Source organism: Myotis daubentonii, chromosome 3, assembly GCF_963259705.1.
Source record: "Myotis daubentonii chromosome 3, mMyoDau2.1, whole genome shotgun sequence".
NCBI classification, from domain to species: domain Eukaryota; kingdom Metazoa; phylum Chordata; class Mammalia; order Chiroptera; family Vespertilionidae; genus Myotis; species Myotis daubentonii.
Genome location: NC_081842.1, coordinates 150992330 through 151132187, shown reverse-complemented (window position 1 = coordinate 151132187; position 139858 = coordinate 150992330). Strand labels below are relative to the sequence as shown.

Genomic DNA, 139858 nt, shown 5'->3' with positions numbered 1-139858 from the left:
CAGGCCACCCACTGCGTGCTTGCCTGGCTTTTCAGAGGGGAGAACCGTAGGAACTGGAGACTGTGCCACACCCCCGACGCTTGGCCACCGCCAGCTGCCTGTAGGCACCTGTTTTTTTAATCAGTACTTGGGGTTCAGCCACTTAGAACTGATTAGTGTTACATGCCTCCAAACAATATCAAGGGGTACCTTTTCTCATACCAAGACTTCTGTGCACCTTATCAGCCCCTAATGATTTCCTTGAACTCTGAAGAGTTCATGGTCAATTGATTTAAATGCTGCATTCCTTGCCACTATTTGCAAGTAGCAATATTCTAAAAGCAGTTTCCTATGAAATGCTGATTCATCTAACAGACTTTAAATGTGCTGCATCTTGGGAGTTTCAACAAAACAGAAGATTAAATTAGAAGCCCAAATATACTGTCCACCCAGGTATCAGGTATCTATCTTCACAAATTCATGTTGGCACTGCACACACCAGACGTGTGTGTGTGTGTGTGTGGAGGTGGGAGGCGGGGAGACACAGCATGTACACATTTTGACTGACGTGTTTTTTATATCTTTTCAAAGTCCCTTGAGCTTCCTCTGAAGAAAATTATTTTCTGGTTTACTTTTCCTGTTTGACTTTTTCCCCTCAGCATTCACTTGGCTCAACAGGAGTATTTTTTTGAACATAAGCCGAAAGTATTACAGGGACCCCGTTCTCTGTCGTGACAATTTAATAACAGGTAGAAAGAGTTAGTTCTCTATAAGTCCTGGCCTGCAAGTCTTGACCAGTTGACATTTTTCACATATAAAGGGGGAAAGTTTTGTGTTTTCTTAATATGATTGCTAGCACTTTCTCTGACTGCCTCCCCTGGACCCTGTTTTGACCAGCAACTAAACTCCCAAGTTGCTGATGGCAGCAGACGCCCAAGTGCCCTTGAGACGGAGGCCCTGTGGTTGTTCCCTTTCACCTTGCTGAGTAAAAGCCAGAGTGCTGTCCTCGCCCCAAGATTGCTGGCAGCACTTGCGTCAGTAATTCATTCCAATAAAATGGTCCCTTTATCAACTGAATCTCCAAACAAAGGCTGTACTAACAAAAAGCCCCTTTCATGAAAAGAAAAAGGAGGGTGGAAAAAAGAAAAGAAAGAAACCCTGGAAAACAGTTTTCAAATGTCCTCTAACTTGTGACTGCGACACAAAGAAGTGGCCCCTTTGTGGCCCGGCTGGGCCTGACCAGCTGTGGTTCTCCTAGGACACCGGCACCAGGTGTTCGGAGTGGTGTCTGCCGCAGGGGAGGGGGCAGAACAGCCTGGCCTGGCGACAGTCATGCTGCCAGCCTGGGGAAAAGCCCCTTGGCTCACAAATCTAAAAGGTCCGGAGTAGAGTATTCATCCTTCTGACCCTGAAAATACAACGTATAAATTGTCCCAGGCAAGCATCGTCTTGAGGAAACGCACACGATTTTTTGCTTAATCAATCCTTCAGGTTTGGTATGGTTTTTTTAAATCCTCACCCGAGGATATGTTTTTTAGGTTTTGTGGGGTTTTTTGGTTTTGTTTTTCTTATTGATCTTAGAAGCAGGGGGGGAGAGAGAGAGAAACATTGCTATGAGAGAGAATGATCCATTGCCTCCTGTATGCACCCAACCGGGGATTGAACCTGCAACCTAGATATGTGCCCTGACCAGGAATCAACCCCTTTTGGTGTATGGGACGCCACTCTAACCAACTGAGTCACCCGGCCAGGCAGTCCTGCAGGTTTTGTCTCAGACTCATGATCTGCTACCCTCCTGCTATGGGGCCCCTGATGGTGCAAAGTGCCTGCTGTCTCTATATCTGTCCTTTCTTTAAGATTCCAGGCTCTGGAGCCAGTGTCTGGATATGAATCCTGCCTCTGCCTCAGCTGTATGACCAAAGCAAGCTACTTAACTTTTCCAAGCCTCAGTCTCATCTGTAAATGGGCATAATAATAGTGTCTACCTATGGCATGTTTTGTGACGATTGAATGAGGTGATTTGTTTTAGGTACTGTGCCTGGCAGATAGTAAGTACTCGACAACATTCTGCTGTAATTTTTTTTTTTTTTTTTACCCTTGACCGTGACAAAGTGTTAGCCTGGCCTTATGTGCACTCTCTCATTCCTCGGCCATGGCATTTTCAGTGGACACTTAGGAGCACAGAATAAAATGTGTATAAAATAAACCATTACTTGGGGCTAGACGTAGCCATGTGGCTGAATTCTAGCCAAAAGAGTGGGAATAGAAGTGGAATGTGCAATTTCTGGATCAGGGCCTTAAAGGTAAGGGCATGCTGTCCCCTGCCTCGTTCCTGCTGGTCAAACTGCAGAGAAAGAAATGAATCCAGTGCAGACCAGGCATGGCCCAGCAAGAACAGAAGCAGCCCGGGCTCCTGACAACTTCCAGGAGCAAGGTTACATAAAGGGCATAAACTGTCTTGTTTACACCTCTTTAAAAAAAAAAAAATTATTGATTTCAGAGAGGAAAGGAGAGAGAGAGAGAAACATTAATGGTGAGAATCATTGATTGGCTGCTTCCTGCAGGGATCAATCGCGCCCCCGCCCCCCAGAATCGAACTGAACTGTGACCTGGTTTATAGGTCGATGCTCAACCACTGAGCCACACCGGCTGGGCTGTTTATAGCTCTTGATGAGGGGGCCCTCATACTTGCAAGTCCTAAAGACTTGCTCCTCAAACTGCCCTGCAGGGCCAGCACCTGGGGGCTTCTTAGAAAGGCACAATCTCAGATTCCTCCCCAGACCTAATGAATCAAAGTCTATATGTTAACAAGGTGATATTCAGGTCATTCACAGGCAAGTTAAAATTTGAGAAGCATAATCCTAAACACACCTATGGACCAATCAGCTGGTCATCTTCAGGAGCTGGGACTAGGAAGAGGAGGTGCTGGTGGCCAGTGTTGTCACCACCATTGGTTTCTGCCGCTCCCATTGGCTTCTTGCAGAGTGCTAGTTGGGGAGGAATCGGGGTTTTGCTGGTGCTTGTGGCTTAAACCAACTTCCATGTTCCTCTACCCTTGTTTGCTCCTGCTGGCAACCATAACAACCACAGGAAGGAGGGGTGCCATTGTCCGCTGCTGGAAGAGGTGGTAGTGATATCTATCATTCTCCCAGGATCCTGAGGCTTCGAAGGTCCTATAACTGCCCTAATGACATATGCACCATGCTCAGCCCACAGACACCCTTCACAAGTCTGGGCAGCTGAACAACCCCATTTCATTGTTTAACCTTCAGGTTGAGTCTGGGTAAGCTGCTTCAGGTTCACTCAACCATGGGATAACCTCCCCATTTCGAGCCTTTTCAGAATGTCTCTGGGAACTGCCAAATGGCCTGGCATGGAGCAGTTGACTGGAATCGTTTCTGGGGAAGACCTGCCCAAAGAAATCACTAGGTGTTGAGCCAAGCTGTATAGATAACTGTCAAGAAATATATTTCTTTCGGTTTTCCAGTGGAAAACTATAAATAGCAGCCACATAATTCAGTGCTTTAAACTGCAGGACTGCCTGGAGGAAACCTCTTCAAGGTGGATCTCCAAGGGTTTGCCCAAATCTTGCCTGCAACTTAGGCCTGCTGGCTCTCTATCTGGCTTTGGTCGTGGTAAAAACAGCTGGTCACCATCCAGATAGTAACCCTTCATCTTCTTGAAGGTGGTGATGAAATCGCCCATCCTCTCCTGTTCCCCATGATGTCGTGAGGTTATGTCAGCGCAGTGCCTAGAGAACCCTGGAGATGAACAGCGCGTAAATATAGTTTGCTATTAATTTATTATCACAGTAGGCAGGGAATTCAGTTGACGACTGTTTTCATCTCTGCCTGAGAAGTAGCTGATGCATATTCAAGACCACACCTTCCACTTACCAATTCTAAGTAACTGCTACTTTTTTAGGGGATTCTGCTTCAGGTTTCCTTTTCTGAAGGTGGAAGAACTTAGAAAGTTGATAGGGCAATATAATAGGTCAGACTATGCTAGATGGGCACTTGACTGGGAGGTGTGAATTCTCCCCATATAACAGATGAAGAAACTGAGGTTAGGTGCGGAGCCAGCTCAGCCAAGGGTTCCACAAGCCTGGGTGGGGGCGGTGAAGGATGGAGAAATGACAGACAAAGAGAATAAGCTGGGTCTAGGTGGATCTTCCTGTACCTGGCTGAGGCCACAGAGAGAGATCCAGAGGCAAGCTGAGCCTTTATTTTATAGCCAGAGGTAAACAAGGTAGTGGTCACCATAGTTACAATGTTCTTGTGAGTTTCACTTGTTTTGGCAGCACTTGCTGCATCTCACACAGCCCATTAGCTACCTAGGAAGGATCTAGGGAGCATCATAAGGTCAAGCCTAATTATGCTAAGAAGACTGTGCCCTCTAAGCTGGGACTTGTTTGTGTTTTGCCAACAGGTCAGTCCGAGGCTTAACCCTATAGCCGTGCCCCACAGTTAGGCAATCTGCTAAGGTCACCTAGGCACCAGGAAATGGGGTGCTGCTAATTCGGTATTTAATCTCATCCTCATAAGACCACTATGAGAAAAGCATTAGCCTCACTGAAGTGATGAACAAACTGACCAGCAGATACAATCTCAAACTCAGGTGTGCCTACAACCAGACAACTACAGGACAGCAGGCTGGTGCTCTGTCAGCAATTCAGAAAGAGGTTTTGAAACCTATGTTGAGCCCTAGTCATTTTGGCTCAGTGGGTAAAGTGTTGGCCTGTGGACTGATGGGTCCGGGGTTTGATTCTGGTCAAGGGCCCGTATCTTGGTTGCAGGCTCCAATCACAGCCCTGGTTGGGTGTGTGAGGGAGGCAACCAATCAATGTTTCTCTGTCTCTCTTCCTCCCTTCCACTCTCTAAAAATCAATGGAAAAATATCCTCGGGTGAGGATTAACAAAAACAAAAAACAAAGAAAGAAACCTGTGTTGACATCCAGTTACATAAATCTGCCCCAAGCTAAGATTTTCCTTCCTGCATTAGTATTAGGCGTTTTTGATGTGTCTCAGCATCTGTCCTTAGCGTTACAACTTGTTTCCTCTGTTAGGCTCTGACAGTCATGAAAGGGCACTCCACCCAAGGTAATGTAATTATTTTCCTTCACTAAATGTTCAAGGCATGCCCGCCTTTACTCCTGGTCATTGACTCAGGAATGAGAACGCTCTGTCGCAGCTACTTGTTGCAGAGTAAATGTGGTGGGGAGAGACATTCCACAGGTCCAGAAGGTGGGTGCAGGAGAACACTAACATTTGCTGGGCCCTCCAGGCAGATGTGACTTTTCCTGCCAGCATGGCATTTCTGACAGATGCTCCAGCTGTTACCATCCCAGGCGGCACCAGCGCCTGCATCACCCTGACCTTTATTTTTACTGGATCTCTTTCTCCTTCCGTTGAGGGTCACTGACTCCACCGTCTGAACTTGGGCAATAATCAGATATTTGTGGGCTGTGGGTAGAAAGAACCCAGTTTGCATGGAAGAAGCTGATGACAAGAAAGAACGCAGAAAGTTGAGGAAGCTAACATTCCCACCCCTGCTGGTACCTTTATACTCCTCTCACCTCCAGATTTGCATTTCAAAACTTCTAGAATGTTTTGATTTTTTTTTTTTTTTGGCTTTCTTCCTTTCTTAGTCATTGTAATTTTGTCTAATATTTTACCTAAAGTGAGCTCAATTTGTTGGAGTGAATTTTAACCAAGACATGAATTATCATTTGAAAAGCATTTGTGAACGTGAGTAGAAATTTTTCACAAGATAACGCAACTCCTACAATCAATATAAACAGAAGAGTCTTCTCATTGGCCAGGACTAAAATTAGTGTTGGTAGTGACCAAGAAAGTCTTCGGATGGAGCAATAAGTAGCAGCTCAGAGGCGGCCTGGAAAAAGGCGGGGATGTTTTAAAATATTGTAAACAGCTATTCTATTATTTACGGAATAAAATTAGCCCAATGACACATTCTAAGTATGGCCTCAGTTCTTCCGCCAGCTGGAGCTGAAGGCGCAGTAAATAACATGTGTGCTCAATTGCAGTGAATCGGGCCCTGGGGCAGTGGCTTTGTGGGGGGCATTACAAGAGGTAGTAAGGCCACTACTCAAAAATTCTCCCAATAGTATGAAATTAATTTTCTTGGCCTGAGACTTAATTCCCTGTGTATAAGCAGCCTCCTGCCACCAGCTCAACCACCTGCTCTTTGTCACCGGAACTGAGAAGCTGCAGAGTTGGTGGCTGTGGTTCAGGCTGAAACTGCCTCACTAGCAAGTCACGTCACGTGGGTGGGGTTAATGAAAGTATATCCCTCATAGCACAGTTGTTTGGATTCAATGAGTTACCACATATGAAGCACTTAGGACAGTGGTTCTCAACCTTCCTAATGCCGCGACCCTTTAATACAGTTCCTCATGTTGTGGTGACCCCCAATTTCATTGTTACAAATTGAACATAATTAAAGCATAGTGATTAATCACAAAAACAATATGTAATTATATATGTGTTTTCCGATGGTCTTAGGCGACCCCTGTGAAAGGGTCGTTCGACCCCCAGGCTGAGAACCGCTGACTTAGGACAGTCTACCACGTTGAGTACTTAATACGTTTCAGTTGTTTTCATTAATGTAAACATTCCAAATGTAAGTATTTGGACGATGTATCCATACCATAAGCCTATTTAAATATAGTATTACACTAGAGGTAAGGAAATGAACACTGCCCAAGTAGAAACTAAGTGGCTGTTCTCCCCTTTCAAAAGCCAGCAAAGCCAAGTTATTGGGAACTTGTTGCTTGTCTCACAAGCAACATTTCATTCATTCATTCATTAGTTTATTTTGCTTAGCAAATCAGAGTAACCACACTTTGTATTATTAAGAACCCCCTTTGGCCCTGGCAGATGTGGCTCAGTTGGTTGGGTGCTGTCCTGTACACAGAAGGTTGCCAGTTTGATTTCCAGTTAGGGCACTTGCCTGGGTTACAGGCTCAATCCCTAGTAAGGGGTGTGCAAGAGGCAGTGGGTTGATATTTTGCGCTCACATCAATGTTTCTCTCTCTCCTTCCCCCTTTCTCTCTCTCTCTAAAATAAATAATAATTTTTTTAAAAAAATTGTCTTTGGTTGGTTATGAATGCTTCTAAGTAGTTCTCTAAACTCATGTCAGACCCAATGGCCCATCTGCCCAAAGGCCTGAAGACAGATTTCCAAAGAATAGCTGCAAGGAACTCTGTCTTGGACTAATTTATTAGATTCTCCATAAAAAGGTTGACTATTCTAGCTGTACAGTGAATAAGGAATTGATTGCTGGTTTAGAGCAGCAAAAAAATTATTTTCCTTCTCCCTGTATTAGATTCATTGACTAGGTCCTGTAAATTAGATTGACAAAAGATATCAATGAGCCCTAACCAGTTTGGCTCAGTGGATAGAGTTTCGGCCTGCGGACTCAAGGGTCCCAGGTTCGATTCTGGTCAAGGGCATGTACCTTGGTTGCTGGCACATACCCAGTGGGGTGTGTGCGGGAGGCAGCTGATCGATGTTTTTCTCTCATCGATGTTTCTAACTCTCTGTCCCTCTCCCTTCCTCTCTGTAAAAAATCAATAAAATATATATTTTTTAAAAGATATCAATGAGAGAAAATTTTTTAAAAAGTTTACTAACCAGTACATTGTACATGCACATGGGAACACTCAGAGATGAGTGCTCAAAAGGGTGGTCAGAACGTGTGCTTATATAACATTTTAACAAAAAGAAAACAAACAATACATTTTAGAGATGTGACAAGACAAAGCAAAAGGACTTTGAGGTCTTCGGGGTGGGGAATTATGGGGAGGCAAATATATGGGGAAACTGATGGCAGATGAGGGTTAGTTTTAGCCAAGTTTCTTTTGTAGATTCCTCTGGTGCCATCTCTGAGCTGATAAGGGTCTAGAATTGTCTACATGATTAACGTCTGTTCTTTCTGGTAGAGAGGAGAGACAGGACATCTTTGCAAAGCTGCATCCTGCTTTTGGACAAAAGACGTGGGCAGAGAGCTTTTCTTGTATCTGCTTTTTCTCAATTGCCTTCAGCTTAAAGTAATCCTTATGCCAAAGTGACATATTTGGGAATTGCATATTCCACCTTCCTTCACTGGACTAATCAGTATTTTATTATTTCTATTTGGTTAACTTGAAACTTGTACTAGGACTGGTCATTGGGGTTGAAAGTATTCAACCTTTTCTAATCTATTCAAGAAGATAAAAATCATCTCTATGATCACAAATAGTTGATCATTGCTTCCTTTAAATAATTCATTTCAAATATGAATATTTTAAAAATATCTGATTTGAAAATGCCAAGTTTATGTCTAAGGCAGTGGTTCTCAACCTTCCTAATGCTGCGACCCTTTATTACAATTCCTCATGTTGTGGTGACCCCCAACCATAAAATTATTTCCATTGCTACTTCATAACTGTAATTTTGCTACTGTTATGAACCGTAATGTAAATATCTGATATGCAGGATGTATTTTCATTGTTACAAATTGAACATAATTAAAGCATAATGATTAACCACAAAAACAATATGTAATTATATATGTGTTTTCTGATGGTCTTAGGCGACCCCTGTGAAAGGGTCCTTCAACCCTCAAAGGGATTGCGACCCACAGGTTGAGAACCGCTGGTCTAAGGGGATGGTCATTTGAAAAGAAACATTCTTTCTACTCATGAGGGTGAGTTCGCTCTTCTTGGACGTAGGAAAAAGGTGGGTATATATACAATGTTTAGGAAAGGCATATGTTGGCCATAGCGCAGCACAGGAGCACCTTGAACAGAATGCTTATTTTACAAGTACCTTCTGTCCAGGTTTGCACTGAGCATCTTTGTTTACCCATCTACCCCTTTGCCAACCAAAGAAGAAGGAAAAAAATGTGAATAGAGCTTTTAAAAGGTAACACAACTCATACAACCTTTCCATTGCACTTTTAACTCGATCAGTCCCAACCCACACCTAGATATAAACAACGATGAGATATACACGGTTATCTGAGAGCCTGTGAGATCTCAACTGGACTTGAAAGTTCAGCTCAATTTATTACATTTTTTAAATTAGAAACAGACCATGAGATGTGAAGGGCTTAAATACAGCAGATTTTTATTGTTTTATTACCTCAAAGATCAACCCTTCACTACACCCACTCTTTGTCTGAAAGATTCCCTTTAGAATTCATTGTACCAACAAAGAAGGGGGAATGATGATGGGAAGACTGGGTGCAGAATAATAGGGAGATTGCTCAGGCCAGTTCACTCATTTCTTCAAGAAATAATCTAGCTCCTACCTTATAGAAACTGGGCAATATGCTAAGTGCTGCAGTAAATCAGAAGTATTTGAATTGATTCCTATCAAGAAACAATTCCATCCAAGCAGTGTTTTCTGTCCTTGCTGCACCCTCTGCTCCCTTCCCTCACCTCTGTCCACAGGAGTGCAATACCGGTGGGAGAGCAGTCAACGAGCACAGCCCTCCAAGAATCCAGGGCTGTGGCATATTGAGACCTGCCCTTCTAACCAGCTACATTCTCTCCCCTTTACCTCCTTGGTCCTCTATTGCCTCTGTGCCCACATGTTGGCATTAAAGGACACAGCTTGCCCTTGTTTGCTTATACTTATGGAATCTTCAAAGTGCTCTGATGTCTTTTTTCTGATTACAAAAGTCACACATGTTCATCGTTACATAAAAGTCAAGTATTACAGAAATGTGTGTTCTTTGAAAACATGTCACTCCACCCCTCAAAACCGTACACAGACTTTGCTTTTGTTTTAAATAAAAAGCAAAGTCATCAAAGGGCCTACTGGTTTGCATACTTCTTACCTCTCTTCCCCATGTCCCCAGTTCTGCCCTCACTTACTGGTCCAGCATCACACCATTCCAGCATCCCTGCCTTTGCACAGCGGTTCCTTCTGCTGGAATGCTCTCCCTCAGGTATCTGCATGGCTTCTGTCTTAGTCAACTCGTCTGCCATAACAAAATACCATAACTGGGTGGCTTAAAGCGCAGAAATTTATTCTCCCACAGTCCTGAGGGATAGGAGTGCAAGATCAAGATTCTAGCAGATTTGGTTTCTGGTGAGAACTCTCTTCCTGGTTTGCAGGCAACCACCTTCTTGCTATGTCCTCACATGACCTTCCCTGGGTGCAACCTGATGACCTCATTTAACCTCAGTTACTTCCTTAGAAGCCCCATTTTGAAATACACTGGGGTTAGGGCTTCTAGGCCCAGTTAGAAGGACAGGAATTTGGGGAAGACACAAACATTCAGGCCCTAGCAGCTTTCTTCTGGTCTAGTTGGCATATCACCTTTGCCGAGAAGTTTTCTGGCCTCCTTTTTGAAACACTGATTTATTTTTCTGTGGGATAGCTGGGTCCACTGGGGTTATCCATGAGCTGCAATCATCTGGCCGCTGAACTGGGACCAGAGGGTGTAAGGTTGCCTCACCCTCACAGTGGTGCTGTTGGCAGGGGCTCTCTCTTCATGGGGTATCTCATTCTTTTACAGTCTAGTCTGGGCTTCCTCACACAACAGCTAGAATCCTTCTAAAGGGTGAGATGGGAAGCTTCAAGGCCTCTCAGGGCCTGGCCTCTAAAGAGCCAGTCAGGAGCAGCAGAGTCCACTGCAAGGGGAGTGGACTCAGGATGGTATGACTTGTCAGGGGCTGCGAATGTCACAGTCTGCCATGCCACTCAATTAAAATCACAACTTCACTCTTACTTTTTTCATTGTTATTATCCTTTTTAACAAATACTATTATTGATTTTTAGAGAAAGAGGAAGGGAGAAGGGGAGAGAAAGAGAAACATGAATGGGAGAGTGAAACATCTAATTGGCTGCCTCCTGCACCCCCCACATAGGGGATGGAGCGAGATCTGGGCCTGTGCCCTGACTAGGAACGGAACCAGCAACCTTTCAGTGCACAGGACGATGACACCCAACCAACTAAGCCATGTGGGCCAAGGCCATTATTATCCTAGATTAGCAAATTATAAATTCCACACAAGGTATTTATCTGTTTTCGTTCACAAATATATCTCCATCCCCTAGGATAGAGTCTTGCAGTGGTCGGCAAACTGCGGCTCGGCAAACCGCGGCTCGCGAGCCACATGCGGCTCTTTGGCCCCTTGAGTGTGGCTCTTCCACAAAATACTGGCTCTTCCACAAAATACCAACTTCTGCACATGGGCCACGAAGTTTCAATCGCACTGTACGTGCGTGCCCGCATGTGGTATTTTGTGGAAGAGCCACACTCAAGGGGCCAGAGAGCCGCATGTGGCTCGCGAGCTGCGGTTTGCCGACCACGGGTCTAGCCTATGGTAGGTGCCTACTAAGTATTTATTAAGTGATTGAAAACATTAATTTTATTAGGTTGGGCATGTTTTTACTGTTAAAAAGCACTTTATCATAAAATGATCTTATCTTACTTTTCACAGCAACCTCAGACCGGATATGTATCATTGCTATCACTTGATAGATGAGGAAACTAAGGCCTAGACAGGGTGAGTGACTTGCCCAAGGCCACACCACTGATAAGAAGAAAGCTCCGACTTCATGTCCAAGGCTTTCTATCAGCCATCGTGCAACCTTCCAGGTGAAATGTACCCTCTGCCTTTTGTAGTGTTTCCTTTCCCAAGACTTTGTGCTTGGGGAGCTCTGTAGAGGAAACAGTTTGGTTACACAACTGGCTACAGGGCAGGCGGCCAAGAGGAGAAGCATTATCTCTGAAATCTTCCCATGGAGGCCAAAACCTAAAGGTCTCCATGACACAGAGCTATCAAGACACTGAAAGGCAAGGTTGTTGGGCCTATCTGTATGGACCTTGCTCTGGACTGCACCGCACTGTTTGTGTAGAGTTAAACTTTAAAGCCATGTGTCTAACCAGTGTTTGCCATGTTGTTCTGGTCTGGATACGCCTTGATTTGAGCCTGTAGGAGCAGGACACAATCTCCTCTCAAGCTTTGAGCTGCTGTTCGACTCAGAGAAGGTTTGGTTAAAGAGCAAATCTTAGTATCAAAGGAAAGTGATACCAGATGAAGAAAGTACTCAACTCTGCACACTAAAATGTGTTTTGATACTTTCTGGGGTGGAGAAGAAGCCTTGTTCCTTTTAGAAAAAGCTTGGACGGCAGCTTGACAAAATCACTTTTAAAACAGGAAGTGCCCTGCTGCTGTGCTCAGTTGGTCAGAGTGCTGTCCCATACACCATAAGGTGATGGGTTCCATTCCTGGTCAGGGCACATACACAGGTTGTGGATTCAAACCCCCCCGCCTCCCGCACCATGAGGGGGCATACTGGAGGCAACCGATTGATGTTTCTCATGTCGATGTTTCTTTCCCCCTCTCTCCCTTCATCTCTTTCTCAAATCATTAAAAACATATCTTCAGGTGAGGATTTTAAAAAATAATAAACTACAAAATAAAACAAAGTTTTACCCTTTCTGCCTCATTCTTTCTCTCAACTTGTCGTGGGATTTTTAATTTGCTACTTAATGTCATTCTAAGTGAAGGAAAATTAAAATTTTAGATTATTAGCATAAATTTTACCATTTATCTTTTCATTGTGCAAAGTTTTAAATTAAAATATAAAAGCATTAAATTCATGCACAGAATGAGTGAAATTACGCAATTTGTATTTTGTAGCTCAAACATGCATTCAGTTTTGTTCTGACCAGAATAGTGGAAATGATGCACAAAACTAACTCAACTGTTTTTACTTCGCCTGTTGATGTGCGCACATCCTACGGACACTCCACCTATCCTTTACTGATGAGTAAGGAAAGGCTGGAAAGGAAAATGAACTTGGGTTGCCATCTTTCCCTTTCTTTTATGTCATCATTTTCAGCCTAAGTGGTTGGCCAATACAGGGAGGTAACAAGAATGAAGGAAGGATATGATAGAGTTCTTTATTTATTTGTTAAATAAAGAGTGCCATTACATTCTGCATTTAAATCGAGTTCTGGTTTAAACAGAAAGCATGGTCTCTTAGGGCTGTAAGTGCCCTCTCTCCTCTCCTTTCTCCATTATACATGGAACTCACTTACCTTGTACTTGCCTTGAATCCTACTGGACTCCCAGGCATCGTCGGGGATCCCTGGGAAGTCAGTGCTCCTGGGACATCAAGAATTCTTAAAGCAAATGGAGCATCAAGAAAAAGTTGAGCCCTAACCTGTTTGGCTCAGTGGATAGAGTGTCGGCCTGCGGATTGAAGGGCCCCAGGTTCGATTCCGGTCAAGGGCATGTACCTTGGTTGCGGGTACATCCCCAGTTGGGGGTGTGCAGGAGGCAGCTGATTGATGTTTCTCTCTCATTGATGTTTCTGATTCTCTATCCCTTTCCCTTCCTCTCTGTAAAAATCAATAAAATATATTTTTAAAAGAAGAAGAAAGAAAAAGTTGACACTCCTATTTATCTACTATGTTCACACACGTGCCCTTGTCACTTCAGCATGAGTTGTAAAATCCAAGTTCAAAGATAAAATTATTAAAAATTTCAGGATGGTGACCACAGAGCATTAAACCAAGTGCACTGTGACTATACAGGTCTCTCGTTCCTAAAGCAGCCTTGCTTCTCTCTCTGTGCGCAAGGGAAGGACAGGTTGCTTCCAGCTGTGACACACACCCTTCCAGCTCTGCTCTCTATTGTTCTCGCCACACAGTCTCCATCTCTGGCCAGGAGAGTGTTAATGTTTGTTTATGGAGTTACATATCCTGAAAGACATCATGAAAGGAAAACAATTTTTTTCTTTTCTTTCTTTCTTTTTTTTTTTTTTTTAGAGAGAGGGACGGAAACATTGATGTGAGAGAGAAACATCGATTGGTTGCCCCAACCAGGGATTAAACCCGCCGTAACCTTTTAGTGTGTGAAATGATGTTTCAAACAACTGAGCCAACTGGTCAGGGCGGAAACCATTCTTTTCTTAATTCATGCAATAATACATTTGAGTTGTCTACTGTGTGCCAAACACAAACTCCTATTGGTTAATTATTCAATTTGACTCTTAATAGAACCTTAGGTTGTATGGTACAGATCTCATAAACAGAGCAACCTGTATGGTTATTGAACATTCAGATTTTCTTGCAAATACATGTCCTTTGAATGCATCCTGTCTCCCTCCAAGGTATGCCAGGTGGAGTTTGGCCTGAGCATGACTAATACATTTTAATGAACATTTTGTTCCTAGCTATTGTCATGTTTCAGCAATATTTTTTTCTGATTAACTACCTTTTTCTATTAACTTGTTTTTGTGTATGTTGTTAACTTTTTATTATGGAAAATTTCAGGAATGTACCAAATTAGAAAGACTATCATAATAATCCATAAGAGTACTTCATCCAACTTAACTGTATCACCTTATGATCAATGTTTTTTCACCTTCATATTTTCCCTGATTATATTTTTAATTTTTTCCAACTTTTTATTTGGAAAAATTTTTATAATCTATAGAAAAGTTCTAAGAATAGTATAAGAACACCCCTATGTTCTCCACCTAGGTTGCCCAATTTTTAACATTTGCCTCATTTGCTCTCTCTCTCTCTTTCTCTGTATACATGTGAATATAAATAGTTGTATTTGTGCGTATACATGCACACACAGTGATATGCTGATAAACATTTAACAACTGTCGCTTGGTCCAAGGTGGGGAGGAAGAGTCCTAGTTTTTTAGTGTTTTCTGTCCTTCCGTGGTGTTTAAATACTTCCACCATGGCTTATTTCAAGCTACCAGCAGTTTACTTATATATATGCAGAAGTAGGTTTACAGCTGTGAAAGATTCTCACAGAGGTCGAGTTTTCCCCTGCAGCACTTCTACTAGCACCAGCGTTCCTGTGCAGAGCTCTCCCTCAACACAGCAAATCTTAATCTGTTTTAGTCTGATGAGTTCTACTGGCCTCACCCTGATGACTCCCTGAGACCCCACCCAAAACACAGGTCTGCAGGCCCCAGGCCAGTGGCGGCTGGCCTTGGTGTGCATTGCAGCTTTTGCTGAGTGGCCTCAGACCCAGCATTGGCGCCGAGATCATATCTCTATCAACATCACGGGCCCCTACCTGGTGACTCACCAAGAACCTACCTCATGCAACTCGCTCACTGCCAGAGGCTCTTTCAGTGACCGAACTTAACACGCAGCTGGCAGGAGGTGGATCTCAGGGTGCCTTGGACCTTTTGCTGACTTGACCCCAGCTTGGTATTGGTGAAAGCAAACACTGGTATGCAGCTGGGCCTCTCCCAGTTTTGGCACAAATCACTTGCTCCTAGCAAAGCCCAGTGTAGGCAGCCACAAACTGGATCTCTTTGTAATTCCTAACAAGTAGCCCCGGGCTGGTCATAGGCAGCATCTGACATTGACCTGCACCACAGTCCCTTCCAAGAGGCTCCAGAACCAACACACTCAGTGGTGGGCTTCAGACCACATCAGAGCACCAACCAATTACCTCCACAAGTGGCACCCCCAAAGGGAGGCCTCGGCGGGCACTAGAGCCTGATGGGGCAAACTCTACTTTGCAAGATCAGTCCCTGCACAGCAGCTTGGACACTATAGTCATTATCAATCAGATTTGTAGCCAAGACAGATAGAAGCTGTGGGTACCCTGAGGCCCTACGACTGTGGCTGGCACATAAAGTGGAGTGGTGGGCACTCTCATGGGATTGAGCCCTTAACCTGTGGGATCTGAGGTTATCTCCAGGTAGACAGTGTTGGAATTGAGTTACTAGTAAACTGTAGAACCCAACTGATGTCACAGAAAATTGCTTGATGTGGAAAAAACCCACTCATCCGAGTGTGGCAGTAGTGTGAGAGTAAAGGAGAAACACGGGTGAACATATCTTTTCCTTCTCAATGGCTACTAATTGATGGTGTGATTTGGGCAGCACAATAGGAAATATAAAATTTCAATTTTCATTGTTTACAAGCTCTAGAAAGTGAAAAAGTTAGCCTAATTCACACCATGCTGGGGAGCCAATGTGATCTTTCACTTGCCTCTGTAGTCCTGTCCTACGCAGGCCCTTGCCATGCCATTTCAGTTATTACCAGCTCATCTTCCAAGGCCAGCCTTCTTTCCCTTCCTTCCTTCCTTCCTTCCTTCCTTCCTTCCTTCCTTCCTTCCTTCCTTCCTTCCTTCCTTCCTTCCATTCAATTATGATACTGCAAGTGATTTGTGCCAAGACTGATTTGACTCATAATTTTTCTGGCTGGTAATTAGGTCAGACAAAGCCAGAAAAACAGAAATTAAAAATGTATTCTATTCTACCATCTCTTTGAACATTAAAACTGCATATGTATTTGAATATTCAGTCACCTGTCAAATATCTATTGATGAGATAGGCTAGGTGGTAAAATAGGAGTGGACAACATAAATATGGCCCCTGCTTTCAGAGAGCTTATACTCTAGTGGGGAAAAAGAAACAAAGATATTAGTTAACAATTAAGGTATTTTCATGTAAATTTAATTGCCATGAAAAAAGCCAATTACATGGTGTAATAGAGGGTGATTGGGACGCTAGTTTAGACTGAGCATCAGCTAAGCCTTTCTGAGGAGGTGGCAATTGAGCTGAGACCTAAGCTAGACCTTCTCAAACTATAACTTGCATATAAATCACGTGGGGATCTGTTGAAGCGCAGATTATGATTCAGTAAGTAAGGAGTTGTGCCTGAGATCTGCATACTTTATCCCAAGTGAAATTTATGCTGTTAACCCAAGAGTACATTTAAAGGATAACTAAAAGAATCTAGAGAAGAGAGTTCCATGAAGAAGAAACAGCCATAGCATAAGTGCTGAGGTGAGGAAAAGGTTGATATTTGAGTTAGAGGCTGGGAGTATGAGTGAGGGATGAAGGGTATGGAATAAGGTCTAGGAAGTGGGCCAAATTATGTGAGACTCATAGGCCTGAAGTTTTCATTTTACTTCCGTGTGATGGAAAACATTGAAAGATTTCAAGGGGGCAAATAGTAACATGATCAAATTTTACCTGGCAACCATGTGAAGGATACATTTTAGAGAAGCAAGAGTAGAGGGAGAAGAGATTGTAGAAGAGCAGGGTAATACTCCTTGTGTGAGATGTCAATGGGTTGGACCAGGGCAGTAGCAATGGAGATAGAGAGGAGCAGAAGATGGATTAGGATTTAGTGATTGAACCAATGGGTCAAATGGATGGATTGGATATAGGGGAACTGGGAAAGAGAAATCAAGGATGTCAACTAGATTTATGTTTTCATCAATAAGATTTAAAATCCAAAGAAACCCTTGTGTTTTTGGTAAATGAAAAAGGGAAAATCATCAAGAATGAATCTTACTTCTGAAGCATCTGTTTGTGCTGATGCAAATTTTATTAGAATGAAGGTAGAAGGATAAATGTATCTGAGAATGTATAATCATTTGGTAATACATCATTAAAAAATAACAAAAAAAACCCTAAAAAAATGCTACCCTAATGAGTGATGGAAGTTTCTGGCAAAATATGTTTTGCATTATAATGCAAGTTAAATAAACTCTTTTGCCTGAGCCTGGAATTTTCCAGTGGAAGTAGATGACTTTTTAGAACAAGGATGGATGGAAAGTTAGGGTATTTTTGAAGATCCATTAGTAAAATAGTAGTGTTTTGCTCTAAAAAGATTGTTCACTTGTGGATTCCTGTGAATGATTTCGGTCATTAGAAAAAGTTTAAGAAAAAGTTACTTTTTAAAAAACCCAGTTTTTTAAAAACCCTCTAACACATTTTTTTCTGGTAGCATTAATATGCTTGTATTTCCGGTTGAAAGAATGGTTAAGATTGAATTATTATTCAATCCTTTTTCCCTTTGAAATAGGTTTTTCCTTAAAGAAGTAATTTTGTCACTCACTTTTACATGAAGTCACCCCTGAAGGGAGGAACAGAAGGAATATGAAACTTCTCCTAAACCTTGAGTCTCAGTGACCTATCCCATGAGAATCTCTGGTGGGGCTCAGGGCTTTTAGGATAAATCATTTTGGGAAATGTGTTCTTCCTATGCTGTTAGGCTGACATGGCAAAATAAATAATACTCTTTGTGTCAACCTCTGTTCTAGCTTGATTTCTCAAAGCAAGGTTGTAGAAGAAACCATGGGAATATCGCCCTGAATGATACAAAATTGCATTTTTACCACCCAATGGTTCATGTAGCAGATATTCAGTAGACAAGTTGAACTACATTGAATTCCAAGAATTTTCTACAAATCTTAGATTGATTCCTTTCATCTTGCAGATAGTGAGCTGGAAATGGAGGGGGAGGCGTCTAGCTGCTGGGCAAAAAGACACATGATTAGCAATCTCACTATTTGCTTTGAAATGGAAGACATCAGTTTCTTAGATCAAGGCCCTGAATCTGTAAACATTCCCCATGCAATGATCTTGCTAATTCCGCATGTGAAGTTCAAAGGTTTCTATTTATTGCTGTGGCAGGATAAGCAGAGATCCTCCCGACCCCCACTTCACCTGGAGAGAAATTTGGGGGTCTAACAAATTATATCATAGTAAGTAAACAAATGTTCTCAACTAAGGAGGGAACTCTGTGACGAAATAGATCCAGGAAGGAAACAAAAACTACTTTACCCCAATAATAATGCCAGAGTTTTAATTTTGTTGTTGTTGTTGTTAATCCACTGATTTTTTAGAGAGAGTGGAAGGGAGGGGGAGAGACAAAGAGAGAGAAACATGAAGACTGCAACTGTGGTATCTCCCCTTGACTTGTATCAAACCCTTGACCCTTCAGTTCGTAGCCGACGCTCTAACCACTGGGCAAAACCTAGCTAGGGCCAGAGTTTTAATAATGGGATCAGATGAAAAACATGTTAATAGACTGACAAAATACTTTGCTCCTATGTTACTGGCCTGTTTTGTCTTTGAAAAAAGAATACTAACTGTTGACATAAGATTCATTCAAACCTATCGAGAATGTTTATGAGTTTTTCTGAGCCAAACTGATGGCAATTGCTGGGAAGCAAACTCTCAATGAATTGAGAAAATGCTGCAGAGGATGGCAGTTTTGCAGCTTATTTTATACATTAGAATCAAAGGAGGAGATGTAAGGAAGGTTACAGGACATCCATTGGTGGTAGCGTGAGGGGATAGGAGAAAGCAAAGCAAGGAAATCTCTGGGGCTGGGTAAAAAGTAAAACAGAGAGACACATACTTTCACATTGGTGAGGACAAGATAGTTCAGAAATAACATGTATAGCACATGGAGAAGGTATTTGGAGAACAAGATAAAAATGAGGGGCTCAGTGGTCTCCTGCTCCGGTGGGTAGGTGTGCCCTGCGGGGTCTGGAAAAGGAGGTTATTGTGACATTTCAAAGGTATGTTATCTTAAATGACAAAAAAATATTTAAAAATACATATACATACATATATATATATATATATATGCTCTCAGGTAAAGATTGACCTTTGTCAAGGAAACTACAGGCCTAGGATGTGACTACTCGCCATGACCGGCTTTGAGTTGGGAATTTTTATGTTCAGACCATCGTATGTGGTTACTTCTGGTCTCTGAGTTTGTAAGGCCACCATGCAGGCCTCCCCCGAGCTTGTCAGGTTGAGTATGTGGCACCTTTTTTGTCTACATGACCATAGGGAGATATTTGTCCTTAGATAATTCAGGAGGAAATTTACTCCACCAGCAGCTTTCACTGTCTGAGAATGAAATGAATTGAAAGCACACTATGGTTTAACTACAGGACCAACCCACTTCCTCACCTCAGAGCTAGCTGCAGGCTTGTAGCAGAGTGAAATGCAGTCTCTGACTCCATCATGTTCGAGCCTGTGTGGTTCCCACAGTCTTCAGGCTAACAGCTCCTGCTTTGTCTTGCACAGAGACATGCTAATCATTAGAGAAATTCTTCTTGGGGCTCCTCACATTTCCCCTCCCCTTGTCATAAAGGAAGCCCGAACTCTACTTTTTAAAAATGAACTTGAGGTGCCACGAAGGCTCTCATCTTCTCTGTTGGCACCTTCCCGATTCATGAACCTTCCCTTACTCCAAACTCTGACTTTTGAGTTTTGGCTTTTTGAAGCAAAACTGAAACTTTGAAGCAGTGACATGCTGGCCAGAGGAAATCTTCCATCAACATCCAGCTGAAGCTCAAGGCATTAATTTTTTGCTTCCATAGTTTTGCCTCTTTCTGGAATGTCACCTAGTTGGAATCATACAGTATGGATGGGTGTTCCACAGTTGATTTACCCATTCACCTACTGAAGAGGAGAGAGAAAGAATATGTGTACAGCTAGTTTGTTGTGTGTATAACAACCTTGGTTGCTTCCAAGTTTGAACAATTATGACTAAAGCTGCTATAAACATTCAAGTACAGGTTTTTTATGTGGACACAAATGAGTTTTCAACTCTTTGGGAAAAACCAAGGAGCACCACTGTCGGATCATATGGTAAGGCTATGTTTAGTTTTGTAGAAACTGCTGAACTGTCTTCCCATTTTGCATTCCCAGTGGCAATGGATGAGAATTCTTGTTGCTCCATATCCTTGTCAGCATGTAGTGTTGTCAGTGTTTTGGATTTTAACAATTCTAGAAGATATATACTGGTATCTCATTGTTTTAGTTTGAGTTCCCTATGACATATGGTGTTGAGCATCTTTTCATATACTTATTTTCCATTTGTGTTCATTAAAGTCCTAGGGGATAAACCAGTGGTTGGCAAACCATGGCTCACGAGCCACATGCAGCTCTTTGGCCCCTTGAGTGTGGCTCTTCCACAAAATACCACGTGCGGGTGCGATTGAAACTTCGTGGCCCATGCACAGAAGTCGGTTTTCGGCCTGGGTGAGTCTATTTTGAAGAAGTGGTGTTAGAAGAAGTGGGGGGTGTCGGTCGGTCGGTCGGTCTGTCGGTCGAAGGGAGACGCGGCACAGGCGGACCCTGGGATACACAGCGCGGGGGAGGCGTGCGCGATTCATGCACGAGTTGAGTGAGCCAGTCAGCAGTCTCATTGTGCAGTGGTTAGTGCTAGTCGCGTCCACAAATCGCGCATGGGTGACAAAAGTACCTACTTGAAGCATAAAGTTACCTGTATTTTTCCAACCAGTTGCAAATCCTACAGGTATTTTTGTCATCAATTTAAGAATTGCAATTATTTTTGTGTTGGTGGCTTTATTATTTTAGCAAAGGCCAGCTTAGGAGTGCCCTAATTAAGTTAATAACAATGTACCTACCTATATAGTTTAAGTTTAAAAAATTTGGCTCTCAAAAGAAATTTCAATCATTGTACTGTTGATATTTGGCTCTGTTGACTAATGAGTTTGCCGACCACTGGGATAAACTCTCTGAGTACTTTTCAGAAAAATCCCTCTTACATAGGGACTTCCTGTAAAGTACCTCTTCCAGAGAAATACTCTCCAATTTCACCTTTCCTCAGTCCTCAGGGCTCTTCTTTGCTGAATTACCAGACAGATTTTTGTATGTATAACACTTTGAAGAAAATATTTTCTGAAGTATTTTATTAGTGCATATGTTTAAAACATGACATTTTAGACCATTTATGAGAGACTGGAAGATAAAATTTCACCTACCCCATGAGTCCTTTGATGTGGATCCTATCACTGTGATTCCCATCATGAACTACTTCAAATACTTTCCACCAGTTCCTCCAGGCCATCCTCCTGATTTTATCCACTCCCCGCCCGCCCAGTCCTTCTCCCACCTCCAGCCCTTTAAACTCTGATTTAGCATTTTAATACACACTTTTACAAAATGTTAGAGTCCTCCATTGTAATTCCCCAACTTTTTCTGATCCACTGTATTGATACATCTCAATTGTTTCTTTTCTGGCCAAGATAATTGGAGGAATTTATGGACTTATGTTTACTACAAATTCATATCTTGCAAGTTAAACCAGGTCTCATTGCTGTATTTTGTAAACTACAAGCCTAGGATGTGACTACTCACCATGACCGGCTTTTAGTTGGGAATTTTTATGTTCAGACCATCCTATGTGGTTACTTTTGGTCTCTGAGTTTGTAAGGCCCCATTGGGCGACACCAAGACCTGGCCGGCCCCATCCTCGTCAAGCCCCACCAGGCGGGAGACTCAGACTCATGTCCTGGCGCCAGGGCGGGGGGCACGGCCTCAGGGGGGCGCAGCCTCAGAGGGGCACAGCCTCAGGTCCCTGCTGATCGGTCATTATGGCATCATGGCGTGATGACCATTTGCATATTGGCCTTTTATTATTAGGATTTCTTTGGAATAGATCACTTTAAATTAAAAAGAAACTATCTCCTACAGCAGGGGTCCTCAAACTACGGCCCGCGGGCCACATGCAAATACAAATATTGTATTTGTTCCCGTTTTGTTTTTTACTTCAAAATAAGATACGTGCAGTGTGCATAGGAATTTGTTCATAGTTGTTTTTTTTTTAAACTATATATTTTATTGGTTTTTCACAGAGAGGAAGGGAGAGGGATAGAGAGCTAGAAACATTGATGAGAGAGAAACATCCATCAGCTGCCTCCTGCACACTCCCCACGGGGGATGTGCCCGCAACCAAGGTACATGCCCTTGCCCGGAATCGAACCTGGGACCCTTCAGTCCGCAGGCCGACGCTCTATCCACTGAGCCAAACCTATAGTTTTTTTTAAAACTATAGTCCGGCCCTCCAACGGTCTGAGGGACAGTGAGCTGGCCCCCTGTTTAAAAAGTTTGAGGACCCCTGTCCCACAGAATGAAGAACATGGGTTGTCTAAGAGTGTAAAACTAATCTGAAGGAAGATGTCTATTTTGTATTTTTATACATAAAATTTGAGAACAGTAACTCTTATTTATACAAGCACTTTAAAAATATATTGTTATTGATTTCAGAGAGGAAGGGAGAGGGAGAGAGAAACAGAATGATGAGAGAGAATTATTGAATGGCTGCCTTCTGCACACTCTACACTGGGGATCAAGCCTGTAACCTGGGCATGTGCCCTGACCGGGAATCAAACTGTGACCTCCTGGTTCATAGGTCGATGCTCAACCACTGAGCCACACCAGCTGGGCTATATAAGTACTTTTTTTCTCTTGATGGACCTACCTTGAGGTTCCTATCTTTACAATAGGAACCTTATTTATTTGAATAAAAATCGATATAGTATCAAAAAGGCATTCCATATACTTTACCAAGTGCTTGTGATATGCTAAGATAATCAGACATGATCTAGACCTAAAAAACTCATGTTCTACTAGAATAGATAAGACATGTATGCATATAATTATAATACAAGATTTAAAGAGTTACTCTAAGATTTAAAGTGCCAAATGTCATTAGAAGGTAAGCTACTGTGGGAATTGAGAAACTAGGAAGATTGCTTTCAACTTCAAGAATCAAAAAAAGATTGTAGAGAACATGTCATTTGAATGGAATGATGAAAACTTGGTAAGACTTGCTAGGAATATAAATCAGGATAGACTAGGTTATGCTACACACAAAAAAAAAAATTCCAAATTTTTAGTGGATTAGCACAAATTAATTTCTCATGCCAGCAACATGTCAATACAGGTTGGCAGAGCAACTATGCCCTTCATAGTCACTTGGGAGCCTAAACAAACGTGGTTTTATTTCAACATATGTGGTCCAAGGCCCTGCAGCCGGAATGACACGTTGCAGAATGGCTTTTAAAACCATATCTGGATACTGACACATATCACTCCATCTTACACTCCACAAATTATATAGTTAAACCGAACTATAAGAAGCCAGGGGGTATCAGGCTACCATACCTCAAGGGCCTCTCTGATATTTGAAGCAGCATAGAGGAATCCTTAGAGAGAGAGTGTATAAAATTTGTACAGGGAAAACAAAGTAATAGTTTGAAAGTAGTAATTGTACTAATAGTAATAGCTAATAGGTTTAAAACTGTTTTTTTCTTTTTTGCTGTCCCTAATAGACATTTTTGGAGAAAAAGTTTTAGTTTTACAGAAAAATTGAGTGGAAAAGTTCCCAGATGTCCCCTCATTTATGCCCCCACACCCACCTGCTTACCCTGTTATTAACATCTTCCATTAGTGTAGTACTGGTACATTTGTTACAATTGATTAGCCAGTACTGATACATTACTATTAACTGAACTCCATAGTTTAGTTGGATTTACTCTCCTGTTATATATTTCTATGGGTTTTGAAACTGTATGATGACATGTATCCACTGTTACAGTTTCATTCACAATTGTTGTCCTGCCCTGAAATCCCCTGTACTGCACCTACTTAGCCTTCCCTCTCTCCTGCTAAACCTCTGGCAGCCACAGCCTCAGTATCTATACTGGCCTTTTCAGACTGGCTTCTTTTACTTAGTAATATGCACTTAAAGATTCTTCATTTTTTTTTCATGGCTTAATAGCCCATTTCCTTTTTACATTTAGGTCCACAGCAAAGTTGAGCGGACAGTGCAGAGAGTCCCCATATACCCTCTACCCTTGCAGATGCACAATTTCTTCCAGTAAGGACATCCCACGCCTCAGTGGCACATTAGTTACAATCGATGAACCTACACTGACACATCATTATCATCCCAAGGCCATAGTTTACATTAGGGTTCATTCTTTTGTTAAAAAAAGATTTTTTTTAAAAAATAGATTTTTAGAGAGAGAGGAAGAGAGAGGGAGAGAGAGAGAAACATTGATATGAGAGTAAAACATCAGTCAGTTGCCTCCTGCATGCCTCCTACTGGGGATTGAGCCCAAAACTTGCGCATGTTCCCTGACCAGAAATCAAACCAGCAACCTTTCAGTGCATGAATAACACCCAACCAACTGAGCCACACTAGTCAGAGCTAGGTATTATACACTCTATAGCAGCGGTTCTCAACCTGTGGGTCGCGACCCCTTTGGGGGTTGAACGACCCTTTCACAGGGGTTGCCTAAGACCATCGGAAAGCACATATATAATTACATATTGTTTTTGTTATTAATCACTATGCTTTAATTATGTTCAATTTATAACAATGAAATTGGGGGTCGCCACAACATGAGGAACTGTATTAATGGGTCGCGGCATTAGGAAGGTTGAGAACCACAGCTCTATAGGGTTTAACATATGTATAATGATGTGTACCCACCATTACAGTGTCACACAAAATAGGTTCACTGCCCTTAAAATCCACTATGTTCTACCTATTCTCCCCTCCCTCCCTTCCCCCAAACTCCTGGCAACCACAGATCTCTGCACTTAACAAGAAGAGACAGCAGCAACTTGGGACAATGTCCTCTTGTGGGGTATGGGGCAGAATAGGGCAGTGTTCTGTGGCAAACGGGTGGGGACATTACCTAGCGAGTTTAGGACGAGAATGTAAGAGGGGGACAGCTGAAGCCTGAGGAGAGAGTATTAGAGCGCAAGAGAGCCTCCATTTGAGATAGCGCCTGAAGACCTAAACCGGGAGTCTTTGTCCTGTCTGCTCACCTCACCTTTCCCCATGTGGTCTCAGGGAGAAGGTTACTAAGATAGGGTCATAACTACTGGGTATGATTTTGCAATACTTACCTAACTTTTTTGTTAGTACCAGTTGGTAAGTACCAGTGTTCAAGGGGAGTTTGGACTCCGGAAGGTGGAGATGGATCTGTTTGAGAAAGACAACAAACATCCTCATCAATTGGTGGGCTCTGGAGGAGATGGATCTAAGAGAGACACAGACCAGATTCTCCCCCACAACTAAGCTAAGGAGAAGTGTACAGACCAGCAGAGGCCTCCCTCATCACAAGAGACAAGATGCCGACTTTGCCTTGGTCTCCCCTTGAGTGCTAGCAAAGCTCATGCACGTAGTAGGGCAGGAAGGGGTTCCGGAGACACCCGGGTCATGTGACATGTAGTAGCCTTTTTAAAAGGATTTGTAGGTGCGGGGCACCTTACGGCACTGAGTGCTCCTCCCACAAATGCTAAGTTCTGGCCTCTGACCTTAAGGATCTCATAATCTACTGGGGAAGGCAACTGTGGAGAGATCATTCATTTCATTTCAATTAGATTCCAGCAAAGACCATGGATTGAGCCCAGTTAGTTCATCATCTAAGAGATGATAAGAATCTGAACAGATGCAGTGGCAGGAAGGACGAACTCGGAGAGTCTGAGAGACGTTTCTGACATACTTTCAAAAAGATGTGATAGACAATCGGGTGCAGTGGGAAAGGAGGCAGCATGTGGCGGGAAGAAGCTCTTGGGCTCCTGGTAGATCATTCTGACCTCATCACTTATTTAACAAAAACAAAGGTGAAGTCTAAACGTCGGTGTTGTCAAAGTGAAAGGAAGAACCGAGAAGCTCCTCTGACTTGCTTTTGTCATCTGCTCCACATGGTTATACTGGATTGGATTGACAGCTGGACTATTTTAAACCTGGGGCCTTTCATGTTCCCAGGCAAGCCAGCGTGGAACTCACCTCCAAGGAGTGTCCAAGCTGCCCCTAAAGGGCAGACCCTAGGTCAGTGATGGCGAACCTTTTGAGCTCGGCGTGTCAGCATTTTGAAAAACCCTAACTTAACTCTGGTGCCGTGTCTCATATAGATATTTTTTGATATTTGCAACCATAGTGAAACAAAGATTTATATTTTTGATATTTATTTTATATATTTAAATGCCATTTAACAAAGAAAAATCAACCCAAAAAATGAGTTCACGTGTCACCTCTGACACGCGTGTCATAGGTTCGCCATCACTGCCCTAGACTATCACAACCAAAGAGAAGACTGCATAGGTAGGGTGGGGCGAGGGTCAGGGAGCAACTGCAGCTGTAGCATCAGGGCCTTAAGTATTCTCTGTCCTGAATGAGGGTGTTGTTTTGCCTTTTTGGACGGGTGTGTGTATGTGTTGGACAGTTTGGAGAGTCTGGCAGTACTAGAAAGGGTGGGGCAGGGAACTCACCTCAGGGAAGGGAAGGAACAAAGAACAAGAAGGGCAGAGTAACTTGTCCAACACCAACAGCAAATACACCATTTTTCTCTTACAAAAATGAAACAAATGTGAAGATGAAGAAACTGTGTTCAGTAGGACAGTGAAGAGGTAGAGAATATAGGCTCCCGAGTCAGACTGGCTGGACTGACCCCTACTAGCCCCAGGGGCCTGGGCCGGTTAACCAAGCTGTCTGAATGCTTAGCAAGAGCCTGGCACATAGTAAGTGCTTAGTAAATATTAGTGTCTGCTATTCTAAGTAATTTGGGGCAGGAAAGGGAAATAGAAATTATTTTTCTGAACCTGAACAGGAAATTCAATTAGATTGCAGAAAAGCGCATGGAATGAGTCCAGTTAGTTCAACTTTTATTTTTTTAAATATATTTTATTGATTTTTTACAGAGATGAAGGGAGAGGGATAGAGAGTTAGAAACATCGAAGAGAGAGAAACATCAATCAGCTGCCTCTTGCACACCCCCTACTGGGGATGTGCCTGCAACCAAGGTACATGCCCTTGACCGGAATCGAACCTGGGACTCTTCAGTCCCCAGGCCGATGCTCTGTCCAGTGAGCCAAACTGGTCAGGGCAGTTAGTTCAACTTTTAAAACAGCAATTGAATATAACTCCAAAACACGAGCCACAAAAGAAAAAGGAGATACATTGGACATCATCAAAATTACACCTTTGTGCTTCCTCCAAGGACATCATCAAGAATGTGAAAAGATAATCCACTAAATGGGAGAAAATTACTGCAAACCATATCCTATATAATAAAACCCTAATATGCAAATTGACCTAACAGGGGCACCACCAGTGGAACGACTGGTCGCTATGAGGCGCACTGTCTCCCCACCCCCAGAGAGGGAAGTGACCAGTGGTGGTGATCAGGGGCCAGGGCCAGTGAGCGGGTGGAACCAGGCTGCCATCCAAGGTGGATGCCAGTGGGTCCCCCCCACCAATTGCCCCAACTGCTGGTTGCCCCACAGATTGGCCTTGATCACCAGTCAGGCCTAGGAACCTACCCTATATATTGGAAACAGTCTCTTAGATTTAAAAATTAAAACCTGGCAAGGCTACTCTAACACTGAAAAAACAGGATGATGCAGCGATGACATGCATGGACCCTGGCTTGCACATTTTGTGGTCAGCCCTGATTCTGACACTTATAACTGTGTGACAAAGCCAATTACTTAACTTCACTCTGCTTCAGTTTTTCCACCCATAAGATGGGGAAAATGGTACTACTGCCTCAGAAGGATCATGTTATGTACTAATTTTTATAATCAGGGCAAAAAAATGTAGCTGCCCATACAACAGCAAGATGCCTTTAACCTGTATGAAAAGTATAGTCACTGGTGCATGCATCATCCTGGATTGTGAGAGGGATGTCCGACTGCCAATTTAGGCCCAATTCCCAGGGGTCAGTCCTAAACTGGCAGTCGGACATCCCCCGGGGGCCCAGGCTGGGCTGAGGGATCCCTCTTCCCCAGGCACGAATTTCATGCGCTGGGCCTCTAGTATCTAATAAAGACATATCTAAAATATATAAAGAACTCACAATTTAACTAGAGGCCCGGGGCACAAAATTGTGCATGGGTATGGTCCCTGGCTCGAAGCATGAGTGTCTGGAGTGAAAGGGCAGGTCCCAGCTGATCTCTGGGCCCTGGGCAGCACCTGGGCCCCCGGACCCTCATGTGCCTCCCTCCACCTGAGTCACAGTGCCCGAGTCCCCATGCGGAGATGCAGTGAGCACGGCGTACGCTGCAGGCCAGGGTGCAGTGTGGGCCTCTGGGCCGCCCAGCAGCATCACACAGAAGCCGGGCGGGCAGCGTGCTCCCTCCTGGCTGGTCTCGCAGTCCAGCTCCTGCATGAACCCATGGGGAGCCTGACCAGCCCCTGCAGTCCTGGCAGCTGCAGCCTAGCTCACCTGAAAGAAGCCACATGGGTGCTGGGTGGGCTCCTAGCAGGTGCCCAGTACCTGAACTCAGGTGTTTCCCCAGCATGCAAGCCCTGGTGTCCTGGGGGAGGGTAACAGGGGGATTGAGAGCGAGCTCAGCAGACACCCCGCATTCTCACTGCACCTCTGCCCCCATCACCCCCACCCCCAGGTAGCTGGTGAGAGGTTGCAGCCCAGGTGCCATGTTGCTTACACCTGCCATGTTCAGTGCTGCCCCCTGGTGGTCAGCACACATTATAGCGAGTGGCCGAACTCCCAGTCTTCTGGTCGAACTCCTGGTTGAACAACCATCCAAGGGGACAATTTGCATATTAGGCTTTTATTATCCTATATAAAAAAAGGGTAATATGCAAATCGATCAAATGGCAGAACGACCAGTCGCTATGATTCGCACTGACCACCAGGGGGCAGACGTTCAATGCAGGAGCTGCCCCCTGGTGGTCAATGTGCTCCCACAGTGGGGGCGCTGCTCAGCCACAAGCTGGGCTGACAGCTGGCGAGCACAGCAGCCTGCCTCTGCCACAGCGCTAAGGATGTCCGACATCCATTAGTCAGCCATCCCCAGAGGGAGGGCTCCCAGACTGCTACGAAAGGGTGCAGGCCAGGCTGAGGGACCACCCCCGCCCCCCCACCCCCCCGCCCTCGAGTGCATGAATGTCATGCACCAGGACTCTAGTATAGGATAATAAAAAGATATAATTTGAGAATTTTTCAAATGGACAAAGGACCTTAATAGACATTTCTTCACAGCAGACATACAGATGGCCAATAAACATATGAAAAGATGCTCCACATCTTTAGCAAATCAAAACTACAGTCAGATACCACTTCATAGACATTACCATGGCGAGGATGTGGAGAAAGAGAAATGAAACCCTTGCAAACTGCTGGTAGGAATGTGAAATGGTGTAGCCACTTTGCAAAAACAGTCTGGAATTTCCTGAAAACATTAAACAGAGAAATGTGGCCAGTGTAGCTCAGTGGTTGTGCATTGACCAATGAATCAAGAGGTCACCGTTCAATTCCTGGTCAGGGCACATGCCCCAGTTTCAGGCTCAATCCCCAGTAGGCAGTGTGCAGGAGGCAGCTGATTGATGTTCCTCTCTCATTGATGTTTCTATCTCTCTCTCTCTCTGCCTCTCCTTTCCTCTCTCAAATCAATAAAAACATATATTTTTAAAAAAAGGTTAAACAGAGATACCATATGACCCAGCAGTTCTACTTCTAGGTGTATACCCAAGAGAAATGAAAATAAATGTCTGCACAAAACTTGTACATGATGTTCAGTAGCTGTGATATATATAATGCCAAAAAGTCCCAAACTTTTAAACAGCCCAAATGTCTACCACCTAATGAATGGACAAGGAAATGTGGTCTAGCCATACAATGAAGTACCATTTGGCAACAGAGAGAAATGGAGCACTGATGTGTGCTGCAACATGGATGAGCCAAACAAAGAGAGATTATATTTTGTATAATTCTATTTGTATGAAATGTCCAGAGTAGGCAAACCAATAGAGACAAATGGTAGACCAGCATCCACTGGCGGTCTTGAAAGGTATCTCCTGCAGGTAAGGGGAGACTCTTGCACTGTGAGAATAACAGTGTGCAACTCTGAGTCTCCGTTGTGAAGAACACTGTAGCTTCTATCTTAGTCTCTGTTGAATCCCTCAGGGAAAACGACCCTCAAACAGCCTGTGGAGAGATCTTGTGTGGGGAGGAACTGAGGCCTCCTATGAAGAGCCAGCACTGACATTCGGCCACATGAGTGGGTCTTGGAAGACACTTGGAAGTGAGTGTTTGGAACTGTCTTGGGATCAGACCTCCCAGCCTCCGTCATGTTTTCGATAACTGCAGCCCTGCTGACAGCTGGACTGTAGCCTCCTGAGAGACCTCAGGGCCAAACTGCCAGCTCAGCTGCCCCAGAGTTTCTGACTCACAGTAATTGTAAGAAATGTAAATGTTTATTGTTCTTTTATTCCACTAAGTATTGGGACAATTTGTTATGCAGCAGTAGGTAATTAATACAACCCCTTGAGTTTCAGGAAGTCTCCCTACAGAAGAATCTGAGAGACGCCTGCATATTAAAAATTGGAAAGGAAGCAATATTTTCCTGCACTTCTGGGTCCCAAGGAAAGAGAAGCAACTCTTGGTGAGAAAGGCACATCCAAACATTAGCCATTTCGAATGCATGGTATCCAATAGAGTGTCCCATGTTTTTGGTGTGGCCAGAAATTTGGGGTTTCAACATGTGATTGGGAGAGAGGAAGGGGGGGGCGGCGGAGAGGCAACCTTCTTGACTATAATAAGGAAGACTACAGAAAATAACTTAGAGTAGTTACACTCAGCAGTGGGCATAGCAACGGAAAATTTGGCAAGGAGTGCGATGACTCTGCAACACTATTTGCTAATAATTTATTTCATTAAGACAAAAAACACATATTCTTGGTAACGTTCCAATTCTCTACAAGCTCATTCATGGCAAGTCTTTCTCTGGGAAAAGAGATCATTAAATCTTTCCAAAGCCTTTGCTCCAACTGAGGTAGTAGTGAGGGCTGTTCACAGTGCTCTTGTTCCCTTTCCTTCCTGGCATATGGCCGGTTGTACTTGACCACCCACTTGAAGGTCTCACCATGTGACTTGCTTTGGCCAATGAAATGTGAGCAGAAGCTTGAAAAGTCAGGATGCTTCACCATCTTATCTGTTTCCATCTTATCTTTTTCAACAAGCCATGTTCCTGCTCGTGTCTGGCCCAGGGCCCAGTGTGAGGGTGACAATGGTGTGGAATAGAGCCTCCAGCTTGAGCATGAATCAGAAATAAATCTTCAAATTTAAGTCGCTACACTGTTGGGGTAAACTGTACCCTCAGCATAATCTAGCCTATCTTGGCTGAAATGCGAATAAGTAACTGAGGTTCATGTTTACCAGTCCTGCCTCCTCAGATGCTGGCTCAGCAGCTTTCAACTGGCTAAGAAGAGGAACTACATATGTCTTGCTGGGAGCCAGGTGTCTTCCACCCTCCATCTCAGTGCATGGTCATCATAAACCTGAGGGCAGGTGTTATCAATCCTATTTAACCTATAAGGAACCTGAGAAGTGAGGTGACAAGCAGCAGAGCTGGGACAGGAAGCCAGGTTTTCTGAGCGCAAAACACAAGCAGAGTCACTGAGCTGGCCTGGGGCCTCCTATTACTGAGTATGACCAAGGTAATTTTAGCCTACTTGATAACTCAGCTGTGACCTCTCCATGCATAGTCACTTTTGTATCCTGCTTTTCTATTTTCTCCATGAATCTGAGCTGTGGGAAGTTTTACCTCATCACATTCCATCACTTAAAGGTAATTGTCACCCTCCCACTTAATGGTGAGAAAATAAATACAGTTGACTCTTGAACAACACGAGGGTTAGGGGTGCTGACCCCCATGCAGTGGAATTTCCGAGTATAACTTTCGACTCCTCTAAAACTTAACTACGGTGTCCCTTGGGATCTCTAGGGGATTAGTTCCAGGACCTCACCCCCTTACCCCTCACGTTAGATACCAAAATCCGAGAATGCTCAAGTCTCTTATACTAGTATAGAATGGCGTAGAACAATGAACACAGTTGGCCTTCCACATTTGCAGATTGAAAATACTGGGTTTTTTTGTTGTTGAATTCCACAGATACAAAACTCGGGGCTACTGAGGGCTGATGTACATTTATGGAAAAAATCCAAGTATAAGTAGAACTGCACAGTTCAAATCTGTGTTGTTCAAGGTTCAAGTGTATTTGGCATGCAGCCCACAAAAGGTATGCTAACAATTTTAGATACATTGAAAATTTTTTTAAATTTTATTTTTCAATTACAGTTTAAACTCAATATTATTTTGTATTAGTTTCAGGTGTACAGCGTAGTGGCTAGACATCATATACTTTACAAGTGTTCTCCCCAATATTCTCAATACCTACCTGGCACCATACATAGTTATTACAATACTAGAGGCCTGATGCACGAATCTGTGCATGGGTGGGGTCCCTTGGGGTGGGGATCAGGCCGAAACTGGCAGTCCAACGCCGCCTGCTGCTCCTGCCTGTCACTCCCACTCATTCTGGCCCCGCTGGGCCTGCTGCAGGCTCACGCCCAGTCAGTCCTGATCAGGAGAGGCTCACATCACTGCAGCGGCACTTGCCAGCCGTGAGCCCTGCACCTGACACCCATCCCGAGGGAGTTGGGGGGTGGGCTGGGATGCAATCGGCCCTCCAGGCAGGCAGGTGGTGGGACACCCTTGCCCGTCAGGATTCAGATCCATCCCACTGACATTCACGCCAGTTGTCTGGAGCCACCTGGCAGCCACTTTTATATCATTTATTCCTGAGCCACTGTGCCTGAGGACGACTTCCAAGAGGCCGGCAGCGCTATTAGGATTGAGCCCTTGGTGCTGGTCCATCAGTGCCTGGCCCATTCTCCAGATATTGGACCTGCAGGACTACTGAGGGAGTGAGTGGCCGCTGACCAGCAGGACGGGTCAGTCAGCTGAGCGGCTCTTCTGCTGTGGGAGCGCATTGACAACCAGAGGGCAGCTCCTGCATTGAGTGTCTGCCCTCTGGTGGTCAGTGTGCATCATAGTGACTGGTCATTCGGTCGCTTAGGCTTTTATATATATAGACTAGAGGCCTGATGCACGAAATTGCAGATTAAAATTCCTGGGGCCATATCCTAGATAAATTCCCTGAATTCCCTGTTCTTCTTTTTTGTCCCTATGGCAAACCCAGCCTTCAGGTGATGGGTTCACAATGGGGAAAAAATGAACATTTATTGAGTTCTACACATGCCAGGCATTTAATCATCATGCTAATCTTAGGGGGTTATTATTGCAGATCAGGAACTTGAGGGTCAGGGAGGTTACATAAATTAACTAAAGTAATTTTTTGTTCAACATTTATACCCATACCTATATACCAGGCACCAGGACCAATGCTGGGATACATCAGTGAATCAAAATGACTTATTCTCTACTTTCATAAAGCTAATAGTTTAGTGGGAAAAACAAATTATAAACGTGATAACTTATGAAGGAGCACAACATATTTAGTAGGAGAGCCAGATCAGTTTAATTCCATTAATTTACTGAGCAACTATTATATACGAGACAGTGTGCTAAGTGCTCAGGAAATATCAGTGCATACGACAGATATGGACTCCTTCCTCATAGAAATTCCATGTCTAGTGGGAAAAGAAGACATCAGACAAGCCTTACAAATAAGAGAGACACAGATGTTATGAGAGAAATGCTCAGGTTACCTGGGAGTATTTAGCAAAGGCATATAATTTAGTATAAGGAAACAAGGTAGGCCTTTTGGAGGAATTGATGTTCTCATTGAGACTTGAAGACTCAGGTAGCAGTTGGCCAAGAAGAAGTGTGTAAAGCTTCCTTCACTCAGGCTGGCTCCAGTTCAGATAATGTCTCCCTTCCTCTCTTTCTCCCCAAACACCTGGCCATAGGCAAGTCGTTCAGGTAGAACAGTGGGCACTAACCAGCGAGCTTTTTCTGAACTGTCTTGTCTAGATGAGCTATATGGGGGCATTTACCTCTGAAGGGATAAGCCTGGGAGCTCCCCATCTCAGTGGGTGACTTTAGGGCACTTCCTCTCCCCTCCTCTTCAGTCTGTGACTGAACAACACTGGGGGTTGGCTTACCAAAAGTCTTTTTCCATATCATTATGTACTATACAAGCCAGAAAATGAAAATATTTATTTACCCAGAATCCCTTGCTGGAATAGTTAGTCATGTGACCCATTGTAATCAATAAACAAACTACTGGGTGGACTTCGGGGAAGAACTTCTTTAAAGGGACAGATTCACCTGGCACTCCCCCTGCCCCCTTTCCTCATGTCCACTTCCTCCTACTTGCCTTGAATCGAAATGAATGAACTAGAAGTGCAGCAGCCATCTGGTCACCACAGGGAGGAGAGGCTAAGGATGTTGAATCTTAAAGGAAGAACCTGGTTTTCTCATGGCAGCATGTTGGTCCTGCTTATGCCCTGATTTAACTGTTCTAATAAGCTACTGAATCTCTCACTCTTAGTTTTTTTTTTAAAAATTCACATTTTATATTATTTTTAGTTTTTTAATTACAGTTGACATTAAATATTATTTCATATTCATTTCAGCTGTATAACATAATGGTTAGACAGTCATATACTTTATGAAGTGATCCCCGATATTTCTAGTACCCACATGAAACCATACATAGTTATTATAATATTGACTCTATTCCCTATGCTGTATTTTAAAACCCCATAACTATTTTTTATTATTTATTTCTCCTGGTTGTTTTTATTTGCTACTAAATATATCTTTAATTTATTCATTGTCCTATGACTCTGGTAACAAAAAATTGGAGCTTAAAATTTTATATCTTGTGGCCCGGTTGTGTGGCTCAATGATTGGGCATTGACTTATGAACCAGGAAGTATGGTTTGATTCCCAGTCAGTTCACATGCCCAAGTTGGGGGCTCAATCCCCCATAGGGGGTGTGCAGGAGGCACCTGGTAGTTGATTCTTATCATTGATGTTTCTATCTCTCACTTGCTTTCCCTTCTTCTCTGAGGTCAATAAAAGAATATTTTTAAAAAATGTATACCTTGGTGTGGAAGAATTGCAGCTGTTTCCTATATTCTGCTTCATATCAGAATATACCTGGTTGGAAAACTCCAGGTATTACCACAAACTGAACTGAGTCACACTTGTTTTTAGACTATTGTCCTCAGGGTTGCAAAGCCAGCTACCCTTTGAAGTGCCCTGATTTAAACACTTGCTGTTCTAATGTTCTAGTGCTTCATGTTAAAACAGGCAAGAAGTATTCAGGGAGTGGCTCCTCCCATTGTCTGAACACAATAAAAATGGTGCAGATTAATTTTTTAAAAATCATAGCTGAAGGACAAAAGGAAAAGGAAGAAGTGAAGAGAAAAACAAAGGCAAAGTATAAAAGCTAGTTTCAGGTAGCCCGTGTCAGATTACTCTCCCTCTTGTAATGTTTCTATTGGTGGAAAATATACCCTCCTGAGGAAAGTCCCTCCTTGAGATCGAAAATTCCTACAGATGCATCTGTCCCTCCAAATCTTTCATCTTGTAGTCACAGAAAGGTGTTTGCACAACAGGTTTTGTAAGGCAATCATATGGCTCCGCAGTATAATTTCAAAAGCATTTCTTTACTGAAAATGTCTGCCTTCTTGTTTGTAAGAATCTTTCCCCTTGGAACACAATCTTGGAATTTATAAATCAAAACTCTTTGTTTACCTTCTTATGGTTACCTTCTCTCTAATTCAGAAGTTTGGAGCTTTGTAAAGTAGATTTTCAAAGAGCCAGGAGGCCTCCTGGATTCAGTGGCATGTTCAGGGTGTTGTCTGCCTCACCATTTGAGTGGGGGAGACTGCAATGAACCGATTCATTGGCCAGGCCAGATCCCTGACTTGTGAACAGAGGGGAAAGGAGAGCAGCAGAGAATCCCTCCCGACGTGGGATATGGAAGAGCAGCTTGCCCCGTCTCTCCTCCTTTTGGGTACCTGATAGGAGGCATTGCTTTGGGATAGGTCAGCAAAGATCATTGTAGAGTGGAAAGTGGGAAGGCTGTCTTGATTTCAAGGAGCAGCGGGGCGCTGAGGCCATCTAGGAAAGAGAGGATTTACCGCAGATGTAAGACTGGAGCCCGAAGGCTGTTGGGGGAATGACAGCTCCCTTTGTCTCTCTCATGGTCCATGCCATCTCACTCCTGTGATCTCTCTGATCTCTGCTTTTCTTCTATGCTGGGTCTGCTCTAGTTTCCTCTGTGTTAACAGGCCAGTTCCTCAAACCAAATGCCAGGGAAAGTTGGTCCAAATGAATTTGCTCATTGACATGGCTCCTTTGAGTAGAGCTTTTTGCCTAAGGCATTTCATGAGCCATTAGCCAGCTGATGGGCAGTGTGCCTCAGGCCAGCTGCCCACCTCCAGTCCACTCAGTGGTCACTGATGCACAGACATCAGCCTAATGCACCTTTCCTAACCCAGGGGACTGTGGACAGGACAGTTTATACTAGAAACAAGTGTTAGAATACATAGTCTCTGGGACTTGCATTTACACTCAGTCCCAATGCGATCACATGCATTCTTTGCTTATTATATTACCTATAAATAGGGGTAATAATGAAAATTATTTCAAGGGTTGTGGTGAGACTTGAACAGGATCATTTATAGGTGAAAGGGCTTTGTAAACTCTTAGATATTATACTAATGACTAGGGGCCAAGTGCACGAATTTGTGCACCTTGAAAGGAACTGTGGGCCTCGAGGCTGTGGTGGGCACAGGGATGGGTCTCAGTCCATCTTCCGCACCCCCATCCAGCCCCTCCTGCCGCAGCCCTTGGTCCCCTGTCTACCGGCAGCCCCGTTCTCCCTGCCACTCCCATGTGCTGATGGTGCTGGCCCCACTCGCACCTGCTGACAGCCTGGAGCGATTGGGGCTGGCACCAGCAGCGGTTGCAAGCGGGGTTGGCGCTGTCAGCAGGTGTGAGCAGTGGCTGCTGCCTCGATCGCCCCTCAGGAGCAGGGGGAGGTGGAGAAGCCCTGAGGGGCAATCAGGGCTGGTGCCAGGCACTGGCAGGGGGTGCGAGCAGTGGCTTAGGGATATATTATTATTATTATTATTATTATTATTATTATTATTATCAGAAAGGGGTAACATCAAGCCATTTTGACCCATTTGGTTTCTCAGAAAGACTAGCCATTCATCTAGAAAGAGAACACGTAACCGTGGGGAGTTCGTGGTGGGGAAGTGGGGACAGGAATCTTCTGCTGCCCTGAGTTAAGGGATGAGCAGGGGTAGCTAGCCAGGAGTCCTAGTCTACAGGATGTTACAAAGCCCTGGGTCTTGGTGTGTGTGTGTGTGTGTGTGTGTGTAAAATGAGTGACAGAATAGAGGAATCTTCTTTCTATTCAGAGCCTCTCCTCCCCTCTGTTTATGGCCCCCTTTTCACTATTAACCTTTCCAAATTTCTTTAAAGACAAAGAGAACAATAAACAGGAAATTTAATAACCAGTATTGAACCTGGCCGTGGTGGCTCAGTGGTTGAGCATCAACCTATGAACCAGGAGGTCACGGTTCGATTCCTGGTCAGGGCACATGCCTGGGTTGCGGAACCTGGGTTCGAGCCCCAATTGTGCAGGAGGTAGCCAATCAATGATTCTCTCTCATCATTGATGTTTCTATTTTTCTCCCTCTCCATTTCCCTTCCTCTCTGAAATCAATAAAGATATATATATATATATATATATATATATATATATATATATATATATATATATATATATCTCTTTAAATATATATATTTAAAAATCAGTGTTAAAATGAGAGAGATGACAGTGAGTAGAGTAGGCAGAAGATATTGGGTGTGAGTTCCCCAGAAGGACTGGACAGTTCAGCCCACAGAACCAAACTGGGGAATGTCAGCACCCAGCTAAGCCTCCTGCAGCTGCCTGTAAATATCAAGCTCTTTGTGTGAACAGTGGCCCTAATCTTGGGCAGAGTTGCCTCTGGGCTCCCCTGGAATTCCCTGACTCACTGCTGAGGTAGCTGAATGAGGGTGGGGCACAGGACCAAGCATAGTGGCTTTGCTGTTAAGCTCCCAGGTCACTCCTTAAAGCATGGAGGAAAGAGAGAGAGAGCGGCTGCAGACATGTCTTTACCGGACCTCCTGTTCCGTATTGGAAACCTGGGTCCTGCTTCCAGGTGAGGTTGGCTCAGATTGCTTGCTCACATTTGGTTGGTCACGTGAAAATGTACTGAAGCATATGGGAAAAAAATAATTTATTCATAAAAACAAATTTTTGCAAAACACACCACAAACTAGAATGTCTTGGTCCACCAAAAACTGTTTACTGAATCCTGCTGGCTGAGCTGGGCTCAGGCAGGCCCATGCAGAGCCAGGTCGGGGAGGAAGGTTAAATAGGGGAGCAGGAGAAGTAGAAGCAAAGTTTTTATATGTTCCTTTGAGAAGAATACAGGAAGGGCAAGCAATGGAGATAGAGGAGTGAGGAAAGAGATGACTCATTCTCCCCTGTATTTGGCTAATTCCCTCACTGGCGTTGGCAGATAGGGCTGTTGAGTTTAGGTCATGGGGTCCTGGCTTTCCTCTTGCAGGCCTTTTCGTCCTCTGTAATTAGGACATTGGAGAAGCTGTCATGATAATTATAGAGTCTAGACTTGGGGAACTACGGGAAGCAGTATGAGAATATTTAATTGCAGAGTTGAGAAGACACATGATGGCGATGGGTTTTTTGGAAAGTCTCTTCTGAGAACAATGCTACACTGAGCTGTGTTTCTCCAGATTGCTCCGATGTTGCCTATTATGTAAGGGGAATCTTGGGTGTTTTGTCTGAATATTTTGGGTTGTCAAAATATTCTTCTCCTGAAGATTCCGGGGATCTGCAGAGAAAGCTGTGGTGCAGGGCTCTGATCTTTAGCTTTGCCCTCAGAGCATGTCATCATAAAGGGTGCCGGGGGCAGATGGTCTCAGAGCTCAGAGTTTGTTGCCCAGACAAAAAGATACTGACTCATGTTTTCAGAGAGATAGGGAAAATGATTAGGATGGAAACCTCCTACCTTGCCAAGTTTGGTCATTATATTTTTCCCTTTCATACATACAATGGCATGCTTTCTTTAGCTGGCTGGTAGAAGATCTGAGTAGAATTTTTTCTTCCTAACACACAGTAAATCTATATTTATTGGTATCCAGTTTAACTAGAAATCCCCATTAATTAGTTTTTCCCAGTGTGGAGAGGACAAAATGATTGGCATTCATAATGATGCTTTTGGAAGGTTCCAGGCCATCCCTAATTGCTTTTTAATTTTTCCAATGAAAGTATCACTATAGTTTCTGTGGGTCATACATATAAAACTAGTTTATTGTAAAGGCTGAATATTGAAAAATGTGAAAGTAAAAAATCCCTTTGTAGATGTTTCACCCCATAGTTAATCCCCAGTTAAACACTCAATAGACTAGTGTAAATGAATATAAATATACACAAGTTTACAGACTATATTTATGCAAATAAGATGCTACTATGTATACTGTTGAGTAACCTACTTTTCACTTTACATGTCATAAACAGTTGTATAAAACATGTAGAACTACAACTTTTTGTTTTATTTTACTTTATTTTTAAAATAGATTTTTAGAGAGAGAGAAAGGGAGATGGAGAGAGAAAGAGAAACATCGATGTGACAATGAAACTTCCATGGGCTGCCTCCCGTAGGCTCCCTTCTGGGGATTGAGCCCGAATCCTGGGCATGTGCCCTGACTGGGAATCAAACCAGCAACCTTTCAGTGCATGGGATGACACCCAACCAACTGAGCAACACTGGCCAGGGGCTACCTCAACATTTTTAATGGCTGCTCAGTGTTCTACAGCACAGATTCATCATAATTGATTTTATTAAATATCTATTAATGAATATTTAAGCTGTTTCTATTCTTTGCTATTATAAATAATTTTGCAATGACATTTTAAAAGTTCTCTGATTTTTAATAGATAAACTGTATTCTTGCTTCTTTATACAATTAACTTCATTGAAATATAGTTTATATACAATAAACTGAACTCGTTAAAAGTATAAAATTCTAGTTTTGACAAAAGAATCCAGCCACGTGATACCACAGTAAACAATAGAACCTTTTCATCACCTCAAAACATGTCCTCCTTTCCCTTTATAATCACCCACCCAGGCCCCAGGCAACTAACCTGCTACTGTAGGTTAGTTTACATTTTCTAGAATTTCAGGTAAGTGGAATTATATAGTATATACTTTTTTGAGAATGGCTTCTTTCACTTATCATAATGTTTTGGATATTCATCCAAGTAGGTGCCTGGATTGATGGTTCATTTCTCTTTATTGCTAAGTGGTATTCCATTGCATGGAGGTACCACTCCACATGTTCATCTATGCACTTGTGGACGAACATGTGGAGTGTTTCTAGTTTTTGGCTATTATGAATAAAGTTGCTATGAACACTTATTTAGAAGTCTTTCTGTAGATACATGTTTTCATTTCCCTTAGGTCTGAACTTTATAAGAAACTGTCAAACTGTTTTCCAAAGTGGTCATACCATTTTACATTCCCACTAGAAGTGTGGTCGAGTTTCAGCTACTACTCCATATTTCACCAATACTTGACTTGTTAGTTTTTCTAATTTTTAGCCATTCTATTAGATGCATAATAGTTTATCATTATGGCTTTAATCTGTATTTCCCTGATGAGTGATGGTTTTGAACACCTCTTCATGAGCTTTTGGCTATTGGTAAATCTTATTTTATGATGTATCTATTAAAATACGTTGCCCATTTAAAAAAATTAGGTTGTGTTCTTATTACCGCATTATAAGAGCTCTCTATATATTCTAGATACAAATGCTTCGTCAGATGTGTGCATTGCAAATATTTTCACCCAACCTGTATAGTGTCTTTTTATTTTCTTAATGGTTTTCCACAGAGCAAATGTTTTCTAATTTTAATAAAGTCCATGAATTATTTTTTAAACATCAAAAGAAAAGAAGAGAAAGATTAAATAGTGCTTAGTGTAGTTTTTGCATTGAGTGCATACAATATTTCAATTCCTTAGAAATTGTCAACTGTATGTTAGAGTATTGGATTAATCAAAATACCCTTTTTTCTTATTGCCTTAGGTAACAGAATGTTTTATACTTATGTGTCCTCATGCAGTGACTCTGAAATTTAAATGTCATCTTAAACCCTTTTTAAAAAATTGACTCAATTGGGAAATGTAGGAAAAAAAAGAAATATATCAGATCTCTCCTCACCATTTACATCAGAACATTTTTTCCTAAATGAGTAATCGACAAAGGTTTGTTAAGAGTAATAGTGAAAACATATATTGAGTGCTTACTATGTGTCAGGCACTGTGCTAAATGGCTTAATTTATCTAATCCTCACAACAAGTACCTATGACTTGTCACCATTGTTATCCCCACTTTATAAAAAACAAACACTGTTCAAGTTCACTCAACTTACTCCAGAGCTAGAATCTAAGCCCAGGAGTATATGTGCCTATATGCTTTAACTACAACCCACATTTCACTCATTCTGCAAGTTTCCTTTGGTGCATTAAAATATATTATATGTCAATGACTCAATTAACCTAGCCATGTAACTAAATTGTTGCACCCTAAGATTATTTACTACCCAATCCTTATTCTCATTTCCCAACATGTCCCCCAATATTTTCAACACCAATACTTAACATCTATTTACAGCATGTTCCATGGTTTATAATAGCCAGCTAGTGCATCTCAACCAGAGTCTTTATTCTCAATTCGCTTTTAAATGGCTGTCTTGTCATCCTTACTTATAGGCATTTGTTGGCTTTGAGGGTAAAGCGTTGTGAGATTTTCTAATATTCATTTTAGTCTTAATATTTTTTTCCAGTATAGAGACTTCATTTTTAAACTCACATTTGCCAATATCCTTAAATAAAAAATTAGAAGTTTCTAGTATTGAAACTTCTAACTCTCTGGCAAGGTGTAGTTCCAAAGACAAAAATCGGGAAGGACAAAGAGAAGTTGCTAAGGGAGACTAGGGCTGTCCCTTCTAAATAATAAGACATTTTGCTGAGTCACAGCTGTCCTTCATTTTCAGATAAATTGATGGGAATTAGAGGAGGCGTGCAGGGGGGAGGTCTCAGTGCATCGCAGAGCTGGCTCCTAGGAAGGGGCGGTGCGTTTTCAACATGGGATTCAGAGGGACGGCTATAGCACATCAGTGCCACAGATTTTGAAGGTCGAATATGGCTTTGTTATTAGGCCAGTGACATCCTCCAGAGGTATTCTAACGGTTTCTATAACCAATTGCAAAACATGGAGTAGGACCTCTTCCTTATCACTCTGTGCTTTGAAAATTAAATAAACAGTCATATGTACTGTGAATATTTTCTTCTTTCTCCTCTCTAGTTTCCTGAGCAACAAACGACAAAGAAATGAAAGGGTATGGAAAAATTCATTTTGCCTCATATTAACTACCGAACAAAACATCATAAAATTATGGCCTTTCTTTAGTAATTTGTATTGGCAAGCATATTTAGGCGATGAGAAAACTTTGGGGACAACAATGTACTATGTAAACAGAAACATCTACTACCTCCTGTAAGAGTGGCCATAAATTCCTGGGGTCAGGGCATGTATTTTGTCAAAAACCACTAGAGCCAGACCATGCCATCTGCGTTCTCCCTCTCCCAGGCAGGTGTGGGGTAATGGGAGGAGTAAAGGGGGAAGGCCAGAGATTGTGAGTTTAAAATAAAGTTTTTATTGATAAGAGAGAGAGAGAGAGAGAGAGGAACATTGATGAGAGACAGTAACGCCAACCCTTGTCCAGGGGTCAAACCCGCAACCTGGATATGTGCCCCACCGGGAATCAAACCGGAGACCTGCCGTGCATGAGAGGATGCTGAACCAACTGAGCCACTCCACCTACGGTGGGCTTGTGAGTTTTGTCCACTGATCCCAGCCAGGGCAAGTAGATCCCTGGGAAAAGCAGGGACAGGCCCCTTACCAGGTACAGCCCTCTTCTCTTACCTCATCTGGCCCTTCTCTCTATACCTCTTTTTAGAGCTCCTGAAAAGGATGTCATTGCAAGTGAGAAGAATGTAGAGAAGCAAGAGAAAAAAGCAATATTCGAGACTCAGGATGAGATGAGTGTCAGAAAGCTCCTTGGGTTAACTTTACTCATTTTCTAATCTTAGTGCGTCCACTTAACAGCTGAGTGATCTTGGATAAATACCTTCACTTCATTAGGCCTTCTTGTCCTCCTGTGGAAAAGTCGGGGATTTGGATTAGAGCTAGATGATGTGGGAATGCCTTTCGAGTCTTGACAACTATGACTCCTGTCTGATTCATTTAATGCTGCTTGCTGCTTCCAAGACAGTAAGAAGCAGCATGTGCTTTTAGTAGGCGTCTGTTAATAAAGATCCATTAACCTTCCTTTTATAACAACTCATTTTCCTAGTCATGTGTTTCTTTGAAAACAAGTATAAAAGGATTGGATTGATCAGAATAATGTGCTTCGAGAAATATGTGGTGGCAGTAAGGCCACTGAATGATCATACTAAGGACTGCTTATTTTTCCTTAAGGACTACATACTGGTCAGAGTATGACTCCATAGACCTTTTCTTCCTTTAAGCCAGATTTCAGCTAGTCCAGTCTTACTGAGGGTTGGTGTGGAAAGGTGAAGTACACTTCTCTTTCAAGACAGGAGAGATTCTTACCTCCTCCCTCTCCCCCCATGACTCCACTTGAAATACAAGTAAACAAGTACAAAACAAAAGTGTGTAATGGGAAGGGAAGAGGTAGAAACCAATGACTAGAGATGCAACAAATTTCTAAAAGATCAAAAGTTAAAGGGGTGGGATTAATGGTTCAATTGGGCAGAAAATGTCACAGATTAGAATACACAAGATAAAATAATGATTAGAACCTTAAGAAAAAACAAATTCTGAACGATGAAGTCATAGACCACACACAAAGCCAACTACAGCATGAATATAAACTGTTAATAGCGTAAGAAAAGGCAGTCCATTTGACTTTGACCTCATTTCTGAGACCCAGAGGTTATAACATCCTGGCATATTAACATTGGGCATTGTTTGTATGGATCATAATAAAGTATATGTGGTATATTGGCTTATTTCCATTTTTTTATTTTAATAAACTTTATTTCTAGAACAGTTTTAGATTTACAGAAAAATTGTAAAGATATTACAGAGGTCCCTTATTATTGTATCTTACATAAGTATCGTTCACTTGTTATGATTCATGATCGAGTATTGATATATTATCGTTAACTGAAGTCCATACTTCATACTCAGATTTTTTTTTCAGTTTTTACCGATCTTCTTCTATTCCAAGATCTCATCCAGGACACCACATTACATTTAATCATTCTGTCTCCTTAGGCTCTTTTTAACTGCAACTGTTTCTTAGACTTTCCTTGTTTTTGATGCCCTTGACAGGTTCGAAGAATACTGATAAGGTATTCTGTAGAATACCTTATCGTTTGGGATTTGTCTGATGTTTTTGTTATGATTAGACTGGGGTTATGGGTTTTGTAGGAAAGACCACGAAGGTAAAATGCCATTTTGTCACCTCAAGTCAAGGCTACATACTGTCTGCATGACTTACCATGTGGACCTTGATAACCTGACTGGAGTAGTATTTACCAGTAAATGTAAATATAAAGCCAGCCCCTAACCCCCAATCCCCAACCCCTGCTTTTTTAAGCTGTACTGTTTGGAGGGAGTATATAGGCTTTTAAACTCTAAAGTCAGCCTGTATATAAGTGGGAAAGCATTTTTTATGCATTTGCAGTATAGAGTGTAAACATTAACAATTTTGCTAGTGGTAAAATGTCGCTGACAAAAGTAAAAGGAAGAGGAAAAGTCGAGGAATGGAAAAGAGGACCAACACCCCCATTTTAAAGAATAGGAAATCCACCGATACTCTACTAAATAGAAATTTGAGTCGTCATTTAAAAATATAAAGGTTTAGTCCCAATAGAGGAAATAAAACACCATCGTTGCTGTTAAACATTGGGAAGAAGAAGGTAGTTTGAGATGACTGCTCATTTTCATAGAGTGGAATCAGCTGATATTGACTACAGTTGTTAATCCCAGAAGAGAGAGATAGAGTGAGGTTGTCAACCACAAATCACCTCCCCCTGGATAACACCAGAGTTTTCCTCTGCAGAGGGAACCAGAGCAGAGCGAGGAGGGGAAGGCTGGCGCTTATCCTTGGAAGTTCTTTTCTACTACTTGATTTGCTGCCCTGTGCACACATCATCTGCTTTAAAACCACGTGATGTGCAGAGTGGTTCTAGGACTCATACTGGGCTACCGAGGATGGCCCAGTTTACGTAGCACCTGCCTTCCGTGACTCAAGCCAACCAGCCAACCGCCTGAAACTTCATTAGCACAAAACACTTTTGTTGAGGCAGGAACCTCATTTCTGATAAAGGGATAATCTTCTTAGGTCTTTGGTTTGTGGAAAACACATTTTTAAAAAAGAACTCTTTGTTCCCTTGGAATAAAGATTAGGAAGATTTCAGTTGCAAAAGCGAAATTGGCTGAAAGATGAATCAACTGTCTCTGGCTGAAAAGTACTGGCAGTCAGTGCAATCCTCTGTGTGTTTCCTGTGTTTAGCATTTATACAGCATGTTTTAGTTTAAAAGCCCTTTACTCTCATTAGCTAATTACCTCCCAAGGGCTGCAGGGTAGTTAGAGGCAGTATTGGAACCCATCCAGCGTTTAGAGCTGGAAGATGCTCATGTGTCTGGACCAGCCCTGACTCAGGGTGTAGCTGTAATCTTACTTCCTGCACAAGGATTGATCGGTTAATGTGTGATTATCAGTCTCCAAAACTTCCCTCCGACCCCTCTAGACTCCAAATCTTCTCAAGACATACAATTTACTGAGACAGAAGAGAATTATTTTAATAGCATGTCTTTTTTTTTAAAAAATATATTTTATTGATTTTTTACAGAGAGGAAGGGAGAGAGATAGAGAGTTAGAAACATCGATGAGAGAGAAACATCGATCAGCTGCCTCCTGCACATCTCCTACTGGGGATATGCCCGCAACCCAGGTACATGCCCTTGACCGGAATCGAACCCGGGACCCTTCAGTCCGCAGGCTGACGCTCTATCCACTGAGCCAAACCGGTTTCGGCTTAATAGCATGTCTTGTAAGTATCTTGAAAAGAGCTAAACATTGTTAACAGTTTTAGGTTCATTATTAAATCAGAATCCCCAGAGTGAGGCCTTCCAGAAGGGATGGGGGTGGAGAGAGGATGAAGATAATAAACGGAGTCAACTTTATGGTGACAGAGGGAGACTAGACTTTGGGTGGTGAGCACATAATGCAGTATACAGATGATATATTTTAGAATTGTTTACTTGACACTTATATAATGTTACTAACCAATGTCACCCCAATAAACTTAATTTAAAAAGTGCCCTAGATGATTCTAGAGTAGAAGTAGGCTTGAGAACTCCTGACTTACATGGCCAATAGAGACTCCTTCCCCTGCCCCAACAAAACTATATCTACAAAGAGAATGAATACAATATTTGGATAGAGAGAACTTTTTATAAATACTGATTGTTAATAATATTACATCTTGTTTTGTATCAAATATATTTTTTACATTATAAAAGAACCATATTTTTCTGTGCATAAGATGCTATTTTTTTCCTAAAATTGTTAGACTGAAATTCGAGGGGCCTCTTATACACTGAAGTCAGCTGAGGAGGGAGCTGCATGAGTGCGTACCTGCCCATACCTTGTCAAACAGGCTTCCTCCAATCAGGAGCCTTATTGTTACTGATGTCAGCTGATGCCATATTTGGAGATGGAGTTGGAGAGTGTGCAGATGCAACAGGGGCCTGAGCGTTCTGAGCCCATAAAGATGTCAAAAAATAAGAAGATAAATACTGGTAAGTGATTGTCTTACTCTGCAAAATTCAAACTGAATGTAATCAGCTATGCAAAAGAGCATGGACATAGAGCTGCAGAGAGACAATTTGGACCTCCTCCCACTGAGTGTATGATCCGACAGTGGAGAAAACAGGAAGAACAACTCCTTTAGATGCCAATAAGGAAGAAGGCCTTAAGAGGAGAACCAGCAAAATGGGCAAACTTGGAGCAGAGGCTTAAGACTTGGATTTTGGAGCAGCGCCAGAGTGGCTTCTGTGTGTCAACCAAGCTTATCAATGTCAGGCAAGAATTTTTGTAAGTGAAATGAACATTGTTGATTTTACAGGAAAGGCAAAATGGTGCTTCAATTTCATGAGGAGAGAAGGGTTGGCCATGAGAACATGAACAAAGTTAGCTCAGAAAATGCCACCAGTTTATGAGGATGATCTCACATATATAGACAGTGACTCAGAAGACAGCAGTGATACAAGAGAAGTTGAAGAAATTGATATGTCTGGAACTAATAGTGATTAAGAAGAGAGCAGTGATGCAACAGAACTAATAGTGATTAAGAAGAGAGCAGTGATGCAACAGAAGCTGAATAAAGTGATATGCTGCATAGTATCATAGTACTGGTATGTAAACATTACCTGTGGTAATTACTAAATAAAAATGTATTCTGTTTTATGTTTAAAATATTGATTTCTTAATTTTGGGTTGGAAAAGTGGGGGGTGTCTTATACACGGAAAAATACGATAATCCATTTACATTTAAAGTAAGTATTGATGGGTATGTAGGTATTGTCATGTTATTATTCATATTTTTAACCTTCTCCTGCTCCTATCCCCTCACCCCCTTCTTCTTAAAAATGTCCCTTTAATATTTCTTGTATTGTTGACTTGGTAGCTATGACCTCCTTTAGCTCTTTCTTATCTGAGATATGCTTTGTCTTTTAAAAAAGATTATTGCCCTAACCGGTTTGGCTCAGTGGATAGAGCGTCGGCCTGTGGACTGAAAGGTCCCAGGTTCGATTCCGGTCAAGGGCATGTACCTTGGTTGCGGGCACATCCCCAGTGGGAGGTGTGCAGGAGGCAGCTGATCGATGTTTCTCTCCCATCGATGTTTCTTAACTCTCTATCCTTCTCCCTTCCTCTCTGTAAAAAATCAATAAAACATATTTAAAAAAAAATAAAAAAGAGCCCTAGCCAGTTTGGCTCACTGGATAGAGCGTCGGCCTATGGACTGAAAGGTCCCAGGTTCGATTCCGGTCAAGGGCATGTATCTTGGTTGCGGGCACATCCCCAGTGGGGAGTGTGCAGGAGGCAGCTGATCAATGTTTCTCTCTCATCGATGTTTCTAACTCTCTATCCCTCTCCTTTCCTCTCTGTAAAAAATCAATAAAATATATTTAAAAAAAAAAGATTATTGACATAGCAATGATCAGGTTCCATATACAATTTTGTATCTTGTATTTCAAGTTTAGTAAGCATTTTCCATTGTTTCACACTTTAATAGTCATCTCTAAAATTGAAATCCAGTGAAATGAAGCAACCAGGAAAACTTATGCCCACAGTTGAACCAAAAAAGAAATTCAGGTACCTGCAGAGCACTGGCTCACGGGAATATTCTCTACCCCGCGTCCATGTAGAATACTTAGACCAGCAGGACTGGAACATGTGCTCCATTTCTGCAGTGAAATTGTATCTACATTTGGTGTGTGGTGCCCTCTACTGGCTATACTAGGACTGTGCCTTTTTCTCTGTGAATAGTATATGTAGTGTATAAGGACTCTAAATAAAAGGATTAGAATTCAGCGGTGGCCAACTGGTGGTCTGCAGAGCACTGGTGGTCTGTGAGGTCCAAAAGGTTGGCGAACGCTGGGTTAGATGGTATGTGTGCATGTTTTAATTTTGTGTATTTGTATTTTTACTTATATGTGTTGCGTTAATGTAGAATTGAAGCTATCGAAATACAGAACACAGCCCTAGCTGGTTTGGCTCAATGAGAGCGTCGGCCTGCGGACTGAAGGATTCCGGGTTCTATTCCGGTCAAGGGCACATGCCTTGGTTGTGGGCTCCATGCCCCAGTAGGGGGCATGCAGGAGGCAGCTGATCAATGATTCTCTCTCATCATTGATGTTTCTATCTCTCTCCCTTCCTCTCTGAGATGAATAAAATTATATTTTAAAAATAAATACAGGAGACAACTCTGAGTCTGTTTCCTTTTATTCATTCAACAAACATTTTAAAGAGTCTACCATGCGTGTAGTATCGTGCTAGGGGGCTGAAGGCACAAAAACGAAATCTCCATGGAGAGACACAGCGAGGTGAGACAACCTACTACACAAGCGGTGGATATTCCAGCGGAAGAACTTGATTCCCTATAGATCCTTGTCCTCCTCTATCTAGGAAAATCATCCTCTTCAATAAGTGTGCAGCTCGGGGAGAGACACATGTGACAGAGCCAAGAAGAAAAGGGACACCTTCCCAGCATAGCAGAACCACCAAATCGATTCCGTGGGCTTGACAGATGTCTCAGACAGCTTGCTTTCAATTTGCTTAGTAAATTAAAATATAGGATGGACTATAATGCATTAGTGAAATAAAATGAGTGGCAATAAATCAGATGTTTAACTGAGCCCCATAAAGGGAGTAAATCTAACTTCCTAGAAATGTGCAGGACTTTATATAAGGTATACCCAAGAACGGAAGGTAGCTCTGACATTCTGAAAGCACCTTAGCATTGGAATTTTACCTTGCTCCTCTGGAAAGGAAATGCATATAACACTAGTCAAGTTTTTCTAATCTGAGGAAGGCCTAAACCACAGGACAAAAAAATGGGGATTCTCTGAAGCATTCATGGCCACTCCTTTTGGTATACAGTCTCCTTGGCTACAGTATGTACAATTATGCAAGATGATCTGTAGATTAGTAAGTCATTTTTTTTTAACCTGAGGCCCTGATGATAATATTGGGTTTCCAAGATTGGTTCCATACACCAAAAACCTAAGCATGGCTATCAACTGTTTACCATGCATATGGAACCAGCAATTACTGACTGTGTGGTCTTGGATTAGTAACTTACCTTCCTCTTTAATTTTATTCATTTGGAAAACCATGTAACCTAATTCTTTTTTTAAAAAAAGATATATTTTATTGATTTTTTACAGAGAGGAAGGGAGAGGGATAGAGAGTTAGAAACATTGATGAGCGAGAAATATCGATCAGCTGCCTCCTGCACACCCCCTACTGGGGATGTGCCTGCAACCAAGGTACATGCTCTTGAGCGGAATTGAACCTGGGACCCTTCAGTCCACAGGCTGACGCTCTATCCACTGAGACAAACTGGTTAGGGTTTAATTCTTTTGGTAAGAATTAGAAATGTGGAGTGTCTATGAAAATTTCTGGCACCCCAGTAGCTGCTCAGTAGAGCACAGTAGGCATTTCAGAATGACAGAGATACAAGCCTGGGCTCTGGATCCAGGCTGCCTGGGTTTCAATCTTGGCTCTACTCTTTCTTTAGCTGTGTGAACTTGGGCAAGTAACTGTACCTCTCTGGATCTCAGTTTCCTAATCATTCAAGTGGGGATGATAGCAGTGCCTACGTCATGGGTTTGTTGGGCAGGAAAAAAAAGAGTTAATACATATAAAGAGCTTTTGAACATTTGTTAATAAAGGCTAGGACTTAATAGAGACTTAGTAAAGGCTAGTTATTATTTTAATGGCTGTTCCTTTTAGCTTTCAGAGACACTGGCATCTTTTTGAAGTTGTATATTCAAAGCAGAGAGAGACATCTTCCCTTATGTATAAAACATCCATCAGCACTGTCACACCAGCTGTTGTCAGCAGATTCCCAGAGAACTGGCTTTGTAACCAGCTCTCTCTTGATAAGTCCTCAGAGGTTTCTGTAGGAATTACTTTATGTTCACTTTCTCTGCTTTGCTATAAATGAGTAATTCTTCGTTCTTGACTTCCCTCTCTAAGCATTTATGAATTCCCTAAAGAACGTGAGGGGGAAGAATTATTTGGAGCAAATCGGGAAAGCCCTGTGGAATTAGAACTCCTCTCTGTAACCCCACCGTCACTTACCTACAGCATAATTATAGGATGCTGAGGTTTTCTGCAGCTGAAGCTCCCGGAACCCAATTTCAGCCTCAGTAAGTCTTTTCTTTATTGGCGATTTGGCTAATGCTCTTTCCCCTTAATACATAGTGACAACGTGCTACATACAGGCCACATAAAGGGGTAAAAAGAAGGCTCTCCACATCCAAGGAGTACAAACAAGGAGTAGACAAAGATATTACAAACTCACGAATTATAACAAGAATCCAACGGTGATAACCGCTATTAGGGTAACATAGAGGGAAGGGGATTCTGACTAAGAGCTTGGGGAGAGGTTTAAAAAGAGGCAACATTGACAATAAACCCTGAAGAATGGCAGAGGAGGAGAGGTAACAATAGGAGCAGAGAGAACAAGATGAGTAAAGGCATAGGAATGTGAAAATACATGGCTTATTCAGGGAACAGCAGATGGTCCTGTGTAGATGGAGCAGAAGGTATGAAGGCTGGGGTTAGGAGATGAGAAGCAAAGGTCTCTGGGCCTTCAGGGAGTCCGCTCATCTAGATCTCAGGTTCTGGAAATGGGATGGTGGGACTTCTCTGACAACTTCCTCAGGGTCAGGTCCCAGGTGTAACCTCTCATTTCCTCCCTCTTCCTTCAGTCTTTCCTTAGCCTCAGCCCACACACCCTTTATACCTCTGCACTTCAAAATTCTTGTTCTCTTCTTTTTTCCAAAGGACTTCACTGGTATGGCATTTACTAACCTGTCACTTACTACAAAATATATGGAAGACAAAATGGCATGAGAATTTGTACAAAACATTGGCTCCTCAGGATAAAAATCTGAGCCTAACACGTGGGAACAGGCCAGGTAGCCTGGCTAGATTCTGGGGTGGAGGAGGATATGAAAGAGATAACAATGAAGTAAGGAAGCTATGTTTGGCACATAGTTGGTGCTCAATCAATATTTGTTCAATAAAGTTGTCTCTGTAAAAAACACTTCCTGTATGGAAAACAGGAAGGGGAGGAGTGACCCGTATATTCTGGCTCTCCCTGCATTTGTGCCAAGCCCAGGTTTCTTTTGGAGTCAGCAGTATTTGTCTGGTAGGTTTCTCTTTCAGGGAAGAAAGGTGTGTGTGTGTGTGTGTGTGTGTGTGTGTGTGTGTGTGCACACCCATACACATGTGTGCATGCACATGACACACAAATGCAAAGTGACCCAGCACTTATTCCTTCCCAGTCATTCCAAGTCTGAAAGATCTCAGGTTACAAATTCATTCCTTTACCAGAAGGTAAATCAGGGTGGGGGAGGTAACAAGAATATGAAAGTTAAAAATGTCAGGAAAAGCTCCGTTTCACATATGCACTTGGCACTTAGGATAAAAAGAAGACTTGGTTCTAATCTCAAAGAGCTTTTTGTGTGGAGACACATAAAGCCAAGCAGATATTTAACGCAGGGACATAGTGTTATAACAGAGGTCAGTCCGGGGAACTCAGAGGAGGGGCTTTCAATCTAGCCCAGGGCCTTGCTGCTCCAAGTATGGTAGGCTACCAGCAGCAGCATCTTCCAGAAACTTGTGAGAAATGCAGACTCTCTGGCTCCAACCCAGACTGACTGAATGTGAACCTGAGTTTTAACGAGATCCCTAGATGAATCATGCGCACATTAACATTTGAGAGAAGTACTGGTCTAGGAGGTGGGGATGAGCCCGGGAAATATTTCTTAGGGGTGTAAAGCCTGAGTTGAGTTTTGAAGAGGAGTGCGCTTACCCAGGTAGTGTTCCAAACAGAGGGAACAACGTAAGTAAAAGTTCAGTGGTGATAAAAAGTACAGGGTTTGGGAACTGCAAGTAGTTTACCTTCTTGACCAAGCCGGAGGGTATGGGAGAGAGGGGGAGGGAGAAATGTAGAAAGATGGCAGGTCAGGCAGTGGCCAGATCCTGCTGGGTGTGCTCTAGGTTAACAAGCTTTGTCTCCACCTAATCCATGGCAGAGACACACGGGGACATGCTCAGGTCTGCGTTTAGATCACTACAGCCCCGAGGAGCTTGGGAACGTAAAGGTCAAAGGACAGAGAAATTAATTAGGCAGCTGCAGCAATAGTTCTGGAGAGAAATGAGAGCCTAACTCAGGTAGTGGCAGTGGGGATGGAGAGGAGTTTAAGACATCTCATGAGGCAATAAGCAGATGAAAGACCTCAGTATTGGATTAGGTATGGGAAGGTGTGGGAGGGCTGAGTCTTGACTAGATGAGTTGCAGGCTTCTTTCTGGCTGGGATTAGTGGGTGGTTGCTCACCATGCCACTAACAGATGAAAGAGTAAAGGAGGATGAGCAGGTTTGAAGAGGGAAATTAGGAGTTCAGCTTAGGTGAATAGAAAACAGGTATAGGAGGGGGGAAAAAAACACAAGGAAAGGGTGGAGTGCTCAGTGAATAAATCAGGGTGCCGAAGGAAAGTGATAAACAATGCCCTGCCCATATTTGGGGCAACAGTAGTGCACATAGTTATCTGTTTTTCCTCCAGTCCTATTTCCAGAGACTGCCTTCTTGGAACTTGGCCCCAGCGACTGGTTGGACACGGATGATGAGCAAATGGTTTGATTCATGGTTTCCTATCCTGTGATCAATTCAATGTTGACACCATTTGCTCTATGCAAAAAATAAAAATAAAATTTTAACCGGGAGCTCAAGCTGCTCATGGTGTGAATGATCAAACAGCTGAGTTTTTCCATATTGTCCTATGGGTGAAAAACTGCCCACTGCTTCTAACACTATTTGCAAGGTGGCAGTGATTCAATGCCAATATTTGAGTGTGTTTGCACGTGGTTATCCTTTAAGTTCTGGACACCACTGCCACAAATCTTCCCTGTCTGTGAACTTGTACACTTTTATTTTGCACCTTAAAACTCAGAACTTGATAACAGCCCGTCTTTTTTTTTTTTTTTTTTTTAAATATATTTTATTGATTTTTCACAGAGCGGAAGGGAGAGGGACAGAGATCCAGAAACATCAATGAGAGAGGAACATCGATCAGCTGCCTCTTGCACACCTCCCACTGGGGATGTGCCTGCAACCAAGGTACATGCCCCTGGCCGGAATCGAACTTGGGACCCCCCAGTCCGCAGGCCCACGCTCTACCCACCGAGCCAAACCGGTCAGGGCACAGCCCGTCTTCAATCATTTCCATATTGTTCCCTATTTAGCAACCTGTTCTTTGCATACAGAGTTCTCTAAAAAAAAAAAAAAAAAAGTCTCGGACTTATGTGTCTTCAGGGCAGAAACTCCAAGTACTTCAACATTTCCTGACCAGCCAATAAAAAGCAAAAGATCGGCACGTGGTTTATTAGTTCGGGCAGGAGGAAGGTATTCCAAGCAGATCCTTTCTTTTTTGCCAGGATCAAACATGGCGGTCCGCAGCCCTACCTTCCAGAACACCTAGCCCGCTTTCCCGCGACCCTCACCAGGCTTCAGCGCTCCCGGTTTTTTTTGTTTTTTATTTAACCTACCCTCCCCCTCGCGGCTCCAAGAGGGTCAGCACCTGGGAGCTTGACAGCGGACCTGCTTCCCGCCCCCACTCGAGGTCCCGCCCACTAGTCCGCGCCAACCAATCGTAGGCCGCACTAGGGCGACTGGCAGCGCCGGCTGGCCCCACCCCCAACCTCGCTGTGGCCTGCGGCTCCCGGGCCGGTAGCGTCGCTCTCGGTCGCGCGAACGGCTCGTGTGGAAACGCGGGTCCCCGACGCTCGTTGCCGGCCCCAACTCAGCCCCGCGCCGCCGAGCCGCTCGGCCCGGAGTCTCCGCCATGGACTTCGAGGACGGTGAGCGCCCGCCCCTGGGTGGCCGCGGTCGGCGGGAGGAGGGGTGGCCTGCGCTGGGGGTCTGTTTACCGTCTCAAGATGGCCGTGTGGGCTTTGTTCTGCGGGCCCAAGGCCGCCCGCCCGCCGCCCGCCGCGGGCCCCGTGCCCGGGGGTGGCTCCTGGGGGACCCGCGCGCCCCGAGTCCCCCGCCCCCTCCTCCCCCGCGCCCGTTGTCCCCGGGGACCTGGGAGTTCCGCGCGGGCCTGGGCGGGGACGGACGCGCCCGGAGCGCCACGGCCTCCGGCCCCAGCCCGGCCCCGCTGCGTGGAAACTGCCCCGACGCCTCCAACTTCCCGGTCGCGGGCGAGCGGGCGAGCGGGGCCGCCCCGCCTCGGCTCGTGTTCGCCCGCAGGGCAGCGACCCATTTAGTAAATGCTCAGCCCCAGGTACAGTTTTCAGAGGCTGTTCGCAGCGAGAGCCCTGGCTGTCTTAGTTCCAGACGAGTTTAAGGGCGTCTCCAGGCGGCACGTATAGGTAGACATCTTCCCGGCACGGGAAGGAAGCGGGGCTGGTGGCGCCCCGCGAGCACCTACCTGGTGGTTCGTCCCGCCTTTGAAGCCGCTCGGCCCGTAGCGCGTCTCCCCGGGCTGCGTGCGGAGGGCGCGGAAGTTGGGATTCCGGCGCAGCGCTCCGTGCCCTTCAGATCCGGACCCGGCCGCTGCCGCCGGGGTTGCGCTTCGGGCTTCCAGGAGCCGAATCCTGGCAGCCCCTTCCCGCCGTCCCTCCCTCCGCTCCCCGACGCCATGGTCACACCCTCCCAGAATAACGCGAGGGGGTCTTCGCCCCGTCGAATCTTGCCCAACTCTGATAGGAAATGGTACCAAGACAAAATGAATGTGTAGTGACTGCACGAGGGAGTCTAAGAGGGGGCCCGAGTGATGCAGCTGGGTTTCCTCCCGAGGAACCGGGCATTTATTTCTAAAGAAAACCAGCTGGCTAGCAACTAGTTGTAAGCCTCTCACCCAGCGGTTCTCAACCTGTGGGTCGCGACCCCTTTGGGGGTCGAACGACCCTTTCAGTCTGCAGGCTGATGCTCTATCCACTGAGACAAACCGGTTAGGGCTCGAACGACCCTTTCACAGGGGTCGCCTAAGACCATCGGAAAACACATATATAATTACATATTGTTTTTGTGATAACTCACTATGCTTTAATTATGTTCAATTTGTAACAATGAAATTGGGGGTCACCACAACATGAGGAACTGTATTAATTAAAGGGTCGCGGCATGAGGAAGGTTGAGAACCACTGCAACCCAAGCCAAAAAAAAAAAAAGTATCGTTAATATTGAATGTGGTGTGATCTCAGCATTTGAGTCTTCATAAATGATCTTTGATCTTTGATATCATGCCACAAAGTGTTCTGCCAAATTGATATGAAAGAGGACTGGTATCACCCTTTTGTGGACACTTGTAAGTTACTTTGTAGTAGAAAGGTCACCTATGAACACACTGGTGTTTTTGTTTGAGGTGGACTTTGACTCATTTTGATAGAGATAACTTTTAAACAATGAGTAGTTGAAGTGCCAGAGTTGGGAATTAAATTTAAAAATGTAGTATGTTTTCATGTCCGAGTTGGGTGACTGCCAACACCCAGGTGCAGCAGAAGCTACTAAGGTGGAGGGTTGGGGAACAATGAGAGTGGTCCCCTCCCCGCATAAGGGAATTCATCTTTTGTAGAGAATTGAAAAACAGGAATAAAACAGTGTATTTGCTCTTTATGATTACCGTGTACCTACCGTTCTAAATAGTCTCAGTGAGAACACTCCCTCTCATGCCCCCGCGTCACACCATCACTGTATTTAGGGGATGGTATTTGACTGACAATTTAACTGAATCCAATCCCGTGTAGTGTACCTGGTTTCTGTTGCACCCACATGACCATTTCAGTATTTATTAGTAAAATTAACTAAAGGATTTAGCAGTTGCTAAATTAGTTTTGACAAGGAAATTACCAATATGATTTTGGGTTATGTCACATCCTGGGTAGATAATAGTGTGCTCACGTGCGCATTTTTCAAATAAGATTCCGAAATCTTTAGAGAGCAAATTAAGTGATAAAAGAAATATTTGAAAAATTATACACTTCATAGAATCAATTCTCATATGTCCTTGTGTTTGCATTATTTGATAGATAATTTATCTGCCTGCCCTTTTGTTACTCTGCATAAATCAGTACTGGATCCTATCTTTTGGCTGTTTTTATATATTAGGTGTTATAAACTAATTTTTACATTACCATACTTTGGATGATAAACCTGCTATTTGGCGAGATAATGCAGAGAAAGAGATATGTTTTCCCATAAGAAATATTAATTATACCCCATTTTTGCAGATAATTAAGTTAATGACATTTAAAAAAAGTGTTTCTTTTAAATAGATGGGTTTATAATGTAAGATTTTTTGCTAATATTGCACTAATTTCTTTCTGTTGATATGTCTTCATAGATTACACACACTCTGCTTGCAGGAATACTTATCAGGGTTTTAATGGTGAGTATCCATTTTCATTTGATGTTAAATATGTTAGGGGATACATTTCAGTTTCTCTCTTCATGCACATAAAGTACTAATGTAAAAAGCCAGTTCTACCTTGTTTTAATTGGTGTTTTTTTTGCCTCTTGATATATCACTTCTTAGGATTAATGTTGTTCTACTATAGTTAGTATTTGAATTAGGGAATTTGGGATCAGGAAAAGTTAGGGCTATTCATATTAGCTTGACTTTTTTTTTTGAATAATGATTGCTTTAATTTATTTCAAAAGGCTCTGACTGCATTTTGAGTGATAAGTTACAAGAAACTGGCTGAGATATTTTTGTTGAATTAGAGGTTTTGGTATTGAGTAGTCTAGATTACATGGATTATTGGCCTGGTTCTGTATTGCTTCTGTTTGACCTTGTTTTTTGAGGTCATTTTCTTTAATATATTCAAATATGTTAGTGTTTAAGGAGCTGTTTAGAGGGGCACATGAAGAAGCCTGATAACTTATTAACATAAGCATGGTGTTGGTGTTGTGACTACATAGTTAGGTAAAATCTAGAGAGGTATGCAGAATACAATTGGATGTCATTTTGATAGTTATTAAGCAGGATGATACCACACAAAAAAGAACATGGAACAAATTAAAGAGATTAAAAAATATGTTTTTTATTGATTTTAGAGAGAGAGGAAGGGAGAGTGAGAGAGAGCAACATCAATGTGAGAGAGAAACATCCATTAGTTGCTTCCTGCACACACCCTGACTGGGGATTGAGCCTGTAACTCAGGCATGTGCCCTGACCTTGAATTGAACCGGCAACCTTTCGGTGCACAGGATGATGCTCAGCCAACTGAGCCACACCGGCCAGGCCACAAATCAAATATATTTTAAAAAGCATTGCATGAAGGACCCCAGGTAGTGGAATTAAAATTCTGATTGCAGAGAAATGCTAAATTCAATTGTTGTACAAAATATAATAGATTCACAAATAAAACTGAAGCAAATGTACTACTAAATAAAGAAATGATTCCATTTTATGGGGATAATTACAGTCCAGTTAATTTTAATTTATCATCTCTAAGAATTTAGAGAAACTTTAGGTTTGATGTGGCCTAATAAGGCTTAACATATAGGAAGTATTCAATGTACAGGATTGGCAAAAGAAGGTTTATAGTTGTGAGTATGCAAAAGTTCATTCTTGTATTATTATTACTTATAATTGTTTAATTTGCATCCATATGTAGGTTAGACTGAAAATTGGAAAATTATCTAGAAAACCATTTCATAAATTTAGGTATAAGAATTTTATGATCTTGAACTTGGGAAGTAAAAATAGTAATTTAAAAAATATTAAGAAAAAATATTAAGACATTTCTAGAGAAAATTAGCAGAGCTTGCAGGCTGACTAGTAATGTGTAGAAAATTGAGAGGCATGAATAAAAAATGAATCCGGGATTTTAAACTGGAGTAGGACTAGTGTTTTTACTGAAGAAAGTGATTTGGAAGGATAGAAGGCCATGATTTCTAGTAAGATTATTAGAGAGTTGGATTTAATGTCTAAATATAGGATTTTGATATGCAGGGCCAGACATTTTATTTTCTTGATAGACAGTGTTATGAAAAGAGCTTTAGAAATTTCTATCACCGATGTTAGTACTTTTATTTTTTAAATTTTAGCTCCAACAGCGGTTCTTATTTGAGGGTGATGGTTAGACTCCCCTGGGGAGCTCTTTCCAGGTCTATCTGTTCAGGTCATACCCTAGTCCTCTTGAATCTTCACTATAGGGCAAGTGGTCCCTGGCTGTGTATGTTATGAAAAAAGTACTCTGAATGATTTTGGAATGTAACTCTGATTAAAGATTACTTTGAGATCTGGGTTATCTATATTTTGTAAATGAAGACATCAATTTCAAAGATACAGTTTGATTTTATTCAGTGTTTTTGGAGTAACTGCTGTGTATCAGTTACTGTTCAAGGAGCTGACAATATACTAGTAGTGAAAAAAATGGACAAATACTCCAGCCCTTGTGGGGTTTACAGTCTAGTAAGATGAAATGGACAGTAAACATGGTAAAGAAGTAATATATGTAAGATGGCAGTTGCTAGAGAGAAAAATAATGCAGGGACTATCTCTATAATCACACTAATTATATATAATATAAAGATATTGTCTCTTTCATTTTAATTAACTGAATAGTAACAGTACTATGAACAATAAAGCAAGGTCATTGCTATATAAAAGTAGTTCTGTTAAGTTTTGGGTACTCTACAGTACCTGGCACAAGGTGAGTGTTCAATAAATATTAGTAAGTTATGACTTCTTATCCTTATGAAATAAAAACACAAAGTCAAAAAACTAAAGGCAGCCTCTGCTAACTCCAAATAGAAACTAGCACAAATAGTAAAATAAAGATTTTTGTTTTGTGTACCTGACTGAACCTAACTCTAAGGTTATTTTTAATACTAGAGGGCTGGTGCACGAATTCATGCATGGGTGGGGTCCCTTGGCCTGGCCAGCGATCGGAGCCTATTCGGGGGGCAGGGAGGCTGCGAGAGGTTGGCTGTCCAGCTTCCACCCCCGCATCCCCCCCCATTGGGCCAATCGGGGGGAGGGACTGTGAGAGGTTGGCCAGTTTGGGGGGGACCGCGGGAGGTTGGCTGGCTGCCCCCCCCACCCTCATTGGGCTGATCTGGGTGGCTGGCCAGGGGTAGGGACTACAGGGGGGTGGCCAGCCAGGGGGAGGGACCATGGGAGGTTGGCCAGCTGCAGGAGGTTGGCTGTGGGAGCGCACTGACCACCAGGGGGCAGCTTCTGCATTTAGCGTCTGCCCCCTGGTGGTCAGTGTGCATCATAGCGAGCCGTTGTTCCGCTGTTTGGTTTATTTGCATATTAGGGTTTTATTATATAAGATGAAGCCTTAGAGAAGAGCATTTTATTTTGAAAACTTAATCTCAAAATTATCTTGTATATATGATGTATGAGCATAAAATCATTGCATGCTCACCAACTCTAAAGATAAACAATTGACTATTTTATTAGTCTAGAACTATGTTGTCTAATATGGCCATGTGTGACTGACAATAGTACTTGCAATGTGGATAGTATGAATTATATTGCACACCCAACTTGAAATTGTGGTATAAAAATGTAAAATACGTCAATACATTTTGTACATTGATTAACTTTTTGTACTCTATTACATTGAAATTTATTGGTATGTCTTGCACTCTTGCTGGATTTTTTTACTATGTATGATCCTGTAATATCAGGGATTAGATTGGGAAAATATTGGTTTACTAAGTTATTCAGATTTTCCAAATATATGTTGACAGATTTTATTGTACAATATAAAAAAAGTCATTAATACTGCTACCAGTTTTTATCAGAAAAACCTTTAAATATTGAGAAGCTGTCAAACTCAAGGTGGTAGGTAAAGTTTTATAAAATTTTAATTTTTGCTCAAATTTTATCATTGGCAACAAATATTTTCACTTTCCTTGAAGTGAGAGTTTTACTTTGTTCATTTTTGAGAAAATTCCTGCCAAATGACCTCACCGAAAGCCAGTTTTTGAATGTCAGTCTTTCTCTCTAATAAGAAAGGTATTCCTTAAATAATATTCCTTGTAAAATGTGGTTAATTCAGCTCACAAAACATTCACAGAATGGCTTTTCCTGGAGAGAACTGTGGGACTTTGATATGTAGCAAAACTGCTTTAGGTGCTATGCATACTTCCCATTTTACTACACAGAATATCATCCTCTATAATCCTATATAATAAAGAGGTAATATGCAAATTGACTGTTGTACCCTTAACACAAGATGGCCGGCAGGGGAGGGTAGTTAGGGGTGACCAGGCCTGCAGGGGAGGGCAGTTGGGGGGGGGGGACCAGGCCTGCAGGGGAGGGCAGTTGGGGGGGGGGACCAGGCCTGCAGGGGAGGGCAGTTGGACGGGGACCAGGCCTGCAGGGGAGGGCAGTTGGACGGGGACCAGGCCTGCAGGGGAGGGAAGTTGGGGGGGGACCAGGCCTGCAGGGGAGGGCAGTTGGGGGGGGACCAGGCCTGCAGGGGAGGGCAGTTGGACGGGGACCAGGCCTGCAGGGGAGGGCAGTTGGACGGGGACCAGGCCTGCAGGGGAGGGCAGTTGGGGGGGGACCAGGCCTGCAGGGGAGGGCAGTTGGGGGGGGACCAGGCCTGCAGGGGAGGGCAATTGGGGGGCGACCAGGCCTGTAGAGGAGGGCAGTTAGGGGCGATCGGGCCTGCAGGGGAGGGCAGTTAGGGGCGACTGGGCCAGCAGGAAAGGGCAGTTGGGGCGATCAGGCCAGTAGGGGAGCAGTTAGGTGTCCATCAGGCTGGTAGGGAGTAGTTAGGGGGTGATCAAACTGGCAGGGGAGTGGTTAGAGGGAGATCAGGCAGGCAGGTAGGCGAACGGTTGGGAGCCAGCAGTCCCGGATTATGAGAGGGATGTCATATTGGAGAGGGTGCAGGCTGGGCTGAGGGATACCCCTCCTCCAGTCCACGAATTTCGTGCACCGGGCCTCTAGTGATTTAATAAAACTAATCATTCTAGTGCTTCATCAGGGACATTCTTAAGTGTAGGTGGCATTTTTATTTTATTGTTTGTACTATAAGTGTGTAGTATTGAAGAATACAGCAATTCTTAATACAGTTCAGTGCCACTGCCTTGATTTATATGCTACGAGACCAGCAGTTTTACCCATCACTGCTTTTGCATTCTTTAGTGCAAATGTCAACCCTGCTCAGAAGGCAGATAATGTCTTAGTATTATTTATGAAAATAGTTTAACCTTGTGGACCTCTGAAAGGGTCTTGGCAACCTCCAGTGGTCAACACATTATTTCTTGAGAACTATTGCTCAAGAGTATATAAAAAATTACTAAAAGTCAGACCCTGTACAAGACTAGTGTACATTTAAGATGAGGTCATAAATAGAATATAAGGTAGAGTATAATGAGCATCAGATAAGAGCTACAGACTTGTAGATATTCAGAAGAAAGATGACAATCAGCTGAGGCTATATCAATAGGATTGGTATTTGAAATGGACTTTAAAAGATTTCAACCAACAGATACTTGGGGTAGTAGAGGAGAGTGTTTCTTTCAGGTAGAAGCAGCAGCACGAAGCTAGAGGGTAGATACTTACGGGACTTGGGGAAATTATTTCATGTCTTTGGGCTTCAGTTTCTAATTTATAAAACAAGAAGATGGAATTTGATCATTTAGTTCACTTCCAGATTTAAAGTTGCAAGATTTCAAGTAGTATTTTTGTAAAGTTTTGCTGTCAGCGTTATTATTATTATTGTTGTTAGGAACGGAAATATTTAAATGATTGTAATTAAAATGTATTTAATGTTTAAAAAATATAAATTAAGATATTTGCTTTGTATTTTTGCATAAAATTTGTGTATACTATTGCATTTATTAGTGCATAAAATTTATAGGAAACATTCTAAATGGTTTTTAAATTTTTATAATAATAAATTCATTTTATTATCTGTTGTATTTATTTTTTATGTCAGAGACTGAAATAGAGGTAGAATTGCAGTGTAATAAGATATATTTAGTGCTCTTACTGTATGTATTAGACATTTTTTTAGTGTGTGCATTATTAGAATTCACATTAATTCCCTTATTCAAAGTATTTGAGGAATTAAATATTCGTTGAATCATTACTTACAGGCCCAGTACCACAAATTGGCCCCACTGATTTTTACTTTTTAAAAATAGCTAGTTCAATTATCATATGAAGTAATTGAAATTCGGCTAATTGAAAATGTGGTTGCTTCTGGGTTTTTTAGACATTTAGAGAACAGATTGATGAAGAACAATATATTTACAACAAAAATTTTCTCTTTCGACATTAAATGCTGATTTTTCTTGTAATTTTTAATTATTAATTATATACTCTGTAGTATCTAATACCAGGCCTTATCGGAGTACTCTAGTCAAATAAATATTGGTTAAATTGAAAGTAATTCTAATATAGAAGTTTTTAGTTGCGGTTTTTCTTTGAAACATTAGGTTTCTATAGGAAATCTGAATTTTCAGTAAATTGTCATCTCTGTTTTTTTTCATTGTCTTGTGTGACTGTGGCTTAAATGTTATTGATGAACTATTTTCTCAGGTGATTAATATGAATATCTTGTGTCTTATGCAAAGATTCCTGAATAGAATGGTATATTTTACCAACCTTTTGTTATTGATTCTTTTAGGAATGGATCGAGATTATGGCCCTGGATCTTATGGAGGTCTGGCATTCAAGGATATTTATCTAAAAATTCTTCTTTTGGGTGCCAGTAAAGGTGAGCATCATTTAATTTTTTTCTTTTTAAACCCTTTATAGGGATGGATCGTGACTATGGCCATGGATCCTATGGGGGTCAAAGATCCATGGACTCCTACCTAAACCAGTCATATGGCATGGACAATCACGGTGGTGGTGGTGGGGGTAGCAGGTAAATTGCTTAATCACTTAGCCAAATAATTAGAAGATTATAAGATAATGGATATTTTAATTTAAGAATTCCTTAGGCACGTTATGATACTTGAACTTCACTATTTGATACTGAATAATCACCTTAAATGTTTAAAGGTGTTAACTGATGGTTATAAAAATTATCTCAAAATCACTGGCAGACATTTTTTTAGAACCTCAGATAACTATTACCATTTCAATACATAAATCATTAAAGATTTTTCTGTTTTTAGCAGTGAATATTTCTTTTACTTTTAATTCTTAATCAGAATGTCCCGAATAAATGGTGTAAAATGTTACTTGAAATATTATATAGGTAGCTTTTTCTTAATGATTTAAAAAAATCTTTCCTAATGTGGGGTGCTGTTAAAAGCAGCAAAACAGTCTTTGACTAGAATGGGTTTAACTGAACTAGCCTAGCCAGGTTTAATTTCTAAGAAACATTTAAGATAGCTATTCTTTTAACTCTAAATTTAACTCTAAAGTAAGTTGTAAGAGTATATTATAATAGTAAAAAGTTCTTTATATCATATCTAGGGTACTTATTGGCAGGTACTACTGAAACTAAAAACTACTTGTGCTCTAGGCTAGGAGCATTGTATTAAAGCCACGAATACTATACCTTTTGCTTATTTTAATGCACTAGAGTTCAGAATGTATTTATATTTTGCTCTTGATACTGTGGAAAGCATAAACCTAGTTGAGCTACTATAGGCTTTAAAGTTGATCTTATTTCAGACAAAGGGAGTTTACTTTTTGAGACACAAAGATTCCTACCAAATAGTAAAACTAGTTAGAGAACATTTAAAACCATCGTCCTTCTTCATAAATGGAAGGATCCAGATTCCTTAAGGATGGACAGAATCTTGCTTACTTTCTTCTTTCTGTTTCAAGTGTGCCACTATGGTTGATAGCAGAGGAACAGTTATGTTCAAGAAAATGAACAGTTATCACAATTTTGCTTATAAGATAGATGCTTTGAAAAATGTAGTTGGAAAGGGGGATACTTTTTATATGGTTACTAGGATTTAGAAGTAAATAGTACCTTCTATTTAGTTATCTGTAAATACAGTAATGTAACACATTTAAATGTTTTAATATATCAATTATTGCCTTGTTACATTGTAAATGTAATGCATATAAATTATGTAGATGTTATTGTTTATCTCTTGTAATTGTGGGCCTTTATAAAATTGTGTTGTAAAGTGTCAAGCATACTTTGGATTTGTGAGAAGTAAGATGATTCATTTCTTCTGTTGATTCTATTAAAACCTTGAGATTGTGTGCTCCTTTTTTTAAGCATAGTTTTATGTGATAATTTCCTACCAGGAAATAATTTTTCAAATAATTGATGATGTTATAAAATATATTCTTTCTCATCTGCCTTGAAAATTTATATGCAGAGGGTATATGCTGGTGGTCATTTACTTTTATGTCCTATTTTATGTGCTTATCCTTCTAGATTTGTTAGATTTACTAGTCTATAAGTGAAAAGTGACTGAGGATTGATTATTGACCTTAGCCAAAGTTTGGCAGATTGTCAAATTTTATAACCAGAGATTTTTCTCCAAATTTGAACTACTATAAATATAATGAAGCAGTTTTGTGATATAGATTATTGAGGGTGCAAAGGGATCTCTTCTGTGTCATAATAGCCTGCATCTGTGTAGTCTTCAATTTGTGTCCCTATTGAAAGCCAAAATGCTGTAAATATTTTGTTTTTGTTTTTCCAATAATGAGGATGGATTTAAAGAAAGTTTGAGTAGTTTGTGAAATTTAGCAAATGACTTTTTCTAAGACTAGGGCTGGGCTAAAATAATTACAGATAAATCTTTTATTTTTAATAAAATAGAAAAGCTGCTAAAAAGCAGATTTTTAAGCTAAGCTTTACTTAACTCAATTCATATTTAAAAACTGACTCAGGTAGCTTTCTATCTGGTCTCATGTTGAATTGCCCAGCCCTAATCAAGCGTGAACAAAAGTAGAACTGTGCAAACCAGTATGGTATAAATGAATTTTAGTTGATAAATGTCATCTGATAATTTGTCTTTTGAATTGTCTAACATTAGTAAGCTTACTTTTGTTTTTTCCCTCACTGTGCAATTTTTCCAGGTTTGGACCTTATGAGTCTTACGACTCCAGGTCTTCTCTGGGTGGGCGAGATCTATACAGATCTGGCTATGGTTTTAATGAACCCGAACAAAGCCGCTTCGGAGGTAGTTATGGTGGTCGATTTGAGAGCTCCTACCGGAATAGCCTTGACTCTTTCGGAGGTAGAAACCAGGGCGGGTCTAGCTGGGAAGCACCTTACTCCCGTTCAAAATTGAGGCCTGGGTTTATGGAGGACAGAGGAAGAGAGAATTACTCTTCCTACAGCAGTTTTTCTTCACCCCATATGAAGCCTGCACCTGTAGGCTCTCGGGGGAGAGGAACGCCTGCTTATCCTGAAAGTACGTTTGGAAGCAGAAACTATGATGCTTTTGGAGGACCATCAACAGGCAGAGGCCGAGGCCGAGGAGTAAGTACAACAGAATCTTTTCAGATTCTTTTCACTAGTCACTCTTTTAAACCCTTTCAAGACCGTGGTTTTCAACTAGAATAAACACTGTTCATCCCAGTGTATTCTGAAGCAAAAGCTGAGTCATAAGCATAATTTTTAGGTTGTCTGTAAAACTTTCTCCAGCACCTCAGAAAATAAGTGACAGTGTGAGATGATTGTTCATAAAATTTTGCCAAATCTCCCTTTATTAAAAAGGTGAGGATGTTAGATTTGGTCTAAAAGGGGTTAAAAGGAGTTGCATTTTTCCTTGTAAACACCAGCAGTTTTGCTAGTGGGACAGTTCTTGGATTATTGTAAAGGGTAACAACCCTTTTGGAGTTTTTTGAGTAGGTTAAAGGTGCAATGTATGATAAAATGTTTATACTTTGCTACTAAACTCTATTTCTTCAAAGCTCCATATTTCACATTAAACATAAGAGATCAAAAGTTGGTGATAGTTGAGGGTAGCTCAGCTTTGTTTACATGGTGAAGAAGTTGATATGTAAAATAGGTTGTAGAATGATTTGTGGTCAGTATAATTTTGCTAATTCACTCTTAAAGTATGTCCTATTGCTGGGTATAATACTTTCTCTGTCATCAGTTTTAATATTGAAAAATAATTTCCTACCTGTATATGTTTATGGCTCCTTCTTAGGAAGTAATATTTTGTAAATTCTTGCTTAAATGAGCAGATATAGTAGTCTTCAAGTGTTTAATTTCAGGATATACAGTGTTAATTTTAAGATTATGCCTATGTTCTTAAGGGAACTTGACTAACATGAAATTTTACCTAGTAAGTGTATGTAGATTATGGAGTTATTATTTAGTTTGGTCATATAAAGAATACTGTATTTTTGCTATAATGTAAGAAATGTGTTTTTTATTTTATTTTTTGAGTCAGTGGCTCTTAATATTCTCTTTGCAGAGGGAAGTACTTCTGATAAAAAATGTAGTAGGGCACACATTTTGACTGTTCACTAGCTTTTGATACATCAGTGTAGTGTGTCATACTTTTTTAGAAATTTTGCATTTATAACAGTTAACTCTTATGTAAAATGCATTGCACCTTTAATGGATAACTAATCAAGATTTTTTCTGATATGACTGTATACATTGCCTGGAAACACTAATTTATTCCAGTCCACTAGGTTAGATAGGTATCCTAAGCATAATATATAAATGTAAGCAATATGTTGCTATTCCACCATACTTTATGATTGTAGGTTAAATGAAAATAGTTGGGGTAAAATTTGAAAACACCTAGCATTTTCCATGCTGTATTATTACTTTATAGGCAAATGACTTTTTTCTTAATGAGACTTCAAATATCAATTTTGTTTTCACAATAGAAAAACAGGTATTCCTGTACTTTGTATTCACCATTCTAGTCTGAATGGACTTTTCTTTCTTTCCTCCTGTTAATGAAGTAGATGAACCAATAGGGTTTTCTTTTTTAATCTTCACTTGTACAATTCCCATTGGATCCTTCTCTTCAGATTACTCCTCATTCTTTATCTTATAAAAGTAAGGTTAGAAGAACAAATTCCTTTGGACATGTGCCCTCTTGGTGTAGTGGATTTTGTTAATGACTAAAAGAGGAAGGGACACAGAGTCGCTTGGTTGCATGACTCTTCGTCTGTAAACTTTTGCTTCTCAGGCTTCTGGGTCAGAATATGTTTCTCTAGGTAAGAATGTGAATGGAACGTCAGATGTAATTCTTTATCTGAAGTGTGTCTTGGAAGTTGATGCATGGTTATGCTTTAACTCTCCTATTTCATACTAATGTTCCATCTCGCCTTCTCATTCCCTTTTTCAACAGGGAGAAATCATAAGTGATTTCTGGATCTTTTTTACTTCCAACTTCAAACTTCAAATATGGTCTTCTTTGTGTTTCTTAGTTTTAAGCCAGGCTTTAGTAAAATAAAGATTTCTTTTAAGGTCTTTTCATGGGAAAATATCAATTAGGAACTCTGAAGAGGAGTTGTCAGAGAGTTGTACAAGTGGTAATATTTTGACAGGCACATATGTTGTTTATGATCTCAACTAATTTTGAATTGTAAAAATAAAAATAGCTAATATACATATTTGTTCTACTGGAAATAAAAATACTAATTGACTGGATTCGAGTTCATGTAATAATTTACAAAGTTTTCCAATGTGTTTATTGAGTGGACATGTAAATTTAGTTACATTCTAGGAATTTTTAGGTTAAAAATTATTAGATAGAAAACATGTAAATTTTATATGAATTTATTCTTTATCTTTGGATATTATGCTAATATTTCTTGATTTCACAAATTTGCAGCATATGAGTGATTTTGGAAGCATTCATAGACCTGGAATTGTTGTTGACTATCAAAATAAATCCGCCAATGTGACAGTTGCTGCTACAAGAGGAATAAAGAGAAAAATGATGCAACAATTTAATAAGCCCAGTGGAACCTTCATCAAGAAACCCAAGCTAGCAAAACCTGTGGAGAAGATAAGCCTCAGCAAATCACCTAGTAAGTAAGAAAATACAATTGCTGTGGATACTTTTTACCTTTTTTAATTCAGTGCTTGTAGATAATTTTTCATGTTTATATAGACAAGCTGCATTGTAATTATAGTGGTTAGGTTTGTGAAACCCTTAGTGCAGTTATTAGTAATGAACATCAAAATTATCAAGATACTGTTTATTTATTTTTAAAATTTTTATACTTTATTTCTTTTAAAAAATGTTTTTATTGATTTTAGGGAGAGAGGAAAGGAGGAGAGAGAGAAACATCAATGTGAGAGAGAAACATTGATTGGTTGCATCCCACATGCACCCCAACTGGGAATCGAACCCACAACCTGGGTTCGTGCTCTGACCGGGAATCGAACCAGTCAGTGCTCTTTCAGTGCACTGGGCAACGCTTAACTAACGGAGCCACACTGGCCAGGGCACAAGATACTTTTTAAGTTCACATGCCCTGATCTATCCCTCTTCCCTAAATTCTGGTTTGGGGTGGAGTCAGAATATTTATATTTTTAAAATGGCCTCACACATGATTTTGAGTCAAGCTGCTGGGTGTTACAGTGTATTTATTGTTTGAGGTATTGTTGAGGAAGTGTTATGTTATATTACATAGAATGCTCTTTATGAGGACAAAGGGAAGAAATGTTTCATGGTCATAGGTACCAGGAAAATCTACACTTCTAGAAAATTAATTTGCTTTTAATCTTCTGGACATGATGACTTTTTTTTGGGTTGTGGTTAATCCTCACCCGAGAATATATTTTCCATTGATTTTTAGAGAGAGAGGAAGGGAAGAAGAGGGAGAGAGAGAGAGTTAATGAGACATACCGATCAGTTCCCTCCTGTATGAACCCTGACAAGTGCTGGGCTCAAACCTGCAACCCAGGTACACGCCCTTGACTGGGGATTAAACCTTCAACCCTTTGGTGCATGGGCCAACACTCTAACTCTGAACAACACTGTCCAGGATGCTCCTCTCTCCCCCTTTTTAACAATATTTGATAATAGTGTAGTATAGCTAAGAATGAAGCCAAAATTCCGTACCCAGTTCATCCTTTTATTGTTAGGCATGAGGGAGGCATTTTGAAAAGTATGAAAAATATTTAGGAATAAGAGGTCTTGTAGTATAGGCTATATGATTTGTTGAAAAGCAGTAGAAGGAACCATAATTCAGTCATTTTGCTGGAGATACAATATACTAATATATCATAGCTTTAGCATATGAAAGGGAAACCCAATTACTTCCAGTTTGAGGTTATATACTTGTAGATTTTTTTTTCCATAATTTTTATTTTTTTTAATATATATATTTTATTGATTTTTTACAGAGAGGAAGGGAGAGAGATAGAGAGTTAGAAACATCGATGAGAGAGAAACATCGATCAGCTGCCTCCTGCACACTCCCCACTGGGGATGTGCCCGCAACCCAGGTACATGCCCTTGACCGGAATCGAACCTGGGACCTTTCAGTCCGCAGGCCGACGCTCTATCCACTGAGCCAAACCGGTTTCGGCTACTTGTAGATTTCCGTAGAGAGTTTTAGGGAAATCCAATGGGAATATGGAAATGGTTGATTAATAAGGATATACATTTAAGCTCTTATAAAATGATGAACAGTAATCTAGATATTGAGTTTTAAGGTGTTGATTTTATATAATTTTGAAACATTCCACTGTATACATAGCAAATGCTGCCTAAATATTTGTTTACTGTCAAGTTTATGAATCCCTGGGTATTCATGATTTTATATTAGGTATTTTTACAAACAATCTAAAAGGAAAACAATGCATAAAAGGAAAACTTTAAGGGCAGATTAGTTTTTTTAAGTCTAAAGTTAAATGTACTATATGAAAGAAGTTGCTCACAGTGAGATGCCACTACACACCATGTGAAGTTGATGGACGTAATAAAAACAAAGTATTGGCAAGGACTGGAAAAATTGGGACCCTCATACATTACTGTTGGGACTATAAAATGGTGCAGCTGCTGTGGGAAACATTTTGATAGTTCTTTGAATGAATAAATACAGACTGACCATGTCACCCAGCAATTCTACTCCTGGGTATATACCTCAAAGAATTGAAGAAAAGTATTCAAACAAAAGCTTGTACATAAATTTTCATAGCAGCATTATTCATAGTAGCCAAAAGGTGGAAACAATGCAATTGTTAATTAACAAATGGATGAAAGAAAATGTGATCTGTCCACACAATGGAATGTTATTCAGCTATTAAAAAGGAAGTAGGTACAGATATATGGTATAATACGTGAATGAACCTTGAAAACACTATGCTAAATAAAAGAATCCAGACAAAAAAGCCACATATTATATGATTCTATTTATGTGAAATATCCAGAACAGAGAAATCTATGGAGACAGAGAGCGGATTAGTAGTTACCAAGGGGGTTGGGGAAAGTGAAAGTTAGGAGTGACCACTTACGGACTTTCCATTTGGGGTGATAAAAAAATTTGAAACTAAGCAGTGATGATGGTTGCATAACATTGTGCTGTACTTACTGTCACTGAATTGTTCACTTGGAAATGGTTAAAATGGTAAATTTTATACCAGGTATTTTATTACTTTACTGGAGGTCAGGTGCACGAAATTCATGCACAGGAGGGGTGGGTGGGGGTGGGTGGTGGTGGTGTTGTCCCTCAGCCCAGCCTGCACCCTCTCCAGTCTGGGACATCCCTCTCATAATCCGGGACTGCTGGCTCCTAACTGCTCGCCTGCCTGATTGCCCCTAACCACTTCTGCCTGCCAGCCTGATTGCCCCTAACTGCTCCCCTGCCAGCCTGATTGATGCCTAACTGCTCCCCTGCCAGCCTGATCGCCCACAACTGCCCTCCCTTGCTGGCCATTTTGTGATGGCCATCTTGTGGTGCCGCTGCGTGACGCCACCTAGGCTTTTATTATATAGGATTATATTTGCATTAAAATGCTTTCTTAAAAAGAGGAAGAAACTGCTTTTATATAGAGTTCGCACATTTTGAGAAATTTTGGTGAAGCATCTATAATATATATGAGTTTTTGTGTCTACAGCTCTCTAGTTTTCATTTAATTCCATTTTAATGCAGGGTCAGTTTACTTCAGTGTTTCTTAAAGTGGTATTCAAGATGATTTGAGGTCAGTGGTATTCAACCCATAAACCAATTAATAAAATTTTGTCACATACCAAAATATATATTATACGTTTTCCTGATCTGACCAAAAAATAGGTATAATTTTGATTCATACACGCCAGATGGCTATTGTGTTGTTTGTTGTCATGTTTTAAATTTGACAAAGGAAAAAGAAGTCAGTGCCTCTGACTAAATAGTCAGGTATTGCATGTTTTAAAAATTCTTGTGGCACACCACTTAAAAATTGCTGTTATAGGTGATAGTGATTTTATTGCTTAAAATGAAAATAAGGAAAAATGAACAGATTTAGAGGAAAAAAATATAAGAGAAGTATATAGCAAAGACTTCCATAGGTGAAAAGTAAATATGACAAAATTCATGATGATTATATATACTGGGTAATCTTGAACTCTGATATATTTTCTTTTTTTTTTTGGTGAATTCAGTTTAATCTGCTATCACAAAGTAAACTTTGTATGTCTGTACTTTATAAACTGGGACTGGAAAGGGAGAATGGAAATCTATAGTCTTAATATTTTTGTCTGATATCCTAGCAAAAATTGACCCAAAAAACGAAGAAGAAGAAGAAAAGCGGCGAATTGAGGCTCGGCGAGAGAAACAAAGGCGCAGAAGGGAAAAGAACAGTGAGAAATATGGAGATGGATACAGGTTTGTGCTTAGTAGTCAGAAAATTGGGCTCATTATAAAACCATTTTCTAGAAAGGGCAATTAATTGGAATGCAAACAATTCCTGAGCATCAAATGAAAAGTTTTGATCAAAGATACATAGGAATGTTTTTGACTTTTGATATTTATATACAATTACCACTTAGAAATATAGGGAAAAAGTCCTATTCAGTAATGATAATTGTTTCATAATGTTCAGAAATTCAGTACTCTTAATAAGAAATATATGTCATAGTATGAGGAAAACCACAAAGTCTTTGAGATTTTACTATATGGAGACATAGTGATATATATATATATATATATATATATTTTTTTTTTTCCCCTACCCAAGTATATGTTTATTGATTTTAGAGAGAGAGGGGAAGGAATTCAGAGAGGGAGAGAAACAGGAAGAACCATCAATTGGCTGCCTCCTGTACATGCCCTGACTGGGAATTGAACCCACAACCTTTTGGTGTATGGAATGATGCTCCAACCAACTGAGCCACCTGGACAAGGCCATAGTGATACTCTTGGATAGGAAAACTAAATTTTACAAAAATAATAGTAAATGAGTTGATACTAGCTTTCCTAGATACTGAAACAGAAAGCTGTACTAGAAAAAGGTAATCGGTGTAACTGAATTACTAGCTTGTAAGCAGATGTGTTATATGTAAGAATGTAATCTATACTAATAAAAGGGTAATATGCTAATTAGACCGGACATCTTCCAGACATCCTTCTGGACAAAGCCAAGGTGGCAGGGGCTGAGGCAGAGGTGGTTGGGGCGATCAGGATGGCAGGGGAGGGCAGTTAGGGGGCGATCAGGCCGGCAGGGGAGGGCAGTTAGGGGGCGATCAGGCTCGCAGGGAGCAGTTAGAGGCGATCAGGCAGGCAGTCAGAGGTGGTAGGGGCCATCAGGCAGGCAGGCAAGTGGTTAGGTGGCAGTGGTCATGGATTGCGAGAGGGATGTCCAACTGCCGGTTTAGGCCGGATCAGATCCAGCCTAAACCGGCAGTTGGACATCCCCTGAGGGGTCCCGGATTGGAGAGTGTGCAGGAGGCTGGGCTGAGGAGGGACAGCCCCCCCCCCCCCCCCCGCACGAATTCATGAATTTCGTGCACCCGGCCTCTAGTGTATAATAAGATGACTGCAAGTGAAAGGGGAATTACTTGAACAATAACAAGAAAAATAGTTTAGATCCTCTTCTTACACCAGCAAGGATGAATCCAGATTAATTAATAAACCTAAAAAAAATGGAAAATAACAGGGAACTAAAATGGAACATTTTAATCCCTGCAAGAAAATTTTGTTTTCTAGGCTTAAAAGTTCTACAATAAATTACAAAGGGAATAATGACCAGATTTGTTTAGATACAAATTGAAAACTTAAAAGGAAAGCAAACAGACTTGGAAAATATTATAAACATGAAAAATGATTAATGTTTAAGTTAGATAAATATCACTGAACCAGAATTTTTAGAAAAATAAGGAAACAAGAAGCCCAATACATAATTTGGTGAAAGAACAACAGCTATGTAATAATTCTAGGGCAAATAAACTGAAAATTTAAATAATAGCATATCATTTTATTAGCTAGGAGGAAAAAATATTGATTATAACTAACTGGGATACAGTCAAAAGACATAATTTTCTGGTGACTATATAACATAACTACTGGGAAGCACTTTATTAGTTTTTAGAAATGTCTTGAATTTTTTATACTTTTTATCTCTCCAAGAAAATAACCTAAAAATGTAGAAGAGTCTAACCTGAAAATATGCCCATTACAGCATTATTTATAATAATAATTATTTATAATAGCTCCAAAACATTATTTAAATAGCAATAGAGTGTGAGCAATCATATATAAGGTTAGACACATCCCTTCTTGGCTCTTATGCCTTTGGTTATAAAGCCTGAAACAATATGCAGAAAATGCAGGCACAATAGAAAAATACAGGTTGGGGCAAAAGTAGGTTTACAGTTGTTCATATGGAAAATAATACCATAATTTGTGAATAATAATACAAGAATAAATTGTTTCATGTACTCACAACTGTAACCTGTTTTGCCCCACCCTATATATATGCAAGATGTAAAGTTATGCATAGGAAAAAAAAGAGACTACTAGAAAGTTTTGTTAAAAAGACAGTATTGATATTTATCTTTTTCCTTCTGAAATTTGCCCAGGTACTACTTATGCTAGGGAAATAAATAATATAAAATTGAAAAAGTAAATTCAGTGTTTTTCCCATTCAAAATACATTTTTGCTCTGTAAAGGTTAGCTTGTGTATGTAGCATGAAGGGAATGAAATATTTTAGCTAAATGAATTTTCTAGATGTCTAAAACTATTCAAAAGATAACATTTAAGAGCAGAATCTGCAAACCCTTTCAAGGAGGTATTTTTAAAATGTATGAGTTTTCTTCCATATTAAACAGGATACTTTGTGATTATTTGGTTTTACTATATACATTGGTTTTATTTATGTAAAATGTAGTAAAAGAAAATTCAGTTGCATCTAATTCCCAGATTTGTTGTTTGATACTAGGCAGTAAGGTATTACTTGTGTAATCTTTGTGTCCAGCTTTAATAACACTTAACTGTGTTCTTTCTGGTTTGTTACTTCTAATTTGTTGGGACCTAAGAAACAATATAATTAAACTTATTAAGAATTAATAAAAAACTCATAAAAAGAAATTTTAAGGGGCAGCTACCCCTTGTGGTCCTTGGGAATATCTCCCACTCTGATATTCTTCTTTTGGCAAGGATAATGGATGTAGTTACTTTGGTGCAGAAATAAATTAAAATGAATGTTTTGTATCAAATGTTTATGAGTTCAAAGATGATTTTATATTATAGGATTAATTTTTCTATTTACCCTATGAATACTTTATCCAATAAAATTATAGGTTTGGATATGATGTATCCATGTTAAAATAATATATATTGTGATGTGGAGAAAATAAAAGAAATGAGCTTTCATCTACCTGTTTTTTCCATAATTCTGAATATAAACCTGATGACATAACTAAAAGAATATTATTAGTTCAATTGTCATTTTTGGATAAGTATCCTTTTAAATAGTCTAAAAATTATTTCAATTTATCAGAACAGTTTTACTTTGAGTTAGGATAAGAGATTGACAGAAAATAATTATTCTTATGATATATATATTCTTGGATATTTGAGTGTTTTTAATATAATAAAAAGGATGGAAAGGTAGGGAGCTGTAGGGAAAGGAATGGGTTTTTGAGAGGTGCAGACAAACAATATATGGTGAAGAGGGCCAAAAGAAAGTACGAAGTAGTCATATAGGAGACTCTACATAGGGGTGCAGGGAAATGCATCAGTGGATTTTAACAGATTTAGGAATGGTGCGGGGGGGGCGGGGTGACAATAGGAGTTGTTAGGCAGCTCAGGTAGAGGTCATGGTTTGAGGTAAAAAAGTTTAAATGTTTCCTGTATATTCAGGAAATGGAAAGCTATTTAGATTGAAAAAGACTGTAGTGGGGCAAAAGATATATGCTAATTAAAACATTTAATGAAGACATACTATGTTCCAGATACTGTTAAAGCTATTAGTGGGTGAAGCCAAATAGAGAGATAGGAGAGAGTAAGTGCTGTTCTAAATGGCAGCTGAAAGGATTTTAACTTTTTTTTTAGCCATAAGGAGCCAATGAAGCTTTTTGAGCAGTAATGTGCTGTTGCCTCCTTTAGGAAGTAACAATAATCCTATATAATAAAAGAGAAAAATGGTAATTGACGTACAACGATACCCTTTTCATTGGCTAATCAGGGCTATATGCAAATTAACTGCCAACTAAGATTGGCAGTTAACTGCCAACAAGATGGCGGTTAATTTGCATATGTAGGCACAATGCAGGGAGGCGAAAGGGAAAGCAGGAAGAAGCCCCCTGCCACTGACAGTGATCGGAAACCCAGGGGGGATCTAAGAGCTGGGGGGCAGGGCAAAGGCGGCCCTGGAGCCGCCTTTGCCCTGCCCCCCAGCCATGATCGGAGAATCAGGAGCTTTTTCCACCCTGGCCGGTGAGAGCAGGAAGTAGGGGTGGAGCCAGCGATGGGAGCTGGGCACGGTCGAAGCTGGCAATCCCGGGAGCTAGGGGTCCCTTGCCTAGGCCTAAAGCGGAGCCCACGATTGTGGGGCCGGTGCAGCTGCGGGTCCCCGCTGCCCGGGCCAGATGCCTAGGCCAGAGGTGTTAGGCCTGGGCAGGGGCGGAGCCTGCAACTGCGAGGAGCTGGGGGTCCCCTGCCCAGGCCTGACACCTCTGCCGGAGGTCTCAGGCCTGGTCAAGGGGCCGATCCAGTGATTGGTGATCGGAGGGTGATGAGGGTCAACTCCTCTGGCCGAGGCATCAGGCCTGGGCGTTGGGCGGAGCCGGGGATTGGGGGGATATGATGGTCCCCTTGCCCAGGCTTGAAGCCTGGGTCAGAGGCGTCAGGCTTGGGCGGGGGGTGGAGCAAGCGATCAGAGGGAGATGGGGGTCCCCTGCCCAGGCATGATTCCTGGGCCAGAGGCCTCAGGCCTGGGTGGGGGCCTGAGCCAGTGATCAGGGGGAGATAGGGGTCCCCTGTCCAAGCCTGACACCTCTGGCGGAGGCGTCAGGCCTGGGCAAGGGGCCGATCAGGCGATTGGAGGGTGATGAGGGTCAACGCCTGAGGGCTCCCAGTATGTGAGAGGGGGCAGGCTGGGCTGAGGGTGCACGAATTTCGTGCACCGGGCCCCTAGTCTATATATATAAAAGCCTAAGCGACTGTTCGACTGGTTGCTATGATGTGCACTTGCACTGACCACCAGGGGGCAGACGCTCAACGCATGAGCTGTCCCCCTGGTGGTCAGTGTGCTCCCACAGTGAGAGTGCCACAGACGCCCGCTCATGGCTGGCGAGTGCCGCTATGGCAGTGCAAGCCTCTACTGCAGACACTTCCCCTATGCCTTCTCCATCCAGACCAGGATTGGGACCAGCATCGGGACTGACTGGGCATGAGCCTGTGGCTGCTTCTCGGTCACACCAGTATTGCCCTAGGATAGGTGCATGGAGACCCTACTGAGCCTACCAAGTGGCGGCGTGGCAGCAGGCGCAGTGGGGCCTGGATGAGTGGGAGCAGTGTGGCGCCAGGCCACGGCTTGGGCTTCTCCCCGGCCGCCTGTGTGCACTACTGCATCCCTTGAGCGATGTTGGACTGTGAGTTGTGGCCCGATCTCTGCAGGCCAGGCTGAGGGACCCTACCGGTACACGAATCTGCTCCGGACCTCTAGTTAATTGAATAATTACTGTGTGCCAGGAGCTGTTCTAAGGGCTTTATATGTATTAATTTTTTAAATCCTGGTCTCATTAAGATAAGAAAATTAAGGCCCAGAGGAAGTTAATTGTCCAAGGTCACACAAGGGGGCTAGGATATCAACCGAAAAGTTGGCTCCAGATCCCATACTCTTTACCAGGAAAATAAATCTAATAGTAGTGTAAGGAATTAATTGGAAAATGGAGGCTGGAGACAAAGAAACCAGTTAGGAAATGGTGGTTATAATTGTAGGAAAAGGAAATGAAAATACGTAAGATAGGAGCAATTAAATGGGAGAAAATGAGGGAATTCATTCTGGGATGGTTCCAGAGCTTGTAAATGCATGCATTTGTTCAGGCCAGGACTGTTAGTTATCCTGAAGTGGTCTTTTTTTTTTAAATCTTTTATTGATTTTTTACAGAGAGGAAGGGAGAGAGATAGAGAGTTAGAAACATTGATGAGAGAGAAACGTCGATCAGCTGCCTCCTGCACATCCCCCACTGAGGATGTGCCCGCAACCCAGGTACACGCCCTTGACTGGAATCGAACCTGGGACCTTTCAGTCCACAGGCCGACGCTCTATCCACTGAGCCAAACCGGTTTTGGCCTGAAGTGGTCTTTAGGGAACAGGACTGTGGTCATCCAAGAGCTCAAGGGAGTGAATTATGGTTGTCTGATGTCCCACCTGGCTGTGTGGATACTACTCAAGTGGTTTGGAAACTGGAGGATGGAACAGAGTGTAAAACAAGTAGTGGAACTTTGGAAATTGATACTTGTCACGGTTTGCTTTGGCTTTCTAACTGGTCTAGGCTAGAAATAGAGAGTTTGGGATTAGATGAAGTAGATATAGATATTCCATCTTTCATACTCAGAAGCTCCAGGGTGGGTCAGAAATGCAAAGTAGTATAATGACAGTGTTGTCCAAATAGGTACTTAACGAAATATTATTTTTTTCTGATTTAAGCTAAATTTACATCACCCATAAAATGGAAGAAAGGAAATCATGCTACTAAAATTAGTTTCATTGTTATCTTTATATGCACTCTGTAAGTAAATAAAGTAATATATAAAGAAATACTTTTTTTCCCTTATAGAATGGCATTCACATGTTCATTTTGTAAATTTCGAACGTTTGAAGAAAAAGATATTGAACTGCATCTGGAAAGTTCTTCACACCAGGAAACATTAGATCATATTCAGAAACAAACTAAATTTGATAAAGTAGTTATGGAGTTTTTGCATGTAAGTAGCTGTTTTTAAAGTGAAAAGCACTTTATCTGAAATTTCAATTTCTTATTTTTTGTAGTTCTCCATTTCCCGTATTATGTTTCTAAAATTTTAATTTGTTATTTAAAAATGAACCTGCAATTAGATGTGAATTCCTCTTGTATAATATAATTTAGATTTGTTATTTGACGGGACATTTTATGTTTCTTACAGTAATTTCTGGTATAGGTGTCAGGAAAAGAATTCCTTTAACAACTTTATTGATGCAGAATCAGCTATCATCCATTGAGGGGGTCTGTGTATGTGTTGTTGTGCTGAGTACTCTGGTATTTTATTTGAGCCTCAGAATAACTCCCATTTTATCATGAAAGATCATGCTCAGAACAGTTTAGTGACTCAGTAAGTAGTGGAGTCTGAATTCAGAACCAGAGAGTCAGGTGTCTGTTTAGTGTCCGTTGTATTATGAGTGTGTGGTCATCTCAGTTCAACAATTTTTCTTGAATATTTATGAAGTGTGCTGTGTAGGCATGGAAGATTCAGACACTACCCTCATTGAACAGACAACAGTTGGAAATAGAACACACCCATACACAGATGACACAGTTAAGTGGGAAGGCCAAGAATGATAGTATGTGCAGAAGGGGTTTGGAGTAAGGAAGGATAGTTGGGTTCAGGGATGCTTAAGGAAGGTGCTAGAGCTGGACTGCTAATTGTGCATACAGTTAATTTGGGCAGAAGAGATGGATTTGTTAGAAGGCTAGAAATACAATGATCATTCACTCCTCTATATCCTCAGAGAATTGTGTCCCTTAATTACAATTTTTGTAATTATTCCTTAACTGGTTCCTGTCATTTAGGACTTAAGTGTTCACCTGCCCAGAGAAGATTTTTTTTTTTAATAAATTAAAAAAATATATTTTAATTCATTTCAAAGAGGAAGGGAGAGAGAGCGAGAGATACTAGTATATAGAAATATCAATGATGAGAGAGAATCATTGATCGGCTGCCTCCTGCACATCCCCTACTGTGGATCAAACCTGCAACTGGGGCATGTGCCCTAACCGGGAATCTAACCATCACCTCCTGGTTCATAGGTTGACGCTCAATCACTGAGTCACACTGGCCAGGGCAGAGAAGACCTTGACTAGTCTACTCGCTTTGATTTCTCTTACTTTATCTGCCTAAAATATGTTTTGAAAAGTGAATACTTTTTGTAGTTTATTGGTACATTATGATAGTCTTTTCAACTAAATTGTAAGCTTCTTGAAAACAGATACTAGTTCTTATATAACGCATACTGTTTTATAGGCCAAGCATGGTGCTGAGCATATGCTAAATGCTCACTGATAATTTTTTGGATTCTTCCTATTTTGTTTTCTAGGAATGTATGGTGAATAAATTCAAGAAAACATCTATTCGTAAGCAACAGACAAATAATCAAACAGAAGTAGCCAAAATAATTGAAAAAGGTGTTATGGAAGGTAAGTAAACATTGTTTTCGAAAATTTACATGTATATTTTATGCTGTAACCTATTTCTGTGTAAAGATGCCCACTAGAGTGATACAGTACATAGTTATAATTGGTAGCACTGAGCGGGTTATAAGAAATGAACTTTGACTTCTTGTTCTCATGTTTACAAATTTATCACTTCCTACACTTGTGGCCTTCACTTCAGTTTTAGAGGAAAAATCAACTTTACCTCTGGATGGAAGTTCTTCTACCATCTGTCCTGTCTTTCTTATCCCTACCATTTCCTTAAGGACTTTTCCTCTTCTGTTTTTCCTTCTTCTCTTTTAATTCCCTCCCTGAAGCCTATTCTTTTTTTTTCTTTCTTTCTTTCTTTTCATTTTTATATATATTTTATTGATTTTTTTTACAGAGAAGAAGGGAGAGGGATAGAGAGTTAGAAACATCGATGAGAGAGATTGATCAGCTGCCTCCTGCAAGCCCCCTACTGGGGATGTGCCCGCAACCAAGGTACATGCCCTTGACCGGAATCGAACCTGGGACCCTTCAGTCTGCAGGCCAATGCTCTATCCACTGAGCCAAACCGGTTCGGCCTGAAGCCTATTCTTATCTTAAAAATAAAAAAACCCTGAAGGAATAGAGGAAAATAAAAACGGACATCTGTTCACCTAAAACCCGCCTTTCTCTCTAAATAGCCAAGCTTCGTTAGGCATAGTCCACACTGGTCTCCGTTTCTTCACTTCCCATTTATTGCTTTACCTATAGTAGATAATTTTCTGCTACCATTAGTTGACTGAAACTGCCCTGACAAAGGTTACCAACACCAACTGCAATAGATTCTTTTGAATCATTATCTTACTTCTGCAATATTTTTCACTGATAACTTTATTCTCTGTGAACCCATTTCCTCCCTTGGTTTTTCTGGTATCTCACTGCCCTGATGTTCTCTGTATTCCCTTGTCATTTTTCACTTTGTGTGCTTTTCTTTCTGTATCAGACTTTTAGAAGTCAGTATTTCCCAGAATTCTGTCATTTGTCCCATTATTATCTCTCTATATTTCTTTCTGTATTATTTACAGAGCTTAAATTAACACTTTTGTTAATTACTTATGCATCTATAGCACAGATCTCTCTTTTGAACTCTAACGTTATACATCCAAGTGCCTATTCACATCTCTCTTCAGTTCCACAAAATCAACATATCCAAAAAACTCTGTCCTATCTTTGAGCATCCTCCAGCCCATGAAGAAAACAAAAAAACAAAAAAATACTCTACAAATACGTACTTTATTATGTTGGAAAGTGGCCCTACCATCAAAGCCAGAAGTATGAAGTTAAAACCTGAGTACTTCCTGTGATTTGACTCTATTTGTAGCATTGTGTCCTTTAGGTTCCATCTTTTAAATGTCTATCAAGTCTGTTTATCTCCTTTTAAATAATGCATTTGTTCAAACCTTTGTGTGCTCTTTTGACAATTATAGTATTTTGCTAACTAGTTTTCTTACTTCCAGTCTTTCTGACCTCTAATTCTACTATATTGCATCATTACTTCAAGAATTTTCAGTGGTTCCCCCCATTCAGAATAAAATTCAAATTCCTAGGCATGGCACAAAAGGCTCTCCATGGTCTAGGCCAGTGGTCAGCAAACTCATTAGTCAACAGAGCCAAATATCAACAGTATAATGATTGAAATTTCTTTTGAGAGCCAATTTTTTAAACGTAAACTATATAGGTAGGTACATTGCTATTAACTTAATTAGGGTACTCCTAAGCTGGCTTTTGCTAAAAACATCCTCAATCTGATTGAGGTACGTTCGCTGAGGTAGACCCCTTCCAACTCTCCCAACCACACTCGTCTTGTATACTTGTTTTGCCCAGGCCGAAAACCTACTTCTGCGCATGGGCCACGAAGTTTCAATCGCACTGTACATGTGCGCCTGCACGTGGTATTTTGTGGAAGAGCCACACTCAAGGGGTCGAAGAGCCGCGGTTTGCCGACCACTGGTCTAGGCTTTTCTCTTTTTCTCTGTTCTCACCTTTTGTTCTTTCTTTATACTCTGTGCCCCAGCTATATTGAATTACCTGCAATTCCCAGGAGGAGCCATTTTCTCTTATACCTACCCTTTGCATATCCTAGCTAATAAAAGACAAAAAGGGTAATTAACCATACCTCCGCTACGTTTCCCATTGGCTAATCAGGGTGATATGCAAATTAACTGCCAACAAAAATGGCGGCCAGCAGCGACGCAGCTGAAGCGAACATGAGGCTTGCTTGCTCCAGTGATGGAGGAAGCCAAGGTTCCCCGCCTGCCGCGGCCCGGCTCTGAGCTCTGGAAGCAACAATGTTTCAATTGTAGAAGCTAAACAAACCCTAGATACCTGCTTTTAGCCGGCTGCGGCCGCAGCGCTAAGGATGTCTGACTGCAGCTTAGGTCTGCTCCCCGCTGGCAAGTGGACAATCCCCGAGGGCTGCTAGAGGGATGTCTGATTGCCATCTTAGGCCCAATTCCCCGGGGAGCAGGCCTAAGCCAGCAAGTGGTCATCCCCTGAGGGGTCCCAGACTGTGAGAGGGCACAGGCCAGGCTGAGGGGACCCTCCCCCCCACCCCCGAGTGCACAAATTTTTGTGCATCAGGCCTCTAGTCTTACCTAACAATAGACAAACATGTAAAATGACCGTACTTTCACTATGCTAACCAGCCTATCGGGGGAGTATGCAAATTAACCTAACAACGATGGCAGTTAATTTGCATACATAGGCTCCAAGTGGTGGAGCGAAGCCTGACAGCCCGGGGGCTGGAGCAGTGCCAGGAGGCCGTGAGGCTTCGCTGCGCCGCCAGCCATGGGGCCAGCTCTGGCTGGATCCCGGCCAGAGCGAAGGCCTGGGTGCCAGATGCCGGAGGAAAACCGGTGCCAGCAGCCAGGGGAAAGGAAGACCTATTGCATGAATCTCTTCGTGCAATAGGCATGGTAATTGGCATACGACCGCTACCCTTCCCATTGGCTAATCAGGGTGATATGCAAATTAATCACCAGTGAAGATGACCAGCTAACCGCCAACAAAGATGGTGGCTAATTTGCATACTGTAGGCAGGGCGGGACAGCACCATCCCGCCTGCCCCACTGCCATCCGGGTCTGCTATTTGCAACCCGGGTGGCAGGCGGCCCCTATGGGAACAGACCCAGGGCTGGCAGCGGGACCCCAGCAATCGGCCACTGGCCACGCCCACAAACGGACCTCCCATCGGGATCCTGGGCTGAAGGCATGGATCTGCCACTGGCCACGCCCACAAACAGCCTTCCAGGGGGAATCCCCAGCTGACCGGTGCTAATGCACCCATCTTCCACTGGCCATGCCCACAAACAGCCTTCCAGGGGGATCCCCAGCTGACAGGTGCTAATGCACCCATCTTCCACTGGCCACGCCCACAAACAGCCTTCCAGGGGGATCCCCAGTGGACAGGTGCTAATGCACTGATTTGCCAAAACGCACACCCAGGCAGCCTTTGCCCTGCACAAACTATGCAGCCGGGAGAGGGGATTGGGGCCTCTGGGAGCAGGGCGGGAACTTCCCGGGGTTTGCGTCAGGCATCTCAGAGCAGAGTGCACACTATCCCCGCTGGCAGCTGCTTGCTCATTCACTGACTCACTCATTCACTCACTCATTATTCACTCACTCAGCAAACCCACTCAGGTCCATGGCACCAGGCCTGGCATTGAAGTTGAAGCAGGATAAAACAGAGCTATGTCCTCAAGATGTTAGTAATTCAGTATGCAGCCAGGAGAGGGGCGCCAGGACACTGGGAGCAGGGGGGAACTTTCCCCAGGGTGGGCTTCAGGGACCCGGGAGTGGGGCTGGAACTTCTGCCATGTTGCCGTGCCAACGCGTTCCCGCCCCTTAGCTGCTTGCTCATTCACTTACTTGCTCATTCATTCACTCATTCAATCACTCATTATTCAGTCACTCAGCAAACCCTCTCAGGTCCATGGCACCAGGACAGGCACTGAAGTTGAAGCAGGATAAGACAGAGCTATGTCCTCAAGATGTTAGTAATTCAGTAGGGCGAAGCAGGCACATGAACGAGGCAGTTGTATGCACAGATGCAGTGTACTGGGTTCGGTGAGGGCTGTAACTAACGCCGACTTTGTTCTCTTGATAAATTGGGGCCTTGGGAGCCAGGCCACCCCAAGCCTGTAGGCCTGTGCCTATGGCAGGAGTGGCCAGGGTCCCGGAACATAACAGAGGGTGCAGGTCGGGCTGAGGGGTCTGGCCCCACTCCTCACCCTCACCCCTGAGTGCACAAATTTTTGTGCACTGGGCTACTAGTATTTATATATTTACCTGTAATAAACATCAATTGCTATTTTCAATGTCCACCGTATTTTGTTTCTCATGAATCCAATTATGATTTCTTTTCCCCTAGTCCTAGCTACTCACATTCATAATCATGAAAATTCTTATTTTACCAAAAAATTACATTTGTTTTCTTTTTGGATGGATGTATAGGCTTCAGACCATAATTATATAACATGACTAGGAAATATAATGTAATTATACTTTATAATTTTAGTCTTTTCATGTGCTTTATATATATATGTGCAGAGTTACAAGATATACTGGAGGCTCGGGGCACAAAATTCATGTACTGGGTGGGGGGTTGTTCCTCAGTCCAGCCTACACCCTCTCCAATCTGGGTTGCCTTGGGACCAGCAATAGGACATCCCTCTCATAATCCGGGACTGCTGGCTCCCAACTGCTCGCTTGCCTGCCTGCCTGATTTCCCCTAACCCAGTGGTTCTCAACCTTCCTAATCCCATGACCCTTCAATACAGTTCCTCATGTTGAGGTGACCCCCAAACATAAAATTATTTTTGTTGCTACTTCATAACTGTAATTTTGCTACTGTTATGAATCGTAATGTAAATATCTGATATGCAGGATGTATTTTCATTGTTACAAATTGAACATAATTAAGCACAGTGATTAATCACAAAAACAATATGTAATTATATGTGTTATCTAATGGTCTTAGGCAACCCCTGTGAAAGGGTCATTCAACCCCCAAAGGGGTTGCCACCCACAGGTTGAGAACCGCTGCCCTAACTGCTTCTGTCTGCCAGCCTGATCACCCCCAATTGCCTTCACCTGCCAGCCCAGTCGTCCCCAACTGCCCTCCCGGTCGCCCCAAGCTGCCCTCCCCTGCTGGCCTGGTTGCTCCCAACTGCCCTCCTCTGCTGGAGTGATCGCCCACAACTGCCTTTCCCTGCCAGCCATCTTGTGGCTGTGGGCGCTGCCATCTTTGAGGGCAGGGCAGCAATTAGGATATTCCTTCTTTATTTGCTGTGGAAAGCCGTCTTTATGATGGCGTCAGGGTCATTTAGCGTATTTCATTATTAGAAAGGATAGAAAAACTCAACATAAACTGTATACTCCAGTCCTACTAGTATTTTGGGAAGGAGTATAAATAATTATGGGAACAAAATAATAAAACTTGATTTGTCTGAAATAAAAACATGAGTCATTTATTATTATTTATTGGATTTTTTTGTAGGTGTTTCTGCAGATGATCACATGATGAAAGTAGAGACTGTTCACTGCAGTGCTTGTAGTGTGTATATCCCTGCTTTACATAGCTCAGTTCAGCAACACTTAAAGTCTCCTGATCATATCAAAGGGAAGCAGGTAAGTTTGCTTCTATCCTAACATCTATCCTAATGAAGTCGTTAAATCATTCATCAGTCCCTTATTGTTCTTTAAAGGCCATTGTGTACAATCCTAGTAATCTCACCTGTGAATTACTGTAAAGATAGCTAGAGAGATGTATGTCACCGGCAGGGTCAAGACGGCCCCGGTGAGGTCGGGACGGCCCCGGTGAGGTTCAGATGGCCCCGGTGAGGTTCAGATGGCCCCAGTGAGGTAGGGATGGCCCCGGTGAGGTCAAGACGGCCCTGGTGAGGACGAAACGGCCCCGATGAGGCTGGGATGGCTCCAGTGAGGTTGGGACAGATAATGGAGACCAGTATAGACTGATGAACAGGGGTAGATGCAGAGGCAGAGCAGCATTGAACAGACTGTCAAACTACAGTGGGAAGCCTGGGGAGGGTTTGGGGGGGGGGGGGGTGTTAAGAGATCAACCGAAGGACTTATATGCATGCATATAAGAATAATCCATGGACACGACACTAGGGCAGCCGTGGGAAAACTACGGCCTGTGGGCCGGATGCGACCCGTTGGAAATGAATAAAACTAAAAAAAAAAAAAAAAAGACCATACCCTTTTATGTAATGATGTTTACTTTGAATTTATATTAGTTCACACAAACACTCCATCCATGCTTTTGTTCCGGCCCTCCGGTCCAGTTTAAGAACCCATTGTGGCCCTCGAGTCAAAAAGTTTGCCCACCCCTGCACTAGGGGGAAGGGGCCGGGGGAATGTCAAGGGGGGGAAAAAAGGAGACATATGTAATACTCTTTGTAATACTTCAAGCAATAAAAATTATTAAAAAAAAACATAAAAAAAAAGATAGCTAGAGAGAGGCAATATGTACAATAGTTAGATTGTGGATTCTGGATCAAGACATTTTGGGTTTGAATTGTGGTTCAGTACATGCATGTAAATTAATTTTGTTTAACTTTTTTAAGTTGATACAAAATGATTGTGTGTGTGTATATGTGTGTTTTAGAACAAAAGGAAGGAATGATTTGATTAACATTTTTCTGTAGTCAGGAAAAATGAAAGTAAAAGAATTATCAGTTACTATCCTTATTCTTACATTTTTAAGTAGAATTTACTAAAGTATTCTAGAAGAGCTTTCTTTTTGTTAGCATATTTTTCTTCTATTGGTTGCTTTTCTTTAGTCAAATTTATTTCAAGTAAAAATATTTGTGCAAAATTTGAAAGGCAAATTTAAAAATGTAAATGTTAAAAGACAAGTTTTTTTAAAAATTGATTTGAGAGAGAGAAAAAGAGACAGTGAGACGGGGGTTGGGGAGAAAGGGAGAAAAACATCAATTTCTTGTTTCACTTATTTATGTATTTATTGGTTGATTGTTATATGCTCTAACTGGGCATCAAACCCCACAAACTTGGCATATTGAATGATATTCTACCCAACTTAGCTACCTGGCCAGGGCTAAAGACTTATGTTTTAAATAGAACGTGCTTGGTTCTCAAATTCATATTTTGTATTAAAGGTGAATCTCATTTAACCCAAGCTTTTTCAGACTTTTTTTAAGCTACTTTGACCACATATAATATTTTAAAAATCTTTGTCTTTCTCTTTTGTTATTCCTTTGGCACTTTTTTGGAAACTAGACATTGCATAAATTACCTTTTCTCCCTTATGTAAAACTAGAGGCCCGGTGCACGAAATTCATGCACTCAGAGTGTGGGGGGTCCCCCTCAGTCTGGCCTGCGCCCTCTCGCAGTCCAGGAGCCCTTAGGGGATATCTGACTGACAGCTTAGGCCAGTGCCTAACTAAGCCATCAGTTGGACATCCTTAGCGCTGCTGTGGAGGTGGGAGAGGCTCCCGCCACTGTTGCTGCACTCACCAGCCTTGAGCCTGGCTTCCGGCTAAGCGGCACTCCCCCTGTGGGAGTGCACTGACCACCAGGGGGCAGCTCTTGTGTTGAGCGTCTGCCCACCCCCCGGTGGTCAGTGCACGTCATAGCATCTGGTCATTCCATTGTTCAGTCAATTTGCATTTTAGCCTTTTATTATACACTAGGGGCCCGGTGCACGAAATTTGTGCACTGGGTGTGTGTGGGGGGGAGTGTCCCTCACCCCAGCCAGCCCCCTCTCACATACTGGGAGCCCTCAGGCGTTGACCCCCATCACCCTCCAATCGCAGGATCGGCCCCTTGCCCAGGCAGGGGACCCTCATTTCCCCCCATCACTGGTTCTGCCCCCAGGCATCAGGCCTCGGCAGGGGACCCCCAGACCCCTCCGATTGCTGGCTCTGCCCTTGCCCAGGCCTGATGCCTCAGCCAGAGGCGTAGACCCCCATCACCTTCCCATCGCCTGACCGGCCCCTTGCCCAAGCCTGACGCCTCCGCCCGAGGTGTCAGGCTTGGACAGGGGACCCCCATCTCCCCCCGATCACTGGCTCTGGCCCCTGCCCAGGCCTGAAGCCTCTGGCCCAGGAATCATGCCTGGGCAGGGGACCCCCATCTCCCTCTGATCGCTTGCTCCACCCCCCGCCCAAGCCTGACGCCTCTGACCCAGGCTTCAGGCCTGGGCAAGGGGACCATCATATCCCCCCAATCCCTGGCTCCGCCACCTGCCCAGGCCTGATGCCTCGGCCAGAGGAGTTGACCCTCATCACCCTCCCATCACCAATCACCGGATCGGCCCCTTGACCAGGCCTGAGGCCTCCGGCAGAGGTGTCAGGCCTGGGCAGGGGACCCCCAGCTCCCCGCGGTTGCAGGCTCCGCCCCTGCCCAGGCCTAACGCCTCTGGCTGAGGCGTCCGGCCCGGGCAGCGGGGACCCGCAGCTGCAGCGGCCCCGCGATCGTTGGCTCTGCTTTAGGCCCAGGCAAGGGGCCCCTAGCTCCTGGGACTACCAGCTTCGACCGTGCCCAGCTCCCATCGCTGGGTCCACCCCTACTTCCTGCTATCACTGGCCAGGGCGGCAAAGGCGCCTGATTCTCCAATCATGGCTGGGGGGCAGGGCAAAGGCGCCCCTGGGGCCGCCTTTGCCCTGCCCCCCAGTTCTTACCTCCCCCCTGGGTTTCCGATCACTGTCAGTGGCAGGGGGCTTCTTCCTGCTTTCCCTTTCGCCTCCCTGCATTGTGCCTACATATGCAAATTAACAGCCATCTTGTTGGCAGTTAATTTGCATATAGCCCTGAATAGCCAATGAAAAGGGTATTGTCGTACGCCAATTACCATTTTTCTCTTTTATTAATGTAGATGATAGGATTGGATAGTCTTATGATAGTTATAGCCCAGAGGTAGACTAATTATTCTAGCTCAAAACTTATTTTCTTTCTCTAGCATGAGAATTAATAGTTGGAATAGTTGGCACTGGACTAGGTGGAGGAAGAATAGAAAGGAGGGAAAGCAACTTTTTAAAATACCTAGACTTAAACTATATGGTGACTGGGTGTGTGTTGTTGAAGCTGATATGCTCATTGAATCTTTATTGTTTTAATCCATAGAATATTTACATGTGGTCACAGTAACTGTTGCTGCTTTATAACTTAATTGCCAGAAAGTAAATCATTTCAATCTAACAATTTGAGCATACAGTGTTATTAATACAGAAATATTTTTTTTATGACATGGCTTTCAAGTACTTAAGTGTATTCTATTTTTTATAGGTTTATAAGGAACAAATTAAAAGAGAGAGTGTCTTGACTGCTACAAGCATTTTGAATAATCCAATAGTGAAGGCGCGATATGAACGTTTTGTCAAGGTAAGATGTTAGGGTATCAGCTCTTTAGGTTATATTGTAGTATTGTAATAATTAAATGGTGATAGCAACTCTCTATGATACTTAAATATAGCACAACATTAGGAAGAGTTGTTCTTAATATCTTGCATACATGTAAAACATCTGTTTTTCTTAATTGTTGGGGTTTGTGGCGGGAGAGAGCCATAAGCCATTTTTCCCTTAACCCTTTCCTAGCTCTGGATCATTTGAGAAATGCACAGGAGTCTGATGGAATATCACAATGTCAGCTTTATTCTTGATTTTTAGCAAAAGGATGACTTGAATATGTTTCAGATGGGTAGTTATGTGAACCTTCTAACATTTCATTGGTAAATTACATAGGCTTATGTCCACCAATCTCTATTACTGGTTTAGGTGGATAGCAACAGCTTTCCCCTACTTTACCATGTGACATAGAATAGACTAGAATGCATCCTTTCTATTGCTAGGAAGACCCAAAAGAAGGGGCCCAGAAGGGATTGAGTTGTGCATGTCCAGTTTCTTCTTCCAAGTATAGTTGGATAAGTCATTCCTCTTCCTTGGATGAAGCTGGAGGGGAAGCAGGAGATAAACTGTGTTGCTTCAGAAAAACCTCCCTCATGGAATCAGGAGGCCAGGAGAAAGATTTGCCCCAAATGTCAGGAAACTCAGATGTGAACAATTATACCTGGCCCACTGCTTCTCAAACAATTTTTGGCCTATAGTACTGAGGAATCTTTTCATTACATAAAATCCTTTACATATTATGGACACTTATAGTACAAATAGTAACTTATTTATTCAGGAAATAATAGAAATACATATTAGATTTTAGTTTTTGAGGTTTTTTTTTGTTTTGTTAATCCTCACCAGAGAATATTTTTTCCATTGATTTTTTAGAAAGAGTGGAAGGGGGAAGTGGGGAGAGAGAAAAAGAGAGAAACATCAATGTGTCACATAGTTTGGTTGTCCCCCGCATGCACCCCAATGGGCAGGGGATCAAACCGGCAAACCAGGTATGTGCCCTTGACCAGGAATTGAACCTGAAACCTTCCATGGACAGGCCAATGCTCCAACCACTGAGCATCACTGGCCAGGGCTAGTTTTTGAGTTTTTATAAAATAACTAGAGGCCCGGTGCACAAATTCATGCAGCACTGGAGGCTGGCTGTGGTGGGGAGGAGGGACCACAGGAGGTTGGCCGGCTGTCAGGAGGGACTGTGAGAGGTTGACCAGCCAGGGTGGGGGGAGGGACTGCAGGAGATTGGCCAGTGGGGGTTGGACCGTGGGAGGTTGGCTGGCCGGGGAGGGGGGGAGGGGGGAGGGGGCCCACAGGAGGTTGGCTGTGGGAATGCACTGACCACCAGGGGGCAGCTCCTGCATTGAGCATCTGCCCCCTGGTGGTCAGTGCGCATCATAGCGACTGGTTGTTCTGTAGTAAAGTTTGCGTAGGCTTTTATATATATAGATACTTTATTTGAAAGTCATCCTACACCCGTGGTTGGCAGACTGTGGCTCGCGAGCCACATGCGGCTCTTTGGCCCCTTGAGTGTGGCTCTTCCACAAAATACCACAAAATACCACGTGCGGGCGCGCACGTACAGTGCGATTGAAACTTCGTGGCCCATGTGCAGAAGTTGGTATTTTGTGGAAGAGCTACACTCAAGGGGCCAAAGAGCCACATGTGGCTTGCAAGTTGCAGTTTGCCGAGCCACAGTTTGCCGACCACTGTCCTACACTGAAAGAGTTGTTATGTTGAAGAATTACAAAAGTTTCTTATTTACATTAGTAACTAAATCTTGATAAATTAAAGAAGTTTTGTTTATTTTGGCTGTTGTGATTAACCACAACTAATGGTAGTTGGCTCCAATTCAATGCCAACAGGTATCTCCAGTTTGTTGTGTGGTGAAGAAGGAAAATTTATTCAGTGCAAAACAGCTTAATTGTAATGTAGATGGCTGTGAAAATCTCAGGGCTGTGAGGCAGCCAGTGTGTAGGTTCTTCTCTATGGAGGCAGCTCTGTTCTGCTCCTGTTTGTCTACTCTGTCCTATGCCAGTCTGCTCTGGCCTGCACTGATCTGCTCTGCTCCACTCCAGTGAGACATTGTTGGTATTTCAGCTCAGCCAGGGAGACACAGTATATTCAGTCTTAGATGGAAAGGGGAAGTGCTCTCTCAGAGCCAAAGGAGCTGGCTTATATGGACAGAAGTTCCTGCCTCTGGTCCCTGATTTGTCCATCCTCATGCAAATGAGGACTCCAAATCCTCACAGTTTGATTGGTCCCAAAGGCACTGTTCTGATTGATCATAATAGATCTGCACAGCTTCAATTGGATAGGGAAAGCCTCAGTACTGTTGGTTGAAATAAGACTCCAGGAACTCCTTTGTAAGGGCTGGCACAGGTGGCAGGAGCAGTGTGTGCAGGCAATTTAGTGCAGGCTTCTCCCCAAAGTGCAGTTTGCATGAGATGCGCCTGTGTAGAAATGGCTGCTAGGCTCTGCTTTTTTTTTTTTTTTTTTTTTAATTTGAGCCCAGTTAGCCACCAGAAGCCTTTCTTGGTAGTTGTTTTTTTTTCTCAAGGTTTACAATGCTTAATAAACCATTAAGTTAACCTTCAACTAAGTGCCTTCCAAGTTGAATAAATCTCAGTTCTTTTGGTTTATTCCTTACGGGCTTATTTTCAGATTTGTTAACCATATTTGTCATTGTTTACTACATTTTTATTTTTATTGATTTTTTTTTTTTAGAGAAAGAGAGAAACATCAATTTTGTTGTTCCACTTATTTATACATTCATTAGTTGATTCTAGTATGTGCCCTGACCAGGGATCAAACCAGCAACCTTGGTGTTTCGGGACGATGCTCTAACCAACTAAATTATCTGGTCTGGGCTTTACTACATTATTGACACCACTTTTAAAAAGCGAATGTAGCACTAATTGAAATCCAAGTTTTTGGGACATATGGCATCAAAAAGATAGGAGCTAAATTAGGAAAAATTAGATTTTTATTCTTGCTATATCATACACTCTTGAGAAGTTAATGGCTTCTATTGATGTATGAAAATAATTTTTAAAGAGAGAATACAAATTAGAATTTCTACATAGGGTTTTCAAGCTACACTTTAGAATCAGTTCATGGAAAAAGAGACATCACAGGTGGGGTGTCTTGCTCATGGACCTATTTTGGAGAAAGTACCTGAACTGAGGAGAACTCAAGATCCTTTACTCTGAATGTGATCCATGGACCAGCAGCAGTATTGGCGTTACCTGGGAGCTCATTAGAAATGCAGTTTTATTTTCAGTTAATGTCCAGGCCTATTGAATAAGAATCATCATTTTAACAAGATTTCAGTTGATTCATTTGCATTAAAATTCAAGAAGCACTGATGTCACATTGCTCAATGATTTCCCTTTGTTCTGCATTTTCTATTTCCTGTTGTCATTCCCCAGAATATGCTCTGTTTGTAGTCATCTCTGGTCATGGTTTAAAAGTCTTACTTCCAAGTGCTCTCAGTCTGATAAAATACCCTTTTTAATCTTTACCCCATGAAGATATCAGTTCATCAGTTTCTTTCAGTTCTCCAATTGTGTCATCTTGTTTTCTTTACTCCCTGGCCTGGACACACGGTCAGCTTTTACAGTAATGCAGTGCTGCCATTGTTAAACCCCCTGCTCATCTGTTCTTCTGCCTCTTACCAGTCACCAGCACTGTGCCATCTATGGTTAGCTTTATTAACTGTCTGTCTTGCTAAAAATATCATGGAATTGTTTGCTACATTTTTACTGTAGTTCACAATAATTTTACTTATTGCCTACCAATGTAATATGTTTCCCATAGTGACTGCTTCAAAACTGTTCTACTCTTCACAAAGCCAGATTTCATCCTTACTCCCCTCACTTCCTTTATTCTTATTTCTTTCTTCTTTTAGGGTGATTGAGACCATTAGATGCGAACTCTATAGTTCTCTCCTTCTCTGCCTTAGATTAATCTTTCCCTCACTTTTTTTGTTATCTGTGAGGGAAAAGACACTTCTTTACCCTTGATGTGTGTTCTTGATTCATCGGTTATCTCTTTCCTTACCTGCATCTGACTTCTCTTTATTTTATTATCTTACCCAAATAGACATGCTTATGAGATCCCTACACTAAAAATGACTTAACTTTTCCTAGTCTCTGGTCATACATGAAAAAGTAATTTATCCTACATTGTGTTCTTTACTTCCTTTCATTCTTTAACCCAGTAATTCTCAATTGGTGATGTGTAATTAGAATCACCTATTAGGCTCAAATCAAATAAAAATCTGCCTATGCCCTTTTAAGACTTTTAAAATTAGGGCATTCTAAACATCTCTGATAAATTATCTCTGAAATGCTTCTTAAATATGCAGATTACGAGACTTCTTCCCTGGGAATTTTGACTCAGGAGATTTGAAATTGAATCAGGAATTTGTGTTTTTAGCAAGAGTTCCACTACTTGACTAAATTAAAATTTGGGAGTGTTAGACTTGAGCCTTTTCTTTTTAGAGCTTTGTGGAAAATTGTGACAATCACTTCTTGGGCAATTCTTGGGTAGAACTTTCACTTATGTCATCCTTTTGAAACTGCTCTAAGATGACCAGTGACCTAATTTTCAAATAAAACATTTTAATGGTTTATTCTTTATTATTTTAAACATCAAATAAAGGGATAGTAAAATAAATCCCTCACAGAGCTTTAATAGTTATCAACTCTATTGACGCTTTTCCCATTCTGTTTAGTGTTATTTGCTTGCATTACTTAACACTGCTGATCTATCACTTATTCTTGAAACTTTGTTTTGGCAGATATTTTGCTGTCCTGGGTTTCCTCTTACATTCAGTGTTCCTTTTCTAACTTCTACCCCCAAGTATAGGCATTTTCAAAGGGTTTTATTCTTGGAGCTTTTTTCCACTTTCTCCCCCAGACCACCCCTGCATTTGTCCCATTTAAAACCTTGACTTCACCACTTACTCTGTGCAAGCAGTTCACAAATCTAAACATCTTACTTTGAACCCTCTTCTGAGTTGCAAATTTATAGCTGCCTGTTAGTCATTTAGACACCTGAAATTCTAATTATATGTAGCATATACCTGCTTCTTCTCCTTTCCTCATCCTGTTTTAACTATTGTTACTGGTGCCACAACATATTTTATACTTCCCTTTCCTGGGGTATTAGAGTAGCCTTCTCACTAGTATTTCTTTTCTTGCTGCTCCAGCTTATCCTGCACATTCCTACCTGGTTTATCTTAAAGTGTATCACTAGTCTTAAAAAACCTTTATTGCCTCTTCATTCCTGCTATATTAACATAGCCTTCTGATGTGGTCCAATTTTTGAGACTTAATTCAGATACATAATTCAAGTATTTATTTAATTGATTTTAGAGAGAGAGAGAGAAAGGTATAGGGAGGGAGAGAGACACATCAATCAGCTGTCCCCTGCACGCCCCCTACTGGGGATGGAGCTCACAACCTGGGCATGTGTCCTGACCAGGAATCAAACAAGAGACCTTTGGTACATGGGACAACATTCAGCCAATTGAGCCACAGTAACTGGTGCATCAGTTATTTAAATAAAAATATTAAAATACAATTGTGGCCCTAGCTGGTTTTGCTCAGTGGCTAGAGCATCAGCCTATGAACTGAAAGGTCCCAGGTTCGATTCCGGTCAAGGGCACATACCTGTGTTTCAGGCTCGATCCCCAGTAGGGGGTGTGCAGGAGGCAGCCAACCAATGATTCTCTCTCATCATTGATGTTTCTGTCTATCTCTCCCTCTCCCTTCCTCTCTGAAATCAATAAAAATATATTAAAATAAATAAAAATACAATTGTGTTTATGAATGTTTAGTGCATTAAATATTTGTCTATTTTTTTAAAGAAAAATTAGGTACATTATTTTCATTTGCATTTTTAAAAACATTTTAAGCTATATAAACTTATTGCATTCTTTTTAAATATGTTTTTATTCATATTTTTAGAGGGAGAGAGAGAGAAACATTAATGAGAAACATCGATTTGCTGCCTCCTGCACTCCCCTTACTGGGGGTAGAGTCCACAAACTAGGTATATGTCTTGACTGAGAACTGAACTGGTAACTCTTGGTGCATGGGATGATGCTCAACCAACTGAGCATCAATCAGGCTCATTTGAGTTTTTAAAGATACTCTGCAACAGCAGTACATTGACTAGTATAATTAAGTTGAAGATAAATATCTTTTAAAAATATTTTTATTGATTTCAGAGAGGAAGGGAGAGGGCAAGAGACAGAGAGATAGAGGGAGAGATGAGAGAGAATCATTGATCGGCTGCCTCCTGTGCACCCCCTACTGGGGATGAGCCCATAACCTAGGCATGTGTCCTTGACCAGAATTGAACTCAGAACCCTTCAGTATGCAGGCCAATGCTCTATCCACTGAGCCAAACCAACTAGGGCAGAAGTTAGATATTTTACTTCATCTACTTAGTTTCTCTGAAAACCCATATATTTGTCTTTGTTCTACACACATACAAAATTTTAGAAATTCAGTTAAAAAAATAGGGCCTTTAAGCCTTCTAGTTTATGAGTATAAAGTAATGAATTCAGTAATGTATATACTCACTTTGGCATGAATAGGTACTCAACAGATATTTAGTGGATTTGTCATCTATCTTCTATCTGTATATATGAAAAGCCAGTGACCAGAACGACCGGTCGCTATGATGCCTAGTGTGGCCAGCAAACTGGTCAATGGCGGGGGGGTGGGGGGGGTGTCCAATTGGCCAGCCTCCCGTGGCGCCTCCCCCCCCCCCGGCCGGCCCCACCCCTAATCGGCCTCTTCCACCCTGATCGGGAGTGGGGTAGCCGGCCAACCCCCCCATGACCCTTCCCCCCGGCTGGCCCTGCCCCTGATCACCTTCCCACCCCAATAGGGGGCGGGGTTGGCCAGCCAACCTCCTGCAGCCCCTCCCCCTGGCCAACCCCACCCCAGATGGGCCCCCACCATGCCAATCAGGGGCAGGCCTGGCAGCCAACCACCTGCGGCCCCTCCCCCTGATCGGCCCCACCCCCGATGGGCCCCTACTACCCTGATCAGCCCGTGGCCCCTCCCCCCAGCTAGCTCTGCCCCTGACTGGCTCCCCAACTCGGATCAGCAGCAGGGCTGGCTTGCCAACCACCCATGGCCCCTTCCCCAGGCTATTGGTCCCCGGTTGGCCCCCTCACCCCATTTGGGGGTGGGGCCTGCTGGCCAATCGCCCACAGCTCCTCCCCATGGCTGGCCCCGCCCCCAATCGGGAGTGGGGCCCACCGGCCAATTGCCATGGCCCCTCCCCACGACTGGCCCAGCCCTGATCAGGCCTGATTGGGGCGGGCTGGCCAGCCAACCTCCTGCTGTCTCCTCCTCCCGACAGGCCTAGCCCCGATCCGATCCATCCTGATTGGGGCCGGGCTTGCCAGACCCCACCCATGCACGAATTCGTGCACTGGGCCTCTAGTGTTAAAATAAAAAGCTTTGAAAGTATTTTGATGATAGAGCATATAAAAATTTCACTGATATAAAATGTGCTGATTTTAAAAGCTATTTCTCATGTTTTTAGGGTGAGAATCCTTTTAAAATTCAAGATCATTCTCAAGATCAGCAAATAGAAGGAGATGAAGAGGAAGAAGAAAAGATTGGTGAACATATTGAAGAGGAGGAAGAAGAGGAGGAAGAGGAGGAAGTGGGGGAAGTGGAGGGAGTAGGGGAAGTGGAGGGAGTAGAGGAAGTAGAGGGTGTAGAGGAAGCAGAGCGTGTAGGGGAAGCAGAGGAAGTGGTGGGGGTAGAGGAAGCAGGAGAAGGTGAAGGAATAGAGGGAGTGGGGGACATAGAAGGGACGGGGGAAGGAACGGGAGTGGGGGAAGGAACGGGAGTGGGGGAAGGAACGGGAGTGGGGGAAGGAATGGGAGTGGGGGAAGGAACGGGAGTGGGGGAAGGAGAGGAAGAAGCAGCAAAGGAAGAGCATGTAAGCCTTCCTGTTGACCAACCAGAAGAAAATTAAATATAAGGTATTAGATATAAAAGAAGCTTTAAATTTCTGTCCTAATGTGGAAAAGGGTAAGAATTTTAATAGTTTAAAATAAGAGAGTTAACACCCATGTTGCATGCATTCCACACATTAAATTTTTATTTTATATAATTTTTAAATGTTTGGCATTTGTTTAAATAAAATGAAGGTATTAGTTTAGTTTTTATAGTTACCCAACATAGATTCAATAAATGGTTTGTATAATTTGTAAGCTTAATTTTTATTACTTTATTGGTGTTAAGATAACAGATATGTATTGTTAGTATCTATTCTAATCATTTGAACTTAAATGCTGCTCTTGGGAGTATATATTCAAGTGTGCATTAATGTTTTGAATACTTACCCTGGAAGAGATTAATTGGGCAAGTATTTTGTGCTCTGTGTATTTTTTTACTGCATTGAACATTGAATAGTAATTTGCGTTAAGATACGCTTCAAGGCTTTTTGTGACCATGTTTCCCTTTGTAGTAATAAAATGTTTTTTACAAAAACCCTACCTGGATTAGCAATTTTACATGAAACAGTTCAGCAATTAGATGAGTATTTAAAATCAGGATTTGCCTAATGCATGAGTTCAGCTCACAGGTATTTTAAGATGATTGAGAAGACTTGAATTACAGAAAAAATTTACCTCAATCATATTTTAAAATGTATTACTAAATATTTTTTAATATTTCAAGTAGAGGTCAGTCTATAACAGCCGTGGGCAAACTACGGCCCGCGGGCCGGATCCGGCCCGTTTGAAATGAATAAAACTAAAAAAAAAAAAAAAAAAAGACCATATCCTTTTATGTAATGAAGTTTACTTTGAATTTATATTAGTTCACACAAACACTCCATCCATGCTTTTGTTCCGGCCCTCCGGTCCAGTTTAAGAACCCATTGTGGCCCTTGAGTCAAAAAGTTTGCCCACCCCTGGTCTATAACTTACCTATTTATACTTGCTTTAATTAATTTCATTTCTTGGTGCCTGTGTCAAATCTTGAAATCTTTTTGAAAATACATTTGCATACAAGTAATCTTTCATAATTGTGTTAGTTATTTGGTAATGTCAGTATTTGGTTGAAGAACCAAGAAGCAAACTATCACTTTTTAAAGAAAAGAATTATTTCTTTTGAATATTTCTCTCCTCTTTTTACTTTTTGTAAGCCATATGCTTATATACTCTAATAATAAAAGGTTAATATGCTAATTAGACCGGGCAGCCGAATGACGTTCCTGACGACTTCTGGACGAAGCCAGGGCTGTGAGGGCCGAGCCCCTTGCACGAATTTCATGCATTGGGCCTCTAGCATACTCTAAAAGAGAAGATGAGATTGATAGGTGATCTGTTTTCAAGTGACCATTTATGTCACTGAAAAACAGTGCTCTCTCTTTGGATCTTTACTCTGGCATCTTTTGAGAGGGCCTCTCTTTCAAGAAAATTAGCTTCTCAAAATTTGAGGTACCGAATGGATCAAGACATGGGTATATTAACTAATTTCAAGGCATTAAATGGATAATTGGGCATTTGTAGAATTTCACAGATAATTTCTCTCTTTGCATATAGTTAAAGCTTTTAAATAGATTTAAAAAGTTTTTTATAAGTTTTTATTGATTTGAGAAAGGGAGATACAGAATCATTAATGTGAAGCAGCGATTGGCTGCCTCATGCATGCCCCCTATTGGGGATGGAGCCCACAACCAGGGCATGTGCCTTCAGTGGAAATTTAACCAGTGACCTCTTGGTGCATGGATCGACACTCAACCCACTGAGCCACAGCAGCTGAGCTTAAGAGATTTTTTAAAATTAAGGCCAGTATGAATTTGTTCTTGTGGACTAGATTCACTTATCTTTCAGCTGGGAAAATACAATGGGCATTTATATTCACCTACAGGGATTTGGAGCTAAGAAAGGTTAGTGAAGATGGGAGAAATTTGGAGCCTACCTAGGAGTCTGTATGTCCGTTAGTGGCTTCAGAAAGAAAGTCTTTTGCTCAGAAGTTTATATTTTAAGGATACTAGGATTTGATTAATCCTTTCGTTTCTCCTTTTTTAAAAAATATTTGTGGAAAGGCTAAGTTAAAAGGAGAATAGATCTCTTAGAGTTAGTACGTTCTTTTGTTTCTAAGTAGGATTTTGTTTTTTTAACGAAACTTGGGAAGAATCCTGTATAACAACTTCTAAGTAAAGGTTTTAGAATGAGAGGCAAGTACATCTAAGTAGTAATTTTTGTGGGAAAGGTGTAAAATTCTTTATTCAACTAGCTTATTTACGTAGTATTAATAAATTGTACTTTGTTATTGTTCTTAATTCAGAAATTAACAATTTGTAATTATTAAAAGGCAGTTTAATTTGCAGGCAGATTAATTTTTGTGATCCTTTAATGTTCATATTTTCAATACTTTTGTGATAAAGGTTTATATAATATCTTTAATAATTTAACTTCTGTTATCTAAAATAGAGCATGTCACAAAGAAACTATACACACTTCAAATAATTATAAGGGCAGTGCTTATTAAAATACATTTCATTTGCCCTAACTGGTTTGACTCAGTGGATAGAGCGTCGGCCTGCAGACTGAAAGGTCCCAGGTTCGATTCCGGTCAAGGGCATGTACCTTGGTTGCGGTCACATCCCCAGTTGGGGGTGTGCAGGAGGCAGCTGATCGATGTTTCTCTCTCATCGATGTTTCTATCTCTCTATCCCTTTCCCTTCCTCTCTGTGAAAAATCAATAAAATATATTAAAAAAATACATTTCATTTAAACAATGTAATAGAATCAGTTGTTAAAGTGTGTATACATTTTTTTGGGACACCCTGTATTTGTTTTCTTTATTAAAAAACTAAACATTAGTTCTAATAAGCAAAGAAATTTACTTATAACTTACACAGTTGCTTAAGCCAGGTGTCTACAGACTGTCTTATATGCTTCCCTTTTTAACCCTCCCTACCTCCAGTCTATCAGAAAGTCTATGTTTTCTGCTTCCAAAATATATCTGCTCACTCTTCCATCTCTTCTGCTACCAACCCAGTTCCAGTCACCATCATCTCTTTCTTGGACTATTGAAATAGCTTATTAACTAATCTCGCTTCTACCTTGACACTGTTAGACTCATTTTTAAAAATAGATAGATAGATAGATAGATAGATAGATAGATAGATAGATAGATAGATAGATAGATAGTTTTCGGAGACAAAGACAAAGGGAGAGAGAGATAGAAACATCAATAATGAGAGAAAATCATCGATTGGCTGCCTCCTGCACACCCCTACTGGGGATCAAATCTGCAACCTGGGCTTGACCAGAATTGACCCTGGGACCTCTCAGTCTGCAGGCCGATGCTCTATCCACTCAGCCAAACCGGCTAGGGCTGGACTCAGTTTTGCACACAGAAGTATAATCATTTTAAAATGTAATTCAGATTATGCTGGCCATCTGCTTCTTTTTGTACCTGTACAATCCAAACTCCTTATCATGGCAGTCAGGCCTGGCCTAGCTTTCCAGCTTTTATCATACTGTTCTTTTCACCAGCCATAATGGCTTTCAGTTATTTTTTTAATGAAGCTTTCCCCTGTTTCCAGATCTTTGTAACCTATACTTGTCAGCTCTCCTTGGTGGACTCTTCATCCTTCAGGTCACCTTCAATATTGGAAAAGGCTTTTCTGAGGAATTATAAGGGAATGGTTAAGTTTTTTTTTTAAGTGAGGATTTGGAGTTATCTACATATTTGATTTACTAGATCATATTCTTTGGAGGTGATGTATTTTTAAGAAGTTTCCCAGGTGTTTCTGATGGTAGTGATCAGTGATTGCATTTTGATAACATTTATAAGGCTCTTAAACAAATTTCTAGTGCCTACAACTCTTCCATATCAAAGCCAGAACTTCTGCCTGTTAGTGATCAGGCTAGGAAGAGTCTTCGGAATATTGTTTTACTAGAGCATTGGAGCATTGAAGTGACCTGTGGGAATCAGAAAACTGGGCCTTGTTTTTAATTTTGTTCTGTTTGGAATTCGATTATTTAATTCTCACAACCATATTGTGAAGTCATAATAATAGGATTAGTACTTTAATCATGTAACAAGCTCTCTGGCTTGTGTCATTCCCCTACTTGAAATACTTTATGGTGTGGCATCCCTGGCTCTCTGTGTTTGTTCCTGGCCTGCTTCTCCTGCCTTACATCTCAGTCTTATTTGTATTAACTTCCTGTCCCCTTAAACATACGAATTCACATCTTGCTTCAGGAGACAGTGGTTTCTAGTTTCCAAGGTTTGACTATAACATGACTATATATATATATTCACATTATTATAAAATATACTTATTTATATTTTATATCTACTGTGATTTATAATAGTATAATATAATAACTTAAAAACCTCTAATCCTTTTTAATAATGAGGTGGAATAACTGAAAATATATACAGAAATTTGTATACCAAAGCCATGGACATACAGAAAAAAACTACAAAGGCACATGATGGTAGTGCATGTTCAAATGTATTTGAGAATTCTGTTTCTATTGACAAGATTATTGTTATTGAACAGGTTATCTCATTATTATCAGACTTACATTATTTAACATTTGCTTTGCCTACCAGACTTTTATTTTGAATACAGACTTTTTATGGATATGTGAAATTTACCCCTTTAACCATTTTTTGAGTGCACATTCAGAGGCCTTAATGACAAAGCTTTTGATTACAGTTTGATATCCATCGTAGTTCTGCTGATGGACATAAGATGGCATGTAGTCATGCTGGCAGTGCTTTAGTCCATGTGGCAGTTACAGTTCATGTCATAAATCTGCAGTTTGTCTTTGAGAGTTACAGCCCTATAGCTGGGTCTGTTAGCTGGGTCTTTGTTTGGTGTGCAGTCAGGGAGCCTGCACGGCTGGAGGGCAGTCTTGGCAGTGGTGGATTCAGTCTGCGCTGCACTCCTTAAGGCCTTTCTGGAAAGTGTCATACTAGTCTCTCCAATTTCATTTCCCTTTCTTCTGATTTTTCTGGTTTTTGTTTAAATTTTTTTCTAAAAAGGTTGTATATTAGTGGCCGGGTGAGGTAGTGTTGATGGTGACAGGAGATGGCCTCCTGATGACTGGGAGTGTGGAAGGGAACTACAGGAGTTTAGTGAGGATTGTGGCGAGTTCTAGATCAGAAGGGCATACTGGATTCAAGCCATGAATCTAAAATTCAGTTAAAATCACAGAAGACATACAATGAGAAAATTATAGCAATGAAGGCAAATTCTTAACCACAGTAGAAAGACAACAAGGGTGCTGTGAGGCATTTCTAGAAGATATAAACTAAGGAACTGGATCTTAGTCAAACAGAGAGGACCACAGGCGCAAGCAGCTGAAATTAAGGAATTTTTTCCATTTTAGAGGAGCTATGAGAGTGGTGGCTGCAGTTTGATAAGCCACATTTTAAGGACTGAATAGTTATGTCAGTCCCTGGCTCGGAGTTGTTGGTCCATAGTATTCCTCTAAGCTAACGCCATAACACAGCTTGTTTGCCAAATAGAGTGAGACTCCTGATAATAGTAGTTTCCCAAAGCATGTATGGGGGCATCGAAGTGTGGCAATGCCGAAGGTGTCTTGTGGGTACTATACGGAGCTGCGATTCCTAATGCTTGGAAAGCAGGCAAAGGAAAACCTGGTGGCTGTCTAGTTCCCATTTTTCATACTGACTGCTCTTCCCTCCTTCCTCATACACTTAAAATGATGGTCCTTGTGATCAAAATCTGCTAGGGAATTTCACTCAAGCTGAGAAAAACTTTAGGAAACAGTATTGAAAAATCTAGTAATTGGCTGACTACCATCTGCATACTTCCCACTGCCTATTGTACGGATTTTTTATTTTTAAAGGGTTGTAAAAAACAAAGAATATGTGACAGATTCCTAATGTGCACGTCAAAGTCTAAGATACTAACTGGCCCTTTACAGAAAAAGTTTGCTGATCCTTAAGGTTCTCATTTACCAATAGAGACAGGCAACCCAGAAGCAACAAACATTAAGGAAAAGAGCCACATGAAAGATAGGCAGTGAACTTAAATAATTCCTGGGGGAACAAGGCAGGAAAAAAAGAGAACTTTTCGAGTAAGGATAATTAGTATTATATGTAATAATTAGTCATAATTACAATAATTAGTTTTACATGTTATCCTCATATAGTATAAATCATCTTCAAAGAGATTTTAGAGGTCACTGTATTCATATCTTGGTAATAAAAAAAATAGTTGATAAAATAAAAATACTTTAGGCCAATTGTTGAATAAAACATGTCCAAAAACAAAATTACTGAGTTAGCATTTTGAGCTGAGGGATACTTTCAGAATCTTAAAAGAATATAAGGCCAAACAGAAAGTATGAGAAAATTTAAAAGACATAGAAGATCCAGGTAAATGCCATCCATTTAAAATGAAACTTTTAGGAACCACATGTATAGCGAATTCACCATTGAAGACCTACATATGTCAGGTGCATGGTGCTCAATAAATATTTTTGAGGAATGAGTGAATGTATTGTCTGTGTATATATGAGTTCCAGAAGATGAGAACACACAAAAAAGTGAAGAAAATAAATAATAGGGACAAAATTATTCTGATGAAAGACTGACATATTAAAAGGCTTGAGTACTGAGGAAAAATCAAAAAGGAGACATACACTTAAGATAAATTCTGACGAAGTTTCTGTAAACCCAGGATAAAGAGAAAAACCTTAAAATGTCTAAAAAAGCAATTAGCTTATAAGGGGAAGAGTAACAATGATCTTAGACTTGTCATCGGTATATTGGGATGCTAGAAGATACTATTTTTAAAGTTATGAGCGAAAATTGTTTTGAATTTGGAATTATGTTGAGTCAAACTATAATTTTAAGAGTGAGGGCACAAAGTAAAGGCATTTTAGCAATTTGGACACATGGAGGACTCAGAAATTAACTCAAAACTACATAATATGACACCAAACTATGTAATGAAAATGTGAACAAGAAAGGCACACATTTGCAATCAGAGCTCAGTATTTGAACATACCTCTTTCAGAAATTATCAGATGAAGAGTTCAAAATTGAGGACACTGGTTTTGAATCATACAATTAACAAACTTTAATAGAGTATTTCTTTTCAAATATGAAAATGACCATGATGTAAACCACAAAGAAATCATATAGGCTGCATCCTGTTACCAATAAGCTAGAAATTAACAAGTGGATAGCAATACACCAATACAACTCTAATCAACACTAATAAAAGAGAAAAATGGTAATTGGCGTACGAGCTACCCTTTTCATTGGCTAATCAGGGCTATATGCAAATTAACTGCCAACTAAGATTGGCAGTTAACTGACAACAAGATGGCGGTTAATTTGCATATGTAGGCACAATGCAGGGAGGCGAAAGGGAAAGCAGGAAGAAGCCCCCTGCCACTGACAGTGATCGGAAACCCAGGGGGGAGCTAAGAGCTGGGGGGCAAGGCAAAGGCGGCCCTGGAGCCGCCTTTGCCCTGCCCCCCAGCCATGATCGGAGAATCAGGCGCCTTTGCCACCCTGGCCAGTGATAGCAGGAAGTAGGGGTGGAGCCAGCGATGGGAGCTGGGCACGGTCGAAGCTGGCAATCCCAGGAGCTAGGGGTCCCTTGCCTGGGCCTAAAGCGGAGCCCACGATCGCGGGGCCGCTGCAGCTGCGGGTCCCTGCTGCCCGGGCCGGACGCCTAGGCCAGAGGCGTCAGGCCTGGGCAAGGGGCCGATCCTGTGATTGGAGGGTGATGGGGGTCAACGCCTGGGGGTTCCCAGTATGTGAGAGGGGGCAGGCTGGGCTGAGGGACACTCCCCCCACAGACACACACCCAGTGCACAAATTTCGTGCACCGGGCCCCTAGTCAGTATATAAAAGAAAACATGTTCTTAGAATGCTTGTGTTTAAACAAAATAAAAATTTATGAAATTTTGAGTGAACTCTTAAATAAGCTGTTCCCGGTTATACAGAAACCTGAAATACCTCTCAATTTGGTCTCTGAGGCTAGCATACCCCATATTTTAAAATATTGTCCATCAAAGATAACTATAGACATATCTTAGGAACAAATGTAAGTAAGTCATTGGAAGAACATTAGCAAACTAAATCCAAAAGAATTGTCATGACAAAGTAGGGTTTGCTCAAAGAACACAATTAATGTAACTCAGTACACTTGGAAATCTGTTACTATAACTTTTTACATTAGAAAAAACACCATGTGATAATCTTGATAGATGCTAGAAAAACATTTTCTAAAATTTAACATTTCAGATTTCAATTTTGTCTGGCTAGGAATAGAAACTTGGCTAAGGATATCTACCAAAAATGTTCAGCAAATGTCCACATTCAAGTCAGAGCAAGCCTGTTGGCTATACAACAGTCACTTAACCCAAAGAAATAGAAATATTAGGGAGAGACAACACAGCCGTTATTTTAGGCAGTATGATTGTGGAGGCAGTACATTAGAGAGAATCAATTGGAAAACTATTAGCTCTGATAAGAGGTATTTTTGTTTAAGAATTTAACATACAAATTTGCAGCTTTCTATAGACCGGTATCAGACAATTAGAAATGTGATTTAAAAATTCCCATTTGCAATAAAAATCTATGTGCTCTCAGCAATTCTTAGACACTTCCCGCCTGCCCCCACATTTTACTAACTTGGGTTGGAATGTATTTTACCATTGATGGCACCTTACCATTGCTGTTGGCCACGGGGTATTTGTTGGGTAAAGAACTATATGCTTTCTAAGAGTGAGTGAGGAAAGCACAAATACCTATGGAAAAAAAACCCCCCTACATTTTCATGAAGGGTATAAAACGCCTGAATAAATAGCTAAAATATCCTGTGTTCCTGTTTATAAAAACTGTTTTGTCCAGACATCAATTACCTTAAAATGAATTTATAAATTCCAATTCCAATGGGATTTTGTTACTTAGAATTAATGTTGGCTGTAAGAGCAAGTTAAAACTAACAATAGCTTACATAAGATTGAAGTGTCTCATAAAAATTCAGGAGGGCAATCTAGGGCTGGCGCCCTTCCAGGTATCAGAAAGGGATGCTCCTGGCTTCCAAACCTCTGATCTCCAGTGAGCCTGTCTCTTCTGGTCAATGGACAGGAAGAGAATAACGGTCACACACCTTAACTTTGAGAACAGTTGCCCGAAATTGTACCTACGTATCTTATGTTAATCCCATTGCTTAAAACACGAACACTCCTGCCAAGAAGGCTGGGATTTGTATTTATTTCCGTGTTTCCAGCTAAAAAGCAGGGGTCCTATGCAGTGGTTCTCAACCTGTGGGCCGCGACCCCTTTGGCGGTCGAATGACCCTTTCACAGGGGTCGCCTAAGACCATCCTGTATATCATATATTTATGCTACGATTCATAACAGTAGCAAAATTACAGTTATGAAGTAGCAACGAAAATAATTTTATGGTTGGGGGTCACAATATGAGGAACTGTTTTAAAGGGCCAGAAGGTTGAGAACCACTGGATTAAAGGAAAGGGGGAAATGGATATGAGGCTACAATTAGCCACATATGCCATTCAAGTGACTCAGAAATTCATATGCAAAGTAACCAAGAAAAACTAAAAAGAACAATGAGGAAAATTTGACTATGTTTCTTACTAGAAACAAAACTATAATACTGTATCAAAAAATCAATGAAACAAAGGAAAATAATAATATGTAGATATATGGTATATGATTAAGATACAGTTTTAAATGATGGGTAAAGAAATAGCCTGTGAATGAATTGGAGACAGAATAGCCACACTGGGAGTACCTGCCCATGTCACACTGTGCACAAAGATACATTTCAAGTGGATTAAAGAGAACGGTTAAGAAAACCAAAGTACATAAGTGCTAAAATGTAGGAAAATCATAATTTTGGGGTGCAGGTTTTCCTAAGCAAGATATAAACCCAAGGCGTGGCTCAGTAGTTGAACATCAACCTATGAATCAGGAGGTCACGGTTTGATTCCCGGTCAGGGCACATGCCTGGGTTATGGGCTCGGTTCCTGGTAGGGGGCGCACAGGAGGCAGCAGATCAATGATTCTCTCCCATCATTGCTGTTTATATCTCCCTCTTCCTCTCTGAAATCAATAAAAATATATTTTAAAAAAGATATAATCCCCAAAAATGAGACCTAAGGGAAAATAGCGACACATTTGGAACATGAAACGACTGCAGGGTGAAAGACCCTGAGCAAAGTTGAGAGCGGAGGACACATTTGCAATATGTATATATGACACAAAAGATTAAATTAATAAAGAACTTCAGCATATCAATTATTACATTGATAAATATTCAGAGATTTATAATAGCCACTTTTGGTGAGGAAAATAGGCCCTCTACCAGATGGTGAATGGCTGAACAAATAGTTTCATCTTATTTGGAGGGCAATTTGGAAGTAGCAAAATTTAAAATGCACATACTATCTGATCTCTCCTATAAACAACTATTCATTTGCCTGAAATCACAAATACCTGAAATACACATGAATGCAAAGATACTTTATTTCATCTAATCTAAAATGTATTGAGGCTAATGCTTTTTTACTATTACCAGAAGTTGTCAAAAAAAGATTTTTAAGCAACAAATACCCCGTGGCCAACAGCAATGGTAAGGTACCATCAATTGTAAGATGCATTCCAACCCAAAGATAGTAAAATGTGGGGCAGGCGGGAAGTGTCTACGAATTGCTGAGACAGGGTGCATCTATAAGAATGGTCTTCCCAGCATTATCTGTAATAATGAGAAATTAGAAACAGCCTAAATATTCAGCCATAACGGGAATAAATTATGTATAGTCATAACAATTGAATACTCTAGCCATTAGGGAGAATGAGAGAGATCTTTATGCTTTGACATGAAAATATCCCAAGATATATTGCGAAGAGGAAAAAGGCTACTTACAGTAGAATGCACGTTTTAAAGTTTTACTTAGGAAAAATATATATGTATATGTAACTATATAAATTCCAAACTATTTGTATAGAAATGCATAAGATAAATGCAGAGTAGCCTTTCAGTTATGAGTATGCAAAACGCTTTATTCTTGTATTATTAATTATTGTATTATTTGTTTGTATTACAATTGTAAACCTACTTTGCCCACCCCATATACTTATGTATACTAGTATATATAAAAAGCTAAGCGGCCGGTAGGTATGATGCACACTGACCACCACGGGGCAGATGCTCAACGCAGGAGCTGCTGAGCCACAGCAACTTTGCAGAGTGCCCTCTTGCACTCCGGGAACCCTTGGGGGATGTTGGACTGCCGGTTTCGGCCCTATCCCTGCAGGCCAGGCTGAGGGACCCCACCTGCTGGAGGGACCCTGCTCACTCCGCAGATTCCCTTTGAGCCCTGGTGCCGTCCAGGTGTGGCCGGCCAGGGAGGGACTGCGGGAGGTTGACTCCAGGGTGTGTCCAGCCCGTCTTGCCCAGTCCCGCCCTGCCAGCCACCTTCTAATTAATTTCCTTTCAATGTGCACAAATCCATGCACCGGGCCACTAGTACAAAATAAAAAGTCTGAAAGACATAGTGTTTACAAGTGAGGAGGGAAATAGCCTTGGGAAAATGGTGACTTTTTAATCTTTCTGATTTTTGTCTTTAAGCAATAAGGATATAATCATACATCATGTTTATAAATAATTTAAAAGGATCTGGAAAATACAGGATAAGGAATGAAATAAAAAACACCTAGAATCCCACCACCAGATACTAGCACTGCTAACAGTTCCTGTGGATTTCTTCCCAGACCACATTTCTTTGCAGCCAGGTGGGTGCTGGCACTGATCCTTGAGTAGGAGAAACGGCAGAGGAGCCAGTGTGGATGAAGGTGGTACATCTCTCTGGGGGCATGTGGAAATGGTATTGCCTGTGGGACAGTGAGATGGTGATAGCCAGTCAGGAAAGGGACACGTGGGCATGGAGCTCAGGGGAGCTGATGATCAACTCACAGTATTAATGCTTTCTCTTTCAAGTGATGAATTTGAATACTCGTGTGTCAGACACAAATAAAAATGTAATTCCTTGTGGCAGATCTTGCTGCCCTGCTGTTCCCTATCCCTATCCCAGATGTAGCATTTTCTAGTTTTGTCCCTCTTGGGAAAAACGTTTAAATGAAGAAAAGCCTGTTTTTTCATCTACAAAATGAAGATCATGTTACTCTTCTTGCACACTGCTACAAAAATGAGTCTGAGTAAACCCCTAACACTGTCTGGAATGCTTACTTGGCTCTCAGAATTTGTTTTAGTTTTCCCACTGTTACCTGAATATCACAGCTAATTTATTTATTTTTGATTAGCAATAAAAGAGAAAAGGATGTATTGGCTTGGGAAATCCTTATGTGAAATTAACACAGAAATTTAGTTGTTTTTTTTTTCCAAATTCATTTTAACCTATTTTTGATCTTTCATAACTTGTTTTGTAGATTACCTTACAGCTACTCATTACTCTATAAAGTTTCCCCGGGACTTTGGTCAAAATGAACAAAATCACGACTTGATAATCAAAAGGAAATAAATCACAAATGTCTCACCTCACAGAACCAATTATAGTTATTCCCAATAACTTTTTCCTTTGGCGTTGGAGATCCTCAACTGATGAGGATATTAATAACCTGCTCATGTTGGAGCTCCAAGCTCAGCTCCGACAAAGAGTTACAGAACTCACAGAGCTCCCCTCAACTGGGATTTGAATTGCTCGTCAGCACTGAGGTCACTGTCACTGTTAAATGACAGATGTTTTCCTGAAAATCCCCTGCATCTCTTCCTGTGATAGAAAGTTCAGCGCTGGCAGCAGCAGGGTGGTGTTTCTTAATAACTGTTAACTTCATTCTTTAGAGAGTTTGTAAAGATGTCCTATTGCTCCGAGAGGACTCCCTCGACACCCACACCTGCATTATCCTTTTGCATAATGCCTACAATTTAGAGCCACCAGGCTCCCTGTTGCATAGCTCCTGTATGCTTGGTTCAGTATAACCAAAACACTCATAAATCTCCCTTTCTTCCAGTAGCTTTCTGTAGCAGCTGGGGTATGACAGCCTTGTCCCTGATCTGTAATTCCAGACAACTCCAGGGTGAACTGGCAGACTAATCCAAAGCTACTACGTCAGATAAAGTGATGCTGTTTGCACAACTCAGTGTCCTCAAGAGATATTCATGTAATACCCCCGATTTGTATTCTGCATGAAACTCCTTTTACAAGACATAAACTTCCCATAGGGAGCAAACGTAGCCAGCTAAAAGATGCTGAACATAAGACTGTGTAATGTAATTTTAAACTCAGAAGGAATTGGCTAGGCCTTTTCCATCTTAGAAGCCGAAAGCTATAAAAGAACCCACGATTTCTTTTTTAAGTATAACATTCTTAATTTTGGGATTCTAATCAAGCCATGTTCTAACTCTAATCAAACAATGCTCGTCATATGACGGATTAATATAAATATTTGAATTGTATATATCATGAGATTTAAGTACTCACATTTATCACAAAAAACTAATTGATTTATTATTTCTACCTAATTGACTTACATTTGAAGCAGCTAATTAAATGATTTCTGTTGTCACATTAATTGCATTAGAGAAACTTTGACTAAATGATTTATTTGTGTTTTATTTGCATGGTACTTGCTAATTCTCCTCTCGTTCTCAATCAGGGATTCTCCATCTTCGCCTGTTAATATTTGGGTTGGAGACTTGGTTGTGGGGGCCTCTCCTGTGCCTTAGAGGATGTTCGGCAACATCTGAGTTCTCTACGTAATAGACTCCAGTGGCACACGCCGTCATGACAGTCATTGACGAATGTCCCCTGGGAGGCAAAATTCTGCCCAACTGAGAATCATCAGTCTAGATAAAAGTAGTTGGGTGTGGGGTTTGAACTCTAAATGTTCCGTTTGGAGATGTTGGGATTTTTTTTTATTTTAAAGCCACCTTAGATTCAGCAATTCTAGGAAGCATTCCTGGGTTTCCTTGACCCTCTCTTCCTCTACACACAAATAAGCCATGCTCTAGACCTTTCTCTCTTCACTCCGTGCTCTGGGCCTCGCTTTCCAGAAGGGATATTGTTTTCTTTGTTCCTTTCTCCAGCCAGCACAGTGCATGGCACAAGGAAGAGGCTCAAAAAAATGAGCTGGCTAGAAGAATGACTGTTACCCATTACTTTTCTCTGGGAAGTATATGTCTCTAAATACAGACCTTTGTTTAAAAATCAGATGTGTCCAGCTACTTTATTTTGCTTTGTGTCATCTGTTTAATTTTTATAAGCCTGTGAGTCTTCATTTTCATGATGCATTATTTATCCACCTAATATATGTTGAGTGCTTACTGTGTGCCAGACACCCATGCTAGGAGGGGAAGATGCAGTTATGAACAAAAGGGGCACAATTCTTGTCCCTAGGAGTCTTATAGATTATTGAAAAGCAGTTACAATTCAGGAATGACCTACTTAGGTCTGTCAGACAACACTGGTTTCCAAGCAAATAAAAAACACAGAGGGCCAAGAAGCCAGATCTAGAGACATGGCACATAACAAACAAGTCGTGTGGACCTCAGGGAGACCCTTCTGCTCCGGAGATCCTAAATGACCCCTAGCTCTTCCCACACCCCGGAACAGCAGAGGAGGAAGTGTGGTCAGAGGTGGTGGGATTATTGCTGGAAGTAACAGGAGGCAGTGCTCCACTCTAACCTGGTCTCTTCCCAACATGCGCCTGCCAGGAGCCTGGAGATGCAGCCTTCCAAGAAAGCACAGGATTTTGAGTAAGAAAAACAAAAGTGCTGAACAGCTTTCCTTCTCTTGTTACAAATGTTTCCCTACATTTCATTAGTATTAATCACTTGTTTGTGGATACTGACTACATATAGTAACAAATGTAATTCCAGTTCTGCTCTCACCTGTACCTACCTGCTCACTAAGTTACTCTCTGGGGTTATTTTTTTTTAATATGTTTTTATTGATTTCAGAGAGAGGAAGGGAGAAGGAGAGAGAAACATTAATGATGAGAAAAAAATCACTGATTGGCTGCTTCCTGCACGTTTCCTACTGGGGATTGAGCCTGCAACCTGGGCATGTGCCCTGACCAGGAATGGAACTGTGACCTCCTAGTTCATAGGTTGGTAACCACTGGGAAACACTGGCCAGGTGGGAAATTTTTCGTTTAATTCAGAACTGGGTCCTTGGCACTTAGAATGGTGGCAGCACTCAATAAATATGTATTGAGATAACTAATCAGCCAACCCATGTTGCCACAAATGCACAAGCATCTTCATGGGTGAGCAGAGATACGCAGCAAAATGGGAAAGAATAGGTCTTCCTTCTTTGTATTGTATTATATTAGGACTAGTGCCCCGTGCATGGATTCTTGCACATTGAAAGGAAATTAATTAGAAGAAATATTTTAATATTGCTATTTGCCCTTTCTCTATAATAGAAGCATCAACCAAATCCATGATCGACATGACAGATGGAAACACATGCATGTGATTGGTGCCAGTGAGAACTTTATATGTATCGCACATGAGCAAGTCAACTTAGCCTTTTATATATATATTAAAGGCCCGGTGCACAAAAATTTGTGCACTCGGGGGAGCAGGGAGGGGGTCCCTCAGCCCGGCCTGTGCCCTCTCACAGTCTGGGACCCTCGGGAGATAATGACCTGCTGGCTTAGGCTCGGTTTGTTTCGGTTCTATAATCGAAACAATGTATAACTCCAGCTCTGAGATCCCGGGCTCGCTGAAAGCAGGTTTCTGGGGTTTTGTTTAGCTTCTATATTTGTTACAATGTTTCTTAAAATGCAAGCTCAGAGGCCGGCAAGGCAGGTGGGGAACGTTGGAGTCCTCCGTCACTGAAGCAAGCAAGCCTCATGTTAGTTTCAAGCTGCCTGGCTGCTGGCCGCCATCTTGGCTGGCAGTTAATTTGCATATCTACTGATTAGCCAATGGGAAGGGTAGCAGTCGTACGCCAATTACCATGTTTCTCTTTTATTAGATAGGACTAGAGGCCTGGTGCACAAAAATTTGTGCACTCGGGGGGAAGGGGGCTTCCCTCAGCCGGGCCTGTGCCCTCTCGCAGTCTGGGACCCCTCGGGAGATAATCACCTGCTGGCTTAGGTTCGCTCCTGGGTGGCAGAGGGCAGGCCCAATCCCTAGGTGCAGCCCCTGGTCGGGCTCAGAACAGGGCTGATTGGGGAGTTGGGGCGCCACCTCCTGTCATGCACAGAGCAGGGCTGATCGGGAGGTTGCGATGCCACCCTCAGTCACGCTCAGGGTAGGGCTGATTGGGGGGTTGGGGCACCGCCCCTGTCACACTCAAGGCAGGGTCGATGGGGAGGTTGTGGCGCCACCCGCTGTCACACACAGAGCAGGGCCAATCAGGGGGTTGGGGAGCTCCCCCTGTCACGCACAGAGTAGGGCCGATAGGGGAGTTGGGGCACCGCCCCTGTCACACACACAGCAGGGCGGATCAGGGGGTTGGGGTGCCGCACCCTGTCACACTCAGGGCAGGGCCGATGGGGAGGTTATGGCTCTACCCCATCACACACAGAGCAGGGCCCGTGGGGGGTGATTGGGGTGTCGCCCTCTATCACCCACAGAGCAGGGCCAATCAGGGGGTTGGGGTGCCGCACCCTGTCACACTCAGGGCAGGGCCAATGGGGAGGTTATGGCTCTACCCCATCACACACAGAGCAGAGCCCGTGGGGGGTGGTTGGGGCGTCGCCCTCTATCATCCACAGAGCAGGGCCGATCAGGGGTTTGGGGCTCCACCACTGTCACACTCAGGGCAGGGCCAATGGGGAGGTTATGGCTCTACCCTGTCACACACAGAGCAGGGCCCATGGGGGGGGGGCGGTTGGGGCGCTGCACCCTATCACACACAGAGCAGGGCCGATCAGGGGGTTGGGGCACCGCAGCCTGTCACAAACAGAGCTGCAGGGCGATCAGGGGGTTGGGAGCTCCCCCCTATCAGGCACAGAGCAGGGCTGATCGGGGGTTGGGGCGCCTTCCCCTGTCACGAACAGAGCAGGGCGGAAAGGGAGTTTGTGGCCCCGCCCCCTGTCACACACAGAGCTGCAGGGAGATCGGGAGTTTGGGCACTGCCCCCTGTCACGCTGATCCCAGTGCCGGGAGGCCTCGTGGCTCCGCTGATCCCGGTGCTGGGAGGCATATTACCCTTTTACTATATAGGATAGAGGCCTGGTGCACGGCCGGCTGGCTTGCCCTGAAGGGTGTCCTGGATCAGGGTGGGGGTCCCCACTGGGGTGCCTGGCCAGCCTGGGTGAGGGGATGATGGCTGTTTGCAGCTGGTCACACACCCTTCAGGGCGGGGTCCCCACTGGGGTGCCTGGCCAGTCTGGGTGAGGGGCTGAGGGCTGTTTTCAGGCTGGTGGGTGACTGAAGCTCCCAACTGCTCCTTTTTTCTTTTTTTTAAAATTCTGGGCCAGCTTTAGCTCTGAGTCTCCAGCTCTTAGGCCTCCGCTGCTGAAAGCAGGTTTCTGGCCTTTGTTTACCTTCTGTATTTGAAACAATGTTGCGATTCTGCTGACTGAAGCCCGGGGACTAAAGCAGTTTTCTGGGGTTTAGTTTAGCTTCTATATTTGTAACATAGTTGCTTAGAGTTGCAGCTGAGAGGCCGGCAGCGCAGGCAGGGAATGTTGGAGTCCTCCATCACTGAAGCAAGCAAGCCTCATGTTAGCTTCCAGCTGCCTGGCTGTCGGCCGCCATTTTGGCTGGCAGTTAATTTGCATATTGCCCTGATTAGCCAATGGGAAGGGTAGCGGTCGTACGCTAATTACCATGTTTCTCTTTTATTAGATAGGACTAGAGGCCCGATGCACGAAATTCATGCAAGAGTAGGCCTTCCTTCCCCCGGCTGCCGGCACCGGCTTCCCTCTGGCACCCAGGACCTGGGCTTCCCTCACAGCCCTGACTTCCTGGTTGTCCAGAAGGCTGTCTGGTCTAATTAACATATTATGCTTTTATTATTATAGATTATTATAGATTGATAAACTTGCTTTCTGATTTAGCTAAACTTTTTCCAGCCCAGTGAAGCACCCCAACTTCTCTTTCAGGTAATTGTCAGCAACACAGCAGTAAATATCAACACAAAGCAGATTATTACTGTAGATCACGCAGGGAGAACGAAGGGTAAAATATTTAACTGCAGCAGTGTCTGACTCTATTCTGCGCAGTGAGAAAACCTGAAGTCATTTTCAAGTTCCACCATTTCTTACTTCTTTTCAGTCAGGTCAAATTTTTAAGCTTTCTAAATCTCCATTTTCCAGCTAATGGAAAGAAAATAGGATTCTACCAAGTCTTGTATCTACCTACTCCAGGACTTCTGTGAGGATCAAATAAGATGAGGCATGGGAAAATGCTTCACAAACATTTGGTTAAACTGTAAAATGTTTGTACCTGGCTATAAAGCAAGTCGGGTTCCTGGGCTGAAGAAACACCAAGGAAGCTAGTCACTAGGGAGAGGAAGCCGGGTGTTGCTATATGATGTCATTACCTGGCACCCACAGCAACCATTTCTGGGCTGAGCTGGGCTGTGGGTTGCATTTTGCACCATGAGCTCTTGGCAGCATTGGCTGTGATTTGGTGGAATGTCGTTTTTGGGGTGGTGGCGGGGCCTGTGTTCCACTTGGGGGGAAGCTGAGTGTCAGTTTGTGGGTGCCAGGTCCTCAGTGCTGTTTATTTTTAAATGGCCAGTGCTCATCATGGCACCTCCTACATTGATCGTCTGGCCCCTGGTGGTCAGTGTGCATCATAGCGATCTATCATTCTCAGTCATTCCACCGTTAGGGTCAATTTGCATATTACCCTTTTATTATATAGGATAAGGTTTCTCAACTTCAGCAACACTGACATTTTGACCAGATAAATTCTTTGTTGTGGGGGCATCCTGTGCATTGGAGTAGTTTAGCAGCATCCCTGGCCTCTGCCTACCAGATGTCAGTAACACACCTCCCCAGAGTAAGACAACCAAAATGTGTCTAGACATTGCCAAATGTTTGCTCGGGAGCAACATCTCCCCTGGTTGATAACCACTTTGTTAGGAAGATCCAAACGCAGGGAAACTATGTCTTACAGAGTTTTTGGAGATATAGTTTATTTTATTGTTTTTATAATAATGCTGCATAATCTACCCCAAACTCAGTTGCACACAGATATATACATATACTTTTCTGTTTGTTTTTCCTCACTCATGTGCCTGCAGTCTGGCTGGACTTGTGTTGATCTTGGTGGGATCAGCTAGATTTGACTTCAATCTGCAGATTTGATCCAGGTCTGTTCCAAGTATCTCACATTCTCCTTGCATCAGTGGCTACCTGAGTCATGTTCCTGGTGAAAAAAGACATGCAAAAAGGCAAGCACAAACATGCTGGCATATTTCAAGCTGCTGCTTTTGTTGTATTCTCAAATGTGTCATTGACTAAAGTAAGACATGGCCAAGATGAAAGCCAAAGGGCAGGGAGATACACCACCTACAGGGGGAGGTGGAGGGGATTGCATATTTATTTGCTGAATGGTAATCCAGACGATTACCCAGATCTTTCAGTTTAAAAATATTTTTATTGATTTAAGAGAGGAAGAGATAGAAACATCAATGATGTGAAAGAATCAGTGATCGGCTGCCTCCTGCATGTCCCCTCCTGGGGATCGAGCCCGCAACCCGGGCATGTGCCCTGATCGGGAATGGAACCATGACCTCCTGGTTCATGGGTCAATGCTCAACCCACATAGCCATACTTGGCAGGTATAGGTCTTTCAGTTTTAATGCACAGTTTTCTATTTAGACATAAAACCAATAGAGAATAGAGCAGAATGATAACCACACCTTGACAGTGAAGGTTTTCTCATTGGGTCCTAGCTCTTCCCCAGACCCCTCCCACCCTGGTTGGTTCACACAGCTGGTAAATAGCAGAGCCGGACTTCATGCCTGGTTCTATCTGATCCCAAAGCCTGTCACTTAACTCTGTTAATGAGTAGAGTTTAAGTGATGATGAATTTTTAAAATCATCGAATGCACAGAATTGGTTAGACTCTCAAACTTAATCTGTTACTTGAGCTTGGGAAGTGAGTAATGACCCCAAAACTCTGTTATCTAGTAACATTTCATATTTTTATTAATTTATTTAAATACTTATTGAATAACACATATAATGTACTCTGCTAGGTACTATGTGCGAGAGGCATAAAAAGCGAAACATTGATACTGCACTTAAGAAATTTTCAGTTTAAAAGGGAAACTAAATATGCATAGAAAGAGAATAAAAGTTAGAAAGGGATACATATTAGACTGTAAGATACACAAGGCTGGAGGTCATTCTGGCTTGGTTTGCTCTTTAATATTCTTGTACACAATAGTAACTCAGAAAAAGAGAGCTTTGCTCCAGTTGAAGCGTTAGGGAAGACTTTGTGGGAAAAGTGGCATTTAACCTAGGGCTTGAAGGATGTAAATGATTTGGACATGAGCTGGTGTCCAGTGAAGGTGGTGAGGGCAAAACATTCAAGGCCAGAGGATCAGCAGGAGCAAGGCACAGAGGAAAGCAGGGAGTGTCTAGGGAACAGCAAGGGCACTTGTGTAGGTTGTGGAGCCGGTTGGTGGCAGATCGAGGAGGTCCCTGAATTGCCAGAGAAAAGGGTTTGGATTTTATCCGAGGCAAGAGGGAGACAGTGGAGTAACACGAGCAGCGCTGCACTTCAGGAAGAGAAATCTGTTAGCAATTTTAAGATGTACTGGAGACCGCAGTCAAAAGGTTGGTGTAGCATTCCAGATAGAAATAGCAAGGGCCCAATGAAGGCCTAAGCCAGGTGACAATGGAGAGAAAGCAATAGACGTGAAAAATGTTAATAGGGGAAGACAATGTCCGAGATTCATTTAATGCTGGGGACCAGTGAGAGGGGGGAAAAAAATCAAAAGATGGGATAAGTACCATTAAAAGAAATCAAGCTCACTGAAAATGGACTGGTTTGTGAGTAAGAATCCCGTTTGGTTATGGTCGTTCTGAGTTCGAAGGTATTGTTGGGTGTCCGGGTGTGAGCAAAGCGTGGGTGGTGAGGGCTGGAGAGTCTCCATCAGCAAGACGTGATGCTGAAGCCCCAGGGTTGTCCCCGGAGAGCACCAATGGTGCAGCTTCTGGGAGCCAGGTCCAGGGTGCCCTTAGGCGTGCTGCCACCATGCGGGGTCTCGCGGGGCTTTTCACTGCGTCTCAGTAGCCAGGGTTCAGGGTTTAGATAATATTGGTCTTGACACGATAGAGGATGTGTTTAGAACACCTGCGTTTTAGGGTGTATGTGCGCGTGTGCGCCTGCGTGCCTGTGAAAGATACTGCCCTCCAATGATCTAGCGATTCCCAAGCCTCTCCGAAGTAGTTTTTATAGTGGACGGTAGAGGGCAGCAGAGCCCCACATTTCACAGGAGATGCAGGCGGTAACCTCAGAAGCTTCTCTTCACGCCCCTGCATCTTTTTTGTTAATGAAACCATATCCCCCTTTAAAGCTGGAGAACATAATTCGTTTCCTAAGTTGCTATCTTTGGGTACAGAGGAGCTGAAGCTTTACTTTCGGGGAGCCTCTCTCCAAGCTGATGGGAGGAATGGCGTTAGACTTGCAATGGAGAGTTTTTAGCCGGAGCGTTAACTCCACCCTGAAGACTATGTTTTTTATTAAAGAAAATAAAGTAGGCCCATCTTTTAAGATACATTTGGTATTATAGTTCCTGTCGTGGCAAGTGCAGCTTGCAGTCCTTCTTGCTGCTATTGGCGGGGTTTCCGCAGGTAAAGCTGACCTGAGATAAGGGTGGGTGAGGAAGCCACACTCACAAGTATAACCTGTATTTCTTTGGTTTCTGACCTAACGCACTGCTGCAGCCCTCCAGTCCTTTCCAATCCGTCATTTTCCGTCCTGGCTTCCATCTACGGTCTAGACTGCCTGTGAGGCAGGAGGCACAGATCGGAGGCTTCTCATTTCTGTTCCCAGTGCCTGGCCGCACTGTCTCCCACCAGGTGATGTCACTGCTGGGCCCTGAGCTCTGGGATCTACCGTGGCCCTGAGTGCAGAGCTGCGGGACTTGCTTCTATGCGTTGGTACAGGGACAAAGGCCATATCTCCTTGCACATCACTGTCTCCATAGCACTAGCGCTATGCCTGCCATGGAGTAGGTGCTTGATCATTTTAAAAAAAAAATGTTACTGAAGAAGCACCAAAGCCTTTTCAGCTCAATGTCTTACGGGATTTTAACTAAACAACAACAACCCAGTTTGTTTTTATCAGTTCTTTTACTTGAAATTCTTCTCTTTCTCAGCATTAGATATATGTCCATGGAGGTAAGTACAAAAGGCAAACTCTCCTGGGTTCCAGCAGGAAGGTGGGGGCGGTGTGCAGAGAACTGGGTGCTCGGTGCCAATGGCTGAGCCAGGACAGGCCTGTGGCAGGCACAGTCACGTGACACTGTCCCGCCATTTTTTGATTGTGCCGTTGCCCTTCAGCCTCCCGGCGTTGTTCACACTGTGTTCCCCTTTTGGATGTTCTTCCTCTTTTCTGGTTCCTGAACTTCGTATCCTGCCCTATTCTTTCTTTTTCCCTCATAGCATTTATCACGTTCTATGAAATTCTATAGCCTATCTGTCATGCTTGTTGCCTGTTCGCCCATCTCCTAGTAGAAGGTCCGCTCCATGAGAGCAGGGATCTTTGTTTGTTCATCCGTTGATCCCCACCACCTAGAACACTGCTGAGGCCATAACAGCGACCCAGTAAATATTTCCCAGATTAACAAGTGGAACCTGAAGGCCCAAGTCAGATGTCACGCCGCTGCCTCAGCGGATCCTTCCATGTCTGGCTGTGTGCTCGGTCCTGGAAAAAGTGTGTTTATTTGCCCTCTACGTTACCATAACACTTCGTTTATGTTTGCAGTATAGCACATACCCCACGGTGACAGTCGCTTTATATTTCAATAAAAATGATAAAAAAGTAACAGAATATTGAATTGGAAGTTCTTTTAAAAAAGACCTTTTTAATTGATTTTAGAGAGGGGAAGGGAGGAGAGAGAGAGAAAGAGAGCGAGACTGAGAGAGAGAGAGAAAAGAAGCATTGCTTGGCTGCCTCCTGTACACCCCCTTCTGGGGATGGAGCCCACAACCTGGTCATGGGCCCTGACTGGGAATTGAACCTTCAACCTCTCAGTGCATGAGACAATGCTCAACCAACTGAGCCACACCTGCCAGGATTAAATTGGAAATTTTGATTGAGGCACCAAGATGCAATAAGAATAAAAATTCAAAGTCAGGTACCATCCAAAGATAGAAATTTCCATGAGCTTCTTGACTCTTAGAAAACCCCCCACCCCCATTGTGGATATTGAAGGATCAAGACAGTGGAGGGGGGTGGGGGGCTTGGTAAGGAGGGTTTCTCCGGAAGAGCAGTGCATGAGCCCTCCAGCCACAGCCGGAGGAGCAGGGAGGGCGCGTTACTTTCAACTGAGTCAGGAGAGGGGCCTCAAAGGGACCTGGTGGAAATATGTGTCTCTAGCACTTGCGGACACACTCGACTGCTCTCTGAGTCTTGCCCAGAAATGATGAAAGGCGAAGACTGGCTGGCCAGCAGCTCCGACAGCAGAGCAAGGGGGCTGCTCCTGGAGTTTGTGGTGGGGGAGCAGAGCGTTTCCCTGAGAGCAAACATGAGCCACGTGGGGGCCAGTCTGGAGTCATTTAAAATCTTTCCCAAGAGGATTGCTGCCTGGAGGTTTCTCCTCCCCCCCTCTCCCCACCAGGAAAGCCAGAGAGAAAAGCGGTGGCCACCCAGAGGAAAAAAAACACACTACCTTTGTAAGAGGAGGAGTAGTCAAATAGTCCTCAAATGTTTTTTTGTGGGGAGGAGGCTTTGAAGAAATTGTTAGACAGAGTCATCTTCAAACACCCCAAAGCAAAGAAGGCCTCAGATGCAAGAAACTGGCCCCCAAGAAAATTGGTCAAAATCAGAATGACTTTCTGCCTCTCTACCTTTTCCCATCCCTCTTTGCCTCTGGCCGGGTGAAACCTGGTGACAAACCAGGGGACAGGAGAAATGCTGAGAGCTGGGAGGCACTGCAGGGGAGAGAGAACGTTGGACGAGGCCCGTCTTTCTCACTAACCGCCGTCAGCCTGCAGCAAAACCCTCACCAGAAACGATTTAACACGGAACCAGGCAGGAAGTTGTGCTTCTTACATGGGACTGGACATTCCGGTTTCTGAATTAAGACAGTTTTCCTGACTTACAGTGACTTGAAGACTCTTTTCATTGCCTAGGAATCTTTCAGAAATGTGATGCTGTCCGAGATTTTGTTCAGGGCCAGTGGGAGTACTTCCCCTCTGCTGACATTAAAAAATAATATTTTTTACAACTGATATTAGAGAGGAAGGGAGATGGAGAGAGAGATGAAAACATCAGTGATGAGAGGGGATCACTGACCACTGCCTCCTGCACGCCCCACACTGGGGATCGAGCCCATACCGGGCATGTGCCCTGACCGGGAATCAAACCCTGACCTCTTGGTTCATAGGTTGATGCTCTACCACGGAGCCACGCTGACCGGCTTCTTACATTTTAAAGAAAAGTCGAACCCTGAGATCACCTCCGGTGAGTCCTGCTTGCTCACAGCATCAGAGCCAGTGTTCCTATTGGCTAATGTTTACTGTGTGCTCAGTGTCTTCCAGGCGCTATGCTAACTATTAATATGTTTATCTCATGATTCTGCCAACAGCCCTATGCGAGAGGCACTCTGGTCCTATTTTACACGCAGGAAAACTGAAACGGAAAGACAGGAACTAACTTCCCTGAGGTTTCCACACACCGATTTCGAGTAGAGCAGGCATCTGAAGCCAGGTGCTCTGACGATGCTTCATCCCTCACCCGATTCCCATTTCCTCAGCAATGGGGCTGCTTTCCCGCTCCCATTCCTCACGCACAGCCCGGCGGTGACATCTAGTGCTCCACCAAGTTTTCATTAGCGCGTGGTGCAGAGATGGTGGCAACATTCCGTAGTAACACACACAACAGTCAACACAGCAGCAAAAAGGGGCTTGGGCTTTGGAGTTGATGCACCTGGGTTTGAATCCTGTTCTGACTTCGGGGAAATCACTTAGCTTGTCTGTGCCTCAGTTTCCTCAGTTGTATAATGGAATAATGGTGCCATCATGGTGGTGTGCTGAGGGCCAGGGAAGATTACAAACACATAAAGCACCTGACTGTACCTGGCAGGTAGCACCCAGGAGACGTACCTGCCATCGCATGTGGCTCAGCAACGTGATGACGTTGGCTTCCTTGGGTGTTGTGTTATGTTGGATTCTGAACCAGCAGAGGTAGAGTTTGGCCATGACAGACAGGTGGACCCAACCCTGAGCAAAATCATGTCGTAGAATTGAAGCTCCTGAACAGTCCACGTGCTGCCTGGCGTCGTGGCTGGCTGGACGCTCCTGCTAGTGGGCTGTTCCCCAGTGTTTCCAAGTGCACCGCCTCCCCTTGGCAGCTGTCATATTACAGGGGTCCCTGTGCTGGTTCCTAAATCCGCTTATTCATAGTTGTAGTTACATGATGTAATTAACGAGTATTTAAATGAAGTATGGCCGTGACAAGATTAGAGCACCTTTGCAGTTATCCTCCTGCCTTTGGTTTTCCATCTCATTAGAGGGGGCATTCTGTCCTCATGCTTTCTTCTCTTCCTTTTATTTTTGGAGAAAGAGCTGACTGAACCCATTCATACTAGACAGAAATGGCTGCTGCCTTTCTCAGGGTCAATTGCACTTTAATAGGAGTTTAATTCTCTAACTAACAGAAGAAGCTCTAAATGAGGGAGTTGAGTACCAAGGGCAGGGTGACTGTCTCATCCTGCCCCAAACACGCTAACAGTCCTCCTGGATCCTCTCTGCATGCTTAGGAATCGGGTGCTGTTTCTGCTATAATCGTACATTGCCTTTTCATGCCCATTCCTGCCTCGGCCAGAGTAAATGGAGGCTGCTTGTCTATAATGTAGGGTCAGTATGCATTATAAGTAAATTAGAAGCAGTACTTATGGTATAGCTTCTCCAGCCCACAGAATAAGCTCCCAATTTTTATTCTTTTGTGGCAAACCCCAGGTCCAGAGCTACTCAGTCTGTCTACTGCCTTGTGAATTCCCCGAGGGTGAAACGTGTCTTTCATTTACCTTGGCACACTGCCTTGGTAAATGCTCATGGAACGAAACACTTGAATCCCACTTAATGTATGATCGTTTTAACTTCCTTTTAATGCAGAATTAAGAACGTGATGCAACTGAAATCAGACAATTAGAAAGGACTTAGGGAAATTGTAGTCCAGCCATCTCACTTTGTACAAGAGGAAATTAAGCCAAAGAGAGGTGAAAAAACTTGCTTAAGGTCATACAGTGAGTTAATTCCAGACCTGGATTTAGAAGCCAGGTCTCCTGACTCTTAATCTGGGGATCCTTTGCTGTTCTAGCTGTTATATTTGAAAATCAATAATAATAAAAGTGTAATATGCTAATTAGACTGGACGTCCTTCAGGATGACCTTGCGGATGAAGCCTGGGCTAAGAGGGAAGCCCAGGTCCCAGGTGCCAGAGGGAAGCCGGTGCCGGCAGCCGGGGGAAGGAAGGCCCATTCTTGCACAAATTTCGTGCATTGGGCCTCTAGTGTATTAATAATATCCAACATTTATTTAGTGATTACTATAGTCCAGATGTAATTAATAGCCCTTCACATTTATTAACTCATTTCATCCTTGCAAGAATCCTATGAAATAGACACAATTACTAGACCATTTTATGAATAAAGAAATTAAGGCATAGAGAGGGTAAGTAACTTGTCTAAGTCAATTGGTACAATCATATCTTCAAACTAGGAATTTGGCGGAAGGTGCCATGAATAAATGAATATTTCTTTGATTCTTCTTTTTTAAAAAACGGAGATAGAATTGATATATAATATATTAGCTTCAGGTGTACAACATGATTATATATATACTAGAGGCCCAGTGCATGAAATTCGTGCACTGGGGAGAGGGGGGTTGTCTCTCAGCCCGATATCCTTAGCATTGCCGTGGAGGCAGGAGAGGCTCATGCCACCACCGCTGCACTCGCCAGCCGTGAGCCCAGTTTCTGGCTGAGCGGTGCTCCCCCTGTGGGAGAGCACTGACCACCAGGGGGCAGCTCCTGCATTGAGTGTCTGCCCCCTGGTGGTCAGTGTGCATCATAGCAACTGGTCGTTCTGCTGTTTGGTCGATTTGCATATTAGCCTTTTATTATATAGGATAAATATTGACATGATTACCATAATAAGTCTAGTTAACATTTAGCACCACAGTTACAAATTTTTTTTCTCTTAATGAGAACGTTGAAGATTTACTCCCTTAGCACTGTTTTATTTTGTGAATGATATTCTATTTAGTCATTTTATTACAACTGAAATTCAGAATTCAAAACGAATATCCTTGCTCGTGAGCCTCATAGAGACCCCAGGAAAGTTTCAGCCTTGTGCTCCACATTGTCCTGCTGTGTGAGTGAGCCTTTATGAGCTGGCTGCCCCTGGGTTTCCCTCGGGTTCTATTGCCCACAATTTCACCTGGGAAAACCAAGTTCTCCAGATCACATCATGCATGTCAGAATGAGGCTTCTGGACACTTTTGCTTATTCTTTGTACAGCTTTTCCGAGTTGGCTTAGGCAGCATTCTCCTTGGAGCGATAATGACAACGTGCTTCCCATTGAACTTTTTCTCCAACTTGCCTACAAGCCAGACTTGAATTTTTTGGAAAGATTTCAGTTGAGGAACAAGAACAAAGATTATAATAGCTGTCCAACCGCCACCCACTTCAATGTCCTTGGATGCTGTTATATTCAGCCCCTGTAGCTGGGCCTTGAGATCCGAGTTCATCTCCAGCTCTAGGAGAGCCTGGGAGGTGCTGGACTAGAGCTGGTCTGGCTTCTCACCATTGGGCTCCAGGACCTTCATGCTCAAGGAGAACATGGTCTTCTCCTTGGTGAGCACCGGCCTGGGAAGAGGCCTAGGTCTCCCAAGAGCTCATCAAATCTCTCTTACAAAAGAGTATGTTTTGATTGATTTCAGAGAAAGGAAGGGAGAGGGAGAGAGAGATAGAAACATTGATGAGAGAGAAACATCAATATTGTTTGCCTGCCTCCTGCACATCCCCTGCTGGGGATTGAGCCTGAAACCCAAAATGGACCCCTGGTGCATGGGTTGATGCTCAACCACCGAGCTACACCAGGGGGGCCATATATTGATTTTTTAAATTTGTGTTTTAACTATTTTAAAAACATCTCAAATAATGTAAAGGTTAATCAAAACTGTAAAAAGAAGAATGTATCAAACTGGAGCAGACTATTATCTATATTTAATAAAAGCTTTTGTAAAAAAGAAAATGAAGGCTTTAAGAATCTAATTGGAGACTAACGAAAAGAAGCCAAGCCCTGACCGGTTTGGCTCAGTGGGTAGAGCGTCAGCCTGAGGACTCAAGGGTCCCAGGTTCGATTCCAGTCAAGGGCATGTACCTTGGTTGCGGGCACATCTTCAGTAGGGAGTGTGCAGGAGGCAGCTGAATTGATGTTTCCCTCTCATCAATGTTTCTAACTCTCTATTCCTCTCCCTTTCTCTCTGTAAAGAAATCAATAAAATATGTTTTTTTTAAAAGAAAAGAAGCCAAAATTTTAGCAGCCATAAAAGAAACTTCATTACATATAAGTCCCTTCAAAATAGTCACCATGAAACTATAGAAACCTGGGATGATGTTATTCTTACATTATTTATAAAACTCCTCTTAAGAATTTCCTCTAGATCCTATTGCACTTGTTGTTGTTGGTAATTATATTAGTCAAGTTAACACATAAAATGAACTGTGACAGTAATGTTTTCAGTAATGAAAAAGTTGTCCTATTTGGGGGGATAAATTTTATTTTTAGAAATATGAAGAAACAGGTCTAATGAACACAGCAACCAAACTATTCTTGGTCAAAGACAGAAAGCATGACCGCAGTGTAATGTGACCAATTTTCTCATGATGGAAACACCCCCAAACTGGCTCTTCAGGTGACATTGTCATGTATGTGAGATGAATTAGAAAGGCAGGTAGGATTCAAGTTACAGAGGCTAGAGTTGCAAAGCTGATGAGCCTGAATGTACTTTTTAATTCAAGGGGGGATCCAGTGAAGGTTTTTGAACAGTAGAATGACATATATGGTAAAGGATGGAGGGAAATGAACCATATTTGGGAGACCAAATCAAGTATCTTTCTAAAGATTGAGGACATTATGATATTCTTGAATTGTACTGACAAAATAACCCTTTTTAGGAACAGGAAATTATTTGACGTAATTTATTAGTAGTTGCTATTCTGTCCTTTCAAATTAAAAATAATTTCCCTTGATGGAGAGAATGAAAGTGCAGGAAGGTAAAAAAGGAAAGGACTAATTATTGATTAGCAGTGTTATATTGAGTCATTAATTGGTTGAATGGATTTAGTTGATGATTAAGTCTTTATTTATATTTTGTAAATAATACCATAAAAACCTTTTATGGCGTTACATTCGTATCCTCTGCATCTTCCATAATGCCTCAAATTTAGAAATAACATTTCATCAGGGTATAGCTGATGAGTGGTTATTTACCCTTAAATATTTCTTTTCCTATTTGAGGGTACCAACACTCACTAGGTCAAATTAGGATCTTATGATTTATTCTAGATACTTGTCTTTTCTATGCCATTTACATTAAATATGTAACCGAGGCCTATATCGCCACACAATCATTGCCTTCTTTTGGTCCCTGTGAACTATCTGTGAACATCAACAATCTTACTGATTTTTAAAAATACAGTCTTAACCCTGGTAATAAATTTATATGTTCATTCATATATTTAATCCTGCAAATAATTACCAAGTGGCTTTTTAAGCCAGGCACTATTTCTGGCTCTGGATACACAATAATGGACAAAGTAGACATGATCCCTGATTTTCATGGATTTATAATTTAATAGGAAAATGGGTATAAACCTATATGTGATTATGAATTGTAATCAGTGCTATGAAGAAAAAGAATAGCGGTATGAGAATGACACTGGTCAAATTAACCTTTCTAAAGAGAAAATCTGACCATGTCTACATCTTACTTTTACTCCAGCTGCCTTGAGGATCAAGTATAGGCTCCTGAAAGGGACTCACGAGGAACCACAGGTTGCACCCGATGTCTGCCAAATTCACAGAGGCTCAATTAGTTAAATAAAGGAATAATACAAATTAAACATGATTTTAAGACAACCCTGCATTTGCTTGTATTAATAAAGTTTGTTAGTTTTGAAACAGATTGCCAAATGCTTCATTAAAAGGGAATAAAAACGCTTTCATCAAATTTTGAGCTCGGAATGTATTTAGAACTATTTTTTTTTGTCCTTGAAACACTGCCAGAATTTTAACTGAAATATCAGAAATGTGCTATTACTATCATGTAAAAAACATTGCCTTTTTTGTGGCAGGAGAAGTCTGTGGTAAGGGTAGTGAAAAACAGATTGACATTTGGTCATTATTTCTTATCAAGGGTGTTTTACTTGTAATGCTGTTTGACAGCTATATTCTAGGTCTGACAGCATTGAACCAGCGTAATTCCCACTGAACTGCTCTAAATAGGCAGTATTGCAATCAGTTTAACAGCCCTTGGAGGCAATAAAATCTCTCCTTTGAAAGAATACTCAAGGGGAAGAAATCTAAGATTTATAAAGGGCAGCAAGTATTCAAGAAAGGGGCAAAGTTTATGTGTGAGCCTGTAATTGATGTTTCCTTTGTTGCAAAAGAAAGCTGGAGGATGCTTTAAGAATTAATCTTTAACAAGCTCTAATCTGCACTAACAAGTGTGTTCAGATGAGTGAAAGAGATATGTGGTTCTGAGAGTTAAGTTGCTTCTAGCCAACTAAGAAAATTTGGAGGGATTATAAAAGTATGAGAAGGACACTTTAAAATTGAACCAGAAGTCTTTAGCCATGTCCCTTTGAAGTCTGTACCAGGGGGTCACCATCACTATATGTAGACAATGTTGATTAGGCTTATGATTGGCTCAGGGTTTGAACTTGGTTAATACGTGTGTACCTGTAGGAAGAAAATTTCAGTCAAATATAGTATCATCCTCATTCTAAATGAACTTGGCAGTTCTATTTCTGTTGGTAGTAATTTAAACACCCATGTAAGCAGGGTTTAAATCAAGACAGTTCTAGCTTTAATTCTCTGCTTCTGTCACTATTGGCTATGTATCCTTGGGGATTTTATATCCTTGTTCACAGTTTTCTCATCTGTAAAATGGGGCTGGCAGTTTTTACTAATTGGGGAGGTTTGAAAATACGTAGCTGAAGAAGAGTGCCAAATTTAATGTGGCCACAGTGTAAGAACTGCCTTAATTGAGATCTTTCTATGTTCTAAGCAACTGGGAGTTTCAAGCAGCTTGATCCTCTCAGTGATCATATGAGGCTGGTACCATAGTTTCGTAGAGGATGTCCTGAGGGTGGGGAATATTAGAAGAAATAGGCTGGGGTACATCATCAATTTGTTACTTCTCTGTCTTGGGTCCAGTTGCTAGGGAAGTAGCTTTATCCCCATCAGTGGACTCCAAGGAGCTTGGGTGTTCCTGCCCCTAGAGCAGTGGTTCTCAACCTTCTGGCCCTTTAAATACAGTTCCTCATGTTGTGACCCCAACCATAATATTATTTTCATTGCTACTTCATAACTGTAATTTTGCTACTGTTATGAACTGTAATGTAAATATCTGATATGCAGGATGGTCTTAGGCGACCCCTGTGAAAGGGTCGTTCGACCGCCAAAGAGGTCGCGACCCACAGGTTGAGAACCGCTGCCCTAGAGGGTAGTGGGGCACTACCATCAACACTCCAGTGACACCTATCTCCTCTTCTACATTTTAATACATGATTGTGTATAAGTGCGTTTAGGCTTATTACTGATTCTTCCAGCCTGGATTCTTCTTATCTCACCATTTATGTCTCTATTGTTGGCTGTACCTTCCATAGTGCTAGCAGGACTAGGCAAGGCAAACTCCTAAAGGCAAACAGCTTTCTTTACTGTTCAAACTGTTCTTCACCATCCATTTAGCTTATTAAATTCTCTTCATCTTTTGGGTCTCAGTTTAAATGTTATGTCTCCAGCAAGCCTGATTCCTCAAGAGTCGAGAGGCCTCCTCCAGTGTGCCCTTCCATAGCCTCTATTCTGGATTGTCACGTGGCAGGCATTTCCACGCTCAATACCTGATTTTTTACTTCCGAGACAGGAAAGGATGGCACCGTATCCCCTGCTTGAAGCTGGCGTGGCCATGTGGTTTGATTTGGTGAATACTTTGTGAGCAGATTGACGTAGATTGCTCTGTGCTCAAGGACCTCCCTCTTTTCCTCTGCGATGGCAGTTCCGAAAGCTCCAGTTGATGATGGAGGTGCAATGGTGAATCATTGTGTGGAGGTGGGCAGTTGTTATGGAGAGTTGCAGTGTGAGATATAGACATGTGTTGCCTTTTGGCCACTGAGATTTTTAGGGTCGTGTGTTACTGCGAGTTATCTTGACAGATACAGTCATTGCTGGGCCGTCATTCTGTTTCCTCACCTGTCTGTAGGTCTTACTGCAGGAAGTAATTATCTTGTTCATCATTCTATCCCTAGGGCCTTGTTACAGGATGGCCTGACATATGGTAGGCAACTAGTAAATCATTCATGGAATGAAATAATGATTCTATATCAAGGAAGGGTCTATCTGAAGATTTAATTTCCACAGGAGCCAAACCCTCGGCATGGTTCTGATGTGAGGAAAAGTGATAACGGAATATTATTTGAGGAGCAAAATGATGATCATGATTCCATATCGTAAGCTTTAGACAATTATTTTTTTAGGGAAAAATGATAATATTTTGTCATGGAAGAGAGCTAGAAATAAAATGAATACTTCTCTTCAATATTTTTGGATATTAAACCTCTATCAGAAGTATCATTTGCAAATATCTTCTTCCACTTGGTTGGTTGCTGTATACTTCTCTTTATTTACGGGCAAATAACAGCAGTGAAAGATGCCAAGAATTAGAGGGAGAAGCCTATGATATGAAGTCACATTAAGACATTTTTTACTAGGCATTCATTCATTCATTCATTCATTCAACATTGTATTCTAATGACCTTGTGCGTTACTGTGGTGGGTGTAAGAATACTATCTGACAGCTTTCCTTGAATAGCTCACAGTCAAGCAGAGGATAAACAGGGACCAAGCTAAGTAGAACACCATGGAGTAAGTGCAGTAATAGAAGTGCCCTTGGGAAAGACTATAGAAGAAGCCTAGATTACTTCTGAGTTTGGGGATGGTGAATTTACAGAAGTGACATTTTAGTTGGGCCTCTCCATTGGTTTAAATTCTCCAAAGACCATTCTCTGTGTTCAGATTCAGGCATGGATGTGGCCATATTCTGGGCTTTGTCAGCATCCAGAGCCGTACCAACTCTGACACAGTAAAATCCACGATCCCACTCTCTGACCAAAGCCACCAGTATTTCCAGCTTGCTCATTCAGTTAGGACCAGAGCTGTTCTTCAAACTTATCAAGACTTTCACTCTCAGATCCCTCTTTTTTGAACTTCTCTTTCTCCCTGGATAGACCTCCATGGACCAACACTTTGGTCACTCCCTTGCTTTTATCCTTTACTCATTTATTATCCTTTGGTGGGTTCTATAGTGCCCCCCCCCCCCCCGGAAAATCCACCTTGGATCAAATCATGTGTGGCCTTCTCCAAGCTTATTTCAACATTTCTCAGTTATCCATTTATGTTTCCTTACTGAATTGTTCCAATCTTCCCTAATGGCTCTTTTAAACCTTCTCTATGGTAATATTCTCAGACCTATCTCCTTCTACCACATGTTCAGCAGATGACTTTGCTTATTACTTTTCAGAGAAAATATAAACCATCATGCAGGTACTTCTTTAACTTCCTGTAAGCAAACATAAAAAATTACTCCAGCCTTTCTTTTCTCTTTCTATTCTGTTAAAAGAATCTGGCTTCTGTCTGTCCTAGGCGAATAACTTGGGTATAGATTTAAATACCAGGTTGTGGAAAGAAGAGGGAATATGTTTGTACTATAAGAAAAGGGCTGCCCTAACCAGTTTGGCTCCATGGATAGAGTGTCAGCCTGTGGACTTAAGGGTCCCAGGTTCGATTCCAGTCAAGGGCATGTACTTTGTTTGCAGGCACATCCCCAGTGGGGGGGGGGGGGTGCAGGAGGCAGCTGATCGATGTTTCTCACTCTGTATCCCTCTCCCTTCCTCTCTGTAAAAAAAAAAATCAATAAAATATACTTTAAAAAAAGAAAGAAAATGACCTAGGAATAAATCCTGAGGAACAGCACTATTTAAGAAAGAGATGGAGGAGGAAGAGCCCCTAGGAGGGTCTTAAAAGGAGCAGCCAGGGAGGGAAGAGGAAGAACAATTAATTGTGAGGTAAGGGAGCCAAGGGGGAAAGTGCCTTCCAAATGAGGGAGAATCAACATCCAATCTCTAAAACCTTGGAGAAGTCAGGTAAGATAAAAACAAAGATGTGTCTTTTGAACTTATCAAAAAATAGGCTCTTATGAGCCTGGATAAGAAAGCATCAATGGAGAGACAGGGCAGCAGCCAGAGTGGAGTGGATTGAGAAATGATGGCAAGTGAGCAATGGGAGATTCCAATGATAGGTTTCTATTTAAAGAAATTCAGCTCTCAAGGAGAGGGTTAAACGGAGGGAAAATGGAGAAAGTTATGGTGTAGACAAAAGCTATCTGTCTTTTTGATAATAGAGACAGTATATTAGTATATATATGGAAAAAATAAGTAGAAGAGGACATGTTAAAAATACAAATCAAAGAGGCCCTGGCCAGGTGGATCAGTTGGTTGGAGTGTCATCCCATCACCAGAAAGATTCCAGGTTCGATTCCCTGTCAGGGCACATGCCTACTAATTTTCAGGTTTGTTCCCTGATCATGGTGCATACAGGAGGCAACCGATTGATCTCTCTCTCTCTCTCTCTCTCTCTCTCTCTCTCTCTCTCTCTCCTTCTCTCTAAAACAGTGAGGATTACACACACACACACACACACACACACACACACACACACACACACACACAACAAAAACAACAAGTGAAAGAGGATAGGACACTTGATGGAATAAGGTCCATATGAAAACAGGAAAGAATAAATTCAAAGCTTTTGTAGGCTCCTCTTTTCTTCCTGTACTAGACCATCTCATTTCTTCTTACTCCTTATAACTCTTCCATGCTGTCAAGTATTATCTACATGATAATGGCTACTTCCAAATCCATAGCTTCATGCAAAACCAGCCTTTTGAACTCCATACTCCTTTATCCAGCTGCCTAGTGGACAGCTCTCCTGGCTGTCTACGTGCAGGCACCTTCGGCTCATCACATCTAAAACATAATTTATCTTCATTTCTTCCAAATATGCTTTCTTTTCAATGTTTCTTATACCAAAAAAAGTACGACTATCCAATCAAAATCCTAGTAGAGATCTGACTCTCCTTTACCTTCTTGTCATCTCTTTCTACTTCCTTTGCCTGGCAAATTCCAGGTCTTGACTTAGACTTCCCCTTCTCCACGGGTGTGGGGGTTCTTCCTGCATGTCCTCATTGTGTCATGTGCATCTTCTACTTCAGCACTTACTACTTTATCTTGTTGCTTTTTACTAGACTCTAAAGTCTGTGTCAGTGATTTTCATCCTTTTTCAGCTCATGGCACACATGAACTAATTACTAAAGCTCCGCGGCACACCAAAAATACATTTATTGCCGATTTGACAAAATAAAATAGGTATTATTTTGATTCGTTCACACTGGATGGCTATTGTTATGGTGACTGTTGTCATTTTTAAAATTTGATAATCTAAGGGAAAAGTGGCCCTGACTAATAGGCAGGTATTGCATGTGTTAAAAATTCTTGTGGCGCACTAGTGTGCTGTGGCACACTGATTGAAAATTACTGGTCTATGTTGACAGTCAGGGATTGTGTCTACTTCACAGTTACATCTCCAGGGCTTGGAACATAGTGAGTGTTCAATAGTATATTAGTAGAATGAATGAAGAGTTATAACTGCTAATACTGGTATACCACTTAAGGCATTTCTATATTTACTACTGACTTTAATTTTCAAATATAGCCATGAGAGGTAGGTATTATTGTCTCCATTTTACTGATGAAAAAAAAATGGGGCTTAGAGAGTTTAAATGCCTTCACTCAAGATCATCCACCTTCAAATGGCACAGTAAGACTAGTGTTTTCTGGTTTTTATCTCACAGGGAAGGAGCTTTGACTTGCACTAATTCTGGCTGAGACAGCAAGGTCTCCATGTAGAATGCGAGCTACTTTCTGATTTTAATCATGTTGGTTCTGTATTACTCCAAACTCTCTAGGAGATTCCCAGTGTAATGGTTTTAGGGGAATAAAAGGAATGTTGGAATCAGGCTACCTGTATTAGAACCCTGGCTGCTGCCTCTTGTGAGCTTGGGCAACTTTTATAACCACTCCTAGCTTCATGTTACTCAAAGGGAAAATGGGAATAGTTGTACCCTAAGTCCTCACTTAACATCGTCAATAGATTCTGAGACTTAAGCAAAACACCATTTAACAAAACCTATTTAGCCATAGGCTAATTGATATAAACAAGTTTAAAGTTTCTAAGGCATTTTCATCAATGTTATAACAAAATGATGCTGAACATAACAATGTTATTCAAGGGTTGGGTGTACCTACCTCATAGGTGCTTTCTAATCACGCTCTTAACATCGAGCTTGGCCCAGATGAAATAACAATTTAATCACCAAATAATTATTATTATCATGATCATCACCCTCATGTTAGCAGCCAGTATATGGGGGTGCAGGCAGCAAGGCAGCGTCAGAGATTCCTGTTTTCTAGGGCACGTAGAGAATGCTACCTTGGCTTGTCAGTTGACTTGTGTAGACTGGTCTTGAGTTCCAGACCACTCAGTGGAAGAATCCCATGTCAGAGAAAGAAATCCTGCTATAGACACCAGAGGATTGGAGCCTGTGGGCAAGTTCCAGTTCAGAATCTGCAGGTGTGCATGTTTGGGGGAGGGGAAGAGGAAGATGGCTGGGCTTAGAGGAGAAACCAAAGATAGGCTGTCCAATAAGAAAGGACAAGTGATGCAAATCAAAACAACAATGAGGTACCATCTCACACCTGTCAGACTGGCTATCATCAACAAATCAACAAACGACAAATGCTGGAGAGGATGTGGAGAAAAAGGAACACTTGTGCACTGCTGGTGGGAATGCAGACTGGTGCAGCCACTATGGAAGACAGTATGGAGTTTCCTTAAAAAACTGAAAGTGGAACTCCCATTTGACCCTGTGATCCCACTTCTAGGAATATATCCCAGGAAACCGGAAACACCAATCAGAAAGGATATATGCACCCCTATGTTCATAGCAGCACAATTCACCATAGCTAAGATCTGGAAACAGCCTAAGTGCCCATCAGTAGATGAATGGATTAGAAAACTGTGGTACATCTACACGATGGAATACTATGCTTCTGTAAAAAGGAAGGAACTCTTACCATTTGCAACGTCATGGATGGAACTGGAGAGCATTATGCTAAGTGAAATAAGCCAGTCAATAAAGGAAAAATACCACATGATCTCACTCATTCATGGACAATAGAGACCATTATAAACTTTTGAACAATAATAGATACAGAGGCAGAGCTGCCTCAAACAGATTGTCAAACTGCAGCGGGAAGGCCGGGGAGGGTTGGGGGGCAGGAGGTAGGGGGGTAAGAGATCAACTAAAGGACTTGTATGCATGCATATAAGCATAACCAATGGACATAAGACACTGGGGAATAGGGGAGGCTAGGGGACTGTCTAGGACGGGGGGATAAAATGGACACATATGTAATACCCTTTGTAATACTTTAAGCAATAAAAAAAAATAAAGTAATTATTGATAGGTTAAAAAAAAAAAAGAAAGGACAAGTGAGTCTGAATAAAGCCAGAACAAATTTATTTATTATTTAAAAAAATATTTTATTGATTTTTTACAGAGAGGAAGGGAGAGGGATAGAGAGTTAGAAACATTGATCAGCTGCTTCCTGCACACTCCCTACTGGGGATGTGCCCACAACCAAGGTACATGCCCTTGACCAGAATCCAACCTGGGACCCTTGAGTCCGCAGGCTGACACTCTATCCACTGAGCCAAACCGGTTAGGGCAAGCCAGAACAAATTTAACATAGTTAATAGTTATTGATTATTTAGTACGTGCCAAGTACTTTAGTATGTGCCAAGTATTTAGTATGTATGTGCTAAGTTATTTAATTCTTATAACAAACCCGTGGGTTGTGATTTTTATCCCTATTTTAGAGTTGAGGAAACTGAGGCTCCGAAGGACCAAGGCCCTTGCCCAGAGCCTCACAGATGACAGCAACAGGGGAACACATGTGGAGTGCGGGCGGGAGATGGAAAGAGTAATGAAGGGTGCTTGAACATGGTATTCTGCTGAACACTCAGAGCAGGATGCTTTTATTTCTGTGGGTTACACTGACTGGCTGTATGTACATGGTCCAACTCAGGTGGTTTCTTAAAGGAGCCGACAAATCTTGCTGCACATCGCATTCCCCTGGGAGCTTGTTAAAGTTACAGATTCCCGGTCACACTCCCAGAGGTCCTGCCTCAGGAGGTCTCAGGTAGGTCTAACACAGTGTTCTCAACCTTCCTAATGCCCCGACCCTTTAATACAGTTCTTCATGTTGTGGTGACCCCCAACCATAAAATTATTTTCGTTGCTACTTCATAACTATAATCTTGCTACTGTTATGAATCGTAATGTAAATATCTGATATACAGGATGTATTTTCATTGTTACAAATTGAACATAATTAAAGCATAGTGATTAATCACAAAAACAATATGTAATTATATATGTGTTTTCTGATGGTCTTAGGCGACCCCTGTGAAAGGGTCGTTCGACCCCCAAAGGGGTCGTGACCCACAGGTTGAGAACCGCTGGTCTAACACATCCATGGTTTTAACAACCACCTCAGAAAATTCTGAAGCACTTGGTCCCCTGACAGATATTTTGAAGCCACCACCTTGAAGCCACCACCAGCTGGAGGCAGTATGTGGGTTTTATGCAGGCGTTTACTCCCACTAGTCACCCATGGCCGCCCTAGCTAAGGAAGCTATTGATAACGAAATTCCGGTTGAGGAAGGGCTGGAGCCATGCCAAGAAATCCCCTCACCTTCCCAAATCCCAAACTTCCCAATGAAGCCTGGATTAACAGCCTACACAAGCAGAATACAGCGTGGAAGTAATTTGGGCTGTGAAAGGTATTCCTGTTAAGCTGCCTTTATTCTCCATAGAATGCTGCTGGCCTGTTAGATTAGCTTAAAATCCTGAATATTGGGTTTGAGTTTCTCTTTGTGTTCTACATGAGTAAAGAAGCAATAAGGATTTTGTCTGCAGCAAGCTAAATCATCCTCAGGGAGCAGTTTACATTATTAGAATGGAATGAAATAAGTCGTCACCAGCAGCTGCCAACAATATTTCTGGTGACTTAGAGAAAGGTTCTGTTTAGCAGACATTTTTTGAGTTGTGTTTACCTTTGTACGTGAAAGGAGGCTGGGTGTGCTGGCGGACTCATTTCCTTTTTGATTTCATGTACTTTTAATAATGGGCTGTCTGGGTAAGTATGGACAAATCTAGTCCAGTGCGTGATGAAATGCTCAATGTCAAAGCAATAATTTAATGCTTCACCAGGAGGCTTCAAGATCCAGCTCTCCGCAAAGATGAAGTGTGTAGCATGCTGAATGCTAATCATCACCCAACGTTCTTGTCCCGTTGTGAGGCTCAGTGTAAAAACTCTTGGCTAAGGGGGCTAATGCCTCTTGAAGTTTTTGTTTTCTGCATCTACTTTGCCACCACCCTGGTATAAGTGACCAGTAGTTTCTGGTCTGATAACCAGCAATAAATTCCTAACTGTTCTTCTTTCTCTTCTTTTCATTCAGTACACAGTTTTCCATTCAGTGGTCAGAATAAATGTTCTCTATCTGATCATGTCACACTGCCACTTTCCCAGCATTTAGAACAGTTTTTGGGCACATGATAGATGCCCAATAATTGTTCGTTCAAAAAATTGAATAACTGTTCCTCTCTTGCTAAAACCTTTCAAACCCTCCCCATTGCCTTCAGAATACAGACCAAACTTCTTAACATAGTTATAAGTTCCCTGCCTACTCACTCCTCCCTTAGGTACTATGCTATACACGCAACTACTATACCTTCAGCTCCTCCAGTTTGCCACATCTCTCATCCCTGAGCCGTCACACCTGCTGTTCTGTTTGCTTGAGTATCTCCCCTTTGCCCACCCTACCTGCTTTACTTTAATGAAGTAATTCATTTCCATTCTTTAGATCCTAGCCCTTTCTAGCAAGTCTTCTTTGAGTCTCCTAAAATTGAGTTGCTTGTGATCTTTTAGCTCCTGATCACCCCTACCACAGCTCTCTCTCCACTGAACTGTAATTGCTGATTTGCTTGTCTCTGCTTTCTATTCAACTAGGTCATAGGCTCCTTCGGTGCAGGTATGATATCTATCTTACTCACCACTACGCAGGTCCTATCAGCTAGCACAGGTCTTGGCACCTGATATGCAATAATTATTATTGACTGAAGTTGAGTGAATTAATCAGATTGCTATTAACTGTCTGGAGAGTTGAAGGCATAGCCTTGATTTTTCTTCATGGCTTTAGTTGGGAAGAAGGTCCTATAGACATGTTCATTGGCTCTGAGAGGGAGTGGATTCTTTGGTTCAATTCCTTCCCTTGACAACTATACAGTCATCACTCTGGCTCAAGATTACCTGGGTCACAGCAATAACCCTCTTCTTTTCCTTCCATACACAGTCCTCCATTCAGTAGCCAGAGAAGCTGAAGGTCAGAATGTTTCCATGACGTGTTCAAAGCCTTATGATGGTTTAGGAGCAAAAGCAGGATAAATAAATCATTTTGAAGGAACTATTTTCTTCTTCTAGCTGCTCAATAGCCCCAAATCTCCCCTGATTAAATCGAATTTGATTCTGATTCATACTTAAGTGTTTTAACAAAGCAATGCTATTCTAGTTTGTGCTGTATTTTTTACTTGAGGTATTTGCATAAGCCCTAGAGATCATACCATTATCCCCTCCTTGCCATTCTGGTGACACCTGTATTTCTCAATAAACAACATCCTGCCCCTTATTCATTCTTCCTAGAGAAAGAGATTTCATTGGCA

At 42.1% G+C, this 139858-nt stretch overlaps 1 protein-coding gene, 2 long non-coding RNA genes and 1 pseudogene across 6 annotated transcripts; 2 read left to right on the top strand and 2 right to left on the bottom strand.

Annotated features, from left to right (window-relative positions):
• Nucleotides 1-19407: 19407 nt before the first annotated feature.
• On the bottom strand, nucleotides 19408-55944 carry LOC132230827 (uncharacterized). Its single transcript, XR_009451943.1, has 3 exons — nucleotides 55767-55944; nucleotides 25470-25549; nucleotides 19408-20202 (listed from the first exon to the last, which is right to left on the bottom strand). It is a non-coding gene; the product is annotated as an uncharacterized LOC132230827 (long non-coding RNA).
• ZNF326 (zinc finger protein 326) lies at nucleotides 55027-99007 on the top strand. 4 transcript variants are annotated; one of them, XM_059688887.1, is made up of 12 exons: nucleotides 55028-55194; nucleotides 57681-57725; nucleotides 63943-63978; nucleotides 64074-64185; nucleotides 66582-66723; nucleotides 69050-69248; nucleotides 72923-73037; nucleotides 79438-79585; nucleotides 80952-81051; nucleotides 86591-86721; nucleotides 90361-90456; nucleotides 98044-99007. In XM_059688887.1, exons 1-12 carry the CDS (start codon nucleotides 55179-55181, stop codon nucleotides 98482-98484), a joined length of 1581 nt encoding a protein of 526 aa, XP_059544870.1. In that variant the 5' UTR covers nucleotides 55028-55178; the 3' UTR covers nucleotides 98485-99007. The 4 variants fall into 4 exon arrangements, with proteins under 4 accessions (XP_059544869.1, XP_059544870.1, XP_059544868.1 ...); XM_059688885.1 differs by having other exon boundaries at nucleotides 66318-66723; XM_059688886.1 differs by lacking the exon at nucleotides 63943-63978 and having other exon boundaries at nucleotides 55027-55194; nucleotides 66318-66723.
• Nucleotides 99008-106370: 7363 nt separating this feature from the next.
• On the top strand, nucleotides 106371-112731 carry LOC132230825 (uncharacterized). The gene is made up of 2 exons (XR_009451942.1): nucleotides 106371-109133; nucleotides 111536-112731. It is a non-coding gene; the product is annotated as an uncharacterized LOC132230825 (long non-coding RNA).
• Nucleotides 112732-125955: 13224 nt separating this feature from the next.
• On the bottom strand, nucleotides 125956-126511 carry LOC132230823 (small ribosomal subunit protein eS7-like; annotated as a pseudogene).
• Between the last annotated feature and the right edge of the window lie 13347 nt (nucleotides 126512-139858).

What these genes read in the sequence shown, in the direction of transcription:
- ZNF326 (XM_059688885.1), top strand. An exon ending in TGGCCCTGGATCTTATGGAG is followed by an intron (nt 63,979 to 64,073) that starts GTCTGGCATTCA and finishes AACCCTTTATAG; the next exon opens with GGATGGATCGTGACTATGGC. An exon ending in TAGTTATGGAGTTTTTGCAT is followed by an intron (nt 79,586 to 80,951) that starts GTAAGTAGCTGT and finishes TTTGTTTTCTAG; the next exon opens with GAATGTATGGTGAATAAATT.